We start from the raw sequence: 133474 nt of genomic DNA, 5'->3' as shown, positions 1-133474 counted from the left end.
GAACACATATTATCGTTTGGGCCTTATATATGTAAGAAATTATGTTATTAGAAATTATTATAGAGTTTCTTTAGTATGACGTTCTATGTTGCGATGCTTTATTTTACATTTATATCTAATTTAATGAATCATTTCCAAATAAATTTACTAAAAAGAGTACATTTATTTGATCTCATCTATTTTTATTTATCCATTATGTGAAATAGTTGTTTTTTAATGTTTTACTGTGACCTGCTCTCTTTAGCATTGGAATTAAGTATTTTAACCAAACTTCTGTAAATTAATGTGACGATACATCAGATTAATAATTCAAAATCTCTGTAACTTCATTGTTCTTCACTGAAATGATGTGAAGAGACGATATGATTAAGTTGTGATATTTGTTCTTTTAACCTTTTTCTTTAACAGCAGTTGATAAATACTGAAACCTAAAATAATCTGTTTTCAAACATATTTGATTATTAACAATGTAATATTTAAATGAAATAAAAAACAACAGTTTCAAACGTTATAATAGATTTAATGTAACAATCAGTAACATCAGAGATTAAATTCAGTTTATTAAAACAGAAATATGTGTTTAGCAGGATTGTTCTAATATATAAGATTATGAAGTAAAAAGTGCTCAGCTCACTTTAGCTCACCTTAGCTGCAGTGTTTATCTTCTTTGACCAATCAGATCACAGACTGTCTAAACAATCAAAACATTCTTAGTTATCTGAGACATCAACTCATAAAAAGTTTTTTAAAAATACAGCTCATAGATATTCAGAACATTAAAACCAACTTTATATCTAAATGTTTAATAACGTATAGTAAAGCTACAAAACAACTCAAAAACTATACCATTAGAAATAAGCTAGCTGCTGAGATAGCCACAGCTAGCTTTAGCTATGGCTAAGTTTTCCTCTTCCTCCTAGCGTGAAAATTATATTTTGTTAATCCAACAGTTAAGAAACTCAGATTTATTTTCCTTCACCTACGTCCTGTCTACACCGACTTCCTGTCTACACCGACGTCCTGTCTACACCTACATCCTATCCTCCTGCTGGATCATCTTTGAATAGAAAGAAGATGGGGTCGCGATAGCAGACGGGACGAGCGGCCTCACAGCAGTCCTTGTCACTCCAGCCAAAGTCCTTGTTCTGCTCCAGACTCATGATGGCACACTGGCCGTCGTTCACTGTGCCGGGTTCCCCCTCCTCCCAGTTGGTGTCTTCGACAGGAGCCCCGTTCAGCCAGTACCACTCACCAGAATGGGAGCTGCGACGCATGCCGATCCAAACCTCCTGCAGGCTGTCGTTCTTGGTCTGGAGGATTCTTTCGGAGATTTGTTTCTGGAGCCGGGCCTCAGGGAAGCTGACCAGCTCCAGCTTCTGGTCTCTGCAGTACTTCAGGGATTCTCGCCAGCCGTCCGCCACTTCTCCAATTTTCAAGACCTCTGGAGACAAGACGCATCCCCTGAAATCTGTTGAAACAAAACAGACACACTGGAATGAGAAGGCCTGTTTGATAAGAAACCGCTGATGTCACTGTGTTTAGTGCATCAGTCTGTGGAGGCCTGACTGCCACAATTAGCTTAGCAATGATAGCTTAGCAACCTGGACATGGCAGGCGGTCAAGCTTCGGATTCCTCCACATGTTGGAGCGGTGTGCATGGGGCTCTAGTTCGCCTTCAAACTGGAATAAACTGTTTACCAGCTAGATTGTTAGCATTTCTCTGATAACTAGCTCATACTATCTTGAGTAGAACCAACTGGCACTTCCAAGGCCAAAGAGGCTCATCATTAGCTAATACATTTGTGCGATTACAGGTTACGTAAGACTAGATGTGTTGTGGTTGCTATCAGTGTGTTAGGCTAACGTTTGCAGCTCTGTCCTGATGTTTATTGGCTCTGGGGAAGTTTACCAAAGATAATTTTACATTAGCAAAACACATGGATCATCACGGGCGAGTATGCTGTTCGTGTTATTCTCAGTCTGGTAGGATGATATCATGCATGTAGCCAATCAAGCATGTTCAAGACCCTTTTACAAGATTCTCTGTACGAATCAGATGGAAATATATAAAATATCTGCCAGAGATTTCACCCAACTCATGGAGCTAATGTTAGCTTAACTACTGGAGCTAACGTTCGCTAGCTACTGCTGATGAAATCTGCCTGCAACCAATAATTATTTGAATCAAAATCGATACTCGCTGGTTAGAAAAGAGAAGCCGCTTTGTTTTCCTGTTTCTCCTGGCTCAGTAAACCTCAGCTTGAAGGTGGAGGTTGGACTGTAAATGTGTGGCTCGTGTTCGTGGTGCAGCTCCGTACCTGCGGTTGTACTGATGATGGACGCTGGGTTCCCAAACCGAGCCCTTCCCTTTCTTCCCATAAAATAGACAGCCATTTTGGAGGAAGCGTGCCAGATGACGCTCTGGTCGGACTCTAGAACAACAACTTTCGAGACATAATCAGTGTTTTTCAGATTCTCCCAGTTTTGATTCTCCAAAGGAAGACTTCCAACATGAACCCCATCCCTGTGGTCCTTGTGGACCACGATGAGGGCAGAGCTCTGCGTTTCGTTGATGGTGTGAACCACATAACAGGCGGCGAAGTCTGTCTCTGGGATCAGCGTGAGGAGTAAACCCGGACGGTAGAAGATGGCTGTGCCAGCCGTCTCAACCAGTGGCAAGCTCGGGTTGAAGGCCTTTATTGTGGGGTTTTCTTTATCTGACACAAGTACAAATGCTTCAGTTTCATTGGCCAGAACAGGTGGGATGTAGAACTTCAGCTTGTCTTCTTTGGCTGGCGGCAGCATGGCGTACAGCAGCCCACAGGTGCAGTTGTGCCGGATAGCGCACGTGTGACCGAAGAGGACCGCCACCGGGTGGTTGGCTGACACAGATCGTAATTTCTCTTCTTTTTTTACCCAGATCTGAAGAATCTGGTGGGACGAAAGGGGAACAGTTCTGTTCGTTTTGCCTATAATAGTTACATTGTTAGCATTTTCCCCATTGACGATAATGAGTTTGAATGGACCTCTTTCAGTTACTTTGGTTGTGACTTTGTCCGCAGGGTAAGTGGTTCCAACGATATCGGGTACCGGCGGTATGAGGTACTCCTTGACCAGTTTGTCGGTTGGTAAAACCAGAGCAGTCTGCACACTGTTGCGTTTGAGGTAGACTGCGTGGACCATGATGGGTTTGGTGCTGGTAATTTGGAGAAATATCTTGGAGATTTCTGACTTCCGCAATTCCAGTCTTTCATCAAGTTTGTATTCCTTAGACTCTCCTTTACTCAGTGTGACATCTTCGTAATAGTTGGGATGCGTTTTGACCAAAGTGTCATCATACAAGGCAATGATTCGAACCATGTTTTGGGGCTCAACAGGATGATAGTAGGCGATGTTCTCCGGGAAAGCAACTAAGAAATTCTGACCTGTGCTGTTTTCAGGTGGAGTGGCTGCAGATTCTGGAAAAGCAAATACATGCAAAATAGTTAGCCTCCTTTGCATTCTTCAAAAAGGTGAATTTCAGTAAGTCCAATAGGGGGTAACATGATATACTTCAGACTGATTTACAGTGGATGTGAATCAGGCACCAACAAAATACTTCCTATTTCCTACTAGTATTTACATGAAGGTATAGTGGAAGGAAACACTACAGCCAGAGTCAGCCAAGGAACAACAATTGGGCATTTTATAGGAAAAATAAATAAATTATACCCTGAAGTATTTGTGTAAATACTGGTTACCTATAGGATCATTCTGTTCTCATACACTGTTCATAGTTAAACCAATAAAAAAGTAATGCTCTGTAATTTGTATTAATCCCACCAAATCACATCATATTTATAGTATATAGTGTACAGAGTGACAAAAAACTGACTTTTGTAGCTGTTTGTGTCCTATGTATTCGGAAGTAACAAATACCACACAGTAAAAATATTCTGTCACAGTAAAAGTACTAATACCACACTGTATGAGTACTCTGTTACATTAATAGTACTAATAGCACACTGTATGAGTACTCTGTTAGTAAAAGTACTAATACCACACAGTATAAATCTCTGTTAGTGAAAGTACTAACACCACACTGAAAATACTGTTACAGTGAAAGTACTAAATTAGATAGATATTTACTTTATTCATCCCGCAAGGGGAAATTTGTACTTTATTAAATGTACTTAGTTACTGTTTCTTACCAGAGTTGGCTGCAGCCAGCAGCAGGAGCAGCAGCAGCACAGGACACATGATGGGTCTTTGGAAGCTCAGACCAGAACCTGGGGAGGACCGACTGGTGTTAAAACAAGTTCTCTCAGGCGCTCATGTTTTGGAAAGAGAAAGTTCAAGTTTATCTGCAGGCTCTGACATTAAGTCTGAAAAAGTAAACCAGCATGAACTGAAGGCAGAGCTTCAGTATACATGTATACAAATACATTTATTAATAAGATAATTAATCAAAAATGTTCACACCTTTAAAATGTTGAAGTTTCTTCTGATCTTCACTCGTCTACAGTCAACCAAGTTTCACTACAATCTCTGATTCTCTTGATTTGTCAGTCAAACACTCATTTGGAAGATTTTTGCATAAGATGTATATTAGTGTTCATGGAGGAGGAGGAACCAGCCTTAGTGATGTGTTCAGACCTCAGGTCAGCTGAGCTGCTGCAAGTCAGTTTGAAAGTCAAATCAGCTTCTAAACAAAACTCAAACGAGGAAACAAAAAATAAAGAACGATACCACACACACACGTTCCCGTCCGTCATCAGTAAAGACAACGTGTCATTAACAGAAGCTGCAGTTCAGAGACTATGGGCCACTCTGTTATCAAAAGGTCTCAGCTTTGATCCACCGGTGACTGAACATGTCGATACACCTGAAAGTCCTTCTAGATAAGACGCAGTGAAAAAGGTCTTCTGCAAATGTGGGAACAAAGTAGCCGTGTTTAATGAAACGTGTGCAAACCAGCGATGAAACAGTTTGATATAATGGTTAAAAAAGGAGGATGTGTTGTGTCCACCTGAGGAAATAAATTGTCAGACTGCAGGTGGTTTCTTGACGTACAGATACTTTCATTTAAATTCTGTAAGATTTCCTGTAAGTCAAGCATTATATGGATGTATGCTCTGGTCAATAAAATGAAAGCATAGTTCAATATATCACCTGCTGGATGTTATATTTAATGTAGAAATAGTTCCATCTAGTGGACAAAAACACATTTTACTTCCTAAACTTTATGTGCAAAAAAACAAAAAGGATAAATAGTAGTATCATAAAGTTGTGTTTATTTCAACGTTAATAAATAGTGAAACATTGTGATTATACAGTTAATTTAGGTGAAAGTTATTTAACTTAAGTGTACATCATATATATATATAAACATTTCTTAAAAAGTGTCATTTTTCACTTGGTCGATTGTGCTCTTGTGAAAATCAGCATCTTGTGTCTTTTCTATAATTTCCTGCAAAGAGAAAAATCACAAAAATGTCAAGTATTTAATTTGAATTTAAAATAAATCCAAAGAGAAAAAGGTTGTGGATTAAAATGTTTCAGTAAACAGGCTTCCCCAACTGAAGAAAGGGGATCTTTTGAAAAATAATCTATTTAATAAATTGTACGTATACATGCGCTAAATGGCATGCAATCAAGATTTAAAAAACAAGTTTATGCTGACTTGTCTCATGAAATTGAGAAAAGGCTTAATTTCTAGAGACAGGTCAGCATAAACTTCTTGCTCCAGAGAAGTTGCAGATCCAAGCCGTTTCTACATTCTTCATGCCATTTAGCGCCGTATTTGTGCACAAACTAAACTCAAAATTCTCTGCATTCGAAGGCTCTACCTTCCCCTTTTTCAGTTTAAAAGTTAAAATGCCAAAAGCAAACCTTGTGATTGTGGTTGTGATTTCTTGTGCTTATTAAAATGTGGTGTTCTGGCGTCGTTCTTGGAGCCGTCACTGTCGGGGTTAGGCATCACTGCTTTCCACGCGTTCTCTGTCGGATGAGAAGTTGTACAGTTAAGACACAGGGGCTCAATTGTAAGGGTTAATCCTCCTGAAACATTTGCTTACCCGTTTGCCACCTGTGTGTCAGATAAATCTGATCCATTATCCTGCGTTTGTCCAGCAGGGAAACTGGCGATGCGCGGTTCTCATCCATTTCTTGGATGGCGTTCCCGTGGGGGCAGTGGCGCAGCCTCTCCCACGGGACGGCCTGACGCTGCGGCTCGCTGCACACGCAGTTCTTCTCCCGCCGCTTCGGGTGAGTCGCCGCGGGACACCTCTCCACGTTTTGCTTGGAGGCCAGCGGCATCTTGAGGTTGTTCGGCTTCCCAGGACCATCGACCGCCCTCCACTTTGAGCCGAAGTGACACGAGCCGTTCTCGGAGGACTCTCCCTCGGTGTCGTGTCCATGGAGAGCGCCGCGGACATCAGGACTGGAACCTTTGCTCACCAGCCGTTTCTTGGATTGGGACGCACAGGCTTCGCATGTCGGTAAGAGAGAGTCGTTCCACTGTTGGAAGAGAGACGCTTTTCTCTTTAAGGTGCGACCGTCGAGTCCTGGACTGGCGGCCGTGCAGATCGTGGTCTTCGCCACACATCTGGAGCAAAGTCGCTCTCTCTTTGACGCGTAAGGAGTAAACTCGTTCTCATTGAAGCCTCTGTTGAGGCAGCATTCGTGGTCGGAGAAGCTTCGCCGATCCGCCTTCGCTTTGGGTTTGTACCTCTCTTTTGGCTTCCGAACGGTAGGTTGGTCTTTGTAGACATGGTCTAGTTTTCTTCTTCTGGTTGGAACGTCTAATCCACGGCTGCTCGGAGGTCTGTTCTGCTTCTTGGGAGTTGGTGGCATCTTGCTACAATAGTGGAGACTATCAAAGTCAGCAAGCCAGCTGGTTGAAGGGAGGTAGGCAGGCAACGATTCGAAGGAAGTGTCCTGGTGATCCTGGACGTTTCCATCTGCCTTAAGAGGGGAATTATCTTCTGCTGTGTGCGTCAGCTCCGTTGTAGGAGCTTCCTCTGCAACAGGAACCTCCATGAATTGGCATGAATCAGCTTCAGGTGCCATCTCATCCTCAGGATGCTCCTCCAAAGCAGGGACCATGTCCTCCTGTTCATCCTCTGCCAGAGGAGACATCTGAATCACAGGCACGACCTCTTCTGTCGCATTGTGAGACTCTGGGTGGCCATTTGGGATCAGCGATTCAGGGGAGGGTATCGCAGTTTCGTTCATTGACCAGACAGTGGACTCCATCTTCCACAGCTCGTCCAGGTACTTAGGGTCGAAGGGCAGGTGGACGACTTTGAAGGGGAAATCCTCAGACGGGTCTTTCTCACCGCTCGTCTCTTGAACATCGTCGCGAGCTGGTACTCGGGAACAGACGTCAGAGAGGACGGCCGCGAAATCCGTCTGGTTTCTTGGCGCCTCCAGAGGCGGGAGCTTCTCGCCACCGCTGTGCGTCCCAACTAACAGGGTGTCAGGACAAGCTTGGAGCACCTGCTCCGACTGCTCTGCGGGGAGGCACCGTTCCTCGTCCTGCTGCACGACGCGACCCTGGAGGACGGAGGAGCTGCTGTGTTGGACCACGTCTTGGGAAAAGCTGTGGGACACCTCTGCAGTCTCATGAGCGTGCAGGAGTTGCAGTCCCACCGGCGTGGTGCAGCATTCAATCCTCACCTCCTCCGTCTGGATCACAAAGCTGCTGCTGCTGGGCGGCGTCCTGGTGGTGGAAGAGGGCGCCATGTCCTTTAGCTCCACAGAATGATCCGACTTCTGCACAGACAGAGCCGGTGAGAGCGGCTGCTTGATGGAGACAACAGGGCTGCCATCGCCGATGCGGACTGGGAGGCCAACGGAGGCCTCGACCTGGCTGGAACCCGGGTCGCTGGTCCTCTGGACAGCGGACAGGGGCTCTGTTTGAACCTCAGAGCTCGTCATTTCTCTGGTCTGGCTGTTCTGCTGGTAGCGGAACCTGCGGGAGTGGTAGGCCATGGTCTGGTAATACTGAGGGTTGAGCATACGGCGGTAGTCCATCAAATGGAGGTGGGTGGTGGGTACGACAAACCCAGGTGGCTCCATGTAGGGATTAGGCTGATAGTGGGGCATCATGGGCAGGCCGTAACCTTTAATAGCAGAGGAAAAAGCGGTTTTAAGAGCGTGTTAAAGTGCTTTTACAGAGTAGTCTAGCAGCTCAGTACTTGTGCGGCCTTTAAATGGAACGTGCTCCTGGTTGCGACACATGAAGTCATGTATATGCTTGGCATTCAAGTGGGTAACTCATGAGAAGCTACCGAGGCTAACAATTTATTAGGGCTAAACTCGCCCCTGAAGATAGCTCAACTAATCAGTAGTTGTTCCTAGTCGTCTAAGATTTCCGAAATCATTCAGAACAACATTTCATCTACTGAAGTTCAACTTACACAACCTCGCCCATTTCTGAAATCTTCAACAAACATTATGTGATATAAACCCTGCATGAATCTATACACGTTACATGATTCACCTCACCAGAAGCTCTCCATGCAGATAAAAAAAAAAAAAATGTAATGCATGTACAGAGATATGCGCCAACTCATTTACCAAAGAAAAATAATGCAGAGAACACCTGTTCTGAAACTACGATGGCATTTAGGGGAAAAAATGTTCTCCAGCAGGACTTTATTTGAAAGCACTTCACTGCATTAATTGCTCTGCGCATGAAACACAAAGGGCCCGATAGAGCCGAAGTTTTCAATACATAACATGCAGCATGAGTTTAGTATTTTCAGGTAGCTTTGCACACTCACCTAAACCAGGGTAGTATGGGTTGTAGGACACAGGCATGGGCACCGGCACAGGCCACTGCATGCTCTGCATGGGCATGTACGGCTGCGAGGGCTGCATGTAGAAATAAGGCTTGTGGTGGTGCTGCTCCTGAGGACGTGGAGCTCCCGAAGGCCCCGGAGCCGACGGCGGGTGGGGTCCCTGGCCCTGCTGAGGGCCGTAGTGTGGATCTGGACCCCGAGGGCCCAGACCGTAAGAGTGCTGGAAGGTGGACGTGGCTGCCTCCATATCTCACAAAGGACACGAGAAGCAAGTTCGAATGATTGTTTGAATCTTTTTCTTCTTTGTTGGCAAAGTTGTTGCAGGATAGCAGTGTGTTTTTCTGATCACAAAACACTCACTGAACAAATGCAAAGAGAAGATAACTACTGACTAACCAGCACAGCTTTCAAAGTATGTTTTGAATTAGGAATCAACGACATGCTGGAGGTTGTCAAACGCTGCACTGATTGGCTAGATTTTCTGTCCAGGTGAAAATTTGAGTTTGACGACCTTCTTTGTAAAAGCCAATGAAAAATGTCTGTTTCCCTCTGATTCCCGCCCACTGTGGTGCATCAGCTCACCTGAGGAAGAGCAGACAATAGAGTCAGGATAGGTGAGGTAGAGGAGAAGCTGATTCGCTGTAATTAAGGAAACAGACCTGCAGCTCGTGAGCGTTACTGACACAGGTGACAGACACTCATAGCATCTTTGGAGTGGCTCATTTGCAAGCGAGCGGGGCTAAAGATCTCTAAAATGCAAAGCACATAGTTCACTCAACCTGTGTTGAGAAGCAGGTTTGACCCCTGAAGAGCCAATTATGAGCTTGTTTGGTAGCCTGGAGCAGGATTTACAGACGGGGCTATGCGTGAAGAATAAACATGCTCTGTGAGACCGGTTGGTTGGCCAGTGATTTTAAATCAGTACTGATGCTTGAAAAGATGTTTTCTGTGCATGGACTCTGGTCTGTGTGCTTTCAGGTCAAAACAAAAAGGGTTTTACAGTTAATTAAAATGTATAATATCTACTTTTGCTGTTTACAAGAACACAACTTTCTATTTGATTCAGCTTTTCTGTAAAAATCCAACTGCTGTCTTTTTGTTTTATTTGATGTTCGATCCAGGAGTTCGTAGAGAAGAGGGCTGCAACAAATGTTTATTTTCATTGTGGAGGAATTGGTCGTAATTTTCTCAATTAACTGTTCAATCATATCATCAAAAAGTTTACCAAAGCTCAAGGTGATGTCTTCAAATGTGCCGTTCTGTCACACAAACCGGATATATTAAATTTACAAGGACTTAAAACAAAGCTAGTTGAATGGCAGGAATAACAAGAACAATCTGGCATTTCTGCTTGAATATGGAAAATTATTTTCCTTTCAAACAACCATCTGAGAAATAGTTCATGTGTGACATCTGGTTCTGCAAATCTACAGTCATATACCACTGCAGTATCTTAACATCTATCAAAATAAAACGGCAGAACATCTGACGCTCGAAGCGTAAAATCTAAATGGTTAAAACTGTTTGAATTCGTACCCGATGTTATTCGTGTTTTCCAGATAAAAGTACGTGTGAATCAGAAAACCTGCTTATTGAAATACCAGTCAAATGATCCCAGATTTTCCTCGTTATCAAATAATTATAAACTTGAGCATAAAGTGAGAAGTTACAAGATGTAAAATGATTCGACACAAAGCTTTAAATAAGGAATAATTTTATTGGACTGGCCCCAAACTGTGGCACACCATCTGCAAAACAACCTTTCAGCCCGTGTGAAATTCATAAATCATATGAATAGTGCGCGGCAGTGTCACTGCAGAAAACTTTATACATAGCTCTTCTTTTTCTTATACTTTTATCTTAACAAAAAGAGGATTCCTTGTGCTGTGCATTTCACCTGGTGCTCTAACTATTTATAACACATTATCCTGGAACAATTACACCTTTTGGGGGGGACCTGAGGAGAGACAACAAAGACACATTTTCATTTAAAAAGATAAGAAAATGTGTGATCTTTTGCAGAGTTGTGTGCATTTCACCTACAGTTCAACACATTTTGGGGGGTATTAACATCTTGGTTCTCTCATCGTAGAGCCTGACAGAAGAGAAAACAAAAAAAAATGAATCACTTTTACAAAAGAAACGTGATAAGCAGGTCAGTGTTGCGTTAAGCGTTGTATTGACCTCTCTCCCAGTGGAGTGGTGGCGGCTCATCGTCATCCTCGTCTCTTGACCTGTGGTACATCACTTTCCTCTGAGTACTCGTCTCTACACAGCGGACGAGAAGGGGAATGAAACACCGGGGGCCACGACGAGGAAGAAATAATCAGAAGAATGAGAAGAAAAAATCACCACGCGACAAATCAACAACGCATGCATCCTTATGACCAAAAGCTGGTTTAACTTGGCCACAAGATTCTAGTCAAGCTGCATGAGCAGATAGATTTTTTTGGGTACATCTAGAGTTGCACAATGATGATGATGATATAAACGATGTCGGTGCAGGAATTCCACCTTGTCGTTGCGGAAGGTTTGCTTGTCTCCTCCTGGGAATCACGTCACCGTCTCCCCACCTGCCTTGGTCCGACATGGTCATATCTTCTCTGCAGAGTCTGTCTATGAAAGAGTTCCCGCAACACATATTTTCATACATGTGCAGTCTACAAATGCCCGTCAAAAGTCCACGAAAGAGACTTACCCGTACATGTTCCGCACTGCAGGTCGCTACCAGTTGTCTCTCCGGCCTCACCATCAGCTGCTTCCTGCTTACAAACCTCACGACTTTCCTCCTGGGTCACCGGATCGGATGGATCTTTGTATTGGCCTCTTTTGTACCAAGGTTTCGCCGCATGTCTCAGCGGGACGGCGTGGAGCTTCCTGGGTGCAGAATGCTTCCTCACAACCACTCTGACCGGCTGCTCACACCCTCGTCCGTACCTACCCTCCTCCTCAGAGTCTCCGGCATCGTCCCTGTACATCTTTGAGCCGTGGGCTTTGCTCCTTCCGGTGCCTTTTGCGAGGCTTTTCCCGCAGCAGGCGCACATGAACCTCTTTGAGCCGGGCAGCCACACTTCTTCCACGGCTTCGGCAGCTTGTGGAGACCCGCTCACGACCTCTGGGAGCCTCCGGCCCGCATACACGTGCTTGGGGAAAAGATCTGCGTCGTCCAGATCGGTGGAGAACATCTCATCTCTGGAGGACAGCTCGTCCAGGGACGGACTGAGAACGCTCATCCGCTCGTGAGTGGTCTGCATGGATAGGTAGTTGTAGTAGTAGGGAGAAGTTGGGGAGGAGAGGCGACCGGCTCCGGCGTTTACTGGTGTCAAAACGCTCTCAAAAGGCAGCTTGAGGATCTGATAAGTTGGATCAGTCTTTGAAGCTTTGTCGCCACTTTTAGTATCTTTAAGCACCGGCTGATTGGAGGTAAAAGAAGAAGAAGACGACGACGAAGAAGAAGAAGAAGAAGAAGACGGCAAGATTGGATCCACCCTCTGCTTCAGGAGCTCCTCAGCGTCACATTTGGGAACACTCTCATCGGCCGCCAGGATATCTGACTGGATATCTGCGACCTCTGCTTCCTCGAGAGGGAAGTGTTCGTCCTCGGCGGGCCGCTCCAGCTCGAGACACTCTTCGTGAACAGATGAGCTATCGAGAGGCAACTCCTCCTCTTCCAGAACCGTCGACCAGCAACCCTGAGGGCTCAGGCCATCTAAGCTCCTTTGGCTGGACTCGCCGTCGTACACCGCCGTCGTGGAGTCACTGAAAGTCACAGCTGGGGACTCCGGGTGGCCGGCGTCGTTGGGCGCCGGAGGCAGGACGTGACCCTGCTCTTCGCTTTTCTTCTCTTCAACCGGAGAAAACATCCCGGAGGACTGCGAGGCGACGCCCGAGTCAAGTTCTCTCTCTGCGCCTTGCAGCTCGGTGGCTCGGATTTTATCCAGGCATTCGAGGAGTTTGGTTATGGCGTCGCTGGGGTCGGTTTGAGCCTCTGAGCAGGCCGTTTCCCGACGCCCGTGTGGCTGTGGTTGGTAGTGATACTGCTGCTGCTGCTGATACTGCTGCTGCTGATACTGCTGCTGCTGATGATACTGCTGTTGCTGATGATACTGCTGTTGCTGATGATGATACTGCTGCTGGCGAGGCATTTCACTCCAGTTAGGAGCGTGGAAGCGGGGCTCAAACATCCGCCTGTAATCCATCGGATATATCGGGGCATGTGGGACAACATACCCGGGATACTGCATGTACTGGTACGGGTGCATGCAGGGACGGCCAAAGTTAAGACCTGGGAAATATACAAAACACAAATGCACAGTGAGATTCCAGGGAATCAATACTGGTGGTAGTAGTACATTTCCTCAAGGGCTGCACTTATTAAGTAACATTTTGAGTTACTTGCACTTAACTGGAGTATTTCCATCTTTCTCCTTCTACTCCACTTCATCTCAGAGGTAAATTACTCCATTACAATGTGGGCTAGAAGTATGTAAATAATCTTTACCAGCTGCAATTAAGGTGACGAACACAATGTATAATAATTTATTATAAATTATTCTGAAATGAGCCATTCTGCATGAGTACTTTTACCTTTGGTACTTTTCGTAGAGTTTGATGGTAATACTTTTGTACTTTTACTTAAGTAGACTTTGAATGCAGGACAGAGTACTTTTACTCTGCGGTATTATTACTTTTCATTATCATCTCATTATTTGGAGACGCAAACACATTTTTGGATATAGCGTTTCTCATTTTTGAGCTGCTTACTTATTATTTAAAGATGCTAACTCATCATTTTGAGATGTTTTCTCATCATGAGGACAGTGTTTTTTTAGTTTTCTTTCATCACAGTCCCATGATTGGGCTTCCATACCACTCCCACCACCACCACAGACGGAAAGTTTAAAGCAGCTCGATACCTCCAGGCGCACCGTATTGACTGTAGGGGTTGTTCATCTGCCATTGCTGGTAGAGGTAGTAGGGTTGAGACGGCGGCTGGACATAAAAGAAAGGTCTGGAGTGTTGTTGAGGTCTTTGTTGTCCGCTCCCAAATGTCTGTGGTTGTTTGCTTCCATCTACAGAACGCAGCAGTTACTCAATATTACTTTTAAACCAAATACACAACTCTCTACTCATGTAAGGACGATACAAATTACAAGTTTGGATTTTAATGAAGTGTTCTTTACCGTCCATTTTTTCTCACGTGCTTGCTCAACCTGTCGTAAATAAAAGAATACTGCAGCGGGATGAAAACAACCGACTCAACATCCCCCGGTTCGTAAAAATTGAAGGCGAGTTTTACAGTCAACGTATTTGCGTCGATAAACAAACAGAAGGAGAGACGCTTTCTCTCTCTCAGCTCCACATTCTGCTCACAGAAGCCGAGGCGTCTCCGCTGATTAGTCATATAGGAAACACCTGCTGCGAGCGGACAAATTAGCTTTGAGTTGCAATGAACGTCCCTGCAACTCCCTAAATATAAGAAAGCAACAACAAAAAGGGACTAAAGTCTAGAATCGGTAGGAAGAACAACAATTAATCATATTTATTTAAAAAATGTTGACTGCATGGAAGAAAGAGAAAAACGTTTAGTGCGTCATAAAATCTTTAAAAACGTACTTTAACTAATAATATTGTGCATCAAGTCACCAAATAACACACAACTGAATGGCACTTTTCTTATATGTTTGATATATGTTTGAAATACTTGGGCAGCCATTTTTATCACGAAATACCCCAGATCCATACTTTAAAATTACAAACATGACATTAATCTCTCAAATTAATATTTTCAATAAAGGGAAAATAAAAAGATGTGGATTACATTCATGACCTCATTTTTTAAAATGTCCTTAATTTTTTTTATATTGGTGTTGGATTTTTTTAATATATATATATATATATATATATATATCATTTTGTAATCTATGTATATTTAAACATATTTCTCATTGTGTTTAAACCTTTTATTCTTACAAACTAAATGAATGACATGTACAAATGTGCAGACACAAGGCCAGGGTTTTTAGAAATAATATTTTTTGTTTCCAGAGACCAGAAATAAAAAATACAAAAATACTTTATTTTTATTTCCCATTTTTATTAACTGAGGGATGAATTGCCTTTACAGTAAATTCAACTTCCCAACATAAATGTTTAAATTGATAAATACAATACAGTGAGGATCTTGCTGCTATGTACAATATCTGATATAGGTAACTGAGTAAGAAGTAGAGATGCAGGTGTGCATGATTAATATAGTATGGTGCAGAGGAATTAATTATGTGTATATATACATATATATATACAGTATATATTTTATATATTTTATATATATATATATAGATATATATATATCTATATATAATATATCTATATATATAGATATATCTATATATATAGATATATATATATGTATATAATAACCCCAAAAATATCTAAATATATCAATTTAAATATTTAATCTAAAGCACCGTTCTCTCTCTCGTCCAGTTGTGCCCCCATCTCTCCACCAGGGGTCGCCGTTCCTCTTATCCCGGGCCAGACCGCTTAGTGCGGGCGCATGCGCAGTATCCTCATATGGCCTCTGTGGTCTTTCAGGCGCTTATGATGCGGCTGAAAGGTTGTCCTCTGCTCGGCGCTTCCTTCAACACAACTAACTGTTTAAATATCTAAATTCTAAACTCGAGGAGCTCACTTGGCCCTTTCTGCTGACGAGGAGTCAGTCAGTCCTGCTACAGTTACAGTAAGGAAGCATGGATTTTCATTGTTTTGCAGTTTGTTTACGTTTATTTAGCCCGTTTAGCGCTTAGCTTGCTAGCTAGCATTGTTTCTGCTAGCAAGCATGACCGCTCTCTGAATATGTTTTTTTTTTTTTGTACCTATCGTGTTCCCTTTTTCTGGAGGTATTTCACAGTTGCATGTGATGATGTTAGACACATGACTTTCTAACAGTCAGCTAGCGTGCATCTACGTAAACCTGTGTAGCTAAAAGGAAGCTAACGATGCTAGCTTATGCCGCGAGTGGCAATCAAGCAATGTCGCTAACGTTACTTGAGCTAGCATCGAAGCTAGCTCGGGGGGAAAAAGGTGTATCTGGTCAGTTGATTGGATGAACGTGTATTTATTATAAATTAAGTGACATATATGATTACGTCATGTCTGGTAAGATAACAGGCTACTTGTTTTTAGATTAGCAGACAGGGTTTGTTTTGGTTAACGTGCTAACGTAGCTAGCAGCAGCTAGCTAGTTCAGAGAAATGTCAACGATAAACAGGCTTCACGTATTAGCCTTTTAATCGAAGACCAATTGGCGTTAGTTAAAGGGATGTTACGGGTAATTAAGTGGTTAAATGACTGTCGTTAGCTCGCTAGTATAGCTAGCAGGCTATTTATAAGCTAGTGCTATCGAAGTTGATGTATGTAAAGGGCCTTAAGCGAAGTATAGATAGATAGATGGATATAGAGAGACACATGCATGGGTAGGTTGGTAGATGGATGGATAGATAGGTAGGTGGATAGAGGGAGGGATGGATAGGTAGATGGTTGGGTTGGTAGTTGGATGGATGGGTTGATAGGTGGATAGGTAGGTTGGTAGTTGGATGGATGGGTGGGTTGGTAGGTGGATGGATACCTAACCAGTGTTGAAATGTATATAAGTACAAATTCTAAGTACTTTACTTGAATATTTCCATTTTGTGCTACTTTCTACTTCATTACTGTTACAACTTAGAGGGTGGATACTGTACTTTTTACTCGACTACATTTATTTGAGAGCTTTAGTAGCTTTTCAGATCCCCTTCCTGTGTCTCCAGATGTGTTGATTTTGAATGTTTGGGATAAACTGAGGGATGAAGTGTTTCTTTATGGGTGGAGAGAATCCCCTACGTCTTTAGATAAATATATTTTGAAAAGCCTCTTGGATCAGCTGGATAAATGCATAATCACAATGATAACTGTTTTTTCTTTTAAGAGAGATGTGGTTCTCACAGGGCAACACTGCTACAAACATGATCTTATAGAATATGATGCATGGATGGAGATTAACAGACATTAATGCAGCAGTAATATTAATCATAAACATCATGCATAATAGTACAACACTGACAGGGAACATTTTACTTCACAAACAATACTTTTACTTGAGTATTTCCACAGTGGTGTATTCGTACTTTTACTGAAGAAAAGGATCTAAATACTCCTTCCACCTCTGGAGACTAGACGAATAACAGACAAACATCTCAGTATATAACGTGACGCCCGGCGTACGTCGACGTTCTCATTCATCGTTGGCTAAAGTTAGCGTGCTGGTATGCTGAAACGCTTGCTAGCTGCTCCCGCTAACGTCACAGCGATGGAAGATATTCTGAATCTCACGACGACAGCTGACGCAGAGTGTGTTAACAACGGGAGTGTTGATGCGAAGAGATGACAGCAGATCGGAGGTCGTCTCGGGTGGCTCTGAGTCGGTGTGGAGATGGTTGTAACACAATGGTCAGATTATTTCCATTTACTCCACAGTGCTGTGTTGAATCAGACTGTCGTGGTGGACAGTAGTGGTGTTGTTGGTGTGGCTTAAAGCCCGGCAGCTTGAAGGCATTGATGGTAAAAGTGGCTTAATGGCTCTGTGTCGTGGTAACCTGCCAACAGGCCCGATGTAATTTAGGATGTGAGCAGCGGAGCTCAAGGCTTAACATCCAAATGCATGATGTGTGTTTTTGTCTGCTTGCTTGAAAACGCTGATATGTTTTACTCTTTCCCTTTTTAATATCTCACTATCTTTTACTGCAGGGCTCTCTTCTAAAGACATTATAAATCATCAACCGTGTTTTCTCTTTATCATTGAATTCAGGTTGAATTTTTTAATTTTGCTCCCAATAATGAGGGTCATTGTAGACACATGTACGGACAGTATGAATCTTTATCACATAACTGCTTGACTATGCAGTATGTTCCCCAGAAGCATCTTAATGCTAAGAAGACTGAAACTCGGATACTTCCAATGGGATCAAGACCGCGATAGCCTCATCTTTAGTGAAGAATCAGGTTCTGCACCATAAACGTTTGCTGCTCTGACGTGCCCCCAAAAACCAAAGTAAATCAGAGGAACGACAAGAGTTATTTTATTCTGTACAGATAGCTTCCATGGTTTTGAGACTAAACTTTGCTCTTTTTGTTTTTCCAGACGAGCGCTGATGTAGCAGCGCTGCGACGGTCGTGGTTCTCTCCCGCTACCTCTGGCCCTCGGTGCCTCACTGCATGACCTCAGACATCAGATCCACGAGGGGAAGCGGCTCCTTCCTCACCCAGGACCCTCTCCTCTGGACTCGGTGAACATCTCATCATTCAGCTCCTCTCCAGCTGAAGAAGCAGCAGAAATATATTCCACACAGGAGTGTGAACACCTCCACTTGGATCAGTGGAGGTGTTGAAGAGCATCCCCCCCATCTCTCCCCTTCCTGTTTGTCCTCTTATATCTTTAAGAATACTTTTTTTTTTTTTTTTTTTCTCGTGGTTGGCGTGAGTCCGGTTCTGCCGGCCGGGGGACTTTTCAAAACTGGGGCGCGATTCATGGGATGCAACCATGTCGGATCTCAGTGAGCGCAGGCCGGTCAACACGGACTACGCTGTCTCCCTGCTGGAGCAGCTCAAGTTCTTTTACGAACAGAAATTACTGACTGATGTGGTGCTGCTGGTGGAGGACACGGAGTTCCCGTGTCACAAGATGGTCCTCGCCACGTGTAGCTCCTATTTCAGGTGAGCACCACCACGGGTGTGGAATAACTCGATGTATGTCGGGAGGGGGAGGTTCTCTCGGGGCTGATTGTGCTTTTGTGTGGCGTGGCTCTTCCCTAGTTTGTCTCCTTCAGTTTCAATGAATAATGCACCACACCGCGTTGTGCTTTTTGTGTCTAAAGACCGCAATCATCCCCCCTCCGTCTTGTTGAGATGGTGGTTGTTATGTCTGTAAGTGCTCACCTCCTACAGTTACAATGAATAATGCACCGCGTCGCAGAGCAAGTGTTATCCACTCCGTACACGGAGAACACCGGGACGGGGTTTCCTGGAAAGCTCTGCAGCAGTTATTATTCCGTCTCTGATGTATTTCTAGAGGAGCAAATGAAGCGTGCGTGCGTGCGTGCGTGCGTGTGCGCGCTGCGGTGAATGTGACGGAGCAGCAGCAGCAGAAACCTCGGCTCTGGGAAGAGTCCATCTGTACTTGACAGGAGGCTCATGCTGCATTTCACGCCGTCTCACTCTCCTGTCTCACCCCTCTCTGCACTCTCACACATGCATTCCTAGAAAAGGTCCCAACAACTCGATGCCCCTCTCTCTCTCTCTCTCACCCGCCTTCTCCGCGATCTTCCCCACTGTTTCCATCGCACTCGTGAACCCTGCAGGGTTCATAGGTGTCGCAGTGCTTCCTCTAAACTGCTACTCCTTTTCCTTTCTCTCTCACTTCAGGGGAAGGGAGGGGGGGTGAGGACGCTGGGGAGAGCTTGTGGTTGGAGGGTAAAGTCTGGTCACGTAGGTCTTGGTGGGAGATGGAGAGAAAGGGGAAGAAGAGGGGGGGTATGCATGCAGGGGTTGCGTAATACGGCTTGGTGGGTTTAACCCCTGCTGTGAGCAGCAAACAGACACACACACACCCCAAAGTAATCTAAATACTAAAAACACATCTAATTGATTACGGCCGTCGCCATATTGTTGTTTTTGCAACCAGTGACCAGGAAGTGACCATATGTGGACTGTGGTGGAGTGGCGTAGAGACGCCGTATACGTCTCTGAGAGACCTGTCAATCGCAGTGTAGCCCCGCCCTAAAGCATACCCTGCTTTATGGTCTGTTTGACTCTAAATGGACCATCATTTACTAAATGAACATCATGCTGTATTGAAGAAGACTTGAAACTAGAGATTGAGACCATAAACTCATGTTTACAATGTTTACTGAGGTAATAAATCAAGAGAGAAGTAGAGTCATTTTCGCATAGACATCTATACAACCAGACCATGACTTGTTTGGTCTACAGAAAGTCAGGTTATAGTTAAAGAAAATTGTTGTTAATTGTTCAAAGCCTCTTCTTCTCTTGGAGCCTATCACTGTTCCCAGCAGCTATTGTGTCCTCTGTGAAACTAACAGAAGAAGAACAACCGTCACATTCTGTGCATCGCTGCCGTTATGAACGTTCTCGCACCAAAGACATCTCTCCATAATAAATGCAAATCACCGGTTAAAGCCAGCAACGACTCTACGGATGCAGCTGAGGAGGTTAAAGAGTCTCCGAATAATGGAAACGCTCATCAGTACAACTACTGTCAAATATATTGATAACTTTATTTATATAGCTTCTTTTTAATAAACAGCGTTTACAAAGTGCTTTGACAGACAAAGGAAACTACGATAAAACAAAACAATAAATGAAACGATAACATCAATTAATAAAATAAAAGTTATAAAAAGATGAAATCACGTATACGATGATCTAAAAAGTATTAAGTCAGCTGTAACATCTGCTTTAAATAACAAAGTATTCAATCGTGCTCTTTAAGACCAAGAATACTTCTGTATGCTATGATGGACAAAAAATATTAAAACTTGAATAAATAGTTTCTAAAGGAAGATAAAAATCTATACATTTATGTAGAATTCATGGCTTTTTTGAAACTTAACGCTGGAATAATTGACAGAAAATCAAAACAAATTAGAATTTCACTGTCTACCAGCTTCTCCAACAAATCAAATCACTGATGTTACTAAATATCTTCTGGTTTTGGGTTCAGACGTCTCAAATAGTTTTAAAGGAAGTTCATCAGCACATTCATCATGAACGTAATGACGTCCCAGTAGCTTCTAAATAAATAACAGCGTGAATGTTGCATCCTGAGAACCTGGTCTGGGACTCTGTCTGTTTTTACAGCCATCATTAGAGGTTCTGTTTGTTTAAGAGGAGAAACGGGAAACACGACTGAACCTGGGACTTTTATTACCTAGAATCCACTAAAGGGAGTTGACCTGTGTTGTGAAGTCTTCCACCAGAAACCACAGATACTTCCAGATAAGGATGGGGCTCTGAATTGAAATCAAAATGAGTATTTAGAGGTCTAAAAATACAATTAAATACTCGTATTCTAATTTCTGTGTCCAATAAAATCGTACTAACAAGACTTGGACAGCAGATAGAATCTCTTGTCTTCGTGGAGGTGATCTTCATCAGTGTGAGATCTCGTGGTTCACTTCCTCCTTCGGTAACCGTTGTTGTTGTTGTTGACTGACGGTCCCTCGTCTCACTCCTGCAGGGCGATGTTCATGAGCGGCCTCAGCGAGAGCAAGCAGACCCACGTCCACCTGAGGAACGTGGACTCTGCCACGCTGCAGATCATCATCACCTACGCCTACACGGGCAACCTAGCCATCAGCGACAGCACCGTGGAGCCGCTGTACGAGACCGCCTGCTTCCTGCAGGTCAGAGACGACAAGTCTTATTCCTCTGCGTCACAGAGCTCCAGTGTTGTACAAAAACTCCTAACTGCTGCTGGAAATACTCAAAGAGCGCTGAACGTGTAGTAATCCTCCGCTGAAAATAGTCCACAGCAAATTCCTACAGCGTCTATACTGTATATAAATAACTTTATAGCATTATATTCATGACCTGCCTTTAACGATTTAGATGTTCAGTAGTAATTAGCCGGCTTGGAGCCGAGTATTGACAGTCTGACTAACGCATAAATAAAGTAACATCAGCTTTATCCCTTTTCTTCAAGTCTTTCTTGAGCAGCAACACAAGAAGTTCTAAAATCTTTAAAATTCTACGTACAGGTTGTTTCCCCTTCAGTAGATGTGTTCCTTGATGTAAAGGGAAATGTTTTCTGTCCTCTGTCCAGGTGGAGGACGTCCTGCTGCAGTGCAGAGACTACCTGGTGAAGAAGATAAACGCCGAGAACTGCGTCCGCATGCTGAGCATCGGCGACCTGTTCAGCTGCAGCGAGCTCAAGCAGTGCGCCAAGCGCATGGTGGAGCACAAGTTCCCCATGGTGTACCGGCAGGAGGCCTTCCTCCAGCTGTCCCACGAGCTGCTGGTGGACGTCCTGAGCAGCGACAATCTCAACGTGGAGAAGGAGGAGACGGTGCGCGAGGCGGCCATGCTGTGGCTGGAGTACAACATGGAGGCGCGCTCGCAGCACCTGTCCTCCGTGCTCAGTCAGATCCGCATCGACGCGCTGTCCGAGGTGACGCAGCGCGCCTGGTTCCAGGGTCTGCCGCCCAACGACAAGTCGGTGGTGGTGCAGGGCCTCTACAAGTCCATGCCCAAGTTCTTCAAGCCTCGGCTGGGCATGACCAAGGAGGAGATGCTCATCTTCATGGAGGCCATGTCAGAGACGCAGGGCGACGGGTACGTGATGTCTGGGTCCCTGCCCACTACAGTGGTGTGCTACAGCCCGCAGGCGGAGAAGGTGTACAAGCTCAACAACCCCCCGGGAGACCTGCAGAAGGTGGGCACCCTCGTCACGCCGGACAACGACGTGTTCATCGCCGGCGGACAGATCCCCCTCAAGAACTCCATCACCAACCACGGCAAGAGCGGGAAGATACAGGCGGTCTTCCGCTCGGTCGACAGCTTCTTCTGGTTCGACGCCCAGCAGAACGCCTGGGTGCCCAAGACCCCCATGCTGTGCGCCCGGATCAAGCCCTCGCTGGTCCACTGCGAGGGCTACATCTACGCGATCGGCGGGGACAACGTGGGCGGGGAGCTGAACAAGCGCACGGTGGAGCGCTACGACTGCGAGAAGGACGAGTGGAGCATGATGAGCCCGCTGCCCTTCGCCTGGAACTGGAGCACCTCGGTGGTGGCGCACGACCGCATCTACGTGATGACCCACGACCTGATGTACTGCTACTTCCCGCGCGCCGACACCTGGGTGGAGATGGCCATGCGCAAGACCAGCCGCTGCTTCGCCTCGGCGGCATCCTTCGGCGACCTCGTCTTCTACATCGGCGGCCTCCACGTGGTCAGCAACTCCGGCGTCCGCCTGCCCACCAGCACCATCGACGGCTCCTCCGTGACCGTGGAGATCTACGACGTCAACAAGAACGAGTGGCGCCAGGCCGCCAACATCCCCGCCAAGCGCTACTCGGACCCGTGCGTGCGCGCGGTGGTGCTGCTCAACTCGCTGTGCATTTTCATGCGCGAGACCCACATGAACGAGCGCGCCAAGTACGCCATATACCAGTACGACATGGAGCTGGACCGCTGGTACCTGCGGCAGCCCGTGTCCGAGCGCGTGCTCTGGGACCTGGGGAAGGACTTCCGCTGTGCGGTGGGGAAGCTGTACCCGTCCTGTCTGGAGGAGTCCCCCTGGAAACCCCCCACCTACCTCTTCTCCCCCGACGGAGCCGAGGAGTTCGAGGTGGACGGGGAGCTGGTGACCCTCCCCCACGTATAGCTCTGACCCCCCCCCCCCCCCCCCCCCCCCTCGCTGACTGAACCAGGAAGCTGTACCGCTGAGGGACGAACAAGGGAGGAGGGTTTGTGGAGGGATCTTTGGACTTTGAGGAGACTCGCGTTAGCTTCAGCTGTTGCTGATGAACGATGCAGCCTTTTACCCCCCCCCCCCAAGAAGATGCCCCTTAAAAAAATATGCTAGTAATCTGAAAAGTTGTTTTTCTTCTTATTTTGTCAGTTGTGACATCTGTTAGATATTATTACAAGTCTGTCATACTGTTTCTACAATGTGATGATCTGAACGTCAACTGATTTTGTGATGATGATGATGCACTTAACTGGTAAACCTTCTCGGAATGACAATGGCAACTGTACCAAAATCCCCCCCCAGCCTCTCTCTCTCTCTCTCTCTCTCTTTCTCTCTTTCTTTCTTTCTTTCTTTCTTTCTTTCTTTCTTTCTTTCTTTCTTTCTTTTTTTTCTTTCTTTCTTTCTTTCTCTTCTTCTTCTCTCACCTCTGATACATGAAAACTGTTTAAAATCTGTTGTTTTGAGTTTAAACCTTTTGAAAAGTTCTCAGCTCCTTTGTGGCAGGAAGGCAGCATTTACAACGACCCGGCATCAAAATGTCTCCTGTTGCACTCTGGGTGTTTTCATATTGAGCTTATGAGTTTATATTGACCCGAAAAAGTTGTAATTTGACCCAAAATAAAGTCCCAATATTAAAGTTTATTCTAATTAAAGGTTTTAGGATGTGGTTCGGTTGTTATCGTGTGACAAACTCCATCCGCTAGTTTCCAGTAAGTGGACTTGGTGCTAAGAATTATTGTCAAAACTACTGATTATTCATCAATAATGAATCTTTGACCTTAAATGTTGTCACATGATCGCAATTAAACCGAAGATGCGACTGAAAGGAGATTCTGCCGATTGAACCTTGTGTTGCTTTTTTTCTCGTCAAAAATGTTTTGGTACGTTTGTGACCAGAGCTGCTATTAAAGATTAGTACTTGCATTGATGATCACTACTTTTTTGATTAATTAATTCATCTTAGTCTATAAAATGTCCCAAAATAATGTAAATCTTTAAAAAATTCTCACATTTAGGAAGCTGGAGCTTGTTTGATGCTTCTGCTTGAGAAAAGACGTAACATGTCAAACACTTCCTGTTTCAGCTTCTTAAATGTGAGGATTTGTTGAATTTTGAGGGTTTATTTGGGACAAAATCAGTTTGAACTGACCAAACAATTCACCAATAATGAAAGTCAACATTAGTTGCCTTTAAGTGACGACTGTCAGTTGACTCATCCTCTTTGTTTTGTTGCTGTCTGACTATCTTCCTCCACAAATGAGTATTTGAGAACCAGGATTTCTTCATAAAAAGGCCTCTGCAGACGAGAGCAGCAGGGGACCGTGGGTCTCCGGGGGGGGGTGCGGGGTTGGTTGGTTTATAAAGAGGGTGACTGCAGGTCCGGTCACCCATCACCTCCTCCCTGCTCTCCTGACTCCACTACAGCGCCCCCTGCAGTCTGTTTGCACGCCGCTCTTCCTCACAGCGATCAGTTTACGCGCTCGATCCATCGTCACATGATCATGAATACTTTTTTATTTTCCTCTGCAACACAACACAACTCCACTCAGTTAGGTTTTGGGCTCATGCATTTCTCATTTGTTTTTATTTCCAAGCTGCTGAAATATATATATATATAATAAGATATATATTTTTCATATGTTTAAAAGAAGACTGTTTAAGTGTGTGTGGGGGGTGGGGGGGATAACCAGGTCTATTTTGTATTAGTGTCTTTTTTTTATTATTTAATATCAAACATTACTGTAGTGTGATTGTGGGTAGATATCCATTTTCCTATCAGATTTAATTTGAGTGAATATTGAGGATTCTTGCTGCTGATTGGTTGTGAGAGGAGAGGGCGGGCCCACGGCTGTTGCTATGTCCCAGCAACCACTAGCAGTAGTGGAGGGGGTGGGGGGGTGTCTTCCTCCTACCTTTAAAAACATGAGCACAGGTGCTTCATGACGAACCTTACTAGCATGTTTGGCTGCATCATATTCCTTTGGCACTGTATTTTGAATGAACGTTAATTTATTAAAAAACATACCAAAAACGTTCCTGAAACTGACTCACGGCTTCTTCTGTTTGGACAATAAAAAATGAAAAAGAAATGTTCATCTGTTTATTTGTAAAACTTTAAATTAAAATCCCTTTAATATTACACATTCTCTAAGTTGGGGTTTGATGTCGGGTTAGATTTGTTGTGACTTAGTTTAATAATAAAAATGGAGTTCTTCTACAGCTGCTTTTTTTGTCCTACATTTAACATTTAAGAAGCTTCTGTTGTTGAATGAAAATTTATGATTTTGTATTTCTCCAATGTAAGATGCCGTTAAAAGGTGCAATATTGTTACTGAATATCTGACATAAATGTACCCTGCATCTTCAAAAATATACCAGCATGCTTATTACAACACTACATACATAAAGAAAAATAATAATCTGAGTTAAAAGGGTTTTTCAGTTGCACATTGATAAGCTAACAGCAATTACTGTTTAAATTTAGGAATTTAAACGTCAGTTACCGGTTGTAGAATTAATGTTTATGACCTATTATTACTGGACAAAGTTTGCAATTTAAAAAAAAAGAATTATGAGGTGAAATATAAGTGACAAATCAGAAGACAAACAATACATTTGTGTAAATAATCAATAGCTGAAGGCCTATTTTGAAATGTTGGAATATAAAATGTCAAATTTGGCAGAAACTTAACAGCCAGTAAAATGGTGCCTTCTGAGTGTTTTTTTATTTACCAAAATTACTATTTTCAAAACTTCACTTCTATAAATATACGATTGTTTTCCAAAAAAAAAGAAGCTCAAAGTATATTTAAAGAAAAATCGAGGACAGCTTGCAGGTTAGTTACCTCAATAAATCAGTGAATCGGAAAATAATGTAGAAACTATATTTAAAAAATGTGGCTTGATTCGTTTTTGTCAGGAAATTGTTATTTCCCCACCAAAGAAGACCAGAAGAGCAGTGAGAAATATGAAGCTAAATATAAATGGTGACGCTTAAGAGGTTGTAAATGTGTATTAATACGCTAATAATGGAGTTTTATTATAATGATGTCCAAGAGACCAGCAACACACGACAAACAGGATAAATTATAGATAACGGTGAGAAATGTAGTTGTTAGAAGTCATTGCTTTTAAATCACATACAAACGTAATAATTCACCATAATGACAAATTAATTAAACTACAGTCTCACAAACCCTCTAGCACCTACAGAGCCTTGCTAAAGTTTGCATTGAGTTTTTTTCCAGTGTTATTGCATTACAGCCTGGAATTTAAATAACATTTTAAATATTTTTGTAATGGACCATAACAAAATAGTCAAAATTGGGGAAGTGAAATAAAAAAATTTAACAATAAAGATATTATACATGCATAATTTATTTACATTAAACATTGGTATAATTTACTTCCGACGGGGTAAATTAAAGCTATAAAGTCCCTAAATAAGACGCTACTAATTACTACTGCATGTTGTGCCGAAACAACTTTCTTCGGTTACGTAAAATTATGAATGTTAAAAAAACAAAAGTGTTTTTATTACCATTGTTCAAAACGTTGTCTTGTAAAACATATTAAAACCTGCATTAACTTTTCAAAATGGTAATTTTTAAGGAACGGTTAGGTAAAAATGTTCTCTTTAAGGATTTGTTAAATGATCAATACGATTTAATTAAAATCAGCGTATGAATGAATGAAAACAATCACGTGTACTTGTGTTACTTTCTGCTGGCTCTCTGAGCTCTTGTGTCGCTGTGATGCTGCTGAATTGTTGTCGGACAACACGTGGTTACATTTTTGTGCGGCCATGCGGTGCCACCACAACAACAACCCTCTCTACAAACACACACTTTGTTTGGCTGACCTACTTTTTTTTACCCAGACACATTTGTATCCAGAGGGATAAAAGAAAGGTTCCTCTACATCCCCATCTCCTAAAAATAAAAGACTGCAGTTTATTTTTTATTTTAATACAGCAATATAGTATAGCATCACTTCCTCTCAAACACATTAAAAGCATCTGTCAAGAAAATAGTCTGTGAATTTTTAATTCACAATACATTCATACCTGTTAAATACAAAATGAAAATATATCATCACAGGATCAAAAAAAAAAAGAAATGAAAAAGCAGCTTTTAATAGCCAATGTCTTAATCCAGAAATAAATAAAAAATTCCCGAAATGGCCAAAGAAGTTTTAAAAGTCTGAAGAACCCAAAACAAAAGAAAAGAAACCATGAAAATAGTTTTAAAGACAGAAGGATGACACTCATTACAGCTGTAAAACTGGACTGGACAGAGCATGCTCACGAGATCCACTTTTAATCCAACTGTTGTTGAATATTTGAAGCACGGAGGGAAAAGATCCGCTTAAGCAGCTCCAAAAATTACAGTTATACGAGATAAAGATTCACATAAATAGAATATAATGGCTGCTTTGTGCAAACAGTGGTCCACAGATATAAGGACTTTTTCCAGTGTTGTCGTGACAAAACATGGATATCTATGAGTTTATACACAAACAAATAAATAAGTTATCTGACTTTAAAGTTACTAAATATAGTTCTCCTAACGTATAGTATAAAAAGGCCTGGGTGCCTGTCAAACACACAGATGGGTGCAGGTTCCTTCATAGCTGAGGGAGGTTTTCCATCACGTTTATCAGGGCACAAAATCAGGCATTAGGTACACAAGGATTTACGTAATAACATTGTGGTTTTTTGCAGTAACAGCATTCAGATTTTGTAATTATTGTTATATAGTTATTAAGCGACCCTGTTATTATTATTGTAGCGACCCTATTAGTCGGATGTCTCCGACTCGTAAGTGGAACATTACATTATGTTGGTGTAGTTTTCCGCATTTGTCACGGACGCTTGAGAGCGGAGAGAAACGAGTTTAAAAGGAAATGTAACAGAGCTGTTTGATTTTTGGAGATTTTATCATTTATCATGTTTTAGCATGCTTAAAAAAATTTCTGAATTCTTTAAAATAAATATCTTAGGGGGTTTCGACTGTTGGTCGAAGTAAAAAAAACATAACTGAATACATCAATAGATAAAACTGTTGGTCAAATATTTAAAATAAAGCGTGAATAGAAATATAAAGCGATACGTTGGTAAACAAAAGTACCACCAACCACTGAATTTAAAATTATTTAGCTAACAATATTAGCTGAAAACACAGTTAGCTAAACACGTTAAGCACCGGCCTTTTAGGCTAGCTACTCCGCTAAAGCTAACGTTTGTGATTAAAACTACTCTTCCCATTTCAGTTAAAGTTAATCATCCATAATGTTGTAATGCTGCGTTCACACTACGAGCTACACAGCAATAGACTGCTCGTTATATTCATGTTTCTTTTACAAATTCACAAGAATTATTATTAACGTTAGCTAAACAAAGTGCAAATGCTAACGTTGTACGGTCCAGATTTTTGGAGGCAAAAGTTTAGAAACTTTGGCGATTGAAGCCACCTCCTGACAATAATATTGAGAGCTGGCTAACGCTAGCCCTCCTGAATATTATTAAATATCATTAACAGTTTGATGGTTGCTTAGTTATTGATAATAACGATGCTCTATTACAATTAAATCGTTGTAGTGTGAACACAGCATAAGGCAGTTTTGTTTTAGCCAGTAAGCTAACGAAATTAGCTAGCTAGTAGTTTACATGTCATTATCCTCTACTTTTCTATTCTTTGAATTAAAAACCACATTGGAAATAAGTCATAGACATTCTGTAAATGTGTATGATTTAAATGTCTCTTTATGTCAAACACACTTAAATAAAAAATGTAAAAGTAGAATTAGCTAACTAAGTTTGTTAGCGTTTTCTTGCCGGCTAAAATGCTTCGGCTACTGTTGCTAATTTATTTTTGACCAACTGATGATAACTTACTGAGGATAAAGTCAAAGAATTAAGCTTTATATCTTTGTTTACACTGAATTTAAATTATTTAGCTAACAATATTTTTTACTCATATATTTTTGACTTTCTTTTGCTCCATAGCTGTCAAATTTGGAAATAGCACTGTACATTTTTCACTATCTTCTGACTTTTACAAACTAATAATTATTAAAATAATGCACAAATGAATCAGTAATGAAAATAATTGTTAGTTTCAACATTTCGTGAGTCAATCTAAGTGTTTTTTTTACGCAAGAATTCATGCAGTTACCACATCAACCACAGTGTGATTACGTCACTGAACATGAACTGAATTTAAAATCTAAACCGTTTAAAATATCTTTCAAGGTACCACAGCTCATGCTTTTTCCGTCAAATATTTTTTTGTCTGTGATTTATCTGTCAGCAAAATAGTCGGCTATATAGACAAACTCTAGAAATATGCAGCAAAAGAGTAGAACACCGCAAAACCCTAACGACGGCGTCTTTAGTGTCTCACAGGAAAAGCATCCAGCAAATGTAAAACAGGCGGTCAGACATTTTGTAGCCTGCTGAAAAATTTCTGGGTTTTTGATCAAAAGCGCCGGGCAGTCTCTGCCTCACAGTGGATATGGACTGTACGGGTATTATAACGGCAGCGCTGCCTTTCTGTCCAGCGTTGCACCAGGAGTCACCAAATTTCTTTTTTTCCTCCTTCATAAAAGCATCTCTCAAGTCCACTGAACCCTCAGGCTTCATGGCAGCAAGAAGGCTCAGAGGACGAGGACAGAGTCTGGTGGGACTGGTGGTGGGTTTGGTTTCAGGGTTGGACCTCTTCGGCGGGCTCCGGAAGCTCATCGGTGGTCACCGCCGCCGGCTGGGCCAGTGTGGAGAACCAGGAGGACATGGCCGACTTAGCGCTGGTCAACGCTCCGCCCACAGACTGACCTGAGAGCAGAGTAGGAGAACAGTAGAGACGCCATTAACAAAACAGGTACATTTTGGTAAAAGTTTGTTTTAATCAGACGTTAACCTGCATTCTCTCTAATGTCCACCAGGGGGCGACTCCTCTGGTTGTATAGAAGTCTATGAGAAAAAGCAAAACATCATGCTGTATTGAAGAAGACTTGAAACTAGAGATTGAGACCATAAACTCATGTTTACAATGTTTACTGAGGTAATAAATCAAGAGAGAAGTAGAGTCATTTTCTCATAGACGTCTATACAACCAGAGGAGTCGCCCCCTGGTGGACATTAGAGAGAATGCAAGACACGGATCCCTTTCAGTGATGCCATCTTGAATAACGTTTAATTTACGGGCCTATTTTCTGAGCTTTCTTACCCACTGCCTTCCCCGTCTGCACCACACTGCGACTGGTGGTCATCATGGCATTTCCGATCTTCTTCCCTCTCTCGCTGTTCTGCACCGAGCTGCAGTGGACAATGAAGGAGAGGAGGATTCACAAACCACGTATGCAAACGCAGAAATGCCGTTTCCTAAATGTTGCGGCCGACCTGTGAAGAGGGGATTATGTAACGGCAGAAGGTTGAGCAGCAGGTGTTGCATCAGATGCTTCGGAGCTGACCCCGAGAAGCGGAAACGAGCGACGGGCTACGTTTCACAACAAATGCACGGCTAAATTCGGCTTTATCTTGAACAGCAGTCTGGTGCGAGTTCCAAAGCGGAACCTTTCACATGCACCCCCCCCGCCACACACACCTACTGACATTCAGCAGGAATCTCACAGCAGCCCGGTTAAAGAGACGGATGTGGATGCGTGTCAGCAGCTGTCACTCTGTGCTTTAACACCTTCTAACGAGCCAAATCATTTCATCTGGACAATTGAAAGGAGAAAATATCTTAAAGACTGCAGAGTTCAGCTTCAACATGCCGCTGCCTTCTTAATTACTCGACGCCAGACGTGAATAAACGAGTTGATCTGAAAGAACTTCAGTTTGTAAAAAGTGTGCGCAGGAAACTTGAAACCAAAGTGTGTGACGGATACGGTGTTTTATCGGACGACGTGACACAGAGCGTGAACAGCTTGCCGCCTCCGTTGGCTTCCGGCTGTTGCCAACTCCCTTTTTCTATCTTTATTTTCAAAATAAGAGAGGTTTAGCGTGTTTTAAAAGCACATTTTATGTAGAATTGTGTATTTATGCTGAATTAATTGAGTTTGTTAGAAAATGAGACAATCCCTGTGAACATGAGTAGAGCTTTTTGATCAAATCAGTCAATCAAACCACATAATAAAATACATTTCTATGGGATTCATTAAAAAATAATACAAATACAATTTAAAAAAGATATACATACACATCTTTTTAATTATTATTTTCTAACAGCTGTATACTATTAACCTTGGATTATTAAATGGATGTAATATGATGCTATCACATTTTTTATTAATTACTATTTTTATAATATATCCTAATTTTATAATATAATAAAAGATGTATATGTGTGTGTATATATATATATGTATTATATATATAATGATATATATTGTATATATTATAATATATATATATACATTTTTTAATTATTAATCTTTAACTGCAAAAACGATATTGGAATTTATTAGATTTAATATTAATATTAGATTTTACATGTATTATTCAACATGATCAAAGAAACACCAGAATGGGTCTCTTACTTCTACTTAAGATCTTAATATATGTAAATTAAAAGGCAAATGTGTTTGAATTAAAGCAGAGTAATCTAGCATCTTGATTTAAATGTCCTGCACGTACAGTAACATGGAAACAAAATGTTCATAACTCTGTAGCTGTTGAGGTTTTGGGTGGACTAAATGGAAACAAAAATCTGTTTTCAGATGCCACCCAGCCGCCGAAAAAGCTTCCAAGAAACCCGAACATAAAGCAGCATTTCCCCCGAGCCGCTGCGTACACTCGGAGAGGACACGCTGACTCTCCGTCTCGCTGGCTGACCCAAATAAACAGCTCCTTATGCGGCGCACTGTGGTTCGCTCACAATGAAGAAAGATCCTCTAACAGCCAGCGTCCGCCTGCAGCTCGTCACATGACTCCTGTTTTCTGAGAGCATCGCTGCCACCGGCTGCTCTTTGTCCGGCAACCGATGACGAGGACAGACACACAGACACACAGACACACAAACACACACACACACACACACACACGCACACACGCACACACACACACCAGTGTTTCCATAATACACATGCAACACAGCACATTCACAAGGGAGTCAAGCATAGGGCCGGTTTGTTTTTTTATAAATAGAGAGAGTGGATGGACTCAACTTTTATTTTCTCGTCTGTCCTTTAATCTTCTCTCTGAGGGTCTCGTTTACTGATGGGGGTCACATAGAGGATCAGGACTAGACGGAGACTGGTTTCAGGACCAGGTGAAAGTTCCTCACAGTAACTTTGTGAGCACGAATCCACAGACACAGTTTTAAAACAATATTGTTTAACGGATGTTTTAAGGGTTTTAAAAGGAGTGTTGTGACAGGAAAAATCTCTCCTTCAAAGTAAAAGCACTGGTGTTTACCGGCAAAATGTTGTTAAATGACTGAATAAATCTTCTAAAAAAAAAAAAGCTCTCACACGTTTCCAGAGCGGCTGAATCCCCGTCCTGTTTTAGAGCTCTGACACAAAGCTGAGGCAGGAAATGGGAAGTGTTTATTCCTGAGAAGACTCCGATGGCCGAGGGCCAAACTTCCTGCCTGCACCCCTCCTCCCCCTCCACCCTTCATCACCCCCCCTTACCCCACCACCCTTCATAGAGCAGTGAGCGGAGAGCCAGCCGTGCCCCTTCACCTCCTTCCTGGTCTCTGAACACACCACGATTTTTTAAAATCCACTCGTGACTCAAAGAATCTGAAGTATCAGCAACATTAAAACACAATTAAGGCAACTAACGATTATTTTATTGATTAATTGATAGTCTAATAAAAAAGTTATTAAACTAGTTTATAAGTGGCCAAGGTCACATCTACACATTCTTCTTCTCTTCTTTCCTTCCTTCTATCATTTCCTTCCTTCCTTCGCATCCTTTCTTTCCTTTCTTACTTTCCTGCCATCCTTCTTTCCTGTCCCTTTCCTTCTACGTCTGTGGGCTTCTGTCCGTCCTTCCTTCTTTCCTACTTCCTTCAATCTTTCCTTCCTGACATTAATTTTTTCCTTCCTTTCAACCTTCTTTTCATCCTTCCTTTATCCCTCTAATCTTCCTTACTCCTTTGTTACTTTTCTTCCTCCCTTATCTCCTTCCTATCCTTTTCCTTCTTTGCTTCTGTCCATTCATCCTTCCTTGCTGTCCTTTTTCCTCCCTTCCGTCCTTCTTTTCTTCCTTACTCCTTTCCTACTTTCTTACCTAAGTGTTTGTGTCATATTCTAAACTTAATTATTTTAATTTCTTTCTTTTTGTGGCTCACTTCGTGGCTTTTTAATAACATGTTATTACAGAATTGTATCTTTTCTTCCACTTATGATTTAAATGTTGCCTCAGATAAACTGAACTAAAACCCAGTTTAAGGTCTTTCGTCCACCATTTGTTTGTTTACTGAAGATTTACGACAAAGTTCACGGCGGCCAATGCCACCGAACACCCCGACGGTAAAGTGAGAGCATACAGCTAAGTTAGGGATGAAGACACTCAGCTGAGGGTGTGTGTGTGTGTGTGTGTGTGTGTGTGTGTGTGTGTGTGTGTGTGTGTGTGTGTGTGTGTGTGTGTGTGTGTGTGTGTGTGTGTGTGTGTGTGTGTGTGTGCATTTATCCGACGCGTAACACTAGAAGCGGCGCTCCAGCTGTGGTCGGAGTCAACTTTCATCCAAACTTCCTGGAACGAAACTGGAGCTGAAGCTGAAGAAAGTCTCCAGCTCTGTTTTTCTTTTTTGAGAATGAAACTGGCTCATAATTAATGAGTTCAGCTGATACGAGGCTGTCACCACAACACCCCCCCCCCCCCCCCCCCCCCCATTTTATTTTTTACTATTTTCTGACGTTTAATAGACCATTTGATGAATCAGTTAAGCTAGAAAATAATCAAAATAATTGTTGCAGCCCCTAAGTAAACTTTAAGAGACTTAAAAAAACTATTTAATTGACTTAAAGGGACGGTGTGTACTTTTGTTTAGTGAATAATCACCTGAAAACTATTTTTTTTGTTTCCGTTAGCTTAGAATGATACGTTTATAACTACACCATGTTGCACCACCGTAATTCTACGGTAACCCAGAACGGACGAACACTGGCTTGCGTAGTTCTCTTACTTACTCCCGTGTGCAGAAGTTTCAGTTGGTTGCTATCTGCAATCTCACCACTAGATGGAGCCAACTGCTACGCACTGTCCCTTTAAATCAATATTTAATTTAATTTTTTTTTTACTGCTTTACTGTTTTTGCTTCCAATAAAAATATTGTTACAAACATATTCTTTAGGCTTTTCCCATTATGTTCCTACAGACTTTTATTTTGGAGTAATGCTTAGAATTAACAGGAAGTAGGGAGGACAAAAACAAATTTGTGCTCTTAAACAACTTAATTATTGCTCTTAAATCAATACTTTGTGTGCACGAATCAACAGAACATGCAGTCAAACAATACTGTTGACATTTTAACAGCTGTTTTAAGGTTGCAAAAGAGTGTAGAATATCTCCTTCAAAGTAAAAGCACAGGAGAAATGTTCTTAAAAGACTAAATAAAAAAGGAAAAACATGGTTGCATTCAGAGGTTTCACAGTAGATCTTTACATTGTCTTTTTTAAAAGGAGCACAACACTGAAATAAAGTGAAAGTTTTACTGCTCAACCTGTGAAATGTCTTTAAAGGTTCCGTTTGTCTCCACATGAGGGCAGCAACATGCATCTTTTGGTGAGCTCCAGAACGATAATGTGACCCGACGAGGTTTGACAGCTCTGCTGCTGACTCTGCATTTCACTGTTTGTTTACGTCTGACATGTTGTTGTTTCTGATCGTCTGTGTCTCTAAAGTTGTTATGATTGTACAAAGCAGGAGATGAAAGAGTGTGAGAGGAGTGAAAGAGAGGACTCACTGTGAGAGTCGTAGTTTCACGTCAGCAACACTGTACTGGCCCTGGAACGGGTGTCTGCAGAGAGAGAATTTAATTGTATTAATATTTCTATAAACATGATTATTTTAATAAATCCTTAATCAATAAACCTTTGAGCTCATTCTCAATAACAAATGTCACAATATCGGCTATGAAGATAGTTTCTGCAGCAATGCGTTTGATTTAAACACCAATACTTTCCCCATTTTTCAGCGTCTTTCTATAGTTATTACAGGAATACTTTGTATATTTAATATACATGTACAAAAATTTAAAATAATTAATTCTACAGTATTACTATTAGTAGTTTTGTCTCCATTTCCTTTTCTCTGTTTTGGGATTCTTCGTTCACGGTGAAGACATGAGAGAAAACGTTTTCTTCAATAATTCAAAGGAAAAAAAGGTGAATAACTGATACACAAATAGTCCTTTTGTGGCGATAGTTCATGACATTTCATCTTAATTAACCTGTAAAAAGGTGGTTGAATGTATTATTGTTGTAGCAGGATGCTAATGTTGGGTTAAGTAGTTCTTTACAGAGCTGAAACAGATGACATTTCCCGAGTACAAATACTTTTTTAAGGTCCCGTCATTAAAGAGTTTCCATGCACGTTTTTTGTCCACCTACCCCGGCGTGATGGCGGCCATGGCGGGGTGCTTGTTGCTGAACCAAACCCGGTAGTTGTGGGAGATCTTCCAGGCCGTCACGAACGGAACGCCGTAATCGGCCAGCAGCCTCTCGTTGTCTGAAATAAACCGAGATGTTCGAGGTCAGTGAAACTAGATTTACTGACATTTCCTCTAAAGAGTCGGCCGTCATCGTTAGAAACAGTCTCTGAAGAAGTGACACAGTGAATGACTGAGTGAATGACTGAGTCACTCGGTGAGTCTTCCCACCTTGCTGTAGCGCAGAGGAAAGTAATGAGTGGAGGTAAAGGGTGAACTGCGCTCTGATCCACTCGTCTCCGCCCTCCCAGCCCGTCCCGTCCAGGAACACGTCGTCTCGGTTCTCCGTCACGTGTTTCAACAGGTAGTCGGCGAAGCGCAGGTCGGCCGTCGTCAGGCTCAGGATCTTCCGGAGCTCCGGGTCCTGGATGTGGACTCCACCTTCCTCCACCTGTAAAAACAACACAAAACATACAGTATTTACTGTCAGGAATGTCAAACTATTACGGCTAAGAAAATAAAATAAAGATGTCTTACCTCGACGATGGCATCGCTGAGGTGCCTCTGCTGGCGGAAGAGGATGTTGGTCGCACCGGCGACGAAGCCGCGCACCGTCACATCTGACAAGAGGTGATGCTGCTGCAGAGCCATGTAGGGCAGACACAGGTAACCCTGGAAGGAAAGGGAAACGGTCACTATGTGTACAACTGTACGTACACACACACGTACACACACGTACACACACGTACACACACGTACACACACACACACACACACACACACACACACACACACACACACACACACACACACACACACACACACACACACACACACACACACACACGTTAAATCTGAGTTAATATCCTGCTGGAGACGCAAAACACACAAGCGGTTATTTGATGAGTGCCTGTTTGAGCTTCTAGCATGATTTTATAGGTTATTTATAAACTAATATTGATCTTTTATGAACCACGAAAGAGTGAGGAAACATGATAATGAAGATGAGCTTAATGTATAAACTAATATTTCTTTTGAGACGCCAAAATGTTATCATCAGGACCATGAAGGAGGCATTGTGTGTGTGCAAGTTTCAAGGTCCCTCCATGTTGTTTGTGCCTTTTAATCATTTTGGTTTTGTCTGTGCCTCTGGTGAATGTCGTGGCTCTATGAGTTAAATGTCTTTAGATATTGAACCTTAACTTCCTGTCGAAGATGTTTTTTTAGGGGACGAAAAGGAGAAAATTCACAGCGGGAAAAAAGCTCTAAATCACAAACAGAACCCTCTATCGTGAGTGTTACCTTGGTGAAGATGGGGAGCGGCAGGCCGTACTGGTCCTCCTCCAGACCGGACACCAGACCCTGGACCACCCCTCCCTGGCCGCCAGCGGACTGCGGCTGCACCGTGATGGGCGTCCCCGGCTCGGAGTTGAAGACGTCCGGCAGCAGCAGATCTGTCTCTTTCCCCTCGTCGGCCTCTTTGGGACTCTCCTCCAACACGCTGGGGTCCAGAGTCTCCCAGTCGCTCTCCGAGGACTCCGGGGAGCTGCGTGACGGCGGCTTGAGGAGGTGGTTGTCCCCCTCCGTGCTGTTCCCGGAGGACAGAGACTCCACGGCGGGTCCGGCGGCGGCGGCAGTCCCCTCCAGCTCCAGCTCGGTGTTGGTGATGTCGGTGACGGACACGGAGACGAACTCCTCGGCTCCGGAGACGCTCTCCACCAGAGTCAGGTCCTCCGTCAAGCTGCTCTTAGGCCGGTAGTGGGACGAGTCCACCAGGCCGTGCTCGATCATACCTGCACGAATCAAAACGGGACATTTTGATTTCATTATAATAATTTCACAAATAATCCCGTTTGTCTTTAGCTTTCTGTTTTTATCAGCGAGACCTGGAGACGTTTTAAGAAGAAATGAGACAGTGTTTAAACTCGCCTGAATTAAACCAGATTTATTAAAACCTTGAGACCTTATAATGAAATGTTTGTATCAATCAATATCCTGTGTTTTAAGACTTTTCCCCCATTTTTTAACAGTTTTTTTATCCGTACAGATGCATGAAAAACAGCTGTACATCCTAACAAAAGGCCTAATTTAAAGTGCAAGAGGAGAGTTTCTGACCTGGAAACAGTGATAGAACCGTCATCAGAGCTCCCACTAGTCTGTTGACAGGAGACACATAGAAGAGGACCTGCAAACAACAACAACAACAACAGAAATCTAACTCATAGTGTCGTTTTGCTTCAAAAGTTCTGAATCGCTAGAAAACATTTGTTTGTTAATCGTACCTTCTTCTCCAGCAGAATAAGCTTGAAGAGGATGAGGACCTACGGAGGCAACACATAAAAGAGTTATTTTATAAAAACTATTACACAACCAGCAGACACTTTGATGCTCGTCTGTAATTCTCTACCTTGTGCCGAAAGTGCAGAATTAAATCTCTTGGTGATAACCCTGAGGGAAGGAAGCAAACAGAGCATCAACAAATGAGGAATAACAACAATCACATGACTCAAAACCACAAATATGGTCCGTTTATAGAATATCTGTTTCTCTGGAACAACAGATTATGAATCATCTTACACCTACAGTGAGTATTTATGTGATAAAGGAAGATCTTCTCATGAAAGCAACAGATATTTGTTATTATATTTATGAAATATTTACACATATTTGCAACACTTTGTCTTTTTCCAAATACTATTTTGAGTTCAAATGCATTAAAGTGAAAATAAAAAACACAAACTAGTGTCAGTGTACATTATTATTGACCTATATGTATCAAAAAATGTCACTAATATTGTATTGCAGTATTTATTTGGAATCTTTAAATCATATTTTATTTTTTGCATATGTTTTATACCACGCACTTATTATTTATTCCTATCAGGGTTTTTATTTTATGGTATTTTTTTACTTATTTCATTGTATTTTTGTGTCCCACTTACAATCTTAGTCACTAATACTTAATATATGTATGAAGTATATGCAATATATTCAGTTTTATTGTTGTTAAAAGACTATTTAAAATGTAAATTATGTACATAATGCTACAATATATAGCGCAATATATGCAGAAAATACAAGTAATGAGAAATACAAGAAATATGTTCAAATATGTCACACAAAACATAAAAAAGTGAATAAAATAATCCTACAAAGTGGATCCTTTGAGTGTGTTAAACATAAATAAGAATGTTTAAGTGTCCAGGTTACCAGCAGTATTAATAGAAGAGCATTTCACAGTTATCGTGCCGTTTAATCATTATTGCACATAAAAGTAATCACAAACTCCGGGGTGAAATGAGTTCAAAGGGACACGCTGTTTTAGTACTTATATATAAAACATATGTATTTGTGTCACAAATACGCAGCTTGTTGGACCCACCTAGATACACCTGTGATCCCTCCAGAGCAGAGCCCCTCAGAGAGCCGTTCATGTGGTCGTACAGCTCCTGCAGGACGGGACGAGCAAACAGGAAGTCAAGAAGAGGCCATAACAGGAAAAAAATTAAATGGTTTCTGTCAAGATGATATATTCTCACCTTTAAAATTGAGATCTGTGAGAAGTCTTTCTCCTCGAAGTAGGCGTGTGTGATGAGCTGTAGTTTAGCCTGAAGCAGACCGTAGAGAGGCTGGGAATCAACAAACAAAACGTGTGAGAGAGTCATTCAATGTTTCATCACATTCAAACAGGACTCCCGTTTGTCCCCAAATCTTTATCCTCTTTTTAGCAGGAAATGACCGGACATGATGAGATGTATGGTTTCTAGTTTTGTCCTCATTTATCTTCTTTTAGGAAACGTTTTAAGTGGAAGACGACTGATGTAAAGAAGCGCCGATATAACCGTGTTTCTGTCTGAAAACAGTTGCTGGATGTCTAAAAATGTGTTTGTTTACGTTTACCCCAAAACCAGCCTGGACCATCGCCAAAAGCTACACTTACTCCTTAACTAGAATATTTATAATATTATCATCATCAACTATTCCCTTTTGCTTTCTTTATGTCATCTATACTGGTTATTTGCCTTAAAAACACACACTTCAAATGATCATGAAGTAAAATGTTGTATTTTTATTGATAAAAGAATCGTAACGAGTATTTTAATGATGTCTTCGAGCTGGTGTTAGGAAGGAAAACAGCTCATAATTCATCTCTTATATCTATTTTATGCTGCTGTGAAAACATCCCCTTTAAACAACTGACTTATTCAAGTTTCCCACCAAAACCCTTCGGGCTCGAGCCCTGGAGACTCTCTTCACTCAGAGAACCGGGGTTACTATGTAACCTAAGTTAGCCAACACTTTTCCAAACGTATTTTAACAAAATAAAGTTACGAAACAAAACACGAGTTCTTAACTGAAGTTACAGTCAGAATCTCTAATGGCTCATCCTGTCTCACTACATTAAAAGCTTAAATCTGTGGAGACGCATGAGAGAGAAAAGACTCACCGCCCTGCTGAGGACGCAGACGCTCTTCTGAACCGTCTCCCTCGTGACGTCGGCCTGTCGCACCTTCAGGGCCTGAAGACGGATTAAAAACAATTATATATTATTGATTTTAATTATTATCATTGTAAAGCTTTGTGTGATTCTTTGAGGAGAAACTGTCGATTAAATCAACTAATCGATTAGTTGACAAACTCTTCCACCACACAAATAAATATATATATTATATATATAAAAACAGTGATATGTCTGACCTTTGCTTCTATTTGGCGATAACAGGAAACTCCGTAGACACACTTCATGTCTTCATTGAGGGGCGGAAGGTGAAAGTACACCGTGTCTGCAACACAAAACCAGATTACTCACATTAATAAACAACATGATGCAACAGAGGAACTGTAATCTCTTTATATTCATCTGTAAAGCCTCACTGCTCCTCAGCTGCATTTACAGAACAGTTATGTCGTTAAGTTCTTCAATTATCTACGAAGAACAAAGAAGATCTGTAACTATTCATCTTTTGTTTTTATTGCTTTTTTTTTTAATTCTAATTTTTTAGCTACTTACTTGCTTATTCTCACTTTCTTTTTTTGTTTTTATTGTCTTTTAAATCTCATTTGAATGTTTTCTTTTGGTGTTATGGCTAATATATTTTGACGTCCCCGTAAATCACTTTGAATTGTTTTGCGTTTCCACAGCGCTCCATCTATAAAACAGCTTAATCCCTCACTGCTGGTGCCGCCTCGATTCTCCTTCGTTATGAACTGTGCATTCCAATATCACACATTACCAACATCCACCACAAAAAGATTGATCACGTCCCAATACCAAAAACACCAGGAAGTCCTTGTGCACCCGGTTTACATTTTGCAGAATGCAAGCCTGCATGCTTTTCTGGCTTTTCTTACCCACAATCCTTTGTGCAGCGGAAGATACGTCCATGTTACGACAAAGTAGTATGTCACAGTGCTTACTTTGTAAGAGCTGCTGCAGCATAGACCAAAAGTAAAAAGAATCTTGTGTGTGGTGTCCTTCTTCAGATAGAGATCTGTGTTCATAAGGTTTATCGTATGCTGCATCTCAGGCGATGATGCAGCATAATGCAAGAGTAACGTAATAAGAAGTGTAACAAATACTTCCTATAGGGAGGGAATAAGTTAAGCAATGCACTGCTTTCCTGCAGGATTTCACTGCAGAATAAGCTGCAGCTCCTGCAGAGTGAGATGAGGTTACGTAAGAGAGAGAGAAGCCGAGGACAGTCGCTGTTCAAACAGCAGACCGTCAGCGGCCCAACCGGATAAACCGGCCAAAGTTAACAAGCTATTCATTAGTTAGAAACCGTTTCATTAGTCCAGTAAATACAACCGGTGGAATGTAGTTAAGTGCATTTACTCTAGTATTACACAAAAATGTTGAGGTACTTGTACTTTTTTCTTTCCACGCCACTTAATACATCTACATCTCATCTATATCTTGTTATAAACTAAACTATCTTACAGTTTATTTATACATGAACGGTGATGTCGGGCTGTTTGCCTTCCAAACGGATCCATTTTGGTGCATTTAAAGACACTCTGGACGTCTGAGACATTCACCTTTTTTTCGCTGCAATAAATGGAAAAACTCAAATCATTCTTTTAACGAAGTCAAAGCTCGTCACCAGGGTTTTATTTCCTTAAAACTTAACTCATGAATACAATGCTGTTCTGGCAGCTGACACAAAAAAAACAAAAAGGAAGAATTGTTCTAATGTAGTGAAAAGAAACTGCAAATGTGAAACCTTCTGAGCTACGAGTGGTTGTTTAAGCCCATAAATCCAAGTGTGTAACAATATAGATGTGTACTGCTGAATAATACAAACTATAACGTCACATAAAAGCTCCCTTTAGTGGCAAAAACACACTGTGGGAGAAGTGAAGTAAAAGGCTCAGCGATCGGCCTTCAGTCCATGTGAGGATGAAGGATGAAGAGCGTTTTATGACGCATTTAGAGTCTGGAGCCTCAAAAGGTCAGAGTGTGGACGTCAGAGATTAAACACAGAAGGTCCACGCTGAGCAGCACCAGGGCACAAAAACACAGCCCTCCAACCCTCCAACCCTCCAGACCTCCAGCCCTCCAACCCTCCAACCCTCCAGACATCCAACCCTCCAACCCTCCAGCCCTCCAGCCCTCCAACCGCTCTGCTTTAGGTTTCTTTCTCAAGCAATTTGTTGTAATACTTTGCAGCTATAAGAAGCTCCTCCAGTTCCTTTTGAGCAATGCATTGTGGGACAATAGTGCACATCGAACAGCACACTCAAAAATCTGTATTTTCATTGCTTTCTATGGTGAACAACCAAAATATAAAACCTGTTTTGAATTTGAAGTTAAAAAGAGCAGAAAAGACGCAAGACCATGAAAAATGATTCTTATAGAACAGCTGCAACGAGCAAGAATGACTAATTATGTTGTCTTTCATTTCAAAACGTGTGTGTGTGTGTTGTGTGTGTGCTCATGTGATGACTCTGCTGATCTTCACTGTACTTCCTCTGTAACCTACACCCTGTTGTATCAGTGTGACTGCCGTCTTTATGAGCCGCAGTGCAGAGTGAGTCGCTCACATCGCTGCTGCTTTATGTTTTTATATCAGCTAACAGCTGACAGCTAACAGCTGGAGCAGCAGAAACAAAGGACACAGAAGATTTAGAAATATCTGCGAGACAGATCGCTAGTTTGAGCGGATTGTCTCCTTCGTTCAGGCTGGTGGATGCCTCTCCTGCTCTGGGAGCGTTTTGCTTATTCTTGCAACATGAAGACTGAACATGAAGCAGAGCGCAGTGTTTGATTACATGTTGGTTTAGTTCCTCCTGTTTGAGGAGCAGCGGTGAACCACAGGACTGTCACATGACGGCAGAGTGCTGCTCTCTTTACAGCCTGGAGACCCGAGTCTCTGCTGCTTTCACCAAACAAACACATTGAAGTCTCCATTTCATCTGTTTATCGTCTGCTGCTGTAACCAGGTCTAGACTCAGAGTCTATATAAAGGTCCCTCACAAAGACAGACGATCCAGGAAGTCCAGTTTAAATCACAGTTTGACGCATTAAAAAGGTTCATCGGAAGCCAAAAACACGGCACAATAACTCTGGGAAGTCTCTTTCATTGTGACGATTGTGAGTTGAAAAGTAGAAATATGGAGTTCAGAATGAATCAAAGACAGTAAATAATAGCTATTTGTAGTATTGACGCAAATAAAGCTGCAATTAACTGTTATTTTCATTATTCCAGTGGTCCATAAAAGGCCAAAAGTTGTATAAAATATTCAGTTTTCTTTCATAGAAGACAAAGAAAACCACTCATCGTGTCAAGTCTAGATGCAACGTCATCGATCCTAAAGCTTTAGACGCTTATGAATAAATATAAACATTTAAATGTATATAAAACGAAGGATATAGAATAAACTCACTCATACGTTCTGCTGTTATAGTACGGAAACCTTAATAGGTTAATTAATATTAATATAATTGTAATATTATATCGGTGGAGGCTTCTAATGAGCCCAGTGGGTTTTCTGCCTCTTGCTGCACTCTGATATTATTCATCTCCGTTATGTTTTGTGTATTTTTACTATATTTTATCCATAAACATCCGTGTGACGTACCTTCCTGGTAGTTGTGCGCTCCGTCAGGAAGCGACAGGAAGGGGAGATACCGCCACTCCTCCGGCAGCAGGTTGCTGTCGTGACCCTCGTCGGGCATCAGCGGCGGGTACGAGAACTCAACCTGCAGGACGGAGAGTCGGCATGTTTGTTATTTATTCCTACACGTCTGCTTTATATCTTTATTATCATATCATAATCAGGATGGTAACAGTTTCATTTAGCGGTATTTAACAGCATTCTTGTCATAGTTACAAACTAATTACACACAGCATCTTCATCCAGAGAGTGCACAAGTATTACAACGCTTGCAATTCCTAATTAACTTATCAATTAACCCTCTGAACACCGAGCAGTTTCAGGCTCTCTGTCACCTTGATTTTCAATGGGAACAGCAAAACAATGGCCAGTAAAGAGAACACGTAAGTTGATCATTTATTTTACAACAATTTGACAAACGATGGAATCTATGTAGTCAACATTTGGTTAAGTGCCCACAAGTGTTACCAATGTTGTAAAACAGAACGGCGGCTCTATATGTGCTTTATACATTAAACTATTTACATATTTACAGCCTCTCTCCTCTCAGCTCAGTGTTTAACAACCTGAAGTTCAGTCAAAGATTCACAGAATTGTTGTCGCATGACTGTTGGTCTCAGATGAATCAATCATGGCTTCATAGTTGCGTTGAGGAGCTCAGAATTTAATGTTTTTTACAGAATCTGATTAAAGGAAACGGTTTATTCAGGGCGAGATTTTAAATGAGAACATGTAGAATAAAATGTTTTTGATGAAATATCACAAATGCAAGCTTAAGTTTCGGTCGCTTTTTCTGATGGAAGCGTGAGTCAAACATGATTTTACTACAGTATTTTCACAGTGTAGTATTAGTACTTTTGCTGCAGTAACTGATGTGAATACGTCTCACACAGCAGACGGTGGCCGGTGAATAGAAGCAGGAGGCTGAAAGAGACGGAGCCGACGGATTAAAGAGCCAAGAACTCAATCCGATACCCGGCAGGAGATCGCTGACCCGATCAGATAACCGCCTCCTCCAACAAAGAGCTTCGTAGGGTCTCATTCTAAAATAAAATAAAAACAACGTTTCATCTTCTGCCTTCATGCAGCAGCTGCTTCTGAGCCGCCAGCTCGGCCCGTTAATGTGATGAAGAGGAGGCGATTATGAGAAGAGGCTTCAGGAAGTGGATTAAAAGTAAAAACGGGTTTCAGATGTGAGCTTTGTGAAAGAAAACGTCACGTTAGTTGTGATTGCAGGCATTGTTTAGTCTTTGTCTGCGCTGCATAAAGTTATGATTCAAATATTACAATTTTAGATGACAACATTTCATAACTTTGGCTTCTTTTCTTGAATTCCTTTAAGCTCTTAGCATTTAAATGATGTTCAGTGTTTATCTGTTGATCTGAGAGAGGAGTCGCTGAACACATAAATAAAGTTTTAATTAATTTTAGTTGAAAACAAACTTGATATGATAGCCAGCCTTAATTATATCATCATAAAATGGTTTAAACTTGTTTTCCTGCTCTTATAAGCTGCGTTATAACTACAATTTTAGATAAATAAACGATGTTGCATTGTTATAAAGATGCTTTATCCTCATTTTATCTCTCTGTTGAGTCTGAAAAGTGTCACTTTCATTCAGTTAATTATGATTTAAAACTGAGACAAATAGCAAATCTTTACTTTTGAGAAGCTGCAACGTGGGAATATTCAGCATTTATTATCTTGAAAAACAGCTGAAATTAGTAATTATGTATCAAAATAGTTGTCGATTAGTTTAGTACTATTCGAGACGATTGATATTTTACTGGCAAAACTATTTTAAGGAAAATATTATTGTTGTCTCTTTTACAACAGATGACAAATAATAATAATAAATCGATTAAACACCGAAGGAGAGCAAGTGTCTCAAAGTATTTGTTGTTTAATTAAACATCCTCACATTGTTCATATCCGGGTACTAAATCAGTCAAATGATGAATAACAGAGAGGGAAGATACACATTGTATATTAAGACACACAGAGCTGCTTGCAGTTGAAAAACACTTTAGGGGAAAGATGCCCAAACTGGCAGCAGAGCACATGTTACATAACCCCACAGAGCCCAAAGCGAACAGCTGATGTTGATGCTAATGTGAATAATCACCCTTGTAAAGGTTGATGTGTGCACCGAGAAAATAAGAAAGACTTTACAAGTCAATCCGTGCGGAAATAAAGGCGGAAATGTGCCTTTATTATGAGTCAACTGAGCTAGCAGCTAGCTGCGTTAGCTTAGAAAGAAGCAGGTGTTCGTGTTTACCTGACAGCCCTTTTTGTGGTGAAATCCAACCACTACGATATGCAGCACCGGTCCCTTCGGCTCGTCTCTGCCGTGAGACTCCATCCCGTCCTCCACACCCCCACCTCCGGATGTAAACACGGCCAACAAAAGCGGATTATTTGCCCCCTCTTCCACACACACACACACACACACACACACAAACACGAGCGCGCACTGGTTCCGCTGGACAAGGAGCACGAACACAAACCACCGCGGAGACGATTCTCTCTCCTTCCGCTTCGTCTCGAGTTTGTCAGAGGACGGACGGAAAGTGAGAGGGTTCACTGCAGCGCACTTCCGTCTTCGTCAAAGCTTTGCCAGGCCAAAAAAAAAAGTATATATAGGTATTATAAAAAAAAAATATATATATATATATATATATATATATATATATACATTTTTTTTATTTTAAGTATATTTCTATACAAAAAATAAGAAAGAAAAAAATATATATATATTATAATATATATCGTCCCCATATATATCGTATCCCCACCACAGGAACTGTGGTGGGGATCGATCTTGTCCTTTACTCTGTCATCTTTGTTACAGTCAAAGAATTACGTCATGTATTCACGAGCACAACCGGCGCCATCGTGTGGAGATAGATTGAAAAACATAATTCAATCTTTGGGTCCTCTCAGTTTCTGTTACACTCATACAATTTGTGTGTGTTTTATAGATATCTGATTAAATTATAGACAATTCAAACGGATCTGTGACCGTTGCAAACAGTCATTTGATGATTGAGTCTGAGCTCGATTGCTTTAGCCTGCTCACTCACCTTCTTCTCTCGATTGCTTCTGCCTGCCGATCATTGAATGAACATGGCGGCTACTGCTCCAACCACGAATCCGTCTCAGCTGCTCCCACTTGGTTTGTAAATTCCTAATAATGTCGAGTTTCTGTTTTAAATATCTTAATATGAATCAGTGATAAAAGTCAGAGTGCGGCGGTGGCAGTTTTAGGCGCGAGTTCAAGATATTAGGGAGGTTTTTGAGAGGTTTTGTTAGCTAGTTAACGTTAGCATCACATGCTACAAGCTACAAACGCATGATACTCGTTATTATTAACGTTAGCTGTCTTTGATAATTAGCATATCATACAGATTGACAGTACAAATAATTACATTTATTTAAAGTAGCATTTTATTTGCACCCAAATGTCTTTATTAGGAGGTAAATTAAAAAAGATATATATTTATTTTATAAAAATAAACTAAGTTGATTTAATTAAGTATAAATTTGAGGTACTTGTACTTTACTCTTCTTATTAGTATTAGTGATTTTACTTTAGTAAAGTATCTGAATACTTTGATTTGTATCTTTACAGATCTGCCTGAGAACATTATTTAAATGTGTTGCTTTGTTTTAAGGGTTCACAATCAATTAACTGAATATACTTATTTAGTATTATTAATATACTTGTATTTGGGACTTTTGTCCAGTTTAAACAAGCAATTTGAAGACTTAAAGCAGATTAATTGACAATAAAAAACATAATTAATCGCTATCCCTGTGTTCGATAAAGCGCTTAGTGGCCGTGATTTATTGTATGTAGCAGCAGAAACTAAATAAAAGTGATTGTTTTCATTGTAGATTCATCTGTGAGTAGTTTCTCAATTAATAAATGCATCATTTTGTTAATAAAATGTAAAATAAATAGTGAAAAATGCCCAAAGAGACGTCAAATCCTCACATTGGAAAAAGCATTTTTGCTCAAAACATCAAATTAATTATTTAAAAGAATTCCTGATGATGTTTCCATCGCTCAACAAATCATTCACGCTCTAATATTTATAACGTAGCCTCCCTGATCTGACTTGGTGTTTCTGCTTTTAGAGCTCGTGGACAAATGTATCGGCTCCCGGATTCACATCGTCATGAAAACCGACAAAGAAATCGTCGGCACCCTGCTGGGCTTCGACGACTTCGTCAGTATCCTTTCCACATGTATTACAATGTGACAGAAAAACTAAATAATAACTGCAATTAACTGCCTTATTTTAACATTTTCTCTGAATGTTGTCCCAGTTTTTGGTTCTTAACTCCGTGTGTTAGATATGGTCCTAGAAGATGTGACAGAATTGTGAGTACGCCTCTTGTTTTTGCATGAATTGCATGAATTTTAAGCCTGAATTAACTCATTATATATATATATATATATATATATATATATCTGTGTTTCAGTGAAATCACACCAGAGGGACGGAGGATAACCAAACTGGACCAGATCCTCCTCAACGGCAATAACATCACCATGGTGTGTAAATACGCTCCATTACCGCCACACCTCCTGGTGCTGTTGTTTTGGACCTTCACAGTGTGATTTAAATCCGTACTTTTTCTTTCCTGCAGCTCATACCTGGAGGAGAAGGTCCTGAAGTATGAGATGAGAGTCGTAATTGAAGAGTTTTGAGTTGTGGATTTAATTTCCTATGTTGTGTTCCTGAGTTTATATCATTCTTGTGGTTTTTGGATCATTCCTTCTTGGTCTTGAGTGAGGAAAATATTTTTGTAAGATTCCCAAATTGAGTATTTGTTAAAAACTGTATCATGAATCACACATGACAAAAAACTTTTTTTCTTTTTACAAATAAATCATTTGAAAACACAAAATTTCCTTCATTATTTTTTAAACTAATAGCTGTACAACTTAAAAATCAAATGACTACATTCAAGCCAAGCATTCAGCCTCAAAACAGCATCCTAATGTTCTACGTTTACAGAAGTCTTTGAACTCGTCTTGGTCTTCTTCTCTTTATTGGTTACACAGGTGTCACTCTTCGATATCAGCCAATCAGCGATGAGTATTTCCTCGGTGGGTGGGACTTAAGTGAACGGTTTGACTTGAAAAAAAAACGAACTGACAGTCGCTAAGAAAACAGTGGTTTTAAGTCCAGAAACATTGTTAATTTATTCAGTAAGAAGAAGTTTTGTATTGTTTTGTAACCTTGTTAAAACGGTAAAATTAGCCTTTTTTAAAGCTGTTTTCTATTAACGTTAAACGTCTGAAATGCGGTAAACTAGCTGGCTACCATTAGCTGTTAGCTCTCACTAGCTGGGATGAGAAGAGCCTTGAAAAGTATTCAAGACTTTGTGTGATTTGAATTACATTTTTGCAGGGTCGCATGTCATATGTGATAAAAACTTTCCATGCTAATAACAAATAGCATTAGCTTATGGCCGCGGCCCGCCTCATGACTTTAATAAACATTGACAATACTCATTAAATGTTGAATAACAAATAGATAAGAATAAAACTTCAATATGTATCTTTTTATTAATGCAATAGTTTAATAATTGCATTTGTATGTCAAATATGTAATCATTCCAACACTGTTAGTGGAGGTAAAGGGGTCAAGATCAATGGATGAACTTCTGATGAGCTCACTTTTACCTTGTCTAAACTTTCATTTTTTAATAAAGTTTAATTATATATGACTTTTAAAAACAAGCAGCAACTCCAGAGTGCTTTACAATGCCGACATACAAAGAATAGAATACAATGTAACACACATTTCCACAAATATACGAACAAACAGATGTATATAAAGCCAAACGTGGTCTGCAAACTAAAAGTAGTCTACACTTGGGTCTGAAAGGATGTAAAAAGATTCTGTGACTTCCTGCGTCGTCTTTAAAGGCTGCAAGAAACTGTCCGACTTCGCTGCAGCGCAGCTCATCTCGAAGAAGCATTTTTATTACACAAGCAACAGGAAGTATGAAGCGGAATCCACCGGAGAAAGCCACAGACTCAGACCTCATCAGACAGGTCGCTGTGTTTGGTGTTTAGTGGCGAGATGAGAGAATAAAACAGACTCACCAACAATCTCTGACAGTTGATTTATTCTTTATTTGAAGATTGAACTCACTGAGCAGCTCACTGGTAAGTCTGAGACAAAACTGATGAGAGAACGTCTTAATTAAATACTCAAACTTATAATAAGTGTTTGTGAGAAATGAAGATTTTAAGAAGTCTATTTATCTAGAAAGTTCAGTTTATTAGAAGTATTTAGTGCTTTAGTTGTGAACAGTTTCAAGGCTCTTGTACTTTAGTTGAGTATTTCCATTTTCTGTCACTTTGTACTTCTACTCAACTACAAGTATTTAGTTACTTTGCAGATTCAGATTAATATTACAAAATATAATCAACAAATTAATGATGGTGTAATAATATAGATGAAGAAGTATTTCTGTCCGGGGCAAATTCACCAAGTACCCAGCTGACAAAGTAAACTTTAAAACATTAATGCATCAATAATTATAATACAATAATATAATGTAGTATTTTGTAGAAATGGACCACTCTGCATAAAGAGTACTTTTACTTTTGGTTGGTTAAATTTATATGACTTTTACTTGAAACGGTGTATTTCTACACTGGTATTGATACTTCTGCCACCGCTGCCAACCTGCTTCTTTCTTTTATTTCCTGACAGATTCATTTCCTGTCTGTCTTGAGTTCTGTATTAGTTATAAAGATTCCTCTCGTCTTTTTGCATTTACCTTAACTGACTATTAGTTTATCATTTGCATATTATTATTATTATGTGTATTTGTTTAAATTGACTTCATTTAATTCATCTTTGTGAGTCTTCGACAAGGTGAAAATAGAAAGTTGATGAAACAATTCTGACACATCTTGTGTCATCAGTGGTTGAAGAGGATTTTAAATATTTTACTTCAGTAAAAGTAGTAATACAACGGTGTAGAAGTACTCTGTTACAAGTAAAGTATTAGCATCAAAATAAACTTATTGTACCAAAACTACTCAGTATGCAGATTAGTCCATTTCAGAATCATATATTTCATATTACTGGATTATTATTATTATTGATGGATTTATTTCAATATTGCAGCTGTTAAAAGTGGAGATCATTTTATAATGTTAATTATAATTTATTATATTTATATTTTGTAAATTTAAAAAGTAAAGTAACCAAATAGTTATCAAATAGATGTTGTGGAGTAAAAGTAGAAATCTGTATAAAATGGAAATATTCAAGCACGGTACAAGTACCTCAACATTGTCCAGAACTTGAGTGAAGTGACTTACTTACATTCCACCATGTTTATAAAAGAGAAAGAGAAAGTAATATTCTCTTCAGACTTTATATTTTTGCATACAGCTACATAGTGTATTCTAGTAAACTTTCATTCAATAATGTGTGGTATTTGGGGTTGAACATCTTTACAGAGTTGAATGTTATTGAATGAATAAATGGAAATATGGGAGATTTACATTTTTGTATTTTAATTTCAGGGAACAGAGCAGGCGAGGTGATCTCCTGACTTCTGTCGCTCATTCTGCTCCACTGACTCTGGACGCTTTTTTGACAACAAAGCAAAAAAATGGCGTCCGCTGTGAAACACAGAAGAAGGGAGCGAGAAGAATCGTGTTTCAGCAGAGCAGCCAGAGCGATCAGGAGAGCTCTGGCCATGATCTGTGCAGATACTTCTGGCCATCGCCCCGGGAACGCTTGTGATCAGTCTTACAATCCGCCTTTCAATCCCAATTTTCAGTCTGGCACATACGACGAGCCTGTTCCTCACACTAGGACTGACTATGAGATGGTTCCCCTAGGAGGTAGGCGTCCTCCTCAAGATGTAACACACTCTGGGCTGGTTCACGCTCCTCCTCCCTCCCAACAACCTTCTTTTACTCAAGAACCGCCGAAGAAAGTCTTAACGGACCACAGCTCCGGAGGAAAGCAAAAGTATGAAAATTGTGTTCCTTCTACCAGTTCTTCCCCCGTCTACATTTTAAGTGAACCTCTGATAGAAAACGCCACCTCCTCTGCAGCAGATTCTACACCAGGAGCCCATCGGGATACTATCAGGGGCGGGGGGACGAATGCAGCAGGTGGTCTCTCCTCCATCGTCATCTCTTCTGCAGGTTATCACAGAGGGGAACAAACACAGGTTGTCCGGGGAAATCGTTCTTATAGGCGTGCTTCATCACACCCTTATATACATTTTCCAAACAGAAAAGACACAGATGATGGTGGCTCCAGATTTAAATCTGTCTCTGTCAGAAGACACAGCCGCTCTCAGTCCGTAACCCCAACTGTCGCCGGCACTCTGTGTGCACAAGGCAGACCTACAGTCCTCCAGGACTCGACCGTCTGCACCGGAGGAATCGTTGCACAAGATGCATCTGAGGTTTTCTGTGAGGGGTCTGAAAGTGAGCCGGGAGGAGACAGCGATGTCCTGATGGAAATTGACTCACCTGTTGCAGCCGTGAACTACTCCGTCACCAACGTCCTGTCAGAACTTGGTCACCTCTCACCTCCTTGGAGCAGGGGAGACTCCAGCTGCCTGTCTCGCTCTCACAGTATGCCATCGCTGAGTCAAATAACCTCTGCGGAGATCAAGACCCTCAGACGGGCTGAAAGCTCACCTGACGCACTGTTAAAAAGCAGCTCTGAGGAGTTCACACCTGACATCACCGCTGATGAGAACAACGACGAAACCTTCTGGTTCCGGTGCTCCTGCCCAGGCCTGTACCGGTGCAGTGTGACGGGCCTGGTGTTCCACATGGGCGGTGAAGGGGACGTGGTCTACAGGACTGTCCCTTGGGACTGGAGGCTGCTGGTCCAGTATTACAAGAAGCCCGCGGGACCCCTGTTTGACATCAAGTGTGAGCAGCAGTCCGTGCGTGGCCTTCACCTCCCGCACTGTGAGATCCGCTCCACGGGGGGCTGTGACTTCCTCTCGGTCGCTCACGTGAAAGACGAGGGCGTCGAGTTCATCAGCCCCAATAAGACGACAGAAACGCACGTCGTCATAAGCGTCACAGGGTTTTCTGCGTTCGGTAACGTCAAGGATGGAGACTCGCCCCCCGACCCGGTCCGAGCGCTGGTTCTGCTGTTCTACAGGCCCCCAGCCGACCCTGATCCAGAATCCCTCCTCAATGTGTTGTTGCTACCGAGGAACGTGGTGCTCCGGGACGTTCTGCGCATCAGGAAGAAGACAGTAGGAGATGAGAGCTACATCGAGACGTCTCCACACTGTAAACTGCACCCGAAGCAGGAGTACACTCTGTCCACGAGTCCTGAAGACCACCAGGTTCTGGTTCAGCCAACCGAAGCGGAGTTTGACAGTGACAACTATGACAACTACTTCCCATCGTTCCAGGTGACTTGGGAAGCGACGCTGAAACACATCAAGCTGTTTTTGAGGGACAGCGACCGCAGTGCCTGGGAGAGACGAGTCTGTCTTTCCGCCGCTGGAGTCAGAAGGGCCTGTGGGCCGAGCGCTCTGAACCTCCCTGCTCGCGAGAGGCTGCTGGACGTACGGAGCGGCTTCGTCGAGGGCATCTCGGGACCCGTGCTCAAAAGTCTGCTGGACAAACTGTTTGAGAAGACGGTGATAACCGATTCCGAGAGGGAGTTGGGGGAGGAGATGCGAAACAAGGGCGACAAAGCTCGTTTCGTCGTCGACACCGTGAGGAGGAAAGGTGAAGCTGCCAGTTCAGAGATGATTGAGATCCTCTGTGAGGCCGACCCTTTCCTCTGTGAACATCTGGGCTTGATCTGAAGATTTTAAAGTGTTTTTATATCTTTGTAATGTACTGTTGTCCACTGGTATAAAATATAAGAGCTAAAGAGAGCCGAGTGCAGCTTGTTAGTTAAATTCCTGTGAACTCTGAAGAGTTTTAGAGCCATCTGCTGGCTGACAACTTCCTGTTTACGGTCGACGCTTCTCTTAATGTGACATTTACAGGAGGTCGTAGATTAAATCCCTCTAGTTAGTAGCTGTTCTGGACCTTTATCAATTCCCTCAGTTTATGGGAGTTTGTCCGGTTTTCATGGAGATGTAGATGTTTTCTCATTTTTCAAAGTACTTTACAGCATGTTGTCCTGGTTTACTTAAAAGTTGAGATCATTGGTTCTTTCTTATTTATCTTATTACCCAGAAATCAATCTCCATCTTGAAGAACATCCCAATTCCTAAAATGCACCTTGAAGAGCGAGGAAACATCGGAGATTCCTAGGATATCTCATTTGTCAAAGGCCTGTTGCCTCAACTCCTCTCTCCTCGTGTCTCTTCCTCACCTCCTCCCCTACCATCTCCTGTGAGCGAGGAGGCGAGGAAAGGAATCGAGCAGGCACAAAATCGGGACATGAGAAAGACCCATGGTGTCTTCCATCCTGTTGCAACCCGGCTCAAAGGCTACAACGTAAATGGGAGACCAGACAAGTGTAAAAGTAATAAATGAGGGAGGATACAGTTTCCCTTGTGTTATATCCGTGCACAGCTACTGAAACTGTGCAAACAATATTAATGATGTATAGATGTGTCTGTTCTGCTGATTGATATGACTGACTTTATGGTATTCCCCCTTTTGTTTTTATTGTCCTTCTTTCTATTATTGTCCTTCTTCTCATTACAGGAATGTGAAGAAAATAATCACATACAGTAATGCAATAGACATGCAAGAGAAGAAAATTAGCAGCACATTTATATCTTAGATAGCAGAAGTAAAAGACAAAAATGTAAGCCATATGTCTGATTTATAATATTTAGTTTGGTTTCTGTTTTTTGAATGCCCTGATACCAAAAAAACTGATGATGAAAAAATATATAATACGTAATGTGCTTGTTATACAAAATAAAAGAATATAAACATAAAATGTATGCTTTAACTTGTAATTCCAATTACCTTGAACGCAGCATGGACACACTCGTTAAGCTGTCAGCCAATGGCTGTTGAGAAGGGGCGGGGCTAAATAAACTTGGCGACCCTTTTGCAATCGCTGGTCTGAGACCACTGAACCTCTTTCATTCATCAAACATGACAGCTGACACCAACACTAGTAAATAACTAAATACAAATCATGAATCTGGTTTGTTAATAATTGTAACTGTCGCTATTATCAAACTGTTTTTATGTTTCGGTTTCTATTCCGTTGACACACGGAGAGAACAAAGAGAACCAGGTCCACATGTTCCCGCGCTACATGCCCCTGCCGGCGCGTCCTCATTGGCTGCCACACCGATACCGCTCGACCAATCGCGCGGCATTACACTGAGAATGCCCTAACGTTGGCTCCTCTGATTGGCTCAATGCGTTTGGCGCCTCTTGAATCCTACTGCAGCCGTAGTGGGCGGTGAGTGCGAGACGGCAGTTTGAAACCGTAGCGGAAACATTAAAATTGGGACAATTTGTTGGGGGGGGAATTCAAACTCGGTGATTCCACATCCACAAACACGGTGTCTTCTATGACAAAGCCGGGTTAAACGCAGGAACTAACGGCTGCTTTTTTATTCTGTTCGCCGACTCTTGGGCACGTGAAGCCGGTCTCGCGCAAAGTGGTTCTCTCCCTCCTCCCTGGAGCTAACTTGCTAGCTAGTTAGCTGCCGAGCTAACCTTACAGCTAGCACCGGAGCTAGCTAAACACAAAGGACGACTTTGGCCAGTGTTTGTCATATAAATCCCGAATCACTCCGTTGAATGAGGACGGAGACACCTGTGCAGGTAAGAGGAGCTGTCGGTGCAAAGTGCAAACTAATGCCTTCATGTTTCAGACCGCTTTATGTGACATTAAACACATTTTGATGGGATACAAACTTGGTCACGATAAGCTATCGTTAGCCTGAAGCTTGCTTGTTATTTGTAGCTTAGCTCACCCAGTGAACATCAATAGAATATAAAAGCTTTATTGTATATTAGGAGTGCTAACCTTACTCCTGATAAGTGCAATTAAAAGACCACGAAAACAACTTAAGCAAACAGTCACAGCCCAACAAAACAGGTTCTAAAATACATAATGCAATAAAATGTTGTCTTAGAATTGGAGTGTTTATTACCATGAAATGATGCAGTTGTTGCACTAGAATACATGTTATTTCAGTAGGTTTACCCATGAGAAGACAGTGTTGGGTCCTGAATTCAAGATGATACTTAATAGTCTGAAAATACTACTTAAATAAAAGTACTGAAATGGGCCTATTAATAACAAACTGTGCTTAAAGTGAAAGTAAGTCTAATAATTTGGCAGAATATGTCGTTTTTACATGTGTAATAGTGTTGTAAATATTGTATTATTCTGTTTTTATCACTAATTAATACATGTAGGAACATGTGTGTAGATACTTTGTATACTTCTTGGCAGATTAGTAGTACTGTGTTATACCAAATATGTTTTCTTAATGTAAATAGTTGGAAGGTTAAAGCAAATGTAGTTAAATGCAAAGTCTAGTGGAGTACAAAGTAGCATAACACTTAAGTACTAAAGTAAAGTACAAGTATGTTGAAATAGTTGTCATTACTAAATCAGCCGTGCAATGAATCTAACCTTCATTTTTGAGGCTACAGTTTGTGTTGTTGAGTTCTACTGACAGGTAGTCTGTATTCTGTCCACGTTATTTATATCAGTGAGATATTAACCAGAATATCTCATAAACTGGCAGCTGTTCTGGGCAGACTGCGTGCTGATACAGGGTTCAACGTTAATGTTTTTCTTCACTTGCCTGTATACAAATTGTCTGTATCTGTTAGCAGTTATCAAATAACAACAAAGATCAACGCTAATTGTCATGTTTAATCTTATTTTAAGTAAATTAATCTGGAGTTTTGCCCACATCCTCTAACCATACCCAACTAAACTCCTGTTTCCAGGATATTTGAAATGCTTGATTCCGTTTAATAAAACATTTAGTCACTGTGCAACTCTCAGAAGAGACGTCAAGGAAGTGAGATTCTACGTCCATCATCAGCTCTGGAAATAACAGTCTTTAATTATTTTTTAACCATTTTAATTTGCATACTTGGCTGCTTTTATTCTCTTACTCAGTCTGTGTTTTTAAAGATGGCAAACCGTGTCGTGTCACTTAAATGCTTCCACGTCTCTTACCATCTGACACGCATCTAACCGGATAATATCTATCCATGACAGACGTCTGACATGTCTAATCTAAAGTGTCAGATCTCAGTCGGGCCGGTCGGGCTGGTCCGCAGTGACTCACGACGACTTCACAGCGTGTGCCAGATAGATCTCGTTAATACACGGACAGATGACTGTCATTTACACAGGAACACATTCATTTCCTGTTCAACTTCCTCCAGTTAACAGCAGATTTGCCAAAGGAGTGAGGAAAATCGTGTCAATGCGGACATGTAAACACAGAGTGAGAAGTGAGGTTTTCTTTGTATGGTTGTCTTTTAGACAGCTTCCAGATATCTGAACCACAGCCCACAGTTTAGATATTTCTCTATATTCAAATAGAAAACAGACCATTCTTGATTCCCATCCCTACGTATGTTTCAGCCCCACAGTTCAGTATAAATGTTCAAGTCCTGGACTATGAAAGCATTCGGTATGTAGAAACCGTCATCCTCCTCCTGTGTGTTTTGCAGGTTGATCATGGTGCTGACAGGGAAGCGCTCGGAGAAAGGTCCCGGCATCTGGAAGAGGAGGGTGAAGTCTGAGTACATGAGACTTCGGCAGCTCAAACGCTTCAGACGGGCCGACGAGGTCAAGGTTTGTCCAAACACACACACAAAGAGACCTTCACACAGATAGTCAGAGATGTTTGCTAAAGGTTTGGGGCATACTTAAAACAGGCTGGTGGTCGAGGGCACGCGCTCATCCAAAAATCCGAACACCATTCTCTTATATAAACGATTTAAAACCATGTAAGCAGCAACAGGTTATGTCAGGTTTGCTCGCACTCATTTCCTCTTTATGTCAGCAGTTGTTTTGTCTTTGTGATGCTTTGTTTATGTTTTTAACTCTCCTGTTTGGGGCGTTCAACAATCACTTGAGACACCGTGCACTTAGGCCAGCGTAGCCCTAAATGCAGTGATTTGGAATAAGAGAAATGTTCATATAAAAAGTGAATGATATAGTGTTAAATTGTCCAGATGGAGAAGAGGTGGAGGCGGCAATCTGGCTGGCTGCCGTCACTAGCGAAAGCCTGCTTCTATACATCAATAAACACACATGATGGCCACGTAGACATGGCAGTAAAATGTTTTTATCACTTTCTTTCAGTCACTGCTTCTACGGCGGAAGGTAGCGTGAATAATCCCCGTCAACATCCTGTCAAATCACGGCACATTTTCTCTCCTGGCTGATACGTTCCTCGCTGTTTTTATTTAAATATCTTTTCATCTCTTCCAGAGCATGTTCAACACCAACCGTCAGAAAATCGTGGAACGAACTGACATTTTGAACCAGGAGTGGAAGACCAGGCGAATCCAGCCGGCTCACGTCATGACGTCTGTCGGCTCCCTAAGGGGCACCCGAGAGGTCGGTGGATTAACACTGACGTCTCTGTCGCGGTGTTGTAGAACGTGTTCTGACTGCACGGTTTTCTCTGCAGTGCACGGTGGACAGCGGGTTCTCCGAGTTCTCCAAGCAGGTCATCCCCCTGAAGACTCTGAACGCCGTGGCCTCGGTCCCGGTCATGTACTCCTGGTCGCCGCTGCAGCAGAACTTCATGGTTCGTATGAACAACTGTATCTCGTGTTAAAATGTGTTCATGTGCTTGGCTGTAGAAGTGAAACAGTGGTCGTTGGTCGGGATCGTTTTCAAACACAGCTGTGTTTTTTTGCATCAGGTGGAGGATGAGACGGTGCTGCATAACATCCCCTACATGGGAGACGAGATCCTGGACCAAGATGGTACTTTCATAGAAGAGCTCATCAAGAACTATGACGGCAAAGTCCACGGAGACAGAGGTGAGGGTCTGTGGACACACGGAGGTTTGAGGGGAGGGTGTGATGAGAAGTTTGTCAATATCTGAGTGTGTTAAAATAGTAGGTGAGGTCTGTGTGTTTTCCAGCAGGACTGAAGGACAGGTGAGAAGGTTAAAAGCGATTCAGGAAGTCTGAGTAATAGAATAAATGAAAAGCTTATCGTACGACAAGACTCTGCTCAGCAGTTCATAACACCGTGAGAGAGGATGTCAGAATCACGTGTCTGTGTTTCGCAGAGTGCGGCTTCATCAACGATGAGATATTCGTGGAGTTGGTCAGCTCTCTGTCGCAGTACAGCGACAACGAGGACGAGGAGGAGGAGGAAGAGCAGGACTTCAAGGTAGAGAAGATGGAGGTGTGTGACGGCAAGGAGCGTCCAGAGGAGCCCCGCAAGGACGGGCTCGTCAACAATGAGAGTAAGTCCATCTGAGATCATCACGCGATCCTGTGGGGTCACGAGAACACGGTGACTGCATGCAAACGTCTTCTTTGATGTGTTGATTGTGAAGTTAAATCTATGGAGTCGGTACAGTTATGGAGCAAGCCTTGCCTCCATAGACTTCATACATACATACATATATATATATATATATATATATATATATATATATATAAATAAATAACGTGAAAGCGTGTTTGTGTGTCGTCTCCAGGCCGAACCAGCAACGACGACACCAAGAAGTTTCCCTCTGACAAGATTTTTGAGGCCATCTCCTCCATGTTCCCCGACAAAGGCTCCACGGAGGAGCTCAAAGAGAAGTCAGTGTGTGTGTGTGTGTGTGTGTGTGTGAGAGAGATCTAATGCACGCATCAGGGTTTCTACACAGCTCAAGACAAGTGTGATTAATGTACAGTTGTATTAAAATATCTGCCTGTTTGTTAAGAAACAGCCGGTGTTTCCTCTTTATGTGAAAGTGAGTCTTGTGACAAGTCTCCTTTCTTTAGAAGAAGCTTTATGTCTTTTCCCTTGACGGAGTTAAGTAGATTAATTGATGTTTTCTTTACTCCACGAGAACAAAAGCTTGTTTGAGAGGATGTAGAAAGCTGTTTGACACAGAGAATCGGTAGAAACTCTGACGTGTGCTTTTATGTCATTAAAACATTATTATTTTTAAAGTTCATGACTAGACGCACCCTTTTGATTCATGTGTGTGTGTGTGTGTATCTGTCTGTCTGTCTGTCTGTCTGTCAGGTACAAGGAGCTGACGGAGCAGCAGCTGCCCGGCATTCTGCCTCCTGAATGCACGCCGAACATCGACGGTCCGAACGCTCGCTCCGTGCAGCGCGAGCAGAGTCTGCACTCCTTCCACACTCTGTTCTGCAGACGCTGCTTCAAATACGACTGCTTCCTCCACCGTTAGTACACACGCACGCACACAGACATTATAGAGTTATTAATTTAAAATAACTGAGGATGCACTGATCCCATTATGTGCCGGATAATATTGCCAGCGATACAGTATTTTATTGTTCTGAGAAAACAGGATAATTAATCCTTTCTTTTTTGTTTAATTTGGTATTTAATATGACGAGAATCCTAATATATAAAATATGAGAATGTGTGGAGCGTTAAAATGTAACCAGCGATTTAAAATATGTTTTTTGCATCATTTAACAGGCAGCTTATCTGTTAAATGTTTAGGTCAAAAACTAAAGCTTGTCTGATGATTTTATGTCCTTTAGCTTTCCATGCAACTCCAAACACGTACAAGCGAAAGAACCTGGAGAACCTGGTGGATAGTAAACCCTGCGGCATCGACTGCTACATGTACCTGGTACAGGTGAGTCAGACATTCATTCTATATCACAGCAGTGTTGTTTGTTTCTTTTAGTTCTCCTCACTCCGTTAGACACAAAACGTCATGATGATAGTATTACTTTGACCTGCTACCTCACTGTTCTCACGCTGTGATTGCTCTCAGGATGGGATGGTGAGCGAGTACCCAGCGGACGTAGTTGCAGAGCAAGCAAAGACGCCCTCCAAGCGCACGGTGGGGCGACGCCGCGGACGACTGCCGAACAGCAACAGCCGGCCAGGCACCCCGTCCGTGTCCTCAGAGACCAAAGACACGGACAGCGACCGCGAGGGCAGCAAAGACGACGAGCGGGACGACAACAAAGACGATGAGCGGGACGACGACAAAGACGGCGAGCAGGACGACGACAAAAACGACGAGCGAGTCGACAACGAGCGGGACGACGACAAAGATGACGAGCGGGACGACGACAAAGACGACGAGCGGGACAACGACAAAGAAGCCGAGCGAGACAAAGAAGCCGAGCGAGTTGACGAGCGGGACAACGACAAAGAAGCCGAGCGGGACAAAGACAACGAAAACGAGCGGGACAACGACAAAGAAGACGACGAAGACAAGAAGGACGATAACACCAGCAGCTCAGGTACAAACTTTCACTCTCGAGTAATAAAGTTTAATAATCCTCTTTGGCAGGAAGAATTCAAATCTACCCCGACTTTATTAAAGCAACATACAGTACATCCCTAGGGTTTCTCTTTTATTAAATGTTGGGAACAACAAAGTTAATAAACATCAAAGAATGTCTGATACTCCTCAGTAGAGTAGTTTCCTCCTCTGTTTATTATTGTTCCGTCTGTCTAAATATGTGTATGAAACACCAGTGGTTTAGAGGAAGGGAAGGTGGTAAGGGAGCAAGGGAAGGAGTAGTGACTTCACCTGCTTCTGCAAATATGTGCATAACTTGAGTAAAAAAAAACGATTTAGTGCCCTCGGAGTGGAAACGTTTTTCCCACCCGCTGCAAAATTTAGTCCCGGAGGTTCTTGGCCCTCTTGGGGGAAACATTCCTTTCCTTAGTGCTTGTGTTCTGTGCACAGAGGGAAACTCTCTGTGTCAGACTCCGGTGAAGATGAAGCTGATGGGCGAGGCTGAAGCGGTGGACTGGAGCGGGGCCGAGGCTTCGCTCTTCAGGGTTCTCATCGGGACGTACTACGACAACTTCTGCCCCATCGCGCGGCTCATCGGCACAAAGACCTGCAGACAGGTGAGCCGTCAGAGACGTCTAGTGTCACCTTTTCACAAGTAGCTTATTGTTTCTGTTTTTAGGCTTTCAGTTCACGATGTAATTGTTCACAAGTTGGTCTAAACACGGGGGAAAGGAATGATAATATTCATGATGCACAAACCTGTTTTAAAGCTCTCACCTGCCAAACGGACTCAGTAACGTCTTTTAGAAGACTAGATTTTTCCTAAAATTAAAAACATACTGCGCTTTTGGCCAAACATGGAGTTTAGAACGTTGTCTCGGCCGGTCCTGCAGGTCTACGAGTTCAGGGTCAAGGAGTCGAGCATCATCGCTCGGGCTCCCGCCGAAGACGAGGACACGCCGCCCAGAAAGAAGAAGAGGAAACACCGACTGTGGGCCACTCACTGCAGGAAGATCCAGCTGAAGAAAGGTCAGAGGTCCCGTCAACGCTACCGTTTATTAATGCCATGGTAGAAGAACTGTGAGGCTTTAATCCTCGTTTCATGTCAGACAGACAACGGTTGAAATAGTTGAGCTGTTTGACTCCAGATGTCGGCATCCTCATGGCTGAAAAACCTGGAAACGCTCAGAGGTTGACCGTGCCCACAGGAATAAAACAGGCAGATAGATGAGTCGGTTAAAGCTGAAGGGAAGTCTTCAAGTGAAACCTCCTGTTTAACCTCTGCACCTCTTTACAGACGGCTCGTCCAATCACGTGTATAACTACCAGCCATGTGACCACCCGCGGCAGCCCTGTGACTCCTCGTGTCCCTGCGTCACGGCGCAGAACTTCTGCGAGAAGTTTTGCCAGTGCAGCTCTGAGTGTAAGAACACACACACACACACACACACACACACAGCTTCATATTCCTGCAGTGACTCGAGTTAACTTTGCTCTTCTGCCACAGGTCAGAACCGTTTCCCAGGGTGTCGGTGCAAAGCTCAGTGCAACACCAAGCAGTGTCCTTGCTACCTGGCGGTGAGGGAGTGTGACCCCGACCTCTGCCTGACATGCGGCGCCGGAGACAACTGGGACAGCAAGAACGTGTCCTGCAAGAACTGCTCCATTCAGAGAGGCGCCAAGAAGGTTTTTATTCATTCGTTTTACTGTAGTAGTTTACTTTCCACCGGTAGTGTTTATTTTTAACTCCTCTGAAGCTCAAACACCTCCTGATGCTCCCCTCCGTCTCTCAGCACCTCCTGCTGGCCCCGTCAGACGTGGCCGGTTGGGGAATCTTCATCAAAGAGCCGGTCCAGAAAAACGAGTTCATCTCCGAGTACTGTGGAGAGGTAGGGTCGGTCTGTCTGTCTGTCTGTCTGTCTGTCTGTCTGTCTGTCTGTCTGTCTGTCTGTCTGTCTGTCTGTCTGTCTGTCTGTCTGTCTGAATCTCATACATATATTGTGTTTAATGTGTTCGACCTCCTCCGTGTTTGCAGATCATCTCTCAGGATGAAGCCGACCGCAGAGGGAAAGTCTATGACAAATACATGTGCAGCTTCCTCTTCAACCTCAACAACGGTATGAAACACACACACAGCCTTTCATGTTTGCTTTTCTTTGTACAAAAGCTTTAACTGTGTGTGTGTGTGTGTGTGTGTGTGTGTGTGTGTGTGTGTGTGTGTGTGTGTGTGTGTGTGTGTGTGTGTGTGTGTGTGTGTGTGTGTGTGTGTGTGTGTGTCTGTGTCTGTGTGTCTGTGTCTGTGTCTGTGTGTCTGTGTCTGTGTCTGTGTGTCTGTGTCTGTGTGTCTGTGTGTGTCTGTGTCTTCTCTCTACAGACTTTGTCGTTGATGCCACGAGGAAAGGCAACAAGATCCGCTTTGCCAACCACTCTGTGAACCCCAACTGCTATGCAAAAGGTGAGCGGATGAGCTGCAGCACAACCAATGTTAACGACAGTCGCGGCTGAGCTTTTGCTGACTCATGTGTTCTCTGTAGTGATGATGGTGAACGGGGATCACAGGATAGGAATCTTTGCTAAGAGAGCCATCCAGACCGGAGAGGAGCTCTTCTTCGACTACAGGTCGGTGATCCGCTTTACGTTGCTCTGCTTCACTTCAGTGTCCAGCGGCTGTGATTATTGTTGTTATTATTAGTTTAATACGTCTTTTATTGAATGCATGTAGCGCTCCAAGTAACAGTTATTTTATTTTATTAAAAGGAGCATCAGATGTACAGAAACGTATAAATGTAAATGATTCTCTCCATGTTTTTGGTATTTTATTTCCAGATTTAAAAAGGTTAAAATATAAGAATAAAATTAGTATTAGTGAAGGTAACAATAAATATTAGATAAATACAAATCTATCTAATAGTTGTTTTAGTTATAGATTAAACAAAACCCAAAGAAATCTTTTTTACAAATAGCAACTTTCTGTTATTTTCCGCTTGAAAAATGACTAAAACGATTAATCGATTAACACGTTTGTTGCTAATTCATTTCCTTTCATGTGAGTAAAAAGTCAAGTTTCATTCACAGGTTTTGTTCTTCGCTTCATTCACGCTTAAGCTGCTTTTAGTTGGAAGAAAGTGAAAATGTGATTTAGTAATATTAGTGTTTTAAGCTCAGATTTAGCTTTTTTGATGCGTACGGTAGTTTAGTTGTTTTAGATTTGGCATGAATGAAATTATTGAAATCAGTCAGAGCTGCACGGTTACACCCGTCTAAATAAAACACACTAAAACTAACGTGTGTGTGTGTTTTGCAGGTACAGTCAGGCCGACGCTCTGAAGTACGTGGGCATCGAGCGAGAGCTGGAGATTGCCTGACTCGGACTTCTACCTCCTGTGGATCAACAACAACAACAAAAACAACAACAACAACAAAGGCCTTACACTCAAACACAAAACAAACACACCGTCACTTCAGGAAATCCAGACGACATCGTCAAAACGCTAGAAAGCTTCAGGAAGACTGGGAATATTTGAAGCGGAACTTTTTTGGATTCTTTTCTTTTTTTGAAAAAGTAAAAAAAGAAAATACTTTTCATATCCGATCTTCTTCTTCTAGTCGAGGATTCTTATCTCCTCTCTCTCTCTGTCTCTGTCTCTCTGTCTCTGTGTGTGTGTGTGTGTGTGTGTGTGTGTAACCCCCCCCATGTTGTGTTTTTATACACGGTGTGAACTGAACCAGCCAAACACTGAGTGACACATCGCTGTCTGTCTGTAGAGCAGCAGGGCGATCACAAAGCAGCGTCGCAGCAGATCCACATGTTGTACAACGTCCGGATGTTTTACAACGTCCTGGTGTTGTACAACGTCCGGGTTATTGGAAGTTCATCAGCAACAATCATGATCATCATCCTCAATGGAACGCCGAGCTGGTTCCAGAGGCCTATATTTAAACTGACTGTTCTTTGGTTTTGGACTGTTTGTATAAAATAATACATTCAAAAAAAAAAACACGTTTTACAGACTGAAATATTAATTGATTAATGGAGAAAACCTGCAGATTGAGATTCAGTTACTGGACAACATGTGTTACTGAGTTTCTAACGTTGTCTTTAGATGAGGCCTGAAACTAATTATTTCTTTAGTTAATCAGTTAAGTTAAACAATTCAGTTTACAGTGATTTAAAACGGAGAGATCAGAAGAACCAGGTCATTTTTTTATGTTTGCTTCATAATTTATACATTTTCTTTAAGTAATTTAGTCTTTACCTCTAAAATGAAGATTTTCTCTGAATGTTTTTGTTCTCCTGCTGCTTTCTTTAATTGATTTAAAGATATTTAGATATCTGTTAATATCTAAAACATCTCTGAAATTATGTGAAAAAAGAACATTAGAACATCTTGAAATGTCTTAACAATCCAAAACTAAAAACGATGAAAGAAAACAGATTTTAGGAAGTTGGAACCAGAACATTTCTGTTGTTTTGTTTTAGTTTTTTTGCTTTATTACTTAATTATCAAATCAGTTTGTGGGAGGAGACAAAGGAAATTAGAATTAGCTTTAATTTAGTAGAACTCACGATGCCTTCAGTGATGACGGGAAGTTGTCGTCGTCGTCGTCGTCGTCATCCTTTCACTGTAAAAGCACCAGCAAACATGTCATCAGGTCTCGGACACACTTACAGAGAGCTGGACGTTTAATTAAAGGCTCATGAACTAGTTTGTTTTCTGGAGACGACTCTGCTTTGTGACGCTGCTTCAGGTGCTAATGAGAAAAAACGAAACCAGCACTACTTTTACCAAACGCAACCAAAACCACACTGATACACATGAAGGTTTCATTCATGTCATTCCCGTCCCCCCCCGTCTGTTAAAGCTTTCCCAGCAGCGCTGCGCTCTACTCGTACAGTCTCATTATCAATTCATCTCTTGCTTATTTTAAGGTCAGAGCTGACGTTTGTGTTAGTTTGTCCAATTTTTTTAAATCATGTAAAACACAGAAAAGCAGCACATTTTCACATTTAATGAGCCGGAGAATATTTTTTTTCAAAATAAATCGCGTCATTCCAACGATCAGTTGGATTGTTTGAGCTCTGAATTCCTGGAAGAATTGCAGAACTTCAAAAACCCAAATCTCACATCTGAATGAAGAGTTAAACGTTTTGTCTCTGGATCCTTTCATCTGTTTCAATCATTGTCAATTATTTTGTCTTTTCTGCCGCACACTGAAGCGTAAAACAACTCGTAGTAATTGATTCATTAACTAATTAATTGAGGAGAGTACGAGTGGAGCGCAGTGAGACGGTGACGGGAAAAACCTTAATGTTCAAACGTCCCGATGTCCCCTGAACCTCTCTGCTGTCTGTCTCTCTGCTGTCTCTCTCCGCTGTCTCTCACTGTCTGTCGCGCTCTCTCTTTGCTGTGCCTTGAGACCTGAACTCAACAGTCTGATTTTTAAACTTTCTGCATGATGAAGTTTCATTCACAGAGGATCCTCTTTCGTCTCACTGCCTCCTCCACGTGATGTCCAATCAGTATAAATAGAATCTGAAGTTCTTTTTCCTCTTGTTGAATCAGCCTTTTTATTAACAACGTACCAACAATCACACTTTAGACTCTTTCTCTGTGAATTCTGGTGCTCAGAAGAAGTCTTTCTATCCGACGTGAAGCAATACCGGCCTCTTCTTCTTCTTCAACTCTTACACCTGTGATTTAATACAAACCTCACAGAGACGTGGACGTCTCATGGTGCTGTGATGTCTGTAGTTTTTCGGATGAAAGACTCTGAACCCTGGTGCTTCGCTCTCTCTTTCTCTCTCTCTCTCTCGGGGGGGTTTCCTACACAAGTACTGACGTTTATTGGAAAATCAAGTCAGGAGAAACTGGATTTAGTGACATTTATGTGCATGAAAAATGGGCAAAAACAACGATTTTCTGACCACAATCTGTTGAAACGTGTAGGAACCCTTTAGTTTTTTATATAAATGTTTTCTTTACTGCAGATTCTAACGAGCCTTCATGCCCTCAGTGTCGATGCATTTATTTGGGGTGTGATTTGCATTTAAAAGATTAAAGAACCAGTGATTCATCCCCAAAAAAAACACCACCCTCCACACACAGCAGCTGCTTTCATTGATTTTTAAATATGTCGCTCAGTGAAATCGGCTCCGGTGGAGTTTTGATTTAACTAAAACCAGCAACTTTCAAAAGGTTTGTTTGTCTGTAAATGTGAGGGCCGGGTAACAAAACACACCTCTGAAGTATTGACGTGTTTAAACAATTAATGTTGAAAAAAGAAAAGCTTAAATGTCAGAAATAGACATTGATTGGACTGATGAAGCCGTTGTTACCCGGCGCTTGTTGAAATCTAAGCTGCAGGTTATGAATCTTTTCTTCTTCTTCTTGTTAAACAAGGACCACTCTTTCTCCTCCTATGACACAGGTGCTGATTTTTGTAATGTTTACAGGGATTTTGTTGTTCAAAGTGATGCAGATTAAAATATAAATGGATGTTTTCGTCTCTTTGTTTTGATTCAAACAACCATCTGGTTTGAAACGGGACTCTGAAGTGAGTAGTAACTGCTTTAGGAAGTTTTAAGTAACATTTAAAACTATTTTAAGACTGTTCAACTTCTGTATTTTTCGGTTAATTAATATGCAGCAAAAATAGTTTTCTATTTAAACAGGGTGTTCGGAGGTTTCTTTACAAGTATAAAAAGTTAATGAATGAATTTAGCGTAATTATAACTATTAAAATCAGACAATTTCACACATGTCTAAACGGATAAACTGAGGTGATAACATTTTGATGACACTACGATGACGTTTTTTGAAAGTCATAGTATAGTATGTATAGTTTACATATAGTATATTTAGTATATAGTTTAGAAAAAGGTTTTTGAAAGTCATAGTATAGTATGTATAGTTTACATATAGTATATTTAGTATATAGTTTAGAAAAAGGTTTTTGAAAGTCATAGCGTGTTGACAAAAGTCAGAATGTCAAAAAGTCAAAGGACAGCTTAGTATTTCATAGTATATTTAAAAAGCAACAAAAAGGTTATACTATATATTTTTAAAATGTAAAAGCCATATTAGACTAAAATAGAAAAAAGTCTAAAGTATATTATGAAAATGGTCTTAAGTCACAGCATATTACGTCTTAAAACTTCTTAGTATTTGTCCTTAAACTTGAAAATACATAAAATTTGAGAAAACAAAGTTATTTCCCTTTAGCCGATTCTAATCCATCAGAGATCTATCATTAACGTTCACATTTCTAGTTTATGGACCAAAGTATTTTGAATAAGCTCCTCTACGTCGTGGAAACACTGAAAACAGCCCCGAGTCAAGCAGCTAGAACGACGTACACACGCTATAGTCAGAACATTTTCAGACGGGGAACTGAAGGAGGCATTTAAGTTCTCGTCAAAGTCACCAGACTCCATTGACAAAAACACATTTTATAAATGACAGCTTCAGTTCAGAGGTCCTAATATTCTCCCAGAGTTGAACACATGAAAGACGAGAGCTGCGGACGCACATCAATTACTGTCAACTATTAAATTCTTAAATGTAAATGTCTTTCATTTAGTCTTCTATGGAAGGACATTTGAGTTTAGAACAAATGAAAAATATTTGCGTATGTAATCACTGAAAACATGTTCTGATCGAGATAATAATGAACATATGGACATGATGAAGGTGTGAACACAGTCTCGGGAGAAGGCGGCGTTTAGAGAAATCTTTCCTTGTTTTTATTTATCACACATTTAGAAAATGAACCACACTATACAAATGTCCACCGTTGGGTAATGAAACAGGCCTCCTGCATGAACCCCACCGACCTCAAACCAAAACAACTTCAGCAGATAAAGAAGCATCATGGCGGCCGTGAACTCACCACCTACTCTTCCTCTTCCTCCGTCGCAGACTTTTAAATTACAGGAACCGGCGTTGATTTCATCGTACGGTGGACTGCGTCGGCTGCCCAGTGACTCGACTTTTATATTTACTTTTTTAATCTTTTTTTTTTTCATGGTCACCGTGGTGCAGGTAGGCAGTAGCATGCAGAAACCTTTGGATGCGGCTCTCCTCTGATTGGCTGTAGGCTAATTCATTATGCTTGCGCTATGTAAAGGAGGGAGTAAGGGTCTTTTTTTTTTTTTTCCTCTTAGAGTCTGTGGTTGTTATTTACAATATGACAACAAGGAAGTGTGTGTGTGTGTGTGTGTGCGTGTGTGTGTGTGTGTGTGTAGGTGTGTGTTTGAGTCCTACGGATGGGGGCGGTGGGACAGGCGAGCGTGTAGACGGGGTTTTCCGGTCTCGACAGGAGGGGGTGTTGCTTCATCGCTGCAGGGAGAGCAGAAAGTTCACTCCCTCCCGTTGGTTGTCATATCGGGGCGGTCCCATGATCAGCGACACACTCACAACATGGCCGCCGCTCAGAGGGATCCTCACTTTATTACTCAGACATAAAATAAAAAAAAGAATGAAGATAACAAATAAAACTGAGGAGAGCCGGCGGGCGGGAGGGAGGTCGGCGTTCAGGCCAGGTAGCTGTAGGTGTCCTTCTCACCGTCCACTCGCTCCAGGTACTCCTTCTCTATCAGGATGTCGATGCATTTCTGTCCACAAGGGGGAGACACAACACACAACATGAGAACACCAACTTAAAGACCTACACAAACAAAAAGCTTCTCTTTGTCAACAACATGAAAAGACAAGAAGATGAAGAGTAAAGTAAATACTAGTTCCTGATCCTTGATGATCTGTACTGGTGGAGATGTGATTAGTAGTTTTAACGATGTATTATAATCTGATCGTCTCCGACACAACAAACCGTGATCACGCGTTACCTTGATGACGGGGACTCTGGGTTTGAATCGGGACGACAGCTGGTTCAGAACTTCAGCCAGAAGCTGCTGGTGCTTCAGGACCTTCCTCATCTTCATGATCCTCACGATGGCAGCCTGCTCACGCACGCACGCACACGCACACACACACATTTTTAATACATATTTCCATGTAAGGAACACTGACTTTTGGGTTTTTGTTGAGTGAATGTTTACGATTATCTCTCTCAATAAATAAAGATATCTGTAAAAACTGTGCCAGACGTTTTCTAAAAGATTTAACTCTGTGAAAGTCGAAGATAATATTAATATATAGTATTTTATACATAAAGTTTAAGGAAGGGAACATGTTTGGGACATTTTTCTTCATAAAAAACAGCTGTGGCATTATGTAAACAAACATTTAAAAGGGTTAAATGTGTTAGTTACAATGAGGACTGATGTTTAAAGTGTAAAATAAACCTAAATGATATTACAACGTGTGTATTGAGGAGTAAACGGTGACCTGAATGAGGAGCTTGCGGTCCTCCTCGATGTTCTTGTGGGTCGTCTCCTGCTCTTGTTTCTGCTCCGTCTTCATCGGCACGTTGATGTTCACCCTCAGCTTCTTACTGCGACGGAGAAACAAAAAAAAAGGAAAGTTTGAACGAAAACCCCCCAAAAAGAAAGTTCCAGCACCGCGTCTGTGAAACCGGACACACGTCGGGACGTTTGATGGGAAACACTCCTCACTTCTTGTATCCGAGGAACAGCTTGATGACGGTGTCGGGTTTGAAATCCACCTCGTCCACGTTGGCGTTCTCGTCCTCCATCACCTGTCGGACAGACAGACATCAGTGAGGACGCTGATGTGAGTGATCTGAACAGAAATGTCTTTTTAACACACGCCATGCTATTCTGTGAAAACGTCCTCCCGGTTCCTTCCAACGCATTAAAAAACCCAGTTGACTCTACAACAAACACCGAAGAACACCGTGTGTTACTGAGAATAAACGCTCAGTCCACAAACACATGAAGCGGTTATTTGTGACCAACATAAGACGACAGAGAAACTGTTTGACTCACCAGAAGCTTCGATTTTAACAAAATCTGCAGAACTTGAACGAGAATGTCCTGCAGATGAAACAGGAAGTCAGTTAGTGGAGAAAGAGAGCAGCTGAAGAACAGCTTGTAAGGAGACATGAACAGATGTGTCGCGCTCACAGTTTTGATCTGCGTGCTGTCGGTCAGCTGCTGGACGGTGTAACTGTCCTCCGTGTTGTACTGCAGCAGGATGGCCATCTGGAAGGTGGAGGCCTGCAGTGTGTACCTGTAAACAACAACAACAACAACAGGCTGAGTATGAACCTTAAACACACACATGAACTCTGGCAGACGGCCATATTGAGATTGTTGTGCAGCTCCAGACACAGAAGCAATAAACTGTCTCAGTCGATGATAAGCTGATAAAACCACAGCTGTAATAAAGTGTCGACGCCTCCACAGCGCCCCACCGGCGCTTTGATAATAAATATAACTCAGACTCACCTGTTCTTGAAGCAGTTGGTGACCAGCTCTCCTTTTGACAGGTGGTACAGCCAGGTGAGCTTCCTGCCGCTGTGTCTGCTGGCGTAAAACGCCGTGAAGCGCTGGTAGCTTCGCTCCAGCTGCACAGAGAGAGGAGAGTTAACAGGAGAGCGGAGCTCAAAGTGAGGTTCAGGGAGCTTTCAGGGGCGTTCAGTGAGGTCTCCTGCTAGAGGAGGGATTTAAAGATTCTCTTTAGTGGAGTTTAAACTCTTTGTTATCAACAATCATCAGTGACAGGAACAGAATGAAGCCGGAGTTCCTGGAAGCTCGTGCAGGTTTCAGTCGGTGGATCAGACTTTGGTTATTAAAACCCACGTTTGTGGAGAGAACAGCAAGTTATTTATACCTCAGAAGGTAGAGCGAAGGTGCAGGACTGCTGGAAAGGCCAAGACCCAGAGCTGAGGACCTGGATACTGAAGTCCACTGTAAGACACACACACACACACACACACACACACACACACACACACACACACACACACACACACACACACACACACACACACACACACACACACACACACACACACACACACACACACACACACACACACACACACACACACACAATCAGTGTAAATTCTAACATCTGGGTTTTTGGGACTCCAGCACATTTCCCCTCATGATCTAAGTTCCTGTGATGTTTGTTAAATGATAAATGTAGTCTGGTGACATCATGCAGCATGTGACATGGAAAAGTGTAAAACAATATCACTCTGTAAACTGAATGTAATTTTGCTGTTTGACTCCCAGAAAACACAATCATCCTCTCACAAGTTCCCCCTTTCACTCACTTATCTGGACATCACCCAGAGGAGCTGTATGAGAGGAGACAAACGTCCACACGAGTTATTCACTCTGAAGTCTGTGTGATGTCCGACTGAGCCTCAGTGTGTGAACACAGCGCGAGATGAAGACGGTGTTATCGTGCGACCGGAGCGAACAATACAAACGAAGAAGAAACGTCAACTACAGGGAGACGCCGACTGAAACATCGAAGCGGAGAGACGAAGGGCCGACCACGAAATTGTTAAATTAAAGAGCAAGAGACTCAAGTTATGAAGCAGCTACGTCGGCTACTCTCGGCCTCAGAGCGCCATCTAGTGGTTCAATTAAAAACTGTTTACAAAGATAGTTATTTATATTTCTAACTCTGCTTCAAACAAAGTATCATTTTAATGACCAGTTGAGCAGAGAGACAAACCTGCAGCAGTAAAAGCTTCACAGTGAGAGCTGAGGAAATACGACTCTGAATACATTAAATATGGATTCATAATGGCAGGAAGTCATTGTCAGCAGATTATTAATTTTAGATCATCTCACAGCGGCATAATATATATTTCCAATAGGTGTATGTGTGTGTGAAGAGTTTACTTCACTTCTGTCTTTTAAAACACACGTTGTATAACTATAACGTCGTCTTCTGAATCTTGCTTTTATTCCACAGTGAGATACTTTAATCTTTTAACGACACTGGAGGAGGAAACAGTGAAATGTGGTCCCAAATATTCTAAATTTGATTTTAAATGTAGTGTTTCATTCATCTGAAACATCTAAAAAACTCAGCTGCATGTTTATTAGGTAAACCTGTCATTTTTAGCTGAATGTACCTGATAAACTGGGAACACAACATGATTTCTTGTGCTTTTAAAAGCTCCGTCTCTTTATAAGAACACCAGACAGCTACCTGTGTGCGTGTGCGTGTGTGTACACTTACGGTCCAGAGGCTCAGAGTTGGTCAGGTGCTTCTTGAACTGTTCGTTCAGGTCTTTACTGACTCCGATGTCCTGGAACATCCGCTGCAGTTTGGACGTGTACTCGAAGCCGCACGCTTGCTGCACGAGAACAGAAAACAACAGATTCAGTCGGAGGACGTTTGAGGACGCGGCAGCTCACAGAGCGCAGCGGATGCTTTCGTGCGGACAGACGCGTGTGCGTCACCTTGAGCTTGGAGATCATGCTGGCCTCGGCGTCGTCGCTGGCGCTGTTCTGGTGGACGAGACGTTTGGCCAACATCTTAGCATAGAACTTCTGGAAAACATCTTTGTCCTCGATGTATTTGAACACAACCATCTGAGAAAAGACAGAAAAAAATCACCTTAATGTACTCCTAACCCAAGTACACTTCATACTACATGTACTACACAAACAAGTGCATGAAAAAGTACAACTTTCCACATGTTCTGTTCAACAAGTACAACCTACAGGGTCCATTTATAGGTTAGCTGCTTTTATTGTTTCACGTTCTGCTAAATGAAACAAAGGAAGCAGAGTTCTCTGCTGCAGAGAAACCAGTAACTAGGTCAGTAGTTCAGTGGTACTTTATCCAGTACTGCTGCTACAACATGAGTACAAACACACAGTGTGTACATTTGTGACACAGGTCAAGGTGTCTCACCACTTGGTTGAGTGTGTCCTCCAGTTCTGCCTCCTCTGGGTTTTTAGAGCTGCAGAAACAACATCAAGTGTGTTTTAGGAATCAATCTGTGTCCTTTAGTAAACTACAAAAACCTTTGAAACTGTAAATGTTCAAACTTGATATTATTCTGAGCACTTTAAGGACTTCCTGTCCATGTTGAAGCTCGCTTGTTGTTTTAGAGGCCGTTTCATCCAATTTAACTTGCTCCATATTGAATAAAATCAAATAAATTACAATAATAAAGATGATTTCCCCCACCTCTTCTTCAGTAAAGAGTCGCAGTATCTGGCCAGCAGCTCTGGAGACTTGCTGGAGGACTGAGCCATCCTGGTTACGGCGTTGTTGTTGATGAATCGACCGCACGCCTGTGAGAAGACACAACAACAAGTTAAATAAGACAAAGTCACAGTGAAGACCTCGGCTGGTCGGACGTTAATGGATCAGGTTTAGGGATCGCTGACCTTATCCAGCGCGGCCACGAAGCCGGCGTCGTTGTTGAAGGCAGACATGACCAAGGCGTTGTACTTCTTATGGACGTCCAGGGTGGTCTGCACGTACACTTTGGGGTCCTGGAGTAAAACACACGGATTTGGTATTATTAAGACATATTTGTTTGAATTTCCTGCATTTTTCTTGATCAATAAATCCACTTCTAGACCTTCATTACTCTCTCTTTCTTAGTACAGAGAACGTACAATATTATGAACTTGGATCATCTTTTAAAATGTTACAAAAAAGTCAACAAAAAAGATTCTTGTACCCAAATGGCACCAGCAAACACCTGTAATGTTAGTTAATCTAATGCGTCGTTATTGTTAACCGACTATAAACTGCAGGCGGTTTGGATCAGAAACCTAAATGAGCTTGAATTATAAAGCGGTCCGTACGTTGAGCGCTGCCTCTCCACACTTCTCGATGGCGGCCAGGCCCTGGTTGTGGATGTGAGTCTCTAGAAGTTTCTTCAGTTCGCCCAAACCGTCTGTGATCCGCGACACCAGGTTGTACATCCGGCCCAGGTCTGAGAGGAGAGACAGAGACCTTTAGTCCTTCATACAATGTGCTGCCTTCGTTAAGAAACAGGATGTTCTGCTAAAAGGAACAAGAACACCAAACTACCTCGTTATCTGAGCGGAGAGGAGTTTTATTCTTTAGTAAGAAAACATAATACATTTCGGTTGCTTTTTGACACTAAAAGTATAAAATGCAAGTTTACCTTCATTCTTGTCGGCATCCAGCAGGTTCTGAAACTCCGTGTGGAAGATCTCCAGGTGTTTCTCTATGAGGACCTGCTCACACTTCCTGGCCAGCTCGTCCTGGGTGGATTCATGGAGGTAAACCTGCACACGCCGCTGCTCCTCCAGCAGACGAGCCTCCGCCTGAGGAAAGAAAACACACAAATCATGTATTTATTATAAGTTTGTCACCTTCACTCACAGTTTAACGTCTTAAAGCAACAGAACAAGCCGTTCATTCAGAACTGTGTGGCTGAAGTAGAAAGGCCGTCGTACCTTCTTCATGTACTCGGTGACCGGGTTCTGCTGCAGGAACTCTGTGCTCTCGCGCGTGTAGAACCGTTCCGTGTCGGTGAGGAACTGACACTCAAAGTACTCTTTGTACACGGACAGCGTGGGGCCTTTGGCGTAGGCGTCCTCCTCGTTCAGACCCAGCTCCACTGGAGAGGCGAGGCACAAGGGAGGCACAAAGGTGAGACGGACCGCAGGACAAAAACACTGTGGTGTCAAATAATGTCATAGTCACTTAAGAGACATAAAGCATGAGGTCAAAGATGACCGTGTTTAGATGCACGCTCTGAGATAGTTAAAGGGACAGTCCGGATCTTTAGATGTGGGGTTGTAGGAGGTACTAGTCTTCCTACTTTGTCATGTGTGTGTGGTTGCATCTCTGTAATCCTTCACCGTGTGTGTCGACCTACCATAAGACTGGACCACACCGCTGATCAGTCTGGTGTTAATGGTCTCCCCGTTCCTCTCTCTCTCTATCAGCTTCAGCACAGCGTTTGTTACCTGAAACACACACATTTGTTTATCTTCTGTCAATTATTTTTGTTCCATATAAACAAAACAAAGCAGAGAAGGAGAACCCAAACTTTCAGAAAGGCAAATCAACTCGCTCAACACACCTGTTTGTTGAGGGGTCGGAATAAACACTCCCTCCAGGTCACGAGTGCCAGCTGTGAGGAAACGGCAGCGTAGGAGAGCGGAGAGAAGAACAAGAGGGTTAACAGAAAAGGTCACGACTTTAGGCTGCGTGTTTGTTACTCGTCAGTGTTCAAGCATTCAGAATTAGAAGCTAATCATTAGATCCGAACATACTAACAGTTTTCACACATTCGTGTCCCTAAAGCTCACGGCAGCAGACGTACCGAGTAAATCTCGTAGATTCCCTTGCGTCCCTCGTCACACTCTCGTCTGACCCAGTGGCGGTTGAGGTAGGCGCAGATCCCGTTGAGGACCTTACTAGAGAAACGGTAATCCTCCCACTGCTGGGTGTAGAACTTCAACACACACTCGTCCATCAGATCCTCGCCATCCTGGAGGCGGAAACAACGGACATGAAGAGATTATTGGGTTACAATGCGGACTGTTGACGGTCTAGAAAGTGAAACTAACGAGCGTGTGTGGACTCACCTTGAGCAGGCTGGTCAGGTAGTTCTTCAGGAACTCTTTGAGTCGCTTGTAGAGCTCCAGGCCCACAAACTGAGCCCCGCCTGGAGTGGTGGACTTTTTGGAGGGCTTGGTTGGCGGCACCGAGCCGCGGCCCTGGCTGGACTGGTGGACGCTGGTACAATAGTTATATACATGTCTGAGGGACGGGTTAAGGAACAAAACACAGAGACACATCACAGACGACGGTATTCCTACGAACCTTTGAACAGCAATAAAAACGATTTAGTTCCTTTTTTGCGTATCAACACCTGCGTTCATCAAATGAAAACACTGTAAATTGTAAAATACTGTAAGTGAACGTAGAGTTGTGACGTCACTCGGTTTGTGGACAGTGAACAGGAAGTGACCATATATGGACCGAGGAGGAGTGACGTAGAGACGCGTATACGTCTCTGGTGTCGACCTGTCAATCACTGTGTAGCCCCGCCCCTAAAGCATCCCCTGCTTTATGGTCCGTTTGACTCTAAATGGACCATCATTTACTAAATGAAAATCATGCTGTATTGAAGTAGACTTGAAATTAGAGATTGAGACCATAAACTCATGTTTACAATGTTTACTGAGGTAATAAATCAAGAGAGAAGTAGAGTTATTTTCTCATAGACTTCTATACAGCCAGAGGAGTCTGAATCTGAGATTGCTTCCTGGTTGAACAGAGTAGCATCATGTGACGAGAGTAAGGACAGTTGACTGACAAGACGATGTGCTCACCATGGCCTCCCTTCTCTATGAAAAAACATCACCCCATAACTACAACAAAGCTTGCAATAATTGGTGACGAGTGATGCAGAAGCTCTGAAAGGTAAATATGACATTCACAGATTGCAGATATAAATTAGTGCCGTTCTTACTTTTCTGCAGGACAGGATAAGATTACAGCTCTCTGAGATTATACGGATGGGTGCATTGCGTACTTGACATCCTGTAGTGCTAGAAAGGTGCATAACAGGAAGCGAAGGCTGTCAAACTACTAAATGTCCCCTCAGAAGAAAAGAAAGAAACGCAGTGTGTTCAATTGGTTGAAGGGTGATGAACTTAGTGCGACTGTGTCTGAAAAATCCACGAGTTTCGACTTCCCGTTTTCATAAAGTCAAAACATTTTAGATGAATTATTCAGATTAGCAAAGGTTTGTTTCCTGCTTCCAGGAATCTGGCCGGCTGGGTGTTGTTATTGTTGTAACTCATTACCTCTGAAACAGGTTTAGGTTTAAGAATGAAGGCCATGACAGAGAGGATGGCTACCGACAAACCAATGTCTGAACTTAAACTCTAGGACGGATCAGCTGTTGAGGAACAGAGTAAGTCTGATGAGAATGTTTACGTTTTGTTCTTAAAAGATTAGACTTGGTTCTGTAGTTGCTTTACCTGTATCTTACGGGATTAACAAAGTATCTGTCTATCTAACTAAATGAATCCAGGCAACATTTAAAAGCATCAACCTCGCCCGATGAGACAGGATACGTGTAGAGTTCCATGTAGCGCGACTTGGCCATGCTTTGCCGTGTGTACACCTGCTGGATGCCAGCCCGCAGGTCGTCCCATATCTGGTCCAGGCCTATCTGTTTCAGTCCGTGGGGGTTCTGGGTCCTGTTCGACGACATCGTGGATCGTCCTCGTCCTCTGACCGATCGATCGATACCCCTCCCTTTCCTGCTCCGGTGGGCGTTCTTCTACCCCCCCACCACCACCCGGCACCTCTCCTCTGTTGGGTTTCTGTCCTGGGTCGCTCTGCTCTCAGAGTGCGCAGTCCATCTGGCGGCGGTAGCGGTGGCGCTTCGGGAAGCTGGTCGTCGGGTTGTGAGACAGGGGGTGCAGTCCCTCTCTGCACGCCTGGGTGGCGCTGTCTGTCTGCCACTCCTCCTAAAAATATGTGGCACTCCTCACCAGATGACCTGCAAATAAAAAGAAACACATTTTGATGTGTTATTGCCAAGAAAGGAAGGAAGAGAGAGACAGAATAAAGCGACAATACAAAAATCAACAGCGGACCAGTGACACTAACGGTTTATATTAAATACTAGAACCACTTAGAGAAGACTCACTTTCCACAGTACTATAGGACCAGTGAGGCAGGTCAGTTATAAGGTGTTGGCTCCCTGACGTAACCCAGCTAATAACAGATTAGTCCACTTCAACGCCTCCATGGTTTCCTCCACTAGTCCGGTGAAGACGGTGCCCGTTCTCCATCGTCTACAGAGTACCCCTCACCACTGGTGCTTTCACACAAGCATTTACACGATTATATCTTTAATAAATAATCATCAGTAATGTCGATATAATGACGAATGAAGAATAGGACACCTAGAATAACCTGGTGAGTTCATAAAATTACATAAATCCATAATGCAGCATTTAAAATAAGGAAAATGCATCACTGATGCCATTTTACGATGTCAAAATAGTATTAATATATATATATATATATATATATATATATATATCACCCAGCCCGAGGTCATGAGCGAGGTCAACAGCGGCACATCATTAAGATAATTGACCAGAAGCTGTAATTTCATCCCTGAGCTGAGGACAAGAGGAGAAGGTAGGCTGAGTGAACGCCACGCGTTTATAGCATCAACGTCTTTCAAGAGAGAGAGAGAGAGAAAAAGAAAGAGATAGAGACACAGACAGACAGAGAGAGAGAGAGAGAGAGAGAGAGAGAGAGAGAGAGAGAGAGAGAGAGAGAGAGAGAGAGAGAGAGAGAGAGAGAGAGAGAGAGAGAGAGAGAGAGAGAGAGAGAAAGAGAGAGTGACAGACAGACAGACAGAGAGAGAGAGAGAGACAGAGAGAAAGAGACAGACAGAGAGAGAGAGCGAGAGACCAAGAGAGAAAGAGCGACAGAGACACAGACAGAGACAGAGAGACAGACAAACAGAGAGAGAGAGAGACAGACATAGGGAGAGAGACAGACTGCTGATAAAACTAATGAGAAACGAATTTAAAGTCTTGTATTGTGTTTAAAAACACACAGGTAGCAAACAGATATGACATTGTTGTTGTCAGCATGAAATAAACTGGAAGTTTAAATTAACATCACAGAATCATTCAAATCATTCAGTAAAGAAGAAAAACCAACGCGAGGCCTTGCAGTCTAAAGAAGTGACTAGAGGAGGCTGTATTGGTAGAACCTGCTGTGTACATGTAGGCAGCGCTGCTATATTTAGCCGCCCGTCTCTGGCAATTCACCGCCATTAATGGCCGGAGACTCAGGACGTGACCCAAAGCGCAATAGCCTGTTAGTGACCCGTGCCGTTTACTTCCTGTCGCTGTTGACGCCGCACAATTAATCAACGGGCAGCTAAGTTGCTCATGAGACGGAGAGGCAGCAACTTCAACGACTAATTAACCAGCTAAATAGTTGCATTTCTTTTGTTAATCAACTAATTGTCTCAGCTGTAGTTTCTACCACCATAAAAAATGTTCTGTCTATCGTCTTGCTGTAGAAATGTAATATGCAAATACATATCTGCATTCATTCATTCAAAACTATTTCCCAAAAGCGAGAACACCAGTTGTAGAAACACTAGTGCAGCACAATCCTTCTATTCAGACATTGCGGTGCGTTTTTCTGGTTATCAAAGCACTACGGGCAACATGGTAAAGAGAAGCACTGATGCAGAAGAGAAAGCTATGACACAGCACAAAGTTCCAGGCACACCAAGTCTAAAATATGTCGTCTTCTCCACGCCCAGATACCCGCCACCTCTTTATGAACAAACTTCATAAGACAACCAGCGGTTTATGCAACATCTAGAAAGAGAGATCCTGTGATCCTGATACATGAAGCCTATTTATATCCACACAGCAGGAATAAGAAAGTAGTAATAGCACAGGAAGTAACTCTAAAGACAGAGAGAGAGAATAAAGTGACAACACAGGCACTAACCCTAACCCTACAAAGTCACAGAAGCTGGTTAATCCTTAAACTATTAGTCCAGTTTAACTTTATAACCAGCCAGTTACATCTTATTCGTCTTTTAAAAGCATCAAGACCTTCACAGAGTGAACAATCGTAACTACCACGATGTCAACACGGTGCCGTTATTGAATGTGTAACAATATTAAATGTACAACTCTAAAATTAAAAAAAAGCACTGGCTCATGCAGGATATCAATGGATGCCGGCTGTGTGTGTGTTGGATAACAATGAAGGCCCACACTGACCCCAGACCAGTTTCAGCCTTCTGCTCCTCTTCATCAGATCTCTACCTGGAGGTGCTCCGGCAGTTGCCATGGCAACTGGGTGGCAGACAATACCTATCCGAGCGGCCACTCCGACTGCACGAAGTAACAGCGCTCAACTCTCTATTCACCAGTGGTCCAGGAAAGAAAAGGTTCCCCTTTCACCACCGCAGCAGCAGCACTGGGATCAGATTTCAGATTCCCTAGACCAGGAGGTATTAGTACAGGTCTTCTTCTACAGTATCTGACCTGTTAGTACAGGTCTTCTTCTACAGTATCTGACCCGTTAGTACAGGTCTTCTTCTACAGTATCTGACCCGTTAGTACAGGTCTTCTTCTACAGTATCTGACCCGTTAGTACAGGTCTTCTTCTACAGTATCTGACCTGTTAGTACAGGTCTTCTTCTACAGTATCTGACCTGTTAGTACAGGTCTTCTTCTACAGTATCTGACCTGTTAGTACAGGTCTTCTTCTACAGTATCTGACCTGTTAGTACAGGTCTTCTTCTACAGTATCTGACCCGTTAGTACAGGTCTTCTTCTACAGTATCTGACCCGTTAGTACAGGTCTTCTTCTACATGTATCTGACCCGTTAGTACAGGTCTTCTACAGTATCTGATCCGTTAGTACAGGTCTTCTACAGTATCTGACCCGTTAGTACAGGTCTTCTTCTACAGTATCTGACCCGTTAGTACAGGTCTTCTTCTACAGTATCTGACCCGTTAGTACAGGTCTTCTTCTACAGTATCTGACCCGTTAGTACAGGTCTTCTTCTACAGTATCTGACCCGTTAGTACAGGTCTTCTTCTACAGTATCTGACCCGTTAGTACAGGTCTTCTTCTACAGTATCTGACCCGTTAGTACAGGTCTTCTTCTACAGTATCTGACCTGTTAGTACAGGTCTTCTTCTACAGTATCTGACCTGTTAGTACAGGTCTTCTTCTACAGTATCTGACCTGTTAGTACAGGTCTTCTTCTACAGTATCTGACCCGTTAGTACAGGTCTTCTTCTACAGTATCTGACCCGTTAGTACAGGTCTTCTTCTACAGTATCTGACCCGTTAGTACAGGTCTTCTTCTACATGTATCTGACCCGTTAGTACAGGTCTTCTTCTACATGTATCTGACCCGTTAGTACAGGTCTTCTTCTACATGTATCTGACCCGTTAGTACAGGTCTTCTACAGTATCTGATCCGTTAGTACAGGTCTTCTACAGTATCTGATCCGTTAGTACAGGTCTTCTACAGTATCTGACCCGTTAGTACAGGTCTTCTTCTACATGTATCTGACCCGTTAGTACAGGTCTTCTACAGTATCTGACCCGTTAGTACAGGTCTTCTACAGCATCTGACCCGTTAGTACAGGTCTTCTTCTACATGTATCTGACCCGTTAGTACAGGTCTTCTACAGTATCTGATCCGTTAGTACAGGTCTTCTACAGTATCTGACCCGTTAGTACAGGTCTTCTACAGCATCTGACCCGTTAGTACAGGTCTTCTACAGTATCTGACCCGTTAGTACAGGTCTTCTTCTACAGTATCTGACCTGTTAATACAGGTTAGTACACTGTCGGCACGTTACTCCTTCAGGTAACAAATGGCCTTAATCAACAAGTCCTGTTGACAGACGAAGAGGCCAAATACAACATCTCCTTTCCTCTTTAGACTTCAAATAAGTATCGATACTGAACTGAGGAAGTGGATTGCTTTCACATTAAATACAATTTCGCTGTCAGTTTCTTTACAAAACCTAAGTGTTATCAATTACGATAAGTCACAGCGAGCCACCGACTCTACACGGCCTCATGTTCCCTTATATATTAATAATAACAACAATGACTAAAAACATTTAAAATAAGGGAAGAAGAGGGCACTGGTATTTGTTGCGTACTCTATATCTGCAGATTTGAAGTGTCAGAATCAGTATTTGGGAGGGAGGAAGATGGACTGGTGCATGTGACTACTATCCCCTCTGGACATCACAGTCAACACTAAATGATTACTGGCGCCAAAAAAAACAGTATCATTAAAAATAGCTCTCCATGGAGGGGTGGGAGAGACCAACTGGAGCCAGAGAGGGGAAACCGGAACACGCCATCCTGTCGCTTACAACCGGCCGTCAGCCTCACACAGCTACAAACAAATTCAAAACTTGTTACCAGTGTGTAACTCAGATGTATTTCTTCACGTTTGAATTAAAATGTTACAGTCCAGTCCACAGCCACAAGATGACAAACCTCACCTGCATTTAGCTGGTAGGTTCCTACCCTCTGACACTGAATAACTCTTCACTGTTACTGTAAAACAGAAGGTGTTGCCACAATCCAGGAAGTAAAGCGCGTCTGAACGGGAAGGATGCAGGGAGTGGTGGAGGGGGAGAGAGACAGAGAGAGAGCAAGAGAGAGAGAGACACAGACAGACAGACAGACAGAGAGAGCGAGAGAGACACAGACAGACAGACAGACAGACAGAGCGAGAGAGACACAGACAGACAGACAGACAGACAGAGAGAGCGAGAGAGACAGACAGACAGAGAGAGCGAGAGAGACACAGACAGACAGACCGACGGACGGACAGACGCTCATGGGAAAAAAATCTGGTACATCTGATTACCCTGGTCCGATCAGACAACCCAATACCCTACTTTTACAAACACAAACAATAACAAAACAATTTTAGGGAGTCTGGTTTTTGTGACCTAATAAAAAAAAGCTACGAGGGGGTGAGTCATGAGGAGCAATGAGGCCTCAGATGAATCACGGTGACGATGACTTCTTGAACACTGACGTGCGATCATGTGGTCGGGTTAGGCGGCGACGACGACATGACGTTCTAATTAGTGTAAGCAGCTTTTGATTTCTTGTCGCTCCGCTCGGCATTCAGAAGAGCAGCCGAGCACAGACTTCACTTTACAATCTTCACGGCACCTTGTGTGGGTAGGACGGGTAAAAGAGGAGCTAGGACGGGTAAAGGAGGAGCTAGGACAGCACAAGCACATCCTTTCGGCATGTTTACATATTGCTGATTTGACAACAGCGCTGCCCTAGAGGCCCAACACTAATGCAGACTGATGCATGCCAGCATCAGAAAAGCATCCGTCTAATTAAACTCGGCATGTGTGATCGAGCCGTCGAGGAAGACCAGATCAGGTGCAGCATGTGCTCTGTGTACACTTCACTGAGTATTTAATACTCCTAATATGCTCCCCACATTCTTACAGTTTAAACACTACATGTAATCAAAATAAACAGACTCTGCTATTAAGTCCCGCTTGCAAACTGGCAAAGTTTCCATTCAAACACCAAGTTAATGTAATTTCTATGCAAGTAGACGACCGTATGCAAAAAGGAACCAGTCTGCATCTGCAGTAGGATGATAATTTTACATATTTATAGATAAGAAAGATGTTCTTTGCTTATGTAAAGTCCCAACAAACCCTGTGACCTGTAAACACACACACACACACACACACACACACACACCCGACTAAAAACAGGTTGATTCTGAGGATAAGATGTGTCTAAACATGTACAATTCAGCCTCACAGCTCAATATAAACACAGAAATTAAAGGTTTCCCTGCATGTCAAGGGTTATTGTAGAAAGAAATGCACATACAGGTGTAGTAACATATATATTACGGCTATTTGACTGTAAAATAATATGAAACCTTTCCTTCTTGTGATGTGTCGGTTAACACAAGTCATCCAATAAATATAATAAGTGATTATGTTTCTTTTAATCTGAAAAGTTCACTTTGTTTGTGCCAGTGTTCTATTGACAAGATGTATGTTTTAAAAAGCTCTACAAATACATTAAAAACATTTGATAAATAGTAGACCGTGTCTTCAAAGACAGAGATCCACCTCTCCACTTATAAATAAAGGACAATTTTATCATAACTATAAAAGACTAAAAGCTAGTCAGCAGCAAACAGAGAGAGTCCTGATTGTTCAAGAGAAACAAAAATAGAATAAAATAGAATATCTCCAGGCCTGGAAACGACTGTTTTCTACCATGACTCTTTCCTTCGAGTGTGGGAACTTAAAACAATCAGATCTTTCACAAAATGTATATTTATACACATGTTGGTGTGAAAATACTGCATATCGAATTTTCATCTAGTAGTACATAACAAAAACGTGGTTTGAGTGGTACATCTCTGTGGAAAGATGATTTAAAAACAACACATCTAAAGAAGATAAAAACAGTATCTGATCATGAGTGCGAGGCTTCCACGTCTTGTTTACTTTACTATTATTGGCTCATCAGCGTTCACACACTAAAAAGTAAAGGATGCCGATTTAAACTGAACAAAACTGCTATGACAACTGTATTTGTCTTCCCTTTTCATCAAGGAGAAAGAGTACAATAGTTTCCACCAGCAGAGGGGTCCTAATCATTCAGTCTTATCTAAAAACGTGTGTCCTTTCTTGCTTCCTTCCTTCCTTCTCCCCCCCTCCAACATCTCTAAGGCCTAGAATGTGGAGAGGACCAGGTGTGTGTTTTTAACAGGTATTCAAAGAGTGTGTCGGGTTTAAAAATCACCCAACGTTACGACACAAGGCCGGTTAAATAATAACGAGGAGGAACTAGCTCCAGATAAATTAGGACTCTTTGATGTGTAATCCTCACTAAACACACCGAGGCTGTACATTGACCTGCTTTTTTGGGAATATTTTGTTAGGGATTATCCAAAAAACGCTCGAGCTGCGAATGCAGTCAAACACTGCTACGTAATACTGGCTGCTAGCATTAGCTTCAATGGCTAGATTAGCCTGTTAGCTAACTAAGCTAAGTAACGTTAGCTTGGGGGATTAGCTTTAAATCAAAATACAATATCTATTTGGACCGTTTTTTTATGTAGACACACATGTAGTGTTTTGGGGTATATTTCGGATAAAAGCGGCCTTGGTCTTTGCCTCAGTAAAAAGACCAAACTGCCCGTGTTTGTTGGTGTAAAATGGCAGCCTTTAGCTTCCTCGGGCTGCTCAATAATGAGTCAGGAAAACAGTTAGCCAGCTAGCTCGTTTAGCATTAGCTTTGCTAGCTCTTGCGTTAGATTGTGACTGTCGTTATATAAAATAAAAAAAGATGGCGCCCACCGAGTTTTTACGACTCTGAAGTGTCTCCTTACCATGTTAAGACCGCCGCTGTCACTTTGTTATAGCTGTATGTGTGGATTTATCGGCCTCCTCCACCGCGGTCCTCGGAGTGTGTCTGCTCGTCCTGATGCTAACTGTTGCTAACTGCGACCGCTCTGCTTCGTTCGCACAAAGATCAGCTCCAGCAGCCAGCGAATCATGCCGCGTTCAGGCGCCCTCGGAAATATGGCTGTTAGTTACAACAACAACAAGAAGTGCATAATTATCGTACATAATTTGAATATTATGTACGAGTTCAAAATAATAATAAAAAAATATTACAATTATAACTCAACAAAAAAAAGTATTGTAAAAATAGAACTTAAATTAGTGAAATTAGTAAAATAAAAGAGTAAGTCGAGAAATAATGAAAGTAGAAAATTAATAAATAAGCAATAAAATAAAATAAAACACTATAGTGAGTGTGAAGTCTAAACAAAATTACAATTATAATTCAACAAAAAATAATATTGTCATGTCTGTGTTATGTTCTCAAATATATTAATATATTTATGTTTTTTTAAATGTATCCTTCCCTAAACGTTGTTGTACATCACTATGATCTTGAATAAGTATTTTTTCTTTGCTTTATTTTTTTTATTTTGCATCTTAGACTCATTATCATTATACGCTGATTAATTTATAACAAAATAAAAACAGATATGTTACATGACTTGTTACATAAGGCGCATTATTTTATACCATAACAGACTTAACATCCATGATTTAATACGCTTATAAGCACTGTCTATGATATAATATGCTCATAAGTACATTGGCATTGAAACATCGGAGCAAACGAGGAGTCCATGAATGCGGCGACAGCGTCACAGAGTGGCGTCTCCATTGGACTACAAGCATGGCTACAAACTACAAATATTGCTAAATCTCTCACGCATGCGCATTTGGTTGCTTCAGTCACCTAGTATGACATCTTCATTATGCACGCCAGAGAGGAAAAAACGCCCGATACTGACATTTATTTGTCCTTTAATCTGTGTTATGTAAAGACTTCCGGTGTCACATTAGGACCCAAACCCTATTAAAAACACAGATATCTGACCGATGGTTCCTGGTGTTTGTCTGTGTGTAACCTTATCTTTCTATTATGGTATTTTAAGTTCTATTCTGACCATAATATTGTCATAGTTTATTCCTAGAAGGAACCAAATATTCTCCAAGAACAAGTCAGTCATCATTTACACAACATGCCGTGCTCATCTTCACTGCCTCTGAAACAGGCAGAAAGCGACCTCTGCTGGTGGACGAGAGGAAGGACAGAAACACAACAAAAATTATTATTAACTCTAAACTTTAGACAACCAACCCTTGAGGCAGGGGTGGCCTTTTTTTGTGATTGCTAAAAATGTATATTTACAATTTGATGACCATATACGGAACAATATAAGACCAAAACATAGTAAATTTGTAATTTTCAAGTAGTTTCTCTGCAAGAAAATCTGTGTTTCTAGACAGAAAACAACATATTTATCGAAATAACTAAACAACACTTCTAAACATTTTAATGTGGAGTGGAACTAAGTACATTTACTCAACTATTGTATTTAATACAATACTGAAGTAATTGTATTTTCTTTCAAAGGTCTTTTTTATTGATTGTCAACTTAAATATATAATAAATAATAAAATATTTTGAAGTTGTGGAAAAATACAGTTAAAATACGGAGAAAATATCTGTAAAATACCTTAATACTAACAGAAAGAGTAAGTCCAGAAAAATAGAACATTTATAAATATGACAGGAGGGACGCCACACTTTGTGAAATCTACGTTCTGTTCCCTGGATAGTAAAACACATTTTTTCCAGATTTAAACGGTGCATAATGTCTCTAATCAGCATCTTAATTTCATGCTACTTTATACTTTAACTCCACAACATTTCAGAGGAACATTTATATATAATATATAGTTATACAGTAAATTAAAACATTTATAAAATGAGTAAAATTAGATTTACTGCAGCCGGCTGCAATATTTAAATGCTGCTTACATGTTGCATAGTGAGTACTTTTACTTTGAAGCTGTAAGTACATTTTACTTTTGCACAAGTACTTGTATCTTTAAAATTGAGTCATTACTACTTTGTCCAAATACTTGACTGCAAATTTGTTCCTGACAAATCAAGTTTGGTGTATTTAATGGTGCTAAATACTACAGTTCCCATGAGCCTCATCAACAGTTGCATGAGACTCATTTAACACACATTTCGTATACAAAATACATGATACTACATAAACAACTGTAATCAAAAGGTATATTCCTGTATGTCACTCTTTGTGTATACATTGTGTGTTTCTGTACATGTTTTATTAACACTTAGTATTCAGAGATGTGACGTTAATCCAGTTTAAAACCGCGTGACTGAGTTTAGCTGCCAGAAGAGATGAGACGAGAGCTGACTCAGCATTTCAGGACCTCTGTTTGCTCCATCAGCTGCTTCCTCACCTGAAACAACAACAAAGCAAATAAACACTAAGAATTATTTAGCTTTAACACACTAATACCTCTCCCAAAAGTACACTTTATGAACACTTAATACTTCTACTCAGCTACTCTTTACAGGAACATTTTACTGCATTACTCGTCTTCAGAGTCAAACTATTATTATCAATAAATAAAATGTGATTCATTATTACAGTTTAAATTACCCAGCTGCATATGAAGTAATTATTTATGAGCTGCAACATTAAAGTGATGAACACAGCTATTTATTTATAATACAATTATTCTTTGATCTGTTTACTTTTGAAGCATTTTTAATTTCCAGCGTGCATGAAATGTATTCATTCATTCATCCTTTGTTGTTTGTTTATTGTATTCTTTTATGATTCTTTTATCCGTTCACCTGTAAAGCACTTTGAATATCTGACGTGAATGAATTGTGTTAATATGAAATGTAAAAAAGAATGAATGTAAATGAGTTTTCAGACCGGTTTCTGTTTCCTCTTGGCTTCCATCATTTCCTGCTGCTGCTTCAAGCGTACTTCCTCCAGACTCAAACAGCCACCTGTTCACACACACACACACACACACACACACACACAGAGATGAATGTATAACAATAAACATATTAAAACAGATCTTTGTGTGTGTGCGTGTCTCACCAACACTGCTGGGGTCAATGGAGACATAAGCCATCGCTCTGCTCAGCCGAAGCTCTTCTAAAGCGGCAAGCTCCGCCTCCGCCTCTGCTCAACCAATCACACGCCACATGACAATTAAACCGTGGAAAACAGTGATTATGCAATATGAAGCTTAATATTAATTAAAACTATATTAAGTTCATATATAGAAATAAGTTTAAAGAAATATAAGAAAAATAGGAACAAAAGACTTGAATAAGTCTTTTAAGTAAATAAAAAATGCTGAGAGAAGGGATCCAAGTGTGTTAAATATTAATGTTAAATATCAAATATAATTCCAATTCCTATCAGACAACTAAACACTTATATTCAGTAACCAAATTAAAACAATGGATGATTAAAACAGTAAACTTTGCTGCTGCTATAGCTGCTAAAGCTGCATTCTCTCTAATGTCCACCAGGGGGCGACTCCTCTGGTTGTATAGAAGTCTATGAGAAAATGACTCTACTTCTCTCTTGATTTATTACCTCAGTAAACATTGTAAACATGAGTTTATGGTCTCAATCTCTAGTTTCAAGTCTTCTTTAATACAGCATGATGTTCATTTAGTAAATGATGGTCCATTTAGAGTCAAACAGACCATAAAGCAGGGTATGCTTTAAACTGCATTTGTATTTTTGGCTTCACGTGACGACTCACTTCTCTGGATCTCTCTTCTTCTCTTGGGGTCCGGGGGGATGACGGTGAAAGCTTTCTGGCTGAAACAGAAGAACACACTCTGGTTTTATTCTTCTATGTTGTAACACATGAACATTTTAGGCATTCAGAAATTATATTTTATTGTATTTGTTTTATTTCATAAGATGAGAAGCCTAAAAGCCAAAGAAGGAAATTACAACCACTGCTTCAGTTGTTTAATTAACACATTTAATTGGCTTTTCACGTTAATGGAGGAAAGACAATTTTCCCCCAAGGGAAATGAAAGAGATAAGAAAATAATATTTATTTTGTGTTTATTTTCTGATGTTTCTCTTGTGAAATAAAGGAAACTTTCACATTTTCTATCATCTAAAAATGTAAAAGATGAACACTGACAGGTGGAGAAACAACGATATCGTCACACGGTATAAACAGTGGAACAAACCGTCGTGTTGTTTGTGGACATTCACCTGCAGGTCTGTTGTGGCAGTGTGTGTGTGTGCGTGTGTGTGGGGGCGGGTAACTAGTGAGGGACTAATCCTCCACAACAGATGGTCAGAAGTCAGCAGCAGGAAGACGGATACTTGAGGACAGCACACCTGCGCTTTATAGCAAGACTCTCACACACTCTCTAAATGTGCTGTTTTACGCTTTAGGAAGACTCGAATACGGACTGATTATGAGACAATGGGCCCCTGAGCTCAGACATGTAAAGGGGCCCCCTGCTCGACCATGTTCATGGTCGTACTGTGTCTGTTTAAGGTGGTTTTGTGTCTCTTGTAGTCATTTTGTATCTCTGTAGTCGTTTTGTGTCTCTTTTCGGTCTTTTTGCTTTTCTTTTCTTATCATTTTGTGTCTCTTTGTGTCGTTTTTTGGTAGTTTTACATATTGGTTTGATAATTTTATATCTTTTTGTAGCTGCTTTAGGTCTTTTTTTGACAATTTTTCATCTCTTTTGGATGTTTTGCATATCCTTGTAGTCAATTTGCTTCTCTTTGTAATTGTTTAGGTCTTTTTGGTTGTTTTGCATCTCTTTTTAGTAATTTTGTGTCTCTTTGTGGTCTTTATGTGTCTCTTTGCGTCTCGATTTACATCTTTGCGTCCTGATTGCGTCTCGATTTTCAATCTTTGTAGTAGTTATACGTCTCTTTTTGGATGGTTTGTGTCTCTTTTCAGTCATTTTGTGTCTCTTTGTGGTTTTTATACGTCGTGTTTTGGTCATTTTTTATCTATTTGTAGCTGTTTCGTGTCTATTTTTGGTAATTTTGCATCTGTTTGTAGTAGTTATATGTCTCTTTTTGGTAGTTTTGTGTCTTTTTCAGTTGTTTTGTAGTTGTAGTTTGTAGTTGTGTCTGTTTTTGGTTGTTTAACATATCCTTGTGGTCAATTTGAGTCTCTTTGTAATTGTTTAGTGTCTCCTTTTGCCTCTGTAGTTGTTTTGCATCTCTTTTTGGTTGTTTTGTGTCTCTTTGTGACTTACAAACAAGTAATGTCAGCAGTATCAAACAGGACCTCTCGGACGCACGTCTCCTCTGTCTCACCTCTCACGTGCAGGTCTCGTCTCAGCCTGGACCCATTGCTGCTCCCCCCTGTGCCCTGGACAGGCGCTCATCTCCCGGCCTTTTGGGGTAACGGCCGCGCGTTTCACAGAGCTGCTGATGGTCGCCCTCCGGTAGTCCGGGTTCGTGGTCGTCTTCGGGGCGGTGGACCTGGACCTGGACCGCCTCTCACAGCTCGGGTTTAACGCGGTGCCCTGCAGGGCTCCGGTGTTCCTCTCACACCGGTCCTGCTGCGGACACCTCGGGCAGCTCGCCGCGCGACTTTTACGCACAACCGGAACTCTGAGTTCATTCCGTGCTCCGTTAACCGGCGGCCGTACCGTCAACAGTTTGGTTCCCTCGAGCGTCTTCCTCGTGGCCTCCACCGGCTTTGACTTGATCACTTTTGTGGCTTGCATGTTTTAAGTCAAAGTGACGTTCTGTCTTCATAAACAAGAGACGTCATCTTGTGAATAATATCGATTAAATACCTGCACAGGTGTATCAGTGGCTGGGTTGCTATGGACGTTGCGTCAGAGCAACTGAAGTGTCAAGGTAAACGGAACACAAGGTGGGAGTTCAAGGGAGAAGTTTCAAAATAAAAGACAATTGCGCCAAAAATGAGGAGGAACGGTTTCATTAGAATAAAAGAAAAAGAAACAAAACTAAAATACAGGATAATTTTAGGGTAACCAGACGATAAACTGGCTTTAGGGGCATTAAAATAATATAATTCTGTTATTCAATTTAGACAATTAAATTGTTTTTAAGGCTGGATGTAGGCCTATTCATATTCTTCTATGATAATAAACTGAATAATTAGAATTTTAGAGAAGCTTTATGAGTCTTCTGATATTTTAGAGACCATGATTATTAAAGAAAATAATTATTAAATTAATTTATAATGAACATAATTGTTAGTTGCAACCATAATGGTCCAGTAGGATTTGTTATGCTTTAATAAACCACATCGGTTATTCAGATTATTTCTACTTTTTCCAACAGGAAACTATTCCCTCAAATCTGCAGACACTCAGCTTTTAACTGAAAACACGAGTTGCAATTCTACATTTTATTTTGAAGGCAGGGCCGCCTTGTAGTGTGATTGAGTTTGACGCAGCCGCAGATTAACGTCAGTGACGCAATATTTGTTGTCAGTAGGTGTGTGAGTCCAGTCTGCTGTTCGTCCAATCACAGAGGCTCATCCGATTAGTGACACGCGACTCTACACAGGTCACATGACCACATAGTGTCGAGTATTGGCTACAGTACAGAACATCAACTAAATATATATTTATATATATATATAGTTTTGTTTTCATAATAAACACAAAGGAATAAAAAAACTATTATTTAAAAACAGTTTTATTAAAAATATAATAGTGAGAATTTAATAAACTTTGATTATATGACACTTTTAAAAGTTACTAAGAACTAAAAGTGAATAAAAACATTAACAAAAATAAATTGAAAAATATTTAATTGAACTAAAGAAGAGATTTAAGCTTTTAAATCAACTATAGTCCCTCAACTAATATTTTAGGATTATTATAGTAATATAAAATATGATAATAAATATGAAGTATATATTTTAATGAGAGATTATGGTATTTAACGTAAGCACAAACAATCAGTGGTAGAAGTATTTATAATCTAATTTAAAGTATCTAACAGTACATAAGGCCAGCTACAACATTTAAGTGCTGCTCACATTTTAATACATTGGTAATTATATTAAATTATTATACAATAACTCAATGCTAAAAGGGAACATTCTACTACATAATGGATATTTCTACTTTTGATTCATGTTTCTGAAGATCTGAACAATCTACTGCAAACTGTTCAGCATCTTAATGTCCACTTTTATCCAATATATTAAACCTTTACAGGCTGTTATATAGATAATAAATGTGTAATTACATTTAGTGGAAAGTAACAAAGTAATAAATGTACTCAAGTATTTAAGTTCAGTAGCCTGAGGTACTTTTTATTTGCATTCCACTACATTTAAGACAGAAATATTGTGCTTTTACATTTATTTGACAGCTAATTACTTTAAGATTAATATTTCATATCGATCTGTAAATATGATATATGGTGCTTAATTATAGATAATACTACAAACAAGTAGATAATGTCGAATGCATCCCTTATAATAATCCAATAATGTAACACAAACAGTGTGAAAGGGGCCATTCTGCAGGAAGAGAACTGATCTTTTATACTCTAAACACATTGTGCTGATAATAAGTGAGTACTTTTACTCGTGCATAATGTTGCATGCAGGGTAATGAAGTATTTCCACTTAAATAAAGGATGTTCCACCGCTGTGTATTAATGAAACCCTCTGGTTGTTCTCTGCGGTCCTCCTGAGCTCTGAGTGGTGCTGTCTCGCCGCCGTCGCGCTGTTTAAAACCTGCCTTCCATTGCGTTTCTCCACCAGCGGACTAAACCAGGCCCCTCGTAATCAGCAACACGGTGGCCCCCCGAGCCGGGCTGATTCCCTCCACAGACCCCCGGCAGGTGCGGACGGTGGTGGGTTGGGGGGGCACCCCCGCATCTTGGATGCTGGATTTACGGACTGCTCTGGATGTGATGAAACCCGAATCAAAGTGCGACACACACACACGGGCCCGTCTTGCACACTGCTGCAACTTTGCGTGTTTTTTTTGTGGCTTTTCTGCAGGAGCTGAAGGCAGATAATCAGAGGTGAGGCTGGTGGTATTATCGTCTGGGGGAGGGTGACGCGCACTTCGCAGCAAAGCTCCTGCGCTGTCAGACGAGGAAGTGGGGCTTCATACACGCCCCATTTCAGCCTGTCGACCCTGCTGCTGCAAAAAAAGAAAAAGCAGCCCAGACCCGCTCATCAGATAGCAGCAACAGACTTTATTAACATGCGTTCACTTTCGGATGGACGACACCGGGAATAAACTGCAGGACGACGCCGATTTCAAGAGGAGGGGTGAGTGACCGGAGCGCCTTTTTACGCAGAACGTGGACATGACAATTCACCCCCCTAAAATATAATGTTATTATCGTGAGACTTATCCACTGTGAAGGCCTGTCTCCATCTTTTTTTCTTGATAGTCACATGCATGATCTGTGGCCTAGCTGTCAACCCGACAGTGTAATGTGACCCGTTCGTGTCATCCACGTCGTCTCCGCCTTCGTCTGCGGGAATTAAAGTGACGCTCAGCGGGCCAGATGTCAGCATCTGCCCCGCTGCTGTGCTGTGGAGTGGAGTGGCACCTGCTTGCGTGATGAGTTCAGGGTGCAGACTGAGTCCCCTTTTATAAAAACAGATGAGATTTTGCACACATGTTCCACATGTTGGCGGTGTAACTGTGGAGGGGGCCATTAAGTCTGGTAGGGGGTCCTGAAGCCACACTGGGACCCCAACACTTTCTATGTATGAGTTAACAGAATCTATAAACATTGATGCTACAGCTGAGATTAATCCATTAGCTGACTGACAGAAATCATTTGGCAACAATTGTGTACTATTTAGTTAATTTCTTTAGGCACAAATTCAAGGTTCCACCTCGTCACGTTTTTTTGATTGTAAACTGAATTTGTTTTGTTTTAGTTTTTCAGTCAAACAAAACTAGACAATTTGCACGGTCTGACGGTAAAACTCTTAATGTTTTCTAAAGAACTTCGAGCACTCTGAAAACTAACACAGATATAATACAGCCTGATTTAAGGAGTGGTGGATTCAGATAATTTACTCGAGTAAAAGTACTAATACCACATTGTGAAAATACTCCACTACAAGTAAAAGTCCTGCAGTCAAAAGTGTGTTTTACTGTTATGATTCAGGATTATTATTACTGCTGCATTAATGTGTATATTTCATGTTAACTTCTTTATAGCCTGTTGTCTAGTTTAATCTACATCAATGCATCATATTCTATAAGATCACATGTTCCCTTGAGAAACGCGTATCTCTGAAAAGAGCCTGTCATATATTTTCCAGCTGATCAAAGAGGCTTTTTAAAGAGTTTATTTAGCTGAAGAAGAAGGAGGATTTTCTCAACACTTCATCCTTCAGTGGTTCACTTAGTTATATTCCACCGGTGCATTAAAAGTCTATTAAAGTGGGCCCCACTGGGATCCCTGAGGTTCTGCAGGCAACACGTCGGGCACCACACTCGCACCTCAAGTCCCTGAAGGATGATCTTTAGTCACATGAACTGCTGCCATGACTCTGATCAAACACTGGTGTGTCAGTGAAGGACTCACTCAACATTTTCAACTTCAGACACAGCTGTGATCAACGCTATACAACACATTTATTACATCACTGTCGTAGAAAAAACTAATATTGGTTTAATGTTCTGAGCGTGGGTTTTCTCCTCGGGTGTGGGCCAACATTTAGGGATAATATTTGTTTAAGTTTCATCTGAGGATGTCTGGTTTTGTCTCATCAATTAAAAAGACTGATAACATTTCATATTAAGTAAAGTTTTATGGGTTGCAGCCGGGATTTTGGAAAGTCTCCGACCAGGAAAAGTCTCCAAAATATTTGAATTATTTGGCTTTTTGATCATTAAATATGTTTTATTTAAATGCAGAAGTTCAGCAACTGTTTATAACTCAACACAATCACCTAAACCGTCTTTGTCTTTGATCTTCTCTGTGATTTTGATTAGTTCTCTCTGGAAACTTAATAAATCATCAATCAAATAAATTATTGTTAAATGACAGACGCCCGGGTGGTGATGGGAACAGTGGGTTGTGTTTTCATCTACTGAGCTCGCAGTGACGCTCACACCTCTCTGTGGGTGAGTTACCGGACCGGTTTATTTCCCATCGAGGATGTCATGAAGGCCGGGGTGCGCTTCAAAACAACACAAGCTCATGCTTGTTTTCTGACAAGTGACAAAAGAGAGGAAAGAATGAAATATTGAATTTATTTTCTGGAGAAATACTTGTGTACAAGTACTGGAATCAGTACTTGCAATTATTTCCCTTTTTTCCCCCAATTGCAAATTATGCAGTTTGTCAACATGTTTTATTTATTGAGATAAAAGTTTGACTCTCACTTCAGTCAGATTTATTGGAGCTAAATAGGTTCGTCACTCAAGCAGACGGACTCCATCTTTGTTTTGACCAACTTCCTGCCGATCCCGCTGACTTTAACAGAAAAAAAACAATTGTTACCAAAAGGTTTAGTTTTTAATTTGAATAATAATCTTTGTACTATATAATCGTATATTCTAAATTATCGATACAATATTGCCACGCAAAATATCGCGATACTGAGCTGTATCGTTTTTTTCCCTGACAGCTTTTTCTTTGAGTGAACAGTAAAGTTTTAAACGATGAGCTGAAACTCACTATAAAGAGCACCGTAAAGACGAGAGAAGCTGCAGATTAATTTACCAGAGACGCCGAACATCACACATTATTTCGCCATCATACTTCAAGCTGTGATAACTCAACTGTACTCGGCCACATGCAGGGTTTTAGGTCCAAAAACTGAGCTCACTGGATCTATATATGTGAATCGTAAGATATTTGGAGAGAAAAAATGTTATAAAATTAGCCTTTAAATCACGCCAGTGTGCATTTGTACAAATGATCTTTCAAGCAGTAATATATGAGAATAAGGTGAAATGTTGCAATGAATGATCCATACGACAATCTGAAAGTAGAGACGAGGCTAAAATCTCCACAAAACATCTGACCATAAATGTTGAAAGTGTTTAATTAAATTACACTTTTATCTCTCACCTGCTCTTTCTCTGTGACTCACTTGTCTCTCTGACACCTTCTTGTATTCAAAATAATTTACAAAAATTAAAAACACCTCATTTATTTGATGTTTGAGTTCATTTTGGATTCAAATTTGTGTCAAACTGCACATAAAGCGTGACTTGTAATAATATATATATGAAGACTTGTCCATGGAGATAAAATGATTAGATGTGTTTATTATCCGTCTGTGTGTTGCAGAGCGTTAAAGTGTAGCAGGATGGACAGGGAGCTGGTTCGTCAGAGCCAATCAGAACACGGCGAGGCCACCAATGGAACCAGCCCTCGGACCGCGGCGGACTCCTCCACCCCAACAACCCCCAACCCTCCTCGACTCACCCCCAACCCCATGCTCCTGGACTCCCCCGCACCCACGCTGACGCCCACCACCTCCTCGCCTCCTCCCCCTCTCACCCCTGCTCCCTCCGTCTCCGCAACCCACGTCCCCAAAGTGGTGGCGACGGCGGCGACGGTGGTGGGCGCTCCATCTCCCCACATCCTCGTCCCGGCTCCCCCTAAACTCACCTCCACCGCAACCCCCGCCCTCCGCACGTACTCTCGCCCGATCCTTCCCTCCCCGTCGGGCGCCTCCAAAACATCTCCCCCCAAACAAATCTCCCCCTCTCCTCTTCTCCCTCCTTCATCTCCTGTTGCGTCCAGCACCACCTCGCCGCTCCTCTCTTCTTCTTCTTCTGCAACGCACAGCAGCAGCACCGCCACGTCAACCAAGACCTCCAGCAGCCTGACCAATGGGAACACAAGGCCCATACCCACAGCGACCTCCACACCAATCACGCCCTTTCACACGCCAGCCAGTCCACCTGGCAGACAGGTAACACACCTGATCAAACAGAACCACATCTCACTTTAAAAGGAACAGTTTGAAGTGAAATACAATTAGCATAGCTTAGCATAAAGACTGGAAACAGAGGGAAACAGCTCGCATGCCTCTATTAAAAGAAAACCCTTCATCCAGTTCCTCTAAAACTCACTAATTAACATGTTATATCTTATTTGTTTTATTACGTAGGTTTTTACAGGTTGTTGCAGTGACTTTCATTTTGTCACTCTGCTTCAAACACTATCATTTTCCAAGAAGAGCAAAAGATTTCACAGAATTATCAAATATGTGGAATATATGAGTTCACTGTTTTTCAACCTTTTTTACAAATTGATGGTTGTAGGCAAAAGATTATTTGTTTCAAAAAGTTGCAATATTGTATGTTTTGTAGTTATGTTCATTACTAAGTAAATGTATTTTTAACTCGTTTTTATGGTGATTTCTGATGAAAGTAAGAAGGATGAATGAAACATGGTGTATTGTGCGATGTGTTGTAACTCTGTGACGATACAAATGAAAAGCCCTGAAGGCCGTTTGTACGCTGCGGTATTTCTATCCTGCTTGTAAGGAGCATGTAAATACAATGCGCTCGCTTTGCATAGATGCAATCTTAGGTATGTCGCAGGCAACGGCAGCATTAACTTTGCTAACCAAATTTTTTATGACGGAGCAACAGGTGTCATGTGCCTTTAAAACATCAGTTTTACAACATTAACAGCCTTGCTTTTCTATGGCAATGTCTCTAAAAGCTCTTTCTGACCCACCCCCCTCTCTTTTTTGTTCCAGGTATCACAGACTCATCCTGTGGGAACACCTGGTCTTGTGCGAGCCAATCAGAGCCCCTCCCCTGTGAGGCAGAGGGTATCCCAGCAGACATTGCTCCTGGGGAAAGGTCTCAAAGGGTCTGGCCAAGACCAGGTTCTGCTTAGGGCTCAGATGGTAAACAGTAAACATAGTTACACACACACACACACACACACACACACTTATCATGAGATAAATCTTGTGGGACCCAGAGAACCAAATGTGGATTAATCCGCCGACAACAAATGCACCATTTCCTCCTTTTTGATTGATTAAAAACTACAGTGACCAACTGTTTTAGGAGACTTTTTATTAAAAATAAAAGTATGTATTTGTGAGCTGTTTTTAGAGATGTAGGTCCTCAGTAGGAGCCATGTCTCATATCTCAAGTGGTTGAAAAACATTTTTGTATTTACAATGACAGTAAATTGGACCCAGTCTGAGATTTTATTCAGTGTTGAGGTTATAAGTCCTCACACAAACAAACATTCCTCTTCATGACTCGAGTATGATTAGACTCTGTGCTTTAATTCCTGCTCTCCTCTTTTTATTTCCTCTTTTTCCTCCTGCAGCTGATTCTCACATCTGCTATGCGACCTTCCCTTTCCTCCTCTTCCTCCTCTCCTCTTTCCTCTAACCCTGCCTCCGCTAAGGTGAGCAGTCGGGCAACTTCAACCTTTTGCGCCTGTGTGATTTTCTGTTCGCTAAGCCCCGCCCCTTTTATTTACTGTTGTAAGCTTTCTATTCTGGCAGGAAAAAATTTACAGTGATAACATTTGTCATTAAAATCCTTAGTTTTTTATTTAAACAATGGAAGTTTTGCTTAAAACTGTCCCAAAATGTTTTGCTTTTTAAAAAACAGTCGGTTTATCTGCTTTCTGGATTACAGTTGATGAGAAGATTGATACTAATCTCAGATCTGTATGTTAACTATGAAGTCGGTTAGCGTAGCTTAGCACAAAGACTGTAAACCGAGGGAAACAGCTAGCCTGGCACTTTCAAATCAGGCCAACCAACATTTAATAGACATAGTAACCTCCTGAAATCTCCCTCAGTTTGACAAATAACCCTCAATAAAACGGACTAAACTGATGAAATATAACGGGGTCATTTGGGCGTTTAAGAGGTGCTGGTTGGCAGATTTTAATCACCATATGACCCGAGCCAGGCGAGCCGTTTCCTGCTGTTTCCAGTCTTTGTGCCAACTAGAATAAACTTAGAGATTGACCGAGCTGTGAAGCTAAAATAGCATCGAGGACCGACTTCCACAGACTGATGTCGTCAGTTACTGACATGCCGACTCTTAGAGGTAACGGACATAATGCCTGAAAGTAAAAAGGTGTTTAAGGATCTAACTGATGTTTACTTTTGTCTCCCCCCTCCAGCTCCAGAGTCTCACCCTGAGGCCTCCCCCCCCCGGGGCCCTCACCATCCCTCCTTCACTTCGCCTCAAGCCTCCTTGCTCAGCCCCTCCTCCCCTCTCTCGGCCTCACGCCCCCCTCTTCCCACCTCTCCGCCCGCGACCGCAGCCCTGCGCCACGGAGAGCCCCAACACGCCCGGCCGCCACCTCTCCGTCCCGCCTCCAAGTAGGTCCCCCCCCCCCCCCCCCCCCCCGGGGAGGATGACTCCCACTGGGAGACACTTCCTGTTTCATAGTGACCGTTAATCAGCTTATTATTTTGTTTGTTTGTTTCATTACTGATAATTATAGATAATGTGAATCAGAATTTGCTATGACATTTTTTCAATTCTTGCGTATTTTTGGGAAATCAGAATATTGTTAAATAATAAGAATTAAATCATTATTTCATCCCACATGGCCCCATTAAAAAGAAGGGAGACATTTCCCTTCTTCCCACAGTGGAGATCAAACTCTTGTATTCAGGAACCACGAGTCATTTCTTCAGGAATATAATTCTAACATACATGAGCTTCATTTTTAAAAAGCAGAAACTGAAATGATGTAACCGGATCCTCTCGTCCTCTATAGATACAGGTAATCACCTGGGCATTCGTGTTGTGCAGCGATCTGAGTGATAATTGGTTTGTTAGTTTGTGCAGAAATTATCTAAAAAACAAGCAGAAATGTAGCGTTTGTTCAGCACAACGGCTGCAAGTCATTTCTAATTACTTTTGGATTCATCGATTCATACTCTTTAATTCATAAAATGACAAAAGAAAATGGAGAAATGTTTAATTATTTAAATTATGTTATCTGACCAATAACCCCAAATCCAAAGACATTCTTTTGCATTTCTGCAAGTATTAGTTTGCAGTTATTAAAGGACAAATAAGGTCCTAAACCTTTAGGCGAGTGGCTCAATATTAATCTAAAAGATGTTTAACAGAATCAGAAAAATTGTATTTCTGCAAAATAAAGTTGCTTATTTTTAGACTTTTGTTTCCCTCATCGTTGCTTTATTTCTATAAAATATCGGGAGAATTTTCCTTGAAATATACAAAATGTACTGCTCACAACCTGTTTAGAAATGCAACTTGTGACGAGTAAATGTGGCTGTGTTTTAAAGCCGAGACGAGCCAAAAGGTGCTTCTGCTCTAAAAGAGCACCAGAAACCTGCAGATATTCTGTTTCCTCAGTCAAACATGTTATAACATACTCTTAGAGTTCAGGCCTGGGGGGGTTAACATGGTACTAGTTGGTCCTGTTTTACTTTCCCACTATTTCTACTTGTTTAAACAAAGAGAAAACCACATAAAGACGAACGAAGGATCAGACTTTCAGTAAGCGAGCCGTCAGTGAAGCCTCAGGTGACCCAGAGCAGAGATTTAGTCTCTTTACTCTTCAGATCCACAGAACTTTATTTTGAAATTCTAAAATCAACTACAAGTTTCATCTGCAATTAATTCATGTTTCTTTCCGTCTCTTTCATCTTGCAGCTCTTTACTCTCCGGTCCGAGCCGTCCCTCTGAGACCCAGACTTCATTCTCCTAACGGTCACAGAGCGGCGTCACCGCGTCAAACCTCGCCGCTGCAGCCGATCGCCGCTGCCCCCCCCCGCCTGTCAGGCCTCGCCCGTCGGCAGGCCGCTGGGCGGACTGAAGAGCTGCCCGTTGACCCAAACGATGCTCGGGGGGGCGGGCCAATCCCAGCGCGGCTCGTTATCTGTGACCAACCCCATGTCTGCTTCTTCCCACTTTGAGCGCTCGCCGTCCGCAGCGAGGCAGCTGCAGATCATCGCCCTCTCTTCAGGACGCCAATGCACCTACGCCCACACGGTGCAGTCGGCGCCCCCCATCGTAGAGCCGCCCGAGCCGTCCGGACAATCAAAGAGGATGTTGAGCGGCGACGTGCTTCCTCTTCCTCTTAACCCGTCGTTGCCAAAAAACACCTCGCCACTTCCCTCGCCTCCGTCCCTCCTGAGTCCGGCCTCCCCTCCGAGCCATCCCGGTCCTCTGACACAAACTGTGAGCCAGAGAGGAGAGGGGAAGGACGGCGAGGAGCAGCGAGACAGAGGGCGAGGGGTGAGACAGGGAGTCAGAGGTGAGGCGAGTGTTGGCAAAGACCTGAGGGGGGAGAGAGACGACCAAACAGAGAAAGTGAGGGAGGAGAAATGGCAGGAAGGAAGCGTCGTCGGTCGGAAGGAACAGGAAGATGAAACGGCCGGAGAGGAAGAGCAAATGGAGGTGACGGAGGAAGGCCGGCGTGATGGAGAGAGAGGCGAGGAGAAAAAGATGGAGGAGGAAGATGAAGGAGAGACCGCCATGGACCAGTCTGAGAACCGGACCAGTCAGATTCTCCATCAGTGTCAGAACACGGATCCTATCCCGACGCCAGTTAAAGACTCTAACGTGGAACCGAAACCCATCCTGGGTCTCATTCCGGCACCAGTCCAAACAGTCCCAGTACCAGTCCCAGTACCAGCTCCTGTACCGGAGGTCTCCGTCCAAAGTCAGAGATTACCAGAGTCTAGTCGGGACCTGCAGTCGGTCCCCCAGGAGGACTTCTGTGAGAACATGTCAACGCAGTCCGACAACCAGTCAGGTACCTCAGAGGGCACGTTTTATCCACGTACACCAACATATGCTCGTACAACGGTTAAAAGAATAGTTAGAAATACTTAGTTAGGTTTAGAAAAACTATGTAAATACTATGTATTTAATGACTTTATTGACTCTGATCCCCGTCTTTGCTCCTCACAGCGCTGTCCAGCCTCTCCTCCCAGTCTCCCCCCTCCTCACCCTTCGTCACCCCCTCGACAGAACACCCTCCCCCACTCCTCCCCGCTCAGACCGCCCTCCCGACCGACCTCAGCCTATCGCAGCAATGCAACACGGAGACGGTCGACGGAGCAGTTGGAGAGTCGCGGCGGCTGGCCGGAACGGAGACGGGACCTCTCGGCCAATCGGGAGACGAGTCCGAGAGCTTCGACCAATCGCCGGCCGGCCCCTGGGAGCCGAGGGCGTGGCCTGAGGGCCGGCAGGTTCTGACGCACCTGGTGGAGGGATTTGTCATCCAGGAGGGGCTGCAACCATTTCCTGTACGAACTACAGAAATTATACCATGATTAATGATGTATTATTGACAATATGCACAGATGCAGACAATTAATTTAATTCATATTTTATCAGTTGCAATGGACATAAATATATTTATCTATTTAAGTCTATTTTTGCCAGATTTGCATTAATATTTGAAGAAGCGACACGTTTTGCTCAATGCTATATGTAGCAAGTCAAAAAGCCAAAATACAGCCACAAAACATTTTTATGGATTGTAGTAGGTCTTTTCTTTTTATTAGGTTTGAAGCACATGTAAACTGCAAACTCAAAATGTTACTTTCGTACAAAAGTATTAGCATGAAAATATACCTAAAAGTACCAAAAGTCATTATGCAGGGAGGTCCATTTTTAGGATAATACACAGTGAAATGCAAACTCGCAGTGTGTTTAACTGCCTTTCTTTTCGTCGTGCAGGTGAACCGCTCGTCCCTACTGGTTCAAAAGCAGGTGAGCGAACCAGAGGAAGTGAACGGGACCAATGGCAGCGCGGCGTTGCCTGTGACGGACACAACGGACACGACAGACACGACAGACACGACGAAACAAGCGGTGCGCTCCAGCGAGTCGGAGGCCGAAGCAGCCGGAGACACGGACGACCTAGCCGACAGTAAGAGTCTCTCCTGTTTTAGAGGTTTTAAAGTCACGTGACAACAAACAGTAACTGAGAAACGAACGGTGACACAAAGAATAGTTATAGCATCCGTCTAATATATTTCGGATTAATCAACTAATTTAGTTGATAAAAAAAGTTTATAAAGAGTTGAAAGTGTTGTTTTTGCTGACCTCTGGTGGTTTAATGTCTCAACTTGCAGCGGTGATGTACAGGTGTACTTCAGGACACTGTGACATCACACAACTGTTTCACACAAGCTTTAGTATTTGTTTTGATAATTTATTGTATTTTACTTTTTTTCAACATCTGATTTGTTGTGTTTTTTTGCCTTAAACTTTTTGGTCATCTCTGAAGCGATTAATTAATTTTCAAGCAAAAACCAAATATTCTCTGGCTGCAGCTTTTCAAATTTGTTGCTTTTCATTGTTTTTCTATTTCTGAACTTGTATTTTTGGTGGTTTTGGATTGTTGGACGGACAACACAAGCAATATGAAACCAGTTTTCACTATTTTCTGACAATTAATAAACAATTATTTGAATAAATAAATAAAATAAAGGTTATTTGCAGTAAGGAACAATTGCACACGTTTGTCTGTTGCATCCAGAAGTACTTCAATAAAAAGAATGGATTTTAAAAAGGTAGCGAAGTATTTTTGCAGCTTTTAAAAAAGGGTTCTGAATCAAACACAGTTGACCAGCTTTGTTTCTCTCACAGGGTCGACTCACAGGGACAGGACGGTGCTGCACTGCCAGTTCTGCGGGAAGAGAGGCCACGCCCACAACTTCATGCGGTCCAAGCGCTTCTGCTCCACTTCCTGTGCACGCGGGTGAGAACCGATGTCATTGGCTGGAACACAGAAAGCAGCCAACAATGTCTGTTTGGTTTTTTTTGAGAGGCGGCGGTGTGTTCAGGGTTCAGGATGTGGTGTGAAGAGAGACGCGCAGGTGTTGAATGCAGATACGAGTGTGAATGTAAAGCAGCAGAACGAAGGAGGCATCAACATTTTCTTTTCTTCTCAGGTTTAACGTTCGTCTGACGAAGCGTCTGCGGGCTCTGAGTGCAGGTAGTCGGTCCGAGAGGCCCCGCCCAGTCCTGAACAGGGCGGAGTCTGTTCCTGGAAAGCCTCTTCTTCTGCGACTGGTAGGGACACTGAACTCACCACCGGTTTAAAACACTGACACCGTAAAAGAATAAACCCACTAGTTTAACTTTTCTTTTTAGAAAGAGAAATACTATGAACACCTCACATATTGAACACCTCACCTGTAGATGAAAAGTCGTCTTTAAAGAGTTTGTAGTTTTCCTTCAGAGAACAGTTTCAGTTCACGTTCACAGAAACTTTCTAAAAATGACTCCTTCAGTTTAATCTGCTTCTTTGTCGTCCACCTGTTTGCTGAGCTCACTCCAAACTCATCCAGGATACACTGACGATGTCTCAGTCCTCTCACACAGGTGTTAACGAGCACCTGAGAGTTATGGGATGTGGAGTTTGGAGGGCTGTCCTGAAGCATCGCAGCCATTTTGATGTTCAACAGGCTGAGCGTAGAGCCGCAATGAGACACAATATCTTCTTAATGAAACGTATATTAAAAACTAACACTTGATTACTTGATTGTTTTTAAATAAATACAGATCATTTAGATCCCCTTTAGAAGTATATTCCTGGCAGCAATGAGGCAGGTTGGTCCTTATGTGATAAATATATTGTTAGAAAACTTAAATAATGGACTGAAGGTAGAAACTTTAAACATTGATGTGTCATTATTAACAGTTTAATTTGTTAAACCTGTCACAGCGGCTGATAATATAGGATTTTTTACTCGTATCTTTACATCATTTACTTTCATACAGGTTAGTGCAGTTCAAAGTGCTTCATAGACAACAGATAAAGAAAAAAAATAAAATAGGAGTAAAATAATTTTAATTCAACAAATTGAGACAATCAAAATGATATAACAAAATGTGATAAAATAGATAAATATAATAAAACAGAATACAATTTTAGTACTCCACTACAATAAAATAAGTGAATAAAATAAAAAATACATTGTTGCATTTCTACCACATTTATTTTGACTTTTAATAATTAAACATTTAAGGAAGTATTAAAATAACTCACCTCTGCAGCCTCGTGATCTCTGGAGCGCCGGTCGGCGAGAGAAGGAGGGGAAGGAGAAGGCAGTGGCGGCAGACGACGATGAGGAGGAGGAGGATGATGAAGAGGAGGAGGAGGACATGGAGGGAGGAGCGGAGGAGGAGGAGGAGGAGGAGGAAGATGAGGATCCTGCTGTTGCCATGTCGGCCAGGATGGAGCGTCGGGCGGCGCGGAGAGCGAGGAGGGCGTCGGCTCCGGCGTTGACCACCTCGACGCCCTCGAGCACCTTTAAACCCGCCCCCTCCCAGTGGAGCGTGGAGGACGTCACCGCCTTCATTCACACGCTGCCAGGTGAACTTCAGTATTTAATCAGTAAAATGCCTCATTTACACAAACACTCGAGCGTTTTAACCGGCAGCAGATGACAATTAAGTATTTCGCAAAGCGCTGAAATTTAACCGCAGGCTGAAGTAACGTGCAAACTTTAAATCACTCAACTGTCAGCGTGTCACTGGAAACATCTGGAAGAAAAAACGAAACACAGCACAACTCAAATCTGTAAATATCTGATAAGATGATTTTATTGTGAAGATTTTAGTTTAATAACAATTATTACACTCACACCTCATGATTATTATAGAGCTCTGACACCTTTTTAATAGAGTTCAGAATGACGTGTTTAAAGTAGATGAATGACAAATCTAACAGCTCCTCCAAACCACAGAGGGACTCAACTGAGCATGCTCTGTGGGCCCCTAAAACTTTTCCCACAATCCATTGCTGTGTAATGCAGCAGGCCTTTGACAGGAAACATCTTCACATGTACCAACAGAGTAAAGTAGAGTAGTTCAGAGTCGTGTTTACTCACTCTTTTATCTGTTATTTGCAAAACGTTCTTGTGTTTAGACAGAAATATAAAACTGAGAACTTTTAATTTGTTAAATAAAAAAATGGAGTTGCAGGAAAATATGTTTCCTCAAAGTAAGGTATTAAAAGCTCAGGTATTTCACTGACCATGATGACACTCGGCTTGTTTAGTCACTGAGCTTAAATGTATCACATAAATTGGATCAATGAAAAGTTCATTTGAGGGGTTAAATAAGTTAAGTTATTATTGTTATGTTGAAACAGTAAAAGATCTCCTTTTGATTTCCCTTCAGAATAAGAATCAAGTTTATTTCCGAGAAGGTTTTCACATTAAAGGAATTTGTTTTCATGTTTTGGTGCATGACAATAAAAAGAAAGAGAAAAATTACAATAAAAATAACAAAAACTATAAAAAAGAATGTAAAAATACATCTTTTTTGGGGGCAAATTTGTAAAAGTTCACAGTAGAAAGTTAAGAGAATATGTGCAATACACAGAGATGATAGTCCAAGAGATGTGCGTTAGAGAACTAATCTTCATCTTTGTGTTTCAGGCTGCAGCGACGTGGCCGAGGCTTTCAGGCTGCAGGAGATCGACGGTCAGGCTCTGCTGCTGCTGACCGAGGACCACCTGATGACCAGCATGAACATCAAACTAGGACCGGCTCTCAAGATCTGCGCTCACATCAACGCACTGAAAAACCAATGAGAGCGAGAGAAAACACAGACTGATACAGAGAAATAAAAGAGGAGACAGTCGGGGCGAGGAAACAGAGAAAGAGAGAGTTTTTACTTAAAACAAAAGCTGACACCAAGGATGACAGAACAAAGTCACAAAAAGAGATTCACGGTAATTTATGAGATTATAAATCGAGGTGTGGCCTTAGGAGAACGGGAACAGACGCACGAAGACACCAGAGTCCAGAAGAAATGTCATCCATTTTGGGCGCTCTGACTGTAGCAGGAGACCAGGGGGGGGGGGTTTGTAACTTTCTGTACATTTTTCATGCTGCTGGAGAGTGTACATTTGAAGCTATTTCATGAAGGATTTTGAACATTTAATATATAAAATTTGTCTATTTAGTTTTTTTAGAACGTGACGTCAACGACAGATCTATCCAGTAGCTAACATAACCGGTGTGTGTAAAATAATAATAATAATAATAATAATATGTAGACTTTGTAAGTGATTCATGAAAGTGTAATGTTTTATATCACTATATTCTGGACAACATGTCTGTGGATTTTAAAAAAGGTCACTATCAGGGTAGAGACTGGTGTCTTTAATCGTCACATTTTTATGGTATCATGCTTGAAATTATTTAATAAATGAATAATTAATCAAAATGGTTGTTTTATCTCATTGTCTGAAGTATAAAATGTTTTGTTTTTTAAACGGATGAATCACCAGCAGAGGGCAGCAGTGAGGCAGGTGAGTGATACAAGAACAAAAATCTGTTTTATTAAATATCCTGATTTGAATTCATGTCACAAAGTTCCTTCCGGAGATCTAAAAGCTCAAATTTAAGCGAAATATTCCAGGTCGTACCGTATCTCCTGCTTTTCTGATGGATATAGGTCTCTTTGTTTTTCTGTCTCGAGTCTCTGTCTCCATATCTGGTTTAAGTTAAGATCTCGTATGCGCTCTGATTGGCTCACAGTTTGGACTGAACGGTATGTTTTTCACCACACCCGATAATAAATCTTATTCTAGGCGGATCAGCCCGAGGCGCGTTAACGGCACACGGCAGAGTTACTTTTTATATCTACTGCTTTCTTTTGAAAGGATTCTGATCTGAAACACTTGTTTTATTCACAATATCTCAATTGTGATTTTGAGATCTTTCGGAGGAGTGCAGTTCAACTATTTATCTTTTTTGAAGAAAAGATAGAAAAGCAGAGAAGGATTAAAATATAACTTCTGCGAGTTTTTCAGTATCTGGAACATTAAACAAGGCTTTAAATTCATACAACTGCAGCGAAACAAAGAAAAAAAAATCAAACACTGCAATTAGTTTTTTTTTTATCCACATTTTTAAGATTTCTTTCTGTCGGAGTTGAGCGCGTAAATACGCACGGCGGCGGCTCCATGGCGCACATGTGCAGGCAGATGACCGGCATCGCGGCGAGCTGTGCGGGCTGGGTCGGCATCATTGTCGCCACGGCCACTAACGACTGGGTCCGGTCCTGCGACTACGCGGTGGTGACCTGCATCCGCATGGACGAGCTGGGCTCGCAGGGACTCTGGGCAAAGTGCGTCATCTCTCCGGCGCTTTATCACTGCGTGGCGCTCAGCCAGATCCTCTCCCTGCCAGGTGAGAGGGGGGGAACGATGGGTGGATGGATGGAAGTACGGAAGGACGGATGGATGGATGTTTGGATGGATGGAATGATGGATGAATGGGAGGACGGATGGATAAAATGATGGATGGATGGATGCATGGGGGACGGATGGATGGATGAAACGATGGATGGATGGATGGATGGAAGGATGAAAGAAAGGATGAAAGAAAGGATGGATGGATAGATGAAAGGATGGATGGATGAAACTATGGATGGATTGATGGATGGATGGATGGATGAATGGAAGGATGGATGCATGGGGGACGGATGGATGGCTGATGGATGGATGGATGGATTCATGGGGGATGGATGGACTGATGGATGGATAAAATGATGGATGGACTCATGGAGAAGGTATTCTCAATATTATATCCCGTAATTAAATGGCATTATTGTTTAAAAAGCGACTCATGAGTTTGTGATTTCTAACTCTAACCCAGAGTCTCTCTCTCTCTCTCTCTCTCTCTCTCTCTCTCTCTCTCTCTCTCTCTCTCTCTCTCTCTCTCTCTCTCTCTCTCTCTCTCTCTCTTCCTCTCAGCGTACGTCCAGACATCTCGTGCCCTGATGATCTGTGCTTGTCTGCTTGGTCTCCCCGCGATGCTGCTGATTCTGATGTCGATGCCTTGCATCAGGCTGCAGAACGAGAACTTCGCCATCAAGCAGCGCCGCGCCCTGGTGGGAGGCATCCTCTACATCCTCATGGGTGAGGATAGACCTCCAAACACACTCACACTCACACACACACACACACACACACACACACACACACACACACACACACACACACGCTTGATAGTTTTATAGGACAATATTTTTAGTTTTAGAGGACAATTGTGGTTTTAGTTGCAGACTAGTTTTAGGAGGTAGGCTACATGACTCTGGTCTCTCCCAGCTGTTGCAGGAGGGAGGACGGGTGGAAGGAGGGTCAGGGTCTGTCAAACCAGGCCTCATCCTGACCGGCTTCATCTGCCAGACCGTCCTCCTTCCTGTTGGATGAGACGGGCACTTCCTGTGACAGCCTCAGGGTCGGGACATCCAGACAGATACATTATCAATGAATGTCTTCATAAAATGACGTCTCCGTGTCTTCTCGTGTCCTCCAGCTCTGTGCGGCATCATATCGACCATCTGGTTCCCCATCGGCGTTTACCAGACGGAGGGTCTGATGTCGTTCGGCTTCTCTCTGTACGCCGGCTGGGTCGGCTCCGGCCTCTGCCTCCTGGGCGGCGCCCTGATCCTGTTCTGCCGCGGCACCGACCCCGGGACCCCGAACAGGGACAACAGCTTCTACTACTCCAGGCAGGGGGGCACGGCCACGCCGCTGGACCCCCCCGCCAACCACGCCAAGAGCGAGCGAGTGTGAAGCTGCGATGCGAAACTTATAATAAAAGTCTGTGTATTTTTCTCTTTTTACATTTTGCTGAGTTAAATGATGTCATCGGCCAATTTTGTGTCTTCTTTTTGCAGATTTTACATCATTTGAAAATAGCAAACTGTTGCTTGTATTTGTTTAACAGCTAATGTTGTATTATTTTACTTTAAATAGCCTGATTTCCAAATATTACCTGAAGTACAGATAATTCAAGAAGCTAGTAGATATCTTAGATAGATTCATGTACCAACAGCTTCTTCATATTCACAGCATAATCAATATATGTATCAAGAAAAATAATAAAGGTCTTTACGTAATTAAGAGTCTCAGAGTTTCACTCAAAATTAGACATTTATTCCTGCAATGCCCGATTCTCATTTACACACATTAACACAAAGTGCTGCTGCTGCAGACGCTAAATAGAGCAAACACTCTTTCACGGTAAACACCTTTCACGTAAAAACAAACACAAAAGTAACAGAAAGACGCCATGTTCTTCAAGTTTGTTCTTGAGATTGAAATTTGAGTTTTAACAAAAAACAACATTTTTATTCTGGCAGACAAGTCGTCTGATTGGCTGAGATCAAACTCAGTGGGGGGTTTTCTGGGTAACTAACAATGAACAGAATGGACAATGTCCATCTTTGCATTTTCAAGTCTGCTGAGTCTCTGGCTCCGCCCCCCCCCCTGAGGTTTGACTCAACCAATGAGAGAAAACCTGCCTTCTGGTATTGATTGTAAAAGTATTTCTGCTGCAGTATCTGCTGAGATAAGTAGCTTCACAAAGCCAGACCTTCTACATTTGGGTCATAAAAATATCGAATGTGAGCGAGAAAAAAGAATGTGAGCGAGAAAAAAGATCGAAGCCACAGATTTTGTATTAAGTGACTGTTATCATCAATATCATTTTGGTTAAAATATAAGGACGTCCCAATAATGTTTTTCTCATCCCGTCCCAAGTCCTCTAACGTTGAGTATCTGGGTTGAGTAAAGATACAGAGTTCAAACCAGATGGGATTTATTTTGCTCCAGTGCACACTGGAGATAAACGTCCTTTATAACCACCAAGCATGATCAATACCTGACTTTAAGTACACAACCAACACGTTTAAAACAGACGCAGGATACGTGAGGCAGAGTTGCTAGAAAAGCGTCGCCACCATAGATTGAATATAAGAAGTGGTCTTATAAGACGTAGTCGTCGTGACGTCACTCGTTGGTTTGTGAACTGACGTTTTGAAGCCTTGAGTTCGCCATTTTGGCCGTCGCCATCTTGTTTTTTTCCGTAACCAGTGAACAGGACGTTACTCTGACTGAGGAGGAGTGACGTACAGACGCCTTATACGTCTCTGGTAGAGACCTGTCAATCACTTTGTAGCCCCGCCCTAAAGCATCCCCTGCTTTATGGTCTGTTTGACTCTAAATGGACCATCATTTACTAAATGAACATCATGCTGTATTGAAGAAGACTTGAAACTAGAGATTGAGACCATAAACTCATGTTTACAATGTTTACTGAGGTAATAAATCAAGAGAGAAGTAGAGACATTTTCTCATAGACTTCTATACAACCAGAGGAGTCGCCCTCTGATGGTCAGTACGGCGGGGTTTACAGTGATTGACAGGTCTCTACCAGAGACATATACGGTGCCTCTACGTCACTCCTCCGCATTCCAAATATGGTAACTTCTGTTCATTGGTTGCGAAAAAACAACATGGTGACGGCCGTAATCCAAGATGGCAATGGCGAAATTGCTTCAAAACGGGAAAGGGTGACGTCACGATGACTCCGTCCACTTCTTATATACAGTCTATGGAACCAGGATGACGGTGGACATTCAGGGTGCTGTGATGGGAGGCATCCATCGTGTCCTCTCCCCCTACCCCCTCCTCTGATATCCAAACCACACTGAGCAGACAAAGACGAAGGGCTCTTTGGTGAGTATTAAAATAAAACCTTGTGACGTGTGATTATTTGATTTGGTGTCTCGGGTCGGCGGCACTTCTTTAAAGTCATAATTTTAAAATCTTTTCAGAGGAAATGTCCTCTGTTCAGTTTTCCTCTTCTTCCTCCACATCAAAGCCGTGATTGGTCCTTCCTCTGGACTTGCTGGCAGACTGGCCTCCCGGTCCAGACTGATATCCATACTGGTCGCCATTATGCTCGTACTGCTCCCCATCTTCATATTTGTTCTCCTGCTGCTGGTGCTGGTGGTATCCCCTCTCCTCCGGGGCGGACCAGCCCTGGTAGGGCTTCTCGTCCCGCTCCTCGGGTTGGAGGTTGTCGTCGGTGGGGAAGACGTCACCGTCGTCGTCCAGGTGGTCGTCGTAGCGCTGGTAGGAGCTGGCTTGCGCCTGCTGCTCCCGGGCGTTCAGCTCCAGCGTGCTGTGCCACACTCCGTAACAAGCGTAGATCAACAAACCTGAGGACGGACAGACGGCGATGGTTAAACATTAAACATCAAGACAGTCAGAACGAGAAACTGTCCAACCGTCTACTTTCTAGTTTACATTTATCTCAACACACGCTTCAGTTTAGTGTCTCAAACTGTGCTACCAGATGCCAAAAGGTTCAGCCGTTACGTCATTTCTGACCATTGACACCATGAGAAGCACATCTGTCACAAATGTAATGCAGTGTGGATTTCAGCGGACTGGGGGGACCTTGAGGTCTTACTGGACTCACTAATTGGACTTACAATAACATATTAACATACTTTTTTTTCCTCCAATATAGCAAATAACATGTGTATTCTACATGAAGACAGCTTGTTACTACTGCACTACAAATCCATAATCAAGAGTGTTTCATCTCACCTATAAAGCACCAGATGGTGAACCTGGCCCAGGTGAGTGGAGACAGTTTCAGCATAAGGTAGCTGTTAACCAATATGGCCGCCGCAGGGACGAAGGGCACACAGGGCGCCATGTAAGGCAGCCTCCTCCCGCTCTCTGGCTGCTGTATGATCGTGATCAAAAGCTTCGCCAAGGAACCCGCCATCAGTGTGGCCATGAGGCCGGAAAACACCGCCCCGGCGCCGGTACCCTGCTCGACGCCGAATATCACGGTGGACCAGAGGAGGAAGGACGTGAGGAAGAACAGGAGGGTGCATCGGGTCACTGTGCGGCCGGTGATAGGCGTGGGTCGGGCCGACGCGTCGGGCATCGCCAGCCGCAGTCGCAAGGTGTAGTAATGACCTCCCAGGAGCCTTTTCAGCAGGGAGGCGTGGCCTGTGTGGAAATCGGAGTCGTCCCCCTCTCCTTCGGTGCCGCCAGCGTGGTAGGACGCCGATCCATCGCCGTCCGAGCCTCCGATCAACACTTGGTCGTCTTTGGTTTGGGCGGCCCCGACATCCGCGCTGGCCGTGTCCTCACCGGTGTCGAACTGGTGCCCGTCGCTCTGTTCATCGGGCTGGTAGCGCAGCAAGAGCACGCACACGCTCACCAGAGTGTAGGCCAGCAGCGTGCCGATGGACATCATCTCGATCAGGTCCCTGAGGCTCACCAGCAGAGCCATGAGCGCCGCCAAGCACCCCGACACTACACACGCCACCGCAGGAGTGTGCGTGAGCGTCGACACGTGAGACAGGAACCTGCACACACACACACACATTTAATTGCAGAGTTAGCCGGGAACTGGAGGATCCTCGTCACACCTTTTTCGTGCTTCCTCACCTGAACAGCAGGCCGTCGCGGGACATGGCGTAGATGACTCTGGGCATGGGGAACAAAGAGCCCAGAAGAGAGACAGTGAGTCCAGCTATGGAGCCCACAGCCACGATGTATTTACCCCACAGGAAACCGTGCAATGCAAACATCTCCATGAGGGGAGCCGAGCCGTCGATCAGGTCGTAGGGGACCATGAGAGTCAGGATCACGCTCACCTGTACAGAGGACGGACAATCATTAATTTACGTCTTTCAAGGTCAAAATGGATCAGATCTGAATGTTGTAGCCGATGTGAAAGTCCCTTAAAAGCAAGTCCAGAGATGTTTTATAATACCAGTGATTACATTAAATTTGGCTTGAATTGGCTTTTTCATCATATGACTATAATTGTTTTTTGGAAAATCTGATGCTTTTATAATTAGATTAATATAATTTGCTGCCTTTTGTGAGACACTTTGTCACATGGGTTTTGAAAAGAAGGGGAAATAACCCAAATTTGTTTCAGAAATGTTGTTTTGTTCATGTAACATGCGTGCACGACACAGACCGACACGTAGGCCGTGAGGCAGGTGACCAGTGAGGCGGTGATGGCGTACGGGATGGAGGTGTTTGGGTCTTTCGCCTCCTCTCCCGTTGTCGCAATGATGTCGAAGCCGATGAAGGCGTAGAAGCAGGTTGCCGCGCCTTGCATCACCTGATCAGCAACAAGAGATGACTTTTTTTTGCTTTTCCACTCCAGTATTAACAAGTGACAAAAGAAATGGCAAAGTGGTTGAACATCTCACCCCTGACCAGCCGAATGGCAGGAACCTGCCGCTCTCCCAGTTGCTGGCGGAGAGGAAGAAGAGTCCGGCGATGATCATGAAGACCCAGACCACCAGGTTGACCACGTTGAGGACGTTGTTGAAGCCCACTGTGTTACGCACACCGAGAGCAACGATCACTGTGACCAGTAGGGCGATAAACAGGGCCAGCAGGTCCGGGTACGTGTCCTCACCTTTACCTGAGACCGACAGAAGCACAGCAGCATTCATGATAAAAATATTTCATCGTCATAAGGAGGAGAGACAGGAAGGGGTTCCTATCTGTTGAAACTGAGATATTTTGGCCAGTTAGTCAGTTCATCACTTCTAGTCCAGAATGAAATATCTCAATTAAATTCTTGTTCATTCATGTTCCCCAGAGGATGAATCGTAATAACTTTGGCGATCCTCTTGTGCCACCATGAGGGTTAGATTTGTGGTTTGAAGTGAAATATCTCAACAACTATTTGATGCATTACCATAACATTTTGTACAGACATTTATGTTCCCCAGAGGATGAATCCTAAAGACTTTGTGATGATCCTTTGACTTTTTCTTGTTGTGCCACCATCAGGTTGCATTTGTGCTTTCAAGCGAAGCATCTCAACTATTGGATGCTTTACCATGACATTTTGTACAGACATGTTCCCCAGAGTATGAATCATGATAATGTTTTCTCACCTTTCCTCTAGCGCCACCACGAGGGGTACATTTGATGTTTTAAGCAAAATACCTTAAAAACTATGAATGGATTGTAATGGAATTTGTTTCAGACATTCATGTTCCCCTCAGGATGAATTGAAATATCTTTAGGGCTGTCCTTGACCAAAGAAATTCTGAGTCGACCAAATCGTTTAGTTAACAGACTTTTAATTTGTTCTTGATAAAAATCGTCACATCGACTGATTGTACTGACCGAGTCCTCTGAGCGTGCCCAGATGTGTTATCATGTAGTTACTGATGCTGTGATTGGCCAGAGAGTCAAACATGCTACTGAGAGCTGACGCCCCCGCCGCTGTGCCAATCAGATACTCCAGGATCAGGTTCCAACCAATGAAAAACGCCACAAACTCCCCGACTGTCACGTAGCTGTAGGTGTAGGCTGAGCCGGTCGTCTTCGGGACCCGGACACCAAACTCTGCGTAGCACACACCTGAAGACAAAAATACACAAATGTAATGAGTTCAATGAGACAATAGGCGTTTTGTAAGATTAGAGTATGGTGACATGTTTCCTCCCTCAATCCTACATAAACCGTCCTGCTGCCACAAACACTCACTAGAGGACCAAATTTGGATTAATCCGCCGCTGAAAATAGTCCCCAACAAATGCACCATTTTCAACCGTTCGCTTGATTAAAAACTAGTTACCAGCTGTTTTAGGGGATTCCTGAGGCTTTTTTGAACAAATAATAAAACTACATATTTGTGTTTTGAAAGATTCACTTCTTTTGTTCACTCTCAAAAAATAGGGTTCCTGAGGTTCTACTCAAAACCATTTTCTTCTGAAGAGTTTTTTAAAGGTTCCAATAAAAAACTTTATTAGAAATCTTTCACAGGTGGTTCTAGGTATAACCCTCCAAAAGTGTTCCAAGCGGAACCTTTCTAAAAGGCTCTATCAGGAACCAAAAAGGGTTTCCCTTTGAGGACAAGCCGAAGAACCCTATATAGTTCGAGCCTTTATTTCTAAGAGTGTAGGAACCAATGGGCTTGGAGCTGAGAGACAGGAAGTCGGACAGTATTGAGAGACGGACTAACACATTGTTGATTGTCTTAAGTTGAACAATGTTCTGTTGTGTCACCTGGCGTTGCCTCACCTGACAGTATGGACGCCACCGCTGCAATAATAAAAGACAGGATGACCCCAGGCCCAGCCATCGCCTTGGCCACCAGCCCGGCGACCACGTACATCCCGGTGCCGACGCAGCTGCCCACCCCGAGCGACACCAGGTCCACGGTGGTCAGGATCTTGGCGAGCCCAACCGCTGACCCCTCCCCAAGCTCGGTGAGGTCGTCGGAGCCGTGAGCCATGGAGCCCACAGGTTTGGTTCGCAGCAGGCGGGAGTACATGTTGTACCAGGCGTCGCCCAAAGACAACCGGCCGAGCCACGCCGCCATCACCACACCTGTTAATCACCCGTTTAATGTGGGTTTGTGACTCCTACCTTTTCTTTGACACTCCCTCTATCATTCTGTCACTCCTCATCAGGTGTCCTCCTCTTTCTTCAAGATCCAAATGAAGGGTATAGACAAAGCAGACATGGAAGAAGAATTCAGATGATTTGATTTAGTAAAAGTATCAATGAAACAATGAAAGATGTACAAACATAAAAATAAAGAAGTAGCCACAGTAACTACAGTTCTAACAGCAAATGTAATGGACTAAAACTACAATATTTCCCTTTGAAATGTAGCAATGTACAATTATTCTCAAGTTAAATAAAAGTACTTCAAAACTGTACTCAAGTACAGCTCTTAAGCAAATGCATTTTGGAATTTTTCTACCAAAAACTAACAAAGAAGTAAAGGATATTAGAGAGTTTGTTGTGATTAGGCCTGTCAAGATAACTATTTTGCTGGATGATATATTTTCCCAGAAATAATTGAGATAATAGATATTATAGTTATTTTATGCCACTGATATAATGTTAATACAATAGCATAATAATGCAAGTACACCCTTTTAATGAGCAAGGAACTTGTGACTCTTGATAATATTCAGCCATTCGAATTGTTTATCAAAAAACTGTGTAATGTCTTCTAATTACAATCATAACCCTGCTGTTTATTCTGGACTCATGCTGGCTACAATGTTGGTGAAGTTCTCATGTAAACACAAACACAATAAAAATGCTTGCGGTCTTTACCATTTATTGTACAATAAGTTGATAACATAATTATTGTGATTTAATAAAACAGTTTTTTAGGAGGAGTTTGGTTTGTACAGTTGTGTCGACTGATATGTTTTTTTTTGTCGCCCAATATTGATGCATATAGAAACAGGGCTGTCGTCATGATTTTTAGAAATACTGAAATCAAGAATCCAAATTCCCCCAGTGTTTATTATTAAATAATGATTCGAGTTTAGAATTTGTCTCCCTATTTAATGGTTTTAATGCTGTTTAAAATGTGAAAATATCAATCTGGTGGAAAACTACAAAATCTTGTTAAATTTAAGAATAAAACTCTAAAAAAATAAAACATGTAAAAAATAAACAATTTAGTAGAAAGTAGTAATTGTTCAATGCTTTGGCTGCAAACTATTCACCTCCATTTAATTTGTTTGTAACATGGTGGCTTGATACCACAACAGGTAACAGAAATATATATATATAAAAAATATATGCTTTCTATAATTTAGGAGAACTAATTATTTAATTAATTCTTAAATAAATAAACAGTGCAATCATAAAAGGCTAATATCAGGCCGGTATGTCTGTGGATGTGAGCTAGCAGGTGATGATGGGATACAATCAGCTGTTCTCATCACTCACTGGAGCGAGACTCCCTCTCTGAAACTTTAATGAAGACCGAGGATCTACTTTCACAACGGAAAGGTACGGCTGAGGAAACTAAAACTGAACCAGCTTCTACAAATCTAAAAAATTCCTGCTTTGTACTTTAACCAAAACCTGAACGGAAATCAACACGTGATCAACATCAACAGGCTGGCTTGATGACAGTGAAGAGCACAGGCAGAGACGTAAAGATGCGGATAAAAACACCCAACATGCCGGTTAAAGATGCACACATGAGCAGACAGGTAATAAACTCACCTGTTGTGTGTTTTTCCTGGAAGAAGTGTTGATTGAGTCCACGTCCTCTGCAGACCTGGAAGAAATGGTGAGGAGACGACAGCGTTAATCCTTCAGACCGGACACCACGTGATCAGGTGGATACATTATTCAACACCTGAGACTGGCCAGGTGTGTGTCATAATTCATTCATAAGATGAAGGATAGAATAACTGCTGTGAAGGTGTGTGAGTTAACTCTGTGCTGCAGCTGCCACAGGTGACTTTTCTTTACTCTTTGTATGCACAGCTGAGAAAATCACCAGGTGTGTGTTTGTCTTCGTTCTCATGTGTGCTACATAGTGAGAACCGTAACAATCAACACAGTGGGGACATTTTTTTAGAAAGCGAGGACATTTTGCCCCAATCCTCACTTCTTCAAAGGTCTGTTTGAGGGTTAAGACTCGGTTTTAAGGTTAGAATTAGGTTTAGATGTGATAGTTAGGGGCAAGGTAATGCATTATATCAACGTGGGTCCCCACAAAGATAGAAGTACAGGAATGTGTGTGTGTTTGGGTACCAGGTGTGTAATGTATATCAGATTTCTAAACCTCCAGAAGTAGTTTTAGGTTGATATTAATCTTAATATTCAGCTGATACAAGTCACAGAAGCATTATGTGTCTGTGAAAGTTTAAAGTGGGTCCCAAACACAAAGTCCACTTACTGTATCAGTCTTCGTCTGGAGCTTTCAACCGTGTCTTTATCAATGCACGGAGTGTGCTCAGTTGTCATGGATATGGATGTGTGCACGGACAGGACCTCTCTCCTGTGTTTGTTTATTTACAGGAATACAATGACAATAACATGAATTGAGCATTAATAGGATATTAGTAGCATAGCGGTAATATGTATTTTTTGTTGGAACAATTATGTTGTGAATGTGCCTCATACGTGCCTATACGTTGAAATAATAATATTGTTAATTCAAAACAGGTTAATTGAATTTGGACAAGTAAAGGGCCCCCCAACCCCTTCAACATAAGAACAAGAGCCACAGATTCAAAGAGACATATTTTTTGTATTTTTGAATCTCTTTGTAGTCATTTTTTATATTTTTGTTCGTCCTTTTCTGTCTCCTTGTCATTTTGAATCTCTGTTTCGTCATTTTACGTCTCTATATAGGTGTTTTGTTTCTGTTTTTGCGTCCCTTTTAGATCAATTTACATTTGTTTGTAGTCATTTTTTTGTCTCTTTGTAGTCAATTTGCATCTCTTCATAGCCATTTAGCATTTCTTTTTGATAGTTTAGCATCTCTTAGTTATTGCATGTCATAGTCATTTTGTCTCTTATTGGTCTTGGTAGTTGTTTAGCATCTTATTATATCATGTTGTATCTCTTTCTAGTCATGTTGTTTCTTATTTAGTTCGATTTGCGTCTTTGTTGTCATTTTGCTCTTTGTAGTCATTTTGTGTCTCTGGCATTTTTGTGTCTCTTTGTCGTCGTTTTGCATCTTATTGTGTCATTTTATATCTCATTGTATTTATTTTGTGTCTTACTTTGTTCGTTTTGCGTCTCAGGTCATTTAGTACACAGACTTGCTGTTATTAACTTGTGGGCCCAACATGAACACACTGAATGGTTTGTGTTATCTGCTGTTGTAATCTGATGCACAGAGTCAGATTACACCCGGCAGACGTGGTAACATGAAGGTCTAAAATAAGAGAAACAAGACACTCAGCTTCTGATTGGTTGATTATCAGCCAACCAACAGTCAGCTTTGTGCAAAAGGTGATGGAAACATCAAGGTTTTCACATAAGGAATTTGTGTTTTGATGCATAACAATAATTACAGTAAGAGAAGTGAAAAAACAAGCATTACAAAAGTCAAGAATCATGAATATGACATAGAAATGTATAAAGAAATAAAGATGTAGAGGAGAGGATGGACACTGTTACGCCAAAGAAGAACCTGTGTAACATGTTGACTAAAGAAAGTATGAGGAATATGTGCAAACTGTGAGTTTGTTAAAACAAGACTGTGACTGAACTTTGACATAAAAATAACATCGGGGGACTTAAGTGTCGACTTGTTGGGACTGAAAAACATTAACGATAGTTGACTCAGGAAATTAATTGATTCGTAGCAAACTCCTTTAAATAACAAAATTTTAAATCTTTGGGCTTGGGGGAAGGTATTAAGTATTTTCAAAATACAAGACTCAAGTCAAAGTGAAGACACGAGTCGTTGGTGATCAAGTGCAAGTCGAGTTTCAAGTCTTTTTTGATTTTGTTAGATCTAAAGTCATCGAACGTGTGACTCGGGTCCATACAGCTGTCGTGCTTTTACTTTCTGAATACTCGTCTTTTTGTGGTTTTCATGACTTCAAGCCAAACATGCAGATGCTGGGATTTGGAAAATACCTGAATAACCAAATATCAGCAGGTGGACGTGGAAAGTCTTGACAACTCGTACCTCCTGGATAGCAGCTGCTTTGATGACCGCCATCTTCTATTTTTAACTGTTTATCTCATGGAGTTTTCAATGTACTTATGAGCACAAGAAAAATAAATGGAAACTGACTGTGTGCTATCTAAATGTATGGATCTCACTGTAAACTGTTGAGTGTCTCTTTAGAGCGTCTGCATGTTATAAAATAACGTTAACTGACTCTTTGTATAAAGATTTGAGACGCCACCAGCAGCTGCTGAAGCTGAAGGTGAAGGAATTCCTGAAGCTGCGTGCTTTATATGCAACAGATGAGCGAACGGGAGTGAATCCAGACACACACACACACACACACACACACACACACACACACACACACACACACACAGTAAAACATCCTTTTCTGTTTAAGGGAGTAAAGGTTTTCGTTGGCAGCTTGAAGCAACATACAGGAGAGATAAACTCTGTCTTATCATGCCAGTCTGAAGACCTCAAGTTAAAAAAAAAATGTTATGGTATTTTTTTAGTGTCTTTTCGTAAAGCTGAAACAAACCAGAGGTTTCAGTCTGCAGAACTGTTCATATATTGGGGAAATTAAACTAAATGAGATAAAACATTTAGTAACTTATCAGAGAATTCTCAAACAGAGAGAGAAAATATCTGTAGAAATATTTAGCCTCAGTGTCATTTGCTCCACCCTTCTATTGTTTTGGCTGCAAACCCAACCATGTGTTTAAGGAGCTTAAATCGTGATTTTAACGCATCACATTCATTCACAAGGACTTCAAATTGTTTTCCAGAAGTCATACATCTGTTCTCACAGGCTGAGTGAAGAATAACCTGGATGATATCAGGAAATGGGTCAAAAAAATGGAAAGATCCAGAGTTTTTGACCCATAACATAGTTTTACTAAAAGTTAGTCCAAATTCAAAGTACGCTTTTCAATTTTTACCTTTTAAAAGAAAATAATTCTGTCTCAACGGAACTTTTATTCCCTTTGGTTTCTGTGTATGAGAGTAATAACCATCTGTAGCACCACCTAGTGTTTAGAGTACTGCTACACAACCACCTTCAGGCATCAGGACAAGCATCAAGAGGCGTGAAGGTGGGCAAAATAATAGGAACACCTGTTGCAATGCAGTGGGACCACATTACTGGTTTGTCAAGGCTTTGAATTCGAGTCCAGAGTCTTTACAAAATGTGACGAGTCACAAGTGAAGTCGTAACTCAAGACTTCTTAGACACAAGTCCTAAACTTCTGAGTTTTGAATCCTTATTAAATGATAAAGCACTTTTTGGACAAAATAGAAAAACATTTGTATAACACAGTAAAATTAAACCCCAAATAATCATATTGAATAACGCCTCGATTAGACAGTTCTATTATAAGTAAGATGTATTTCAGGACTGTAAATCTTTGATTTGAGTTCGGTGTAACTAATGCTCGGTTAATTATCGGATCAGAAAAATTGACACAAATTGCTTATTTTAGTACGTAGTTTAGACTATTTCTATGAAACGGTTTAACAAAAAAAAACATTCATACAGTTGCTGCATTGCTTTGTATAAAAACAACTTTCAATCTGTGAAAATTGACACGTTTACTCTTTGTTCTGTTTTTATTTTTCGATACTTTGTTTCATAGACTTTTAAGAAAGAACAAAAATACTTTTTTTTACCTGATCACATGTTCGTCATTCACCAGCTGACGTAATATTTGTGGTCCTCAAATTGGGTTTCTTTGCTCATCAAGTATGTGTGTGTGTGTGTATATACAGGACTGTCTCAGAAAATTAGAATATTGTGATAAAGTTCTTTATTTTGTGTAATGCAATTAAAAAAACAAAAATGTCATGCATTCTGGATTCATTACAAATCAACTGAAATATTGCAAGCCTTTTATTCTTTTAATATTGCTGATTATGGCTTACAGCTTAAGAAAACTCAAATATCCTATCTCTAAATATTAGAATATCATGAAAAAGTATACTAGTAGGGTATTCAACTAATCACTTGAATCGTCTAATTAACTCGAAACACCTGCAAGGGTTTCCTGAGCCTTGAAAAACACTCAGCTTGGTTCAGTAAACTAAATCACACGTATGGGGATTATCACAATTAATTTTCTGAGACAGTCCTGTGTATGTGTATATATATATATATATATATATATATATATATATATATATATATACACACACACACACACACACACACACACACACACACACACACACACACACACACACACACACACACTATCTTTCAACAGAGATCACACTTTTTGAGAACAGCACAATAAAAACACGAGGCAGAAGTTATTTTCCCACATTTATTCTCCAGACGTTTACTCGTCTGCCTCCGACTCTTCTTCGTCGTCCTGGCTGATCTGGAAGTAACGCAGCTCGTACGTCTCCTTGTCAGACGCCACGACTCTCAGCCAGTCACGGAGGTTGTTCTTCTTCAGGTACTTCTTCGTTAGGTACTTCAGATACCTAGCGGAGGGCGGGGGTCGGTTAGTCTCTGAATTTTTGATTCCTAATAATATTTGCTGTGGTTTTAATTTGCTTTGTTAAAACAACTATAATCCCATCCAACCTTTTGGAGAACTGCTTCTCAGACGTGACGTTGATCTTGTTCTTCATGCGGCCGACCTGGACCACGTTGCCCAGGTTGCCCGTCTTCCCGTTGACCTTAATCCTCTCTTTGAGGAAGGTTTCCTGTAGGACAGAACACAGTGACGCACTAGGGAAGGGAACCCTAGTATATTCGGAGCTAGGGAAGAGAACCCTAGTCCAGATGCAGGGTTAGCTGCTTGTTTCACGCAGTTTTCCTGATTCCTAACTAGCGCCTCTAATGAATAAAAAGGGTTTAATAAGAGGGGGAATACTTACAAAGCTTGCAGAGTCCAGGATCCCATCCTCCACAGGGTGGGTCAGGTCCAAGGTGAACTTCCATGCAGCTCCCTTTTTGGACTTCTTGCTGACAGTTGGTCTTTTCTGTTTGAGCTGTGAGGGAAAATAAAAATAAAGCAGCAACAGGTTCAGAAACATGAGGTGTTTCTGGTCCTCTTTAAAGTCTATCCTTAAGATATCGGCAATCTAATTATTTACTAATTCTTAGGTGTTATTATACTAAATAGGGGATATTGGTAACTTAAAGATGCTCTTATTTATAAGCATGAATACAATATAAACAATGTAAATGAAGGATAATGCTAAATGTACATTATACATATAATGGAATATATACCACAATAAATGTAAAGAATATAAGTAAATACAAGCAATAAGGAATGAGAAATATATTTTTAAATATGTGCATCAAACATAAATTACATGTTTATTAATTATAAATGCAAAAACAGTGTAAATATAAATTAAATATGTCTTTATATGTACAGCATCAGTCGCCATTGCCATAAAACGATTTGTTTGAATTTTGGGTGCCAAAAAATGGAAGCTCCTTTGGTAGAGACATCCACCACTAGTTCAGTTTCTACTTTACTATGATCTATGAGAGGGATAGTCAATGTAAAAGTTAAGCCGAACTGACCGATGGGACCTATACTACACGTAGACTGACAACAGTAGTCAAGTTTACCGGTTAAGAGGCATAAAAACCACCGATAAGCACTAAAACACTCATTTATTATGCGGAGACCGGCCTTGAATGAATGGAACACGTGCCAGCTAACGTCAAGACTACTACGAGCTAATGCTAACTCTGCTAGCTTCCTGCCCTATAAAAACGATATTTAACACACAGCTCCGCGCTGAAATCTTTACTTTGCTTTTACTACGTTATCACCGGAATAACTCAGGGTAAAAGATAACGGAATAAACACTAAAATGGGCAGATTCCAGAGGAGCTGGCACGACTTACCGGCGCCATGTTGAAGGATCGGACGTAAAAGGGAAAACCGGATGTGACGTAGTAGTGACGGGGATGGCGCCGCGTGCAACGCCCTTACCATATATGGTAACTCCAGTATGGCTGCAGAGAAGATGGAAATAAACAACACAGGAATCCGGAAAAATAGCTCGATTAACGAGTTCTGAAGTGACAGAACTCATATTTATGAATCGTATTTTTGTTTTAACTTTATTTTACCAACAATACTGACATGTTTATTTAAATTAAATGAAGTTTTGTCTAAAAATAAGTGATTTATGTGGAGGTTTTGCCTCTTTTGTGGGATGAAAAGTCCAAAAGGTCTTTCACAGCCCAAACACACCCTGATAATAAACCTGCTGAGCCTGGTCGGTCAATCATTCACGTTCTCTCTCTCACACACACACACACAGGGCCTCAGACCAGCCCTGTTCATTCAGCTGCATTTGTACGAACACACAAAATGAAATCCCTCCTGATGAGTCAGCAAAACTGTGACTGGTCAGGCAGTTGGCATGCATCCTTCTTTCCACTTAAGTTCCACCACTACTGGGGACTTTCAGGCAGGGTGTGCCCGAGTCTGAAACTAGTCTTTTCATGTACTCATGGTGGTGAGTCACCATGTTTCCTACATTGTTTTGTAAGTCTGAGTCAGTGTGGATCTGCAGCTGCAACATTTTTGTTCCTGCAACATCTGCAGTGCAAAATAAATACTTAAGTCCAGGTGTTTTTCTTGGTCCTAGAGCCCCAACAGCTCAATGTGTGTCCATGTTTATTTAACAGGCGTTTGTCACCTTGCAGAGAATGATTAGGGATAAGAAAACATAACGTCACGTGACCCACAACACCTGATGTTTACTTCTAACACTTGATACTGGAGTTAAGTTTCAATAACACGTATAACTGAAGTACAGATCTGGACCATGACTTTTGATTTGTGTATTTTCTTGAACCTGAAACTTCTAAGAGCCCTTTAAAACATGCATTTCATCAAAAGTGCTTCCAACCTTAAAATCATCCAGACATCTACAGTACAATACACCTCTGCAGCTTTCAGCACAAACTACAAAATGTACAACTTTATTGATATATTTCTGCTATGATTTTAACACTTTATGTCCATCGTGCGTCACCAACATCATCCCTTTGACACCGTGACTGCACCTTTACAGCGTACATCAGAGACAGAAAACCAGACGTAGTTTGCAGTTTTTGTCCATTTTGTTTCGTCGTTTTATTTTATTTTTTTTGCCATCTCCAGTCAGGTGACAAAGGCCTCGAGTGAACAAAAAAGTTTGCAACTCTACCACCCTCCCCAACCCGATCGAGTCCCTCAAAAAAAAAAAAGACACACGCCTCACTGCAAACCGCCTTCCACATTTCGGAGGCCCACACCGCTACACACTCAGGCCTCTCAAAACAAAATATAACACTCTTTTTGTATTGGGGGGGTTAGGAGGGGGAGGGGAGGACGACCGGCCACCCCGGTGGACAAGAGGTGTAAGCGCACACGCGCCCGTCCAACTTCTACACAGACTAGAGACTGGCATCACAAGGGTAAATCACTGAAGTTTCTGTTCTTCTTAGGGGGGAAACAAACAAAAAAAACACTTCTCTTTTCTTGGTTTTAGAGCTTTGACATGCTGGGGTGGACCTCAAGTGCTCATAAGTGCTAACCACCACCAATCCCAGCAAGGAGGAGGAAAGAAAACGAGCCTCATTGAGCCCCGAATCCATGCGGGAACCGGAGCAGAGGCCATGCTGGAGAGCGGTACGGCTGCTAGAGGGACGGCCTAAACCAGAATTTAAACATCTATCCATCTGCTTTAACAACTCAAAAACTGTCCCCGTCCCTTTCCCTTTAAAAGGCTTTAAACCCGCTATATTCAAGAATATATAAAAGAAAAGAATCATACAAAAGCTGAATCCCGTTGTTATTAAAACATTCAGGAATGCGAGTGGCAAAACCAACACTTTGAAGGCAAAAATAAGCAGGAATGAGCAACTGATCGATATTTTTTAAAGTTGTTTTTTTTATATATAAAGTAGATTTGTTACCAAACAAAACCTCAGTGATCAGAGCAGAGGACCACGCAGCGAGCTGCAAGTGGAACCTTCCCCAACAAGCAAATGGAAAAGAGAAATGACAAAATAAAAAGGGAGGATGAAGGGATGGGGGATAAAAATGAGAGAAATCACAACAGAATGATTGAGGTTGTCTGTGAAGGCCGACGCTTTGGTGACAGAACCAATGAGGATGCAGGAGACTGGTTGTGGGTGGTGCTTGTTGCCTGGGAAGCAGAGTCCGTCTTCTCCTTATTTGCTGGCCAAGACCTTCGTAGCGACAGCACATTCCTCGCCCATGGCAGCGATGACTGTGACCTGCAGGGAGAAGCAGCACGTGTTCGAGTCAATCATCTGAAACACCCCACACACACACACACACACACACACACACACACACACACACACACACACACACACACACACACACACACACACACACACACACACACACACACACACACACACACACACACACACACACACACACACACAAAGGACTATATTTACACTCACCATGAATTCGTCACCAGCTTCAAACTTTCCTTCGATTTCTCTGCCGATTTCGCTGTCGGGGACACGCAGGTCCTCCCTAATGTCACCGGTGTCGCTCATGAGGCACATGTAGCCGTCATTGATGTTAATCAGCTGGGACGGTGAGGGCACATTAGAAAACATTGTTGTTGTTGTTGTTGTTGTTATTCCAACTTCAAAACTCTAAAGAAAGACAAAGCTCCGGAACTTAAAGCTCAAGAAAAGCCAGCAGAGATGACCGCGCTCACATTCTCCTTCGCTTAACTGCAGTAACGTTTGTGTGATAAGAGAGTTCTGGGTCATTTGTCTCACCTGGTAATCTATCCTCTTGATGGAGGGGACATCCATGTTGTGGGTGGAGGGGCACATATCTTCATGCTTCTTGTTGGTGAAGATGTCGATACCAACCATGTTAACCTTAAAGAGCAAAATGTGGTTTATTACAAAGTGTCAAGTATTTAATCTGTGCAGATATCAAGAGACCAAACAGGAGGTTTATGAACGCAGCACAACAAATCACACAAAACAACTAAATTATGATTTAACAGGAAGCAACATTAATAAACAAGGCTTCTTTCCATCTGTAGTTCCTGGACAGTTCATGAAGAAACCAAAGCTCATGTTTTCCCTCCCAGTTTAGGAAGCAGGTGTCAAGTGGTTTCAATATTTAAAAAGTACTTCACACATTTAAAAATGTATAGCCAACATCTTGATTCTTCCATCCACGTTCAGCCCAAAAGGAGAGCAAAGTTCATGTAGGAGAACCGCAGTGTTGGAAGAAAAAGACGAGACTGTGCATTACTTAATGCTGCAACGAGGAACCTTCTTTTGGTGGTCCCCGAAGAGGAAAGTGGTAGTGTCTCTGAGCACCAGAGTCTCTTTAGAAAACCTCTAATTTTACTGCAGCAGGGTCTGACAGTCTGCCCCTCTCAGTCCTGGTTCTCCCGTGCCTCCCTTCCCTCCAGCGGGTCCAGCAATACGTCCTGGGTCTCCAGCAGCGTGGTGTCGGTGTTGACTCCCAGAGGAAAAGTTCTCCTCCCTCCGACTGCAGGTCCGAGGCTGCTGAGAAGACGGATCCGGGTCTCTCCACGGTGGACCGGTCTCTGCTGGAGGATCTGGGTCCGTCCACAGTGGACCGGTCTCTGCTGGAGTCTGAGCTGAAGGAGTTTCTGGTGAACCTGCATGAGTTCATCAGGTTTCACCAGAATCCGACCCGGTGGCTCCGATGACGAGCATTAAGAATAACTCTATAGAAACAGACCATCTTCTCTCTGATGGTCTCTTTACTGATGGAGGTCTTATGGAGGATCAGGACTACACTGGTTCCAGAACCAGTTAAATGTTCTTCAGAGAAACTTTAAAGCAAGAACCAGAGGCAGCTCGGATTAGACTGGGCTGAAATCTGAGATGCCCAAACTGAGCCTCAACTCTCTGCCATCATTGACACTGGTTCAGTGTTTTATTACCAAACTCCATTTAACACTTTGCAGTGCTACTGAACAGCTGCTCTTATTTTGACGGGGCTTCTTAACCACACTTTAAAAGGGAATATATCCTCCAATCCCTGAACAATATGAAACATTTGTTTTTTCACACGCCCTCTCTTTTATAACCGGAGTGACAATAAACCGCTTGAAAAACAAAAAGGTTTTTACCTTGGCATGTCCGTGCTTGCCGGTCTTGGAGGTTGACATCTCCACAATTTTGCAGGGGTGTCCCTTCAGCACCACGTACCCGTTCTTACGCAGAGCAGAGCACTGCATGGGGTAGGTGGCGGAGGCGCCAGACTCCCCAACCGTGAAGTCAAGATCGGGATCTGACATGGTGCGATGGGTCAGCGGTGCTGCAACAAGATAAAGTTACAGATCAATTATCAATCTGAGAAAAATATTAAATACACTGCAGTCTGATTACAGGTCAAATAACTTATTTATATCACATGCATCAACATCAGTGTTTGATACTGACACTACTGATACTAGATGTTAGGGAGGTGGTTGAAAACGGCTAAATACACAACTGAAAATATTCCAACAAAGACAGTATGTACTATTGCTGGTTTGTAGATTTACATTTAAAGTAGAAACCAGTGGATTTGGAGGGAAGAGCCACAGACAGGGTGGGATTAAAGGACACATTTACACGTCCTATCAAAAGGTGTTGACAACAGAAATGTAATGTTTTGATAGGTTTACCCTTTAATTTAAAGCGCTAAAGTTCTGATGTTTACATGACAGCTGCCATAATCTTTGCATGAAAATTATCGATTAACACCCTAACAAAAATATATGTTTACAGTCTCAATTTTGCTTAATTATTGTGGGTTAAATGCCAATTTAATGACCCCGTCCCTGGCTCTTTTTGTTGCTCTGGGCCACTGCACTTTCCAGGGCCCCAAATTGTGAATAGATTATCGCGAGATCTCGGGGAAAAGTAGCACCCCTCATGATCTGAACCTCAGATTAAAAATAAAGTCTAAATAATAAAGTCTAAACTAGGAACATACAGCGATGCCGACAGGTGGGAGCACGGACAACTTAGACCGCGACACAACACGAGGCTCTGGAAATTGATACATCTAGCTAGCGCGAGCAAGTTAGCCGGCCTGGAGTTTGCAACAGCAGTTAACGGTACAAAGCCAGCTTACAATAACGTCACGTATACGGCTAAAATCAGCCAATATTGTGCTATATTTTTTTATTTAAACAACATGTTGCAGATTAACAAGCCTCATTAAGATAAGTTTATAAAATAAGGTGCTTATAAACCGGCCAAACATGCGCCCGCTTCAGCTGAACAACAAAAAAAAGCGAGTACCGTTATGTTAGCTAACGCGAAGCTAACGTAATGCTAACGCGATGCTAACGCTAGCCGTCTCCATTCAGCTCCGTTCAAATTTAAAAAAAAAGCCAGCGGACTGACGCTCGAGCGACGGCGGTTGGTGGGGCCGTTTTGTGGAGTGTTTTTTAATGATAAGACATTCAAACAGTGGGATGACAAATACACCGCAGGCTTCATATTCATATGTACCGGGAAAAATAAAAATGAGCGGACAGAATGACGAGCGTTCTTCCTCCGAAGGCCGCATGTCCCGTTTGATTAAACCCTGGTAACGTTAGCTGGGAACATGGACACCCACACCCTTTAACCCTGCAACTCGACCACATCCACGGAGAAATGAGAAACCAGCCGCTCAGACCACCACGCATGTACTATAGTACCTCTGAAACCGGTAACGGTTCACGTAAAAAAGCCGTTAGGTCCAACGTTTATCCCCCCTCAAGGCAGAAACACGCGCCATGCCACACTTACCTTCCAAGAAAAAAAGAGGACCGAATGTGCGCATGCGCGGCCAACTTTACTGCAGCATCCGTAGAAGGGAGAACTGGAGGGGGGGTGGGGGGGGCGTTTACGGGTTCCGGTGGCCGTCTGGCAGAAAGGGTTGCCAGGTCTGTGGTCAGCAAACATGGCAACCAGGTCAGCGGCGGCTCTCGGGATACCGGGGCTCCCCAAGAAGAGTTGGGGCACCCTCTTCCACCACCATTACATTTTATTACAAGTAATACTCTTATATTTAAGTAAAAGTAGCAATATCATAGTGTAGAAATACATTATTATATCCAAACGGTCATACACATACATTACATACATTATTATCTATCCCACACAGCAAAATATACGTAAAAAAATTAGTTGTGGTGGAAGAAATACTCTTACTTTCAGAATTGCAAAAAAAGAGTTTGAAGCTTCTTTTCTTTACATCTAGCGCCATCATCAGGTCAACATTTTAATTTGTCCAATACTTTGATTTATGGCCAAATACTTACAAAACTAATGACATTCCAGCCTCAGCTGTACTTTTCTGTTTTCTTTTTTAAATTCCTAATTAGCAAATGTTAGCATGCTGATGTTAGCATCGGTGCAGCCTCACAAAGCTGCAAGCATGACTCTTAATCCACTTAGAAAGAACAAGTTGATTTCAATTGACATATTAAGTTGGAAAAACTACACAGAAAATTTAAGTAACTTTAACAAGTAGATATAAAGTAAGCATAAAACAAAGTTATATGTACTTACCTTTTTCAAGGTTTCCTAGATTTTTTTAAAGTGAGATCAACTATTTTACAGTATATGATTTAACTGACAAGGTGATTTTTCTCTTAATCGACTCATTTCAGCGCCAATGTTTGATGATTGTAAAAAAGAAACCCAGCATAACCTGTACTTGGTAATAAAGTGAGTATAAGTGTGAAGCCTCACAAAGCTGCAAGCATGACTTTTAGTTAATTTCACTTCTTAAGTTGGAACAACTTAACAAAATTAAACTACAGCAAAATCTAAGTAACTTTAACAAGTAGATACAAAGTACATAAACTCCTAGATATTCTTTTTTAGTGAGATCAACTTGTCGGCTTCTACATTGACTTTATTAATAACTAATAAGTTGATTTTTCTCTAATGATTAACTCATTTCAGCACTAAGGTTTGATCAGAGTAGAAGTGTGGGATTTCTTTTGGTTTCTACGAAATCAATATTATTTTAAATCCTGTGCACCAGTGTGCAAGAAAAGTGTTGTTGAAATCCTGCACAGTATTGATCACTTGTACTCAACAGTGATTCCTTTTGTCCGTCAACAACACCCCAGGGTGCCAGAACCTCATCGTACAGAACCAGCGTAAAGAAAGAGAGTGAAGCAGGAAGTGTTGCTGTACAAGGAGAGGACATTTATTTGTAGAGTTTTTCAACATCACAGATGTGTGTCACTAGATTGAGGTCGTCTTTTGACTGATTCCAGTGATTCAGACAAGGTGAAAACATACACTCACATGCATGTCACACACCTGTGCACACACTTTCTCACTCACACACACACACACACACACACACACACACACACACGCTGGCAGCCGTACATACGTTCACAGTCTTGATACGTACAAAAATTGAAATACAAATACAAATAATACCACAATAAAAACATTGTATTGTTTATTTTTTTTTTAGAAATTCTTATAGCTATGTTCTCTATTGTGTAGAAAGACAACTAAGCTTTAATAAGTGTTTGTTTTTTGTCTTTCTCTAAAATGATCAGTAAGATATAATGAAAATTCTTACAGTATATATATCTTTTTTTGTTTTTTTAAATCTACGGTCTCTCACACGGACCCTGCCTCCTGACCTTTATTCACAGGGTGCTGATTAATGCTAACATCCTGCACATGTAAAAGGCTTCAGCTGGCCTCAATCACACCCTTTAAGATCAACGAAGAAGAAAAGAAATATCAAGTAAAAGGTGAACCACTTTCCTCTCTCGCAGCCTGTTTCGCAATCCCACAAACGTTTACGGAGGCCGTCGTCAACCCAGCAAAAAATAAAATAAAAATAGAAAACGCCATCCTAAAGTGATGCTGAGCCCGTCCTGCTCGCTCCTTGTGTGAGCATCAACAAAAAAAAAGCCTAAAATATAACTTGAGTGGTAAACTTT

The 133474-nt window shown here is 41.9% G+C and overlaps 12 protein-coding genes across 15 annotated transcripts in view; 5 read left to right on the top strand and 7 right to left on the bottom strand.

Moving 5' to 3' along the window:
• The first annotated feature begins 15393 nt into the window (after positions 1 to 15393).
• kbtbd2 (kelch repeat and BTB (POZ) domain containing 2) lies at positions 15394 to 24906 on the top strand. 2 transcript variants are annotated; one of them, XM_079181750.1, is made up of 5 exons: positions 15409 to 15528; positions 17743 to 17877; positions 17968 to 18539; positions 21082 to 21247; positions 21667 to 24906. In XM_079181750.1, the coding sequence occupies exons 3-5, from the start codon at positions 18367 to 18369 to the stop codon at positions 23224 to 23226; spliced, it is 1899 nt and encodes a 632-aa protein (XP_079037876.1). In that variant the 5' UTR covers positions 15409 to 15528; positions 17743 to 17877; positions 17968 to 18366; the 3' UTR covers positions 23227 to 24906. The 2 variants fall into 2 exon arrangements, with proteins under 2 accessions (XP_079037877.1, XP_079037876.1); XM_079181751.1 differs by lacking the exon at positions 17743 to 17877 and having other exon boundaries at positions 15394 to 15528.
• A 2361-nt stretch (positions 24907 to 27267) lies between these two features.
• Positions 27268 to 46464, bottom strand: avl9 (AVL9 homolog (S. cerevisiase)). Its single transcript, XM_079180984.1, has 16 exons — positions 46313 to 46464; positions 43998 to 44118; positions 40614 to 40699; positions 40363 to 40434; positions 39455 to 39544; positions 39298 to 39364; positions 38323 to 38363; positions 38198 to 38236; positions 38031 to 38100; positions 37218 to 37708; positions 36453 to 36587; positions 36147 to 36366; positions 35878 to 35995; positions 35232 to 35285; positions 30540 to 30628; positions 27268 to 30145 (listed from the first exon to the last, which is right to left on the bottom strand). The coding sequence occupies exons 1-16, from the start codon at positions 46394 to 46396 to the stop codon at positions 30018 to 30020; spliced, it is 1905 nt and encodes a 634-aa protein (XP_079037110.1). The 5' UTR covers positions 46397 to 46464; the 3' UTR covers positions 27268 to 30017.
• Positions 46465 to 47154: 690 nt separating this feature from the next.
• On the top strand, positions 47155 to 48943 carry lsm5 (LSM5 homolog, U6 small nuclear RNA and mRNA degradation associated; the record flags this gene model as incomplete). The annotated part of the gene is made up of 5 exons (XM_079181414.1): positions 47155 to 47209; positions 48175 to 48270; positions 48394 to 48421; positions 48523 to 48595; positions 48691 to 48943. The coding sequence occupies 5 exons, from the start codon at positions 47155 to 47157 to the stop codon at positions 48721 to 48723; spliced, it is 285 nt and encodes a 94-aa protein (XP_079037540.1). The 3' UTR covers positions 48724 to 48943.
• Positions 48944 to 55494: 6551 nt separating this feature from the next.
• On the top strand, positions 55495 to 67924 carry ezh2 (enhancer of zeste 2 polycomb repressive complex 2 subunit). 2 transcript variants are annotated; one of them, XM_079181496.1, is made up of 20 exons: positions 55495 to 55816; positions 57698 to 57821; positions 58335 to 58355; positions 58464 to 58592; positions 58666 to 58785; positions 58903 to 59023; positions 59278 to 59457; positions 59695 to 59800; positions 60234 to 60397; positions 60725 to 60822; positions 60964 to 61441; positions 61894 to 62060; positions 62337 to 62472; positions 62741 to 62866; positions 62951 to 63129; positions 63237 to 63332; positions 63479 to 63560; positions 63818 to 63898; positions 63978 to 64062; positions 64748 to 67924. In XM_079181496.1, exons 2-20 carry the CDS (start codon positions 57705 to 57707, stop codon positions 64806 to 64808), a joined length of 2547 nt encoding a protein of 848 aa, XP_079037622.1. In that variant the 5' UTR covers positions 55495 to 55816; positions 57698 to 57704; the 3' UTR covers positions 64809 to 67924. The 2 variants fall into 2 exon arrangements, with proteins under 2 accessions (XP_079037622.1, XP_079037623.1); XM_079181497.1 differs by lacking the exon at positions 58335 to 58355.
• Positions 67925 to 69549: 1625 nt separating this feature from the next.
• Positions 69550 to 86410, bottom strand: LOC306712295 (cullin-1). Its single transcript, XM_079181509.1, has 22 exons — positions 86278 to 86410; positions 78419 to 78849; positions 76919 to 77093; positions 76654 to 76821; positions 76411 to 76461; positions 76204 to 76294; positions 75779 to 75942; positions 75484 to 75646; positions 75158 to 75288; positions 74732 to 74839; positions 74529 to 74635; positions 74250 to 74298; positions 73793 to 73924; positions 73569 to 73686; positions 72198 to 72274; positions 71813 to 71931; positions 71489 to 71594; positions 71351 to 71398; positions 71018 to 71100; positions 70791 to 70896; positions 70289 to 70402; positions 69550 to 70057 (listed from the first exon to the last, which is right to left on the bottom strand). Exons 2-22 carry the CDS (start codon positions 78556 to 78558, stop codon positions 69977 to 69979), a joined length of 2331 nt encoding a protein of 776 aa, XP_079037635.1. The 5' UTR covers positions 78559 to 78849; positions 86278 to 86410; the 3' UTR covers positions 69550 to 69976.
• Positions 86411 to 88614: 2204 nt separating this feature from the next.
• On the bottom strand, positions 88615 to 92045 carry LOC306712027 (uncharacterized protein; the record flags this gene model as incomplete). Its single annotated transcript, XM_079181123.1, has 5 exons — positions 88615 to 88750; positions 89236 to 89312; positions 89410 to 89493; positions 90089 to 90147; positions 91630 to 92045. The coding sequence occupies 5 exons, from the start codon at positions 92043 to 92045 to the stop codon at positions 88706 to 88708; spliced, it is 681 nt and encodes a 226-aa protein (XP_079037249.1). The 3' UTR covers positions 88615 to 88705.
• A 1979-nt stretch (positions 92046 to 94024) lies between these two features.
• On the top strand, positions 94025 to 108466 carry LOC306712582 (uncharacterized protein). The gene is given in 12 exon segments (XM_079181917.1): positions 94025 to 94591; positions 97588 to 98218; positions 99014 to 99166; positions 100417 to 100618; positions 101931 to 102046; positions 102048 to 103035; positions 103194 to 103531; positions 103968 to 104160; positions 104883 to 104994; positions 105188 to 105308; positions 106296 to 106614; positions 107684 to 108466. Coding segments are annotated over 11 exon segments (3309 nt in total). The 5' UTR covers positions 94025 to 94591; positions 97588 to 97606; the 3' UTR covers positions 107839 to 108466.
• A 387-nt stretch (positions 108467 to 108853) lies between these two features.
• LOC306712342 (claudin-11-like) lies at positions 108854 to 111151 on the top strand. The gene is made up of 3 exons (XM_079181579.1): positions 108854 to 109444; positions 110011 to 110175; positions 110576 to 111151. Exons 1-3 carry the CDS (start codon positions 109219 to 109221, stop codon positions 110833 to 110835), a joined length of 651 nt encoding a protein of 216 aa, XP_079037705.1. The 5' UTR covers positions 108854 to 109218; the 3' UTR covers positions 110836 to 111151.
• Positions 111152 to 112896: 1745 nt separating this feature from the next.
• Positions 112897 to 117433, bottom strand: LOC306712026 (putative cationic amino acid transporter; the record flags this gene model as incomplete). The annotated part of the gene is made up of 7 exons (XM_079181122.1): positions 112897 to 113267; positions 113662 to 114437; positions 114520 to 114728; positions 115061 to 115207; positions 115299 to 115516; positions 116233 to 116469; positions 117133 to 117433. The coding sequence occupies 7 exons, from the start codon at positions 117431 to 117433 to the stop codon at positions 112897 to 112899; spliced, it is 2259 nt and encodes a 752-aa protein (XP_079037248.1).
• A 6381-nt stretch (positions 117434 to 123814) lies between these two features.
• Positions 123815 to 125425, bottom strand: rpl22l1 (ribosomal protein L22-like 1). 2 transcript variants are annotated; one of them, XM_079181737.1, is made up of 4 exons: positions 125382 to 125425; positions 124391 to 124504; positions 124095 to 124286; positions 123815 to 123991 (listed from the first exon to the last, which is right to left on the bottom strand). In XM_079181737.1, the coding sequence occupies exons 2-4, from the start codon at positions 124414 to 124416 to the stop codon at positions 123844 to 123846; spliced, it is 366 nt and encodes a 121-aa protein (XP_079037863.1). In that variant the 5' UTR covers positions 124417 to 124504; positions 125382 to 125425; the 3' UTR covers positions 123815 to 123843. The 2 variants fall into 2 exon arrangements, with proteins under 2 accessions (XP_079037863.1, XP_079037862.1); XM_079181736.1 differs by having other exon boundaries at positions 124095 to 124216; positions 125382 to 125424.
• Positions 125426 to 126599: 1174 nt separating this feature from the next.
• On the bottom strand, positions 126600 to 131296 carry eif5a (eukaryotic translation initiation factor 5A). Its single transcript, XM_079181230.1, has 5 exons — positions 131210 to 131296; positions 129644 to 129831; positions 128301 to 128405; positions 127971 to 128102; positions 126600 to 127772 (listed from the first exon to the last, which is right to left on the bottom strand). The coding sequence occupies exons 2-5, from the start codon at positions 129809 to 129811 to the stop codon at positions 127707 to 127709; spliced, it is 471 nt and encodes a 156-aa protein (XP_079037356.1). The 5' UTR covers positions 129812 to 129831; positions 131210 to 131296; the 3' UTR covers positions 126600 to 127706.
• Positions 131297 to 132690: 1394 nt separating this feature from the next.
• The window catches only part of LOC306712314 (traf2 and NCK-interacting protein kinase-like), a 46892-nt gene continuing 46108 nt past the window's right edge, over positions 132691 to 133474 (bottom strand). Inside the window, 1 exon segment of the mRNA XM_079181532.1 lies at positions 132691 to 133474. This exon segment is cut by the window's right edge and continues 2038 nt beyond it. The gene's annotated coding sequence lies outside the window, so the exon portion shown is untranslated.

The sequence above is a fragment of the Pholis gunnellus genome (assembly GCF_910591455.1).
Source record: "Pholis gunnellus genome assembly, chromosome: 20".
Classification (NCBI taxonomy): Eukaryota; Metazoa; Chordata; class Actinopteri; order Perciformes; family Pholidae; genus Pholis; species Pholis gunnellus.
Note: the sequence above shows the minus strand (reverse complement) of the source record. Positions and strands in the feature narration are given on the sequence as shown.

Bases quoted from the DNA above. Each gene is read 5' to 3' on its own strand.
- LOC306712295 (XM_079181509.1), bottom strand. From the start codon at position 78,558: ATGTCGTCGAACAGGACCCAGAACCCCCACGGACTGAAACAGATAGGC. The intron at 74,299-74,528 runs GTGGGGGAAATC...TTGTTTCTGCAG, and splicing joins GACTCTTTACTGAAGAAGAG to CTCTAAAAACCCAGAGGAGG. The intron at 73,925-74,249 runs GTGAGACACCTT...GTCTTTTCTCAG, and splicing joins AGGACACACTCAACCAAGTG to ATGGTTGTGTTCAAATACAT.
- eif5a (XM_079181230.1), bottom strand. From the start codon at position 129,811: ATGTCAGATCCCGATCTTGACTTCACGGTTGGGGAGTCTGGCGCCTCC. The intron at 128,103-128,300 runs GTGAGACAAATG...TCACCGTCCCAG, and splicing joins TCAAGAGGATAGATTACCAG to CTGATTAACATCAATGACGG. The intron at 127,773-127,970 runs GTGAGTGTAAAT...TTCTCCCTGCAG, and splicing joins AAGCTGGTGACGAATTCATG to GTCACAGTCATCGCTGCCAT.
- LOC306712342 (XM_079181579.1), top strand. From the start codon at position 109,219: ATGGCGCACATGTGCAGGCAGATGACCGGCATCGCGGCGAGCTGTGCG. The intron at 109,445-110,010 runs GTGAGAGGGGGG...TCTTCCTCTCAG, and splicing joins CCAGATCCTCTCCCTGCCAG to CGTACGTCCAGACATCTCGT. The intron at 110,176-110,575 runs GTGAGGATAGAC...CGTGTCCTCCAG, and splicing joins CATCCTCTACATCCTCATGG to CTCTGTGCGGCATCATATCG.
- ezh2 (XM_079181496.1), top strand. From the start codon at position 57,705: ATGGTGCTGACAGGGAAGCGCTCGGAGAAAGGTCCCGGCATCTGGAAG. The intron at 58,786-58,902 runs GTTCGTATGAAC...TTTTTGCATCAG, and splicing joins CGCTGCAGCAGAACTTCATG to GTGGAGGATGAGACGGTGCT. The intron at 62,867-62,950 runs GTAAGAACACAC...CTTCTGCCACAG, and splicing joins TTGCCAGTGCAGCTCTGAGT to GTCAGAACCGTTTCCCAGGG.
- kbtbd2 (XM_079181751.1), top strand. From the start codon at position 18,367: ATGTCGGATCTCAGTGAGCGCAGGCCGGTCAACACGGACTACGCTGTC. The intron at 18,540-21,081 runs GTGAGCACCACC...TCACTCCTGCAG, and splicing joins ACGTGTAGCTCCTATTTCAG to GGCGATGTTCATGAGCGGCC. The intron at 21,248-21,666 runs GTCAGAGACGAC...TCCTCTGTCCAG, and splicing joins AGACCGCCTGCTTCCTGCAG to GTGGAGGACGTCCTGCTGCA.
- avl9 (XM_079180984.1), bottom strand. From the start codon at position 46,396: ATGGAGTCTCACGGCAGAGACGAGCCGAAGGGACCGGTGCTGCATATC. The intron at 40,435-40,613 runs GTCAGACATATC...ATCCGTCTTCAG, and splicing joins ATCGCCAAATAGAAGCAAAG to GCCCTGAAGGTGCGACAGGC. The intron at 36,367-36,452 runs GTAAGACATCTT...TTGTTTTTACAG, and splicing joins TCAGCGATGCCATCGTCGAG to GTGGAGGAAGGTGGAGTCCA.
- rpl22l1 (XM_079181736.1), bottom strand. The intron at 124,217-124,390 runs GTAAGTATTCCC...TCTGTCCTACAG, and splicing joins TCCTGGACTCTGCAAGCTTT to GAAACCTTCCTCAAAGAGAG. The intron at 123,992-124,094 runs GTTGGATGGGAT...GCCCTCCGCTAG, and splicing joins GAGAAGCAGTTCTCCAAAAG to GTATCTGAAGTACCTAACGA.